General features: G+C 38.7%; 2 protein-coding genes and 1 long non-coding RNA gene across 8 annotated transcripts; 2 read left to right on the top strand and 1 right to left on the bottom strand.

The window, feature by feature from the left end:
- Positions 1-208: 208 nt before the first annotated feature.
- LOC134299375 (uncharacterized) lies at positions 209-35,332 on the bottom strand. Its single transcript, XR_010006566.1, has 2 exons — positions 33,847-35,332; positions 209-1,504 (listed from the first exon to the last, which is right to left on the bottom strand). It is a non-coding gene; the product is annotated as an uncharacterized LOC134299375 (long non-coding RNA).
- A 76-nt stretch (positions 35,333-35,408) lies between these two features.
- Positions 35,409-105,054, top strand: fam135a (family with sequence similarity 135 member A). 5 transcript variants are annotated; one of them, XM_008118876.3, is made up of 22 exons: positions 35,409-35,676; positions 59,830-59,915; positions 60,965-61,089; positions 69,281-69,360; positions 70,122-70,261; positions 73,520-73,590; positions 74,110-74,283; positions 76,899-77,025; positions 77,844-77,997; positions 81,072-81,149; positions 84,035-84,090; positions 85,457-85,612; positions 87,300-87,373; positions 88,745-88,899; positions 89,796-92,076; positions 94,109-94,269; positions 95,478-95,569; positions 96,780-96,877; positions 97,791-97,942; positions 100,440-100,550; positions 101,247-101,360; positions 103,659-105,054. In XM_008118876.3, exons 3-22 carry the CDS (start codon positions 61,013-61,015, stop codon positions 103,862-103,864), a joined length of 4,557 nt encoding a protein of 1,518 aa, XP_008117083.2. In that variant the 5' UTR covers positions 35,409-35,676; positions 59,830-59,915; positions 60,965-61,012; the 3' UTR covers positions 103,865-105,054. The 5 variants fall into 5 exon arrangements, with proteins under 5 accessions (XP_008117083.2, XP_003215547.2, XP_062838108.1 ...); XM_062982038.1 differs by lacking the exon at positions 35,409-35,676 and adding an exon at positions 50,366-50,625; XM_003215499.4 differs by lacking the exon at positions 81,072-81,149.
- Positions 105,055-108,226: 3,172 nt separating this feature from the next.
- On the top strand, positions 108,227-115,173 carry sdhaf4 (succinate dehydrogenase complex assembly factor 4). 2 transcript variants are annotated; one of them, XM_008118889.3, is made up of 3 exons: positions 108,227-108,385; positions 113,368-113,520; positions 114,408-115,173. In XM_008118889.3, exons 1-3 carry the CDS (start codon positions 108,310-108,312, stop codon positions 114,515-114,517), a joined length of 339 nt encoding a protein of 112 aa, XP_008117096.1. In that variant the 5' UTR covers positions 108,227-108,309; the 3' UTR covers positions 114,518-115,173. The 2 variants fall into 2 exon arrangements, with proteins under 2 accessions (XP_008117096.1, XP_062838162.1); XM_062982092.1 differs by having other exon boundaries at positions 108,245-108,412.
- Positions 115,174-121,896: the final 6,723 nt, after the last annotated feature.

The raw sequence follows: 121,896 nt of genomic DNA, 5'->3' as shown, positions 1-121,896 counted from the left end.
AAGCATGGTGGGCGATGGCAAACATGCCACGAGAGAGGGCAATGCATGTCCCTTCTGGCATGTATGTCATAGGGTGTCCCACTGTCATATAGAAATAATAGTGTTGACACGAAAGGTTTTGCTTAGGTACATTTGCAAACAGAACACAACAGAAAATGAATAGCATATTATTCTTCCAGAAAAAAACAACCAGTAAAACACAAAGTAATAATTATGCTACGGGACATAGCTTTATTTATTTGCTGGAGCATACTCTTATCAGAAGATACAGGGAATTGTCAAGAGTGGTTGGATTAGAAAAAACATACATTTAAAAGCATTACAGCCACTGAGGAGAAGGGATATATTTCCCACAGAGAGATTTTCCCTGTGGGCATTTTATTTACAGTGAATAACCCAAGCAAAGATTACATTTTCCCATAAAATCCATAAAAGAAATAGGGGATATTTTCTCAGATTTTCAATATCTAGTCACAGTAATGCTCTCCATGGCACAAAGTACCCTCATAATTAGTTAGGAAAGGCTTTGAGGAGTATTTTAAAAGCTCTGGGGAGTTTGAGAGCAATACACATATAAAAGAGTTAGGGAATCATGGATTTAGCATTTTCTAGATCTCAATCATAACTCCATTACTGGAAGATGTGAAGGTTTGGAAAAGATAGGAAATAACGGCTACACGTGGAACAGAAGTAGAGGGCATCTTATCCATCATCTTAGGGCAGGAATGGGGAATGTCTGGCCCATCAGCCCTATAAGATCAGTAAAATCATTTGATCTGGCTTGGTGGCCTCTGCAGCTGCCTTCTTCTCTCTCCCTCATTCATTCTCTCCTTGGGTGGTGCAAGCTGTGATCAGCCCTGGGAAATGGTTGGCCTGCTTGCCTTCTTCCTTCCATCGCCTGCTACTCCGCTTCTCTGGGGATATGGCCGCAGTTCGATAGATTCTCCTCTGACTGGCTGACTGGACATCCCCGTGCCTGCCTACTGCCTGGTGGCCACATTTCCCTTTCACCCTTTCTTCCAGGTTGCAATGCCACCCAAGAAGTTGCCAGGTGTTGTATGTCAGCCTGTTCAGCCTGTGATTGTGTCAATGATGGTCAGGATGAAGTTCATGATGGGAATGATGTTCATGTTGATATGCATAATGGAAATGGGGATGATGCTCCTGATTATGAGCTAGGCCCAGAGTTAAATTCAGAAGAGACGTCTGAGCAAGGTCACATATTATTGTATAACTTCCTCACTGTGAGAGCTGTTCAGCACTGAAATTCTCTGCCCGGAGTGTGGTTGAGGCTCCTTCTTTGGAGGCTTTTAAGCAGAAGCTGGATGGCCATCTGTCAGGGGTGCTTTCAATGTGATTTCCGGCAGGGGGTTGGACTGGATGGCCCATGAGGTTTCTTCCAATTCTGTGATTCTGAGATTCTGTAAGACCTTTCACCAATTTTCTCAGAGCAGCAGACTGAAAATGACGCTTTTCCAGGTGCTAGTGGAGAGGATAGTGAAACCTTGAAGAGAAAGCAGAGTTTTAGTAAACAGAGGCAGCACTTTCAGAATCTCAGACATTCTATTCATTTACAGCAAAAGAAAGATAACAACCTATTATCTAGTGGGAGAGTGAGAAAGAATGCTTTCCTGACAGTTTCAGCTTTTTGAAAGGGTTTATATTTATTCATGGGAGACTAATATTTCAGTCGAATCAATGTCTGTAATTTGTGCTGGCTTTGTTTCCAAGTGCTTCATGTTCCATGTATCAAGCTTTTTGCCAGGAAGTTTCCTGCTGTTTTGGTCTCTTGTTTTCATGAATCTTGCTTCATGGATTCCTATATACTAATGAACCTGGTTTCCTTCTAAAGGTTATGGATTATCTTGGATTTTGCATTTATACTGTTTTACTAATTTTTATTGCTTTGCTTACAAACTGCTTACTAATTTTGCCAACCTGGTGTGCTGTTTCAAGTCAAAGGGTTTCTACTCTGGAGTGTGACACCAGGGCTTCCAAAACCACGATCACAAGCCAAGCCCACCCAGATTCCCCACTCCTCCCCTGGTTCAAGGATAGCTTCCCTTCCCTGGGCCTCTCCCCCTTCCCAATGGCCAAGGCTCCCTCCCCGCCCCCGATAATTTTTAAGTTGACAGTTTTGTATAGCCCACAAATGATGTTATAAATACTTAGATGGTCCCACCCCTGCCTTAGGGAAATCGTCATCAACAACAACAACATTCTGCTCATGAAAAATAGAGCATGATGTTCCATACATAGTAGGTGATGAAAAATCAAATTCCTAAGATACAGTTCATTCCAGGCAGAGACCTATACACCCTTCCTTCATTCTTAGCCATCACAATAATCTGAAGAAAATCTTAATGACATCATAGACCAAACAGTAGTTGACAGAAAGATGTCAAGCCATAATGACCATCCTAACATACTTTACCCACATGCAAAGTATATACAAAATTATCAAGCTGTAACACAAATCCACAGTATAGTAACATGCCAACATAGGTCCAAATCACCTTCAGATCACCAATAAAATCTCATTCAGATACTGATAAGATTGGACCATAAGACCACACTTTATGCAGGTAAAATTTCATGGAGATATATATATATATATATATATATATATATATATATATATATATACATACACACATACATACATACATACATACATACATACATATATAAAATTTGTCTAATGAAAACTTAACTAAAATGTTAAGTGGACAGGGAGCGCAAGATACTTTAAAAACTAGTAATAAAAATGGAAGAGATATCATGATGTTCACAGGACAGATGAATTCAAAGTTCAGCTGTAGTAGTAAGCATGTTTGCTGATCACCATAGCTGGAGAACACAGCACACATCACAGCGCAGGAAATTAATTACGCCAAAACACTTTTGAGCTATAGCTGATTTTTGAAAGCAACACAGCGGTATTTCCTTCAATGTTTTCTCAGCCTATAATTTTTCCCAAATAATAATACAATCACATAAAACAGCAGGAAGTAAACTTTATAAAATATTGTTATTTCTTTTCAGCGACAAAGCATAATATTTCAGACTTTGGTGAGAATAGCAATACTGTGTCACTTGGTGTTAAATATAGGGTACTATTAAAAAGACTGTAATTCAGTATGGAAAAAAGTAAACAAGAAATAAATTAGTAGCAACCTACAAGTTAAAAATAATATTTGAGTTCCCTGTGAATCTAGAAACTAGGTTATTTACCATTGATATTGCCCAATCCCATGAATCATTATACTAGATATTGAATATTTATGACTCGGACAAAATACTGCTACACACACACACATATATATGATTTTCAAAGGTAGGAAAAAGGCAGAAAAAGTAGTAAAGATGAGAGAGAGAGTACTGCTGAATTGAATCTGAGTTCACATTTCATATTCTCAATTCATAACTTCAATATGATGAATGACAGAAAATATTAATTCGCCATAAAGTTAAGATTTCTACCAGCCAGTCTGCAACCAGGTATTTGGCTTATTGTGGAACCTCAGGTGCCTGATCAAGGAAAATGGGTTTTATTTTAATTTTAATTTTATTAATTAGATTAATAAATAAACACCACCTTCCTCCCAAAATGCAACTCATGGCAACTAACAATCCATGTTAAAACAAAACTGGTGAACAATTTTTTGTTCCTAACTATTATCACGCTGATTTCAGCTCTTGCAGACTCAAGGCCACAGCTATCTTAATTGGGCCTATCACCTTTAATGCAGTTTTTCTCCATTCCAGCTGCCTTCTACTTTACCAAGCATTATTGTCTTTTCTGGTGAGTCATGTATTTTGTCCACAGTATGACATTCTCAGTTTAGTCATCTTGGCTTCTAGGCAGAGTTCAGGCCTGATTTGACATGTAAGGTGAGATACAACCCTTTTTAAAACATAAAACAATCCTTTCAATTAAAACTATTTTTGAAATGTTTTTTAAAACACAGGAAATATAGATTACATATTAAAAACAACACACCAAATTGCATCTCCCTCTACCCCAATCCTGTTTAAAGAGGATCTTTGCTGGTGAAAAGAGAGTGTAATGGGAGACAACTCTTGGGAATTATTATTTATTTGTTTATTTACCTTATTTCTACCCCCAAGGGGACTCAAGGCAGCTTACATATGGCAGCCATTAGATGCCTTAAAATACAGTAGAGTCTCACTTATCCAAGCTAAACGGGCCGGCAGAAGCTTGGATAAGCGAATATCTTGGATAATAAGGAGGGATTAAGGAAAAGCCTATTAAACACCAAGTTAGATTATGATTTTACAAATTAAGCACCAAAACATCATGTTATACAACAAATTTGACAGAAAAAGTTGTTCAATACTCAGTAATGTTATGTTGTAATTACTGTATTTACGAATTTAGCATCAAAATATCATGATATATTGAAAACATTGACTATAAAAATGGTTTGGATAATCCAGAAGCTTGGATAAGTGAGGCTTGGATAAGTGAGACTCTACTGTACATACAAACAGAGACTTAAAATCAGTTAAATTTAAAATTAAAACATATTAAACATTTAAAACATTACATTCAATATTATCATCACATCATCTGAAAATCATAGTCCAAGGCTGTTCCATTGTCAATTATCCATAATTTCAATTGTATAGCCATGGAGCAGCCCCCAAACTGAATCTCTCCCATCTCCTTATAACCTGTAAGGTTAAATTCCAGTGAGGCCTAGTCCAGCCAAGACATTCTCCAGTAATGATTAACCCAGGGAAGACTAGCCTAGCTCAGCAGCTGTCATAAAGACCTAACTCCCAAGCCTCTCTCTATATGTAGATAAGAGAAAGGGTGTGGTAGGAAAACACTAATCTATTACTGTAGTGAGAGTTCCAAAGGCAGGCATGCTGCAAGACCTATGTGAATCCTTTTTGAACTTAAAATATTAAAGAGTAAAGTTTTCCCCTTGACTTTAAGTCTAGTCATGTCCGACTCTGGGGGTGGTGCTCATCTTTGGGCTTTGTCCGGCTTTGTCCGTAGATGCCTCCAAGGTCATGTGGCTGCCATGACTGCTTGGAGCGACTTTACCTTCCTGCTGGAGTGGTACTTATTGAACTAATCTCATTTGCATGTTTTCGAACCGAATGTTTTCGGTTGCCAGAAGCTGGGGCTAACAGTGGGAGCTCACCCCACTCCCCGGATTAGAACCACCAACCTCTCAGCCAGCAAGTTCAGCAGCTCAGCAGTTTAACCCACTGCAGGTTAGGTGGATATAAAACAATTTGGACAGTATGATGTTCCAATTGGAAAGGAGAAGCTAAACGAGGCATGTCTACACCAAACAGGTTAGCCCAGTGTCAGTCTAACCTTGAATCAGCCCCACATTCAGCACTAGAAAAAGCTTGAAAAGACATCTATGCAGAACTGTCACATTCTCCTTGCCACTGCTCCCAACCAGCCTTGGAGCAACTACTGGCTGCCACAGTTGCCTTTGCTGATATCAGAACATGATACCTGCACAACCTGCAAGAAGGAGAGGGCCAATCTCCCTCCCTCCTTTCTGCTAGTTGTGTTCTGACATCAGAGGAGAGGACTGCATTGCCAGACACTTTGAGCTCCATGGCCTTCTAGGAAAGGCAGCAGCAATGACACAGGCACAATCCATCTCCTTTGCCGGCATGGCTCAATGCAGTGAAGGGGCGATGACAGTGCTGTCTATCTGGAGAGGGGATTGGGTTGATTTGGACCCAGTCCCGTGGTCCAGCTACCCAAAGCCCCAGAATACTCCTCCAAAGTGGGGCAAAAACACCTCCCAGGATACTCATGGGAAGCCTCTGTGAATCACAAAAACTACCAGGATTTGTGGTGAGTACAAGGTTTTTTTGGTTCAAATAGACAATCCCTACATTAAGCAATGTAATTCCAGTACAAAATTCCTGTTCTTCCAACTGAATGCTCCCACTATTATTTGCAATTGAAAAAGTGTGTGGGTTGAGATTTGCAAGATCAGTTGTCTAACTATAGGTTACATGAGTCCCTCTGAACACATTGACTTACAAATGCATTGTAATTTAAACAGTTAAGCAATACATTTCAGCTCCCCGCTCTGGATTTTAAAGGGGAATTCATCATCACCACAGTGTTGACATTCACATAAGAACTTGGAAATAACCAGTTACAATGCATCTTTCATTTCTAACTAGTCTCCCTTTATTGCAATAAGCAATTTTTATTACAGTTGTAGTAAACAGAGAAATAATTTCACTTCTTCTGTGATCTAGCTGTATCTAGAAGAAAAGAAATGGAAAAGAAAAGAAATAAATGAAGAGGAGATTGGCTTCATCTCCTGGCACTTCCCATGAGCCTGGAGAAAACGATATCTGTTCTCATAAGAATCTGCCAGAAGTGCTGGCTGAGTGCAGTGTGGGAGATTAATGTTTGTCCAGATCAAGGCACTTGGAACTTCGGAAGCAGAGCACACAACAGAGACAGGCTCACTTTTTCCAGCAGCTTAGAGATAAGGAAAGGAAGAGCAGGTGTGTGAGGAATGTTGTCATGGGAGGGACTGGGGCCTTTTAAGTGGTTTTCAGCTGGTACAATCCTTTGTGAGAGCAACGCTGCATTCAGGTGAACAGCTCTCTGTTCCTGGTCCTATGTTTTTGGGATTCAATATTCAGGTTTCTAAGTTTGTTCTGTTTCTCGGTTCATGTGTGACATAGGTTGCCTGACTTGGATTCATGCTATCATGTTTATGGATATATCTGTGTACTGCCTGTTGAGACTACATTTGAAAGGATTTTGTAATCTTGGCTATCTTGGAAATAACTCTTTGAACTTTGATTCTCCTTTTTTAGATTTACTTATTTTTATATACTCTTCTCCGAATAAACTTTTACTTGCTGGATTATCTGGGCAGAGTGTGGTTTGTGGTGAAAAGTTGTTTCAGGGCTCTAGTGCCAACAGGGGGAAAGAATGGTATGGAAGGGGAAAATAAGGGACATAAAGAGGAAAGAAGAGAGAGACAGAGATACAAAGAAAGAAGGGAAGGGAGAAAAAAGAGAAGGAAGAGAGAAAGAAGGTAAAAGAAGGGAAGGGGGAAGTGAAGAAAGGTGGAAAGAAAGGAGGGAAAGGAGAAATAAGGTACGAAGTATGGGATGGAAGGGGAGAAGGAGGGAAGAAAAAGAGATGGAAGAGGAAGAAAGGAAGAAAATGATAAAGAAAGGAAGAAAGGTGGAAAGAAAGTAGGAAGAAAGAAGGGAAGGGGAAAGGAAAGAAAAAAGAGGGTAAGGAAAAAAGAAAGGGGGAGAGGAGAAGGGAAGGAAATGAGAAAGAAGAGAGAGAAGAAGCGGAAAAGAGGGAAGGAAAAGAGAAAGAAGGAAAGAAAATAGAAAGACGGGAAAGAAATTAGGAGATTCCTCTCTTCAGGAGACGAAGCCAATGGCCCCCCTTCCTTCTGCCACCAGGCCAGCCATCCTCCTCTCTCTCTCTGTCTCTCTCTCTCTGTCTCTCTCTCTCTGTCTCTCTCTCTCTCTCTCTCTCTCATGACAGAATTAGCCATTTTGCCCATTTTTCTAATCAAAAAAATCACTTGTCAACCAGCTTGGAAAGCATCTGAAAATATAACCCCTTAAAACACTTTTAAAACACCAAGATATCTCTACCCTACATTTGAAGCCTACATCATGTCATGAGTACAGTCAATTGCAGTTTCTTAAGTGGACGGCTCAGTAGAATTCAATGCATGTGATGAAGTTGGAAGACTACTTTACCTTCCCTGAAATTATGGAAAATCAAAGTAAACATACCAGATCCAGTTGGTGCAAACACAATGGAAAAAGAGTGAGCTAAACCACTGCAACAAAGTTCCTCTCGACTATTGCAATATGGTATCCAAACATAGTGGACAGGTTTAGAAATGTGCCACTAGGAATAAAGCTTATTTTTATTTACTTTTTACTTCTGTGGTTCTTCATGTTGACATTTACCTTTAGGCGGGAGGAGGGAGACCGCAGCAAAATAAGCCAGTGGGGGGGGGGGGGGGGAGCCAGTAAGTCAGTGAGCTACAATGATTTTGTTCACTCTTTCCTCACTGTGTTCTAATTTATTTGGAATTTAGCAATGCTATCACTGGGCCTTTAAAAAAAGATTTTTAAAACAATAGTACAAAGAAATCAAACAAAAATGTAATGCGGGAGGAAGGAAAGAGAAAAGAAGAATATCCCACCTAAGGGTAAATAGAATATGAATTTTGGTTAGGAGCAAACACATTCATCTACACAAACTGATATTAATATAACCTGACCAGATTGCAAAAATGCTTGCCTTTATACATTTCATGTATACTCATCTATAAGTCTAATTTAATCAAACAACAAAAAAATGTCAGTGTGAGTTCTGCACTCTTATGAGTAGCGTGGCAAGACAACAGCTTGGTCCATTCTAAAAGAATCACCAGCTTTCTTTCCTGTCTCTGCCATGGGGCTGCTTCTGGCCTTTTTGACTGCCTGGGTGGGGAAATGATGGTAGTGCTTGCCCAGGGCATCTGATCCCTTTAGTCGGCATCGGTGCTTTTCCCTCTTTGCAGAATTATCCTTGACTTATCCACAGGTCAAAATCCATAATTTTGTCCTCAGAACCTGCCCTTAGTTTATACATGAGGTTGGCTTATACATGAGTATAAATGGTAATTGGTGTCTATGAAATACACAGTTGTGCATAGCCATAACCAGGTCATGTTAAATACCAGTTGTCCTAGAAATGCAGAACAGCTGGTGTGAGAGAATTGGCTGTCTGCAAGGACGTTGCCCAGGGGACGCCCAAATATTTTTGATGTGCTCAGTGGGTTAAACCCTTGTGCCAGCAGGACTGTTGATTTGAAGGTTGGGTTGCTAACCTGAAGGTTGGCGGTTCTAATCCAAACCGGGGAGATCGTGGATGAGCTCCCTCTATCAGCTCCAGCTCCATGTGGGAACATAAGAGAACCCTCCCACAAGGATGGTAAACATGACACTGGCAGTGTTGATCCTTAAGAATCATTCTTTGAACTAATACTTCCAAATGCTTGATATGTAAGTGTGATGTTAAGCAGTTCTAAATCTTCAATACAGTGTGTATATATATTAAAGAAAACTCAGTTGAACTCAATCAAACAGCTCTAAGTAAGCATAAAAGATCAAATCCAAAACCCTAACAGTAATTGTTGAACAGTTGAAACAGTTTTTTTTAATTAGAATACATCACTGAAATCTTTGTGGCATGAAGTGTGCATAGATTATGTGCATGAACAATATTCACTGAATTCAACCATAAATCCTAATCAATTTTCTAGGTGCCACTAGTACCCACCAAGCCTTTACAGAGAACATACAAAAATCACAGACATTGTTACCGACATGCTCCCTTTCATAGGAAGGAGAATTGCACATCACGTAAAGACTCAGCTTTGTTTTCTACAGGCCCCCATATTTACTTGTAAAGGGGTCAAATGAGATCTTAAGGAGAATATACACTTCCTAAAACAGGACTAAGGAAAGGGTACCTAGGACTTTATTTTTCAAAGCAATTCCTTGCATTTAAATATCCCGGGGGGGGGGGAGGGGGTGTTCCTTGATTTGGATAAATGTTTGTCCATCCAAGGCCTTTTTCAGGCCAGGAGATGCCTGCTTTCCAATAGAAAGAGACCTAAAAGAATTGATACTGGATATTTTCAATTGTTTCCCAATTTTTAAAGAATCCCCTCTTTGCCCTAAAATGGCCCAGAAAGCGAGAAACATAATGGCATTGCCTTTCACATGAAAAGGGATCATGAGACATCTGTGGACAAAACAAATACAGAAAGTATAGGATGTAGCTCTCCAAGGTACCCAAGGAAAATGCAGTCCACAGATCCAAACTCCTATAACAAACCATTTTTTTTCTCCCACAATGGCATTTCCTCAGAGATACTGCACATGCCCCAGCAGTCAGACTTACAGACAATTTTGTGTGCATCTACATAGTAGAATGAATGCAGTTCACCACCAGTTTAACTGCCATGGCTCGATACAATGGAGTCCTGGGAGATTTAGCCTTCTTTGCCAAAGAATGCTGGTTACAAATCCCAGGATTCCAATTTATTGACCTTTGCCAGTTACAGTGGTGTAAACTACATTAATTCTACAGTGTAGAAGCATTCTTAGTCTACCTTATGATAGCAATCAAACAACAAAACAAGTCAAATGCAAGATACATAGATAAGGACAACCTTGTGCAGTACAGATCTTTCACCCACTCAAAGAAGCACTTCCTCTACAAAATCTGTTAAATTTATCATCTAGTTTGAGACACAAGAGGAGAAGAGGCATAACAGTAATGTCTTGTGCTAGTGGGAAACCAAGGGATCCAGCTATTTCCTCAACCGTTCACTTTCTCCCTCGGTGTTTGGGAGCCTGCACCGGGGAAGCATCCAGGCATGTTTCAGCCCTTTTTTTGCAATGAATATTTCATACAGTGAAAATTTCTTGCCAAAGAATGTTCAAATGCATGCACAGTTGATTATGTAAGTTAGATATTATATTAATTGGGAGAGGAATTGAGAACAAAGGAGTCAGTATAAAATCAGTGTGTCTTGCTTTGTGTTCTGGAGGTAATTTGGTTTTGGCTCTGATTGGCTGCCAAGTACAGTGAATTCTAGAAAGGGTGGCAGGCCTAACAGCGAGTGCCCCGACACAAGGCAAGCAATGTTCTGTCTAACAATTCACAGAAAGGATCTCCCAGCAGAATTGAAAAAAATATGTCAGGCAAAGTTTTTGATCACAAATTGCTATAGTCTCACCAGCTAAAATCTAGCAGCTTTTGAAAAGCAATACAGTGCAACCCCCATATCAATCGGGTTGGTCCTCACTGTTTCATCTATCCACATCTGACAAAATATGTCCTCTTTGGGCATTTTCCTAGGTCCTCCCACACAACTCTACGGTGCACTTCAGCCTGAAGTCATTCGTTTCACAGGGATTGCTATCACTCGCAGTTTCTTGTATCCATACTAAGTCCTAGGATATATCTCTTGTGGATAGCTTCATTTGCTGAACAATGAGGAAACTTGGATTGAGATAGCTACTTCATTTGTGCTCCAGGATCTGAGTATTCACAATGAATTTTTATTGCCTTTTTCTGAGAAAACACCGCATTATATCACAAGCAGTTTCAAAAATTGAAATTCTATGTGCAGTTAACCTGAGGAACCTTCACTAAGCACAATACAGTATACACCTGAGTAAATATGCATAGCACTGTGAACCTTCTCTTTTTGCCTGAGAATTTTTAACATGGTCCCTATATAAAATTTGTATAGAAACCAAACATTAATAACAATAAACCATCCTTTGCAAGGCTTGCTGAACAGGCTGATTTTCCTTTTTGTGGAGTACAGCTGAAGCATTTTCTGCAGAGTCCACTGTAAACACTGCAGCTTGCTACTAACAGATTTGTGTAATTGGAGACCCCATTTCGAGTCAGGACTCACACTTTAAGAAGCTGTGCTCTAGAAGATGTGAGGACATTTCAAGGCATTCTCCCTATCCCAGGGATAGGGAAAAAACTTTTTAAAAAGAAACTACTTCCTGATTTGGAAAGAAAAATCTCTCCTCGGCCTAAAAGGCCTTACAGGGAGGACTTTAAAATAAGATGGCAATGCCCCCTTGCAATGTCTAGGGCATTGGGGGCATTTGAGAATGAACAATTTGGGTTTTTCCCCCTGTGGAAAATGCAGTGAGGGAATGCAGTCCTTTAAAGGTCTCCTCATGGATTAACATGACTCTTAGGCTGGATCTACACTACCATATAATCCAGTTTTAGAATGCAGATTAGCAGTAATGGCATTGAACTGGATTATATGAGTCTACACTGCCGTATAATCCAGTTCAATACAGTTAACCTGCCTTCTGAAACTGGATTATATGGCAATGTAGATCCAACCTTAGGGCCCTTCCACACTGCCCCTTTATCCCAGGATCTGATCCCAGATTATGTGTTTATCCCACGTTATCTGGCAGTGGGGACTCATATATTCCTGTTTAAAGCAGATAATCTGTGATCCAGTCCTGGGATAAAGGGCAGTGTGGAAGGGCCCTAAGCCTTCCACAGTTGCCAACTTCCACCGTAAATGAAAGACTCTTGGGCATATGTAACAAGGAGCTACTGAGTTTATTCAACTAGTTACACTATGCTTTGGATCTAGGCTTGCAAGTATATATATTAAAGCCTCTGACCCCTCCCCACCTCACTGCCATCTCCTATCCTCAATAATGCAGAAAAACTCAATTCAACAGAAAGATACACTCAAAAGTCCAGTCCTAGGAATCCAGATGTTATAACTGAAAGAACAACATGGACACATTTCCTGATCAGTCTTTTACAAGGGTAAAAGATCTGTGCTCTTTTATTGTGTTCAGTGAGACATAAATCACTGAATAAATGGAGGCTCAATTTCTAGGAAGTGTTCTTGGCATTATAACCTAAGAATCACTCAAGGCGCTTCTTAATAATTGATCAGTTTTGGAAGACAGATGAATTTTACAGATTGAGCACTGAGTATTTAAATATCCCAGGTGTGTCAGGTGAAAAGGCTACAGCATTATGTTTCACACACATTACTACTTTAGGTATTTGGAAATATTTTTCCAGTACGGAGTGCTGTGTGTACTTACAGATTCAAGCTTTGAGACTCTACTATACTATGTGTATATATAGGAATCTCCATTTGAACACAGTAGGGCATACCTTTGAGTTCAAAAGGCACAGGGTTGCATTTTAAATACCCAGAGGGTCGGCAAAAATAACATCCTTGAGCACAATATGAGACTACTAAATAACCACTGCTTACAGCCCTTTCACACCTCTGTGGCAACATCAAATAAATGTGCCCCTATCTTTTCATTCTTTGTCCATGCCTTGAACTGAATACAGAAGTACATGGTGGTAATGTAAGTGTATTGAGGAAAAGAGCAGGGAAAAGTCAAGACCTTGTTGCTACTAAGCCCAGCAAGGGGAGAAATAGATGTAATATTCCAAAAAGAAACTAAGGAAAGAAATGCGTGGAACTGACAACAGGAGACATGTAGAAAGAGAGGGGAAAAATGGAGACCAAGAGAAAAAGGCCTTTATATCAGTGATGCAGAGAATACGTCAACATGGGTGCATCTACACTGTAGAATGAGTGCAATCTGACCCCAATGCTGTGAAATCCTGGGATTTATAGTTCGGTGAGGCACTAGCACTCTTTGGCAGAGAAGACTCAAGACCTCCTAAAACTACATTTCCCATGATTCTATAGCTTTGACCCATGCTAGTTAATGTGATGTAATTCTACAGTATTGATTCAGCCTTAGACAAGCAAAACAAAAATATGGGTATGACAGAGGCCAAACTACTGCAAATGATTGAAAAAGAAGAATACTTGCCTTGAAATCGAGCAAAATAGGAGCGGTAATAATGGCTTTATCTACATTGACTATTTAATGAGGTTTCAGACTAGTATGGAAGAAAGTGGTTTTGCTGTCCAAGAACTGACATGCAGATGATTACACTGGACATCCTGGAAGCAGTTTGAGACCCTGATGGTGATTAGACAACCACAGAGCGCTGATGCACATTAAGGGTTTTCTTTTGCATGCTTTTGTGGAAATTTGTTGCCTGGATGCCACAGTTAGAGCTAGCTCTGAAATGCATTAAATCAACCTGCTGTTAGGATTTCTGGGAGTTGAAGGCCAAAACATCTGGGGCCCCACAGGTTGAGAACCACTGGTCAATGGTATCAGGTTTGAAAGACCTCTGGTAAAGAAGAAGCAGTGCCTTCTGGGGCACTGACACAGTAGAATAAAGACTAAACAGCATTGCAACGAGCATTACCTCCCATTAACTGTAAGAATCAACCCTCTTAAGGTCATATATTTTTAAAGGCTATAAACTTTATCTGAGTTCTGCACACAGTAAAGGATTATAAAAACATATTCTTTAATATAATCTTGATACAAGCACTGAAGATCACAGCGTGTATATAAATAGAGCATACATTATAAAGCACTCCAGTCCCAATTAACAGCTCAGACTATGCAGAATTTAGGGCACTTAATCCCACTGAAATCAAGACACTTCTGCATATAAGAGGTGGTATAGAATGGTGCTGTAAACTCCTTGAATAAAAAAGAATAATCTCCCACCCCACTTCCTCCACAACTGAGTTCCTAAGCTTCCTGCATAGGGAGAAGGAGAGCTACGGCCAAGAAATTCAGCACTCTTTCTTTGTGCTCTATATGCTCTTCTGTTTTTGTCTGGCTACTGGGAGTTTTCTGCTTCTATTACTTATTAACTGGTTTTACCATGTGTTATGGACTGAAAGTCTCTAGATATTGTCTAGACGTCCAGGTTCAACTTCAGGTTGAAACCAGGGTATTGGACCAGTATAGACAAACCTACCGTTCTGCTTCTTGATTTTTTAAAAAATGTATCACACTGAGAACACAAATCAGAAGCCTAACAATGAGTGTGTAGGAGAAGGAATGTGTTTTACCATCTAACTCAGTGGTTCTCAACCTGTGGGTCCCCAGATGTTTTGGCCTTCAGCTCCCAGAAATCCTAACAGCTGGTAAACTGGCTGGGATTTCTGGAGTTGTAGGCCAAAATCTCCTGGGGACCCACAGGTTGAGAAACACTGATAACTATTGACACTCACAAAAGAACAGGAAAGGAAAGAACAAGATTAAGTTGGGCTACTTATAGTGAGAAAAGAAAAGATTAGGAATAAAAGGACAAACACTCAGTCCCCTTCCACACAGCTGAATTTAAATCCCACATTATCTGCTTTGAACTGGAATATATGGCAGTATGGACACAGATAACCCAATGGGATATTGTGGGATTTTCTGCCTTGATATTCTGAGTTATAGGGCTGTATAGAAGGGCTCTCAGAAAAACCAAGCTCAGACAACCACAGGTGTTTCAGCTAGCTGCTACTAACTGCTAAATCAGGTAAATAAATGATGGAACACAGGAGATAATTGGCTATATAATTTCAGTGACTTCACTCACTTCTCCTCATAAATACTGTGACTGGAGACTGCTTATGGGATTATAACCCCATATTGTATATTATAACCATAAACAAGGAATGCACAACCTGACCTTTCCTTCTGAAGAATGCCACCTTGTCATTTTCCTTATACAGTTGTTTTTGAGACACATGTGGCTCCCCTATCCTATTGTTGATGTCCAAACCTCCAGTCTCAATTACTTCAGTCTGTGCCACTCCATTCCAGAATTGGATTAGGACTATCACGATTTCGTTGGAATAATCAAGATCCAATCTGAATCTTGCACGAATCAGTGCTAATGGGTCTAGTTCTGTTTTGGCTTTGGAAAAATCTGTTGCATGGTTTTACAATGGAATTAACCCCACTGAATATGTGAGAAAGTACTTTCAAGGAAACATCTGTAGGACTGGGTTGTTAAACGTTGTAACTTTATAGCAGGCAGCCTTTCAGGTATTATCAAACTGCAACTTTTATCAACTGAAGCCAGCATAGACAATGGTAATGCTGTGGGCACTTGAATTTAGCAGCATCTGGAGTGCCATGCAATCCTCACTCCTGTTTATAATAACTGTATGGAAAGATCCTTCTTGTCCCTTGTCTAAAATGGAAAAAATGTACTTGGTCAACACAATATCACTGACCCATTTAAAGATCTGCAAGTAGGTCTTTAAATTAATTGGCACAGATTTGTGTCTGAATTGTCTTTGCTAGAGTACTTTAGTACACAATTCCCTCTGAAAAGAAAACAAAGTAGACAGAGAAAGACAGATTTAATTCAGTTACTGTATTTCAGCATAGGAGATAGTAGTTCACACAATAACTTGACCTACTTCACATTCCATTTATCATCTGTTCTTTGTATTGTAATACTGGAGGCTAGAACACACAGTACTCCCTTCCCTGCTTTTTTAAAGTGCTAAATTAGAAAGTGTTTTACTAGGAGGGATTTTGGCAGGATAACTGAGAAGAACAGCAACCTTGTGGGGGAAAGAAAGCATGCTTTTTCTAATTCATCATTTCTTGGATTTTAAAAAACATAGCTTCAACTCAAAAGCCAGAGAAAATTAATTTAAATGCAAATACATTGCTTATTATTTGCTATTTCTAAAGTAATGTGTGTTACCTTTTAGTAACACTTTATACCATTTGAGGTGGGGTGGTCTTACCTTAATTGTACAAGATAGCTGGTGAAGTTTTGTTTTTAATTTTAAAAATTTCATATGAAGGTACCAAAGTTCCCACTACTCACAGTAGAAAAACTGGGATCAGATCCTGGGATGTAGGGCCTGTCTGGAAGGGCCCAGAGTGGTTCAGAGTACAGAACCAGGTCAATGTGACAGCAGTCATAGGATGACTTGATGTGATGTCTGCCTAAACTTCAGCTCAACAATCCTGGGGCCATCTCTCAGAAAAAGTAACATTCCTCAGCTGTATTCATTGCAACATAAAACCCTATGGCACTCACTAGATCAGTATTTTAATAGGATAGGGATCCTTCATTCATATAGACATAGTAATACATTTGTCTGGTAGAAGGAATAGATTAACTCGTTTTTCCCTAAAATTGGTGGAACCATTGAATGAAATGACCACTATGAGACTTGAGATGGTTTGGATGAGGTGCCAATAACTGTGCTGAGGGCTCTCTTATGTTGTGTCTTATTTTCCATTAGTAATTTTTTCATCTTAAACACATTCTGAAGTTGCTTGACCCCATATGTTATATTGTTCATCTGTAAAATGTTAGAGCGTATGTAGGTGATATAATTAGAATCTGTGGGTTTTTAAAAAAAAGCAATTTAAAGCCTACCTGCTCACAAAGAGCCTGGAGTAACTTATGTAATATATACAATGCAATACACAAAAACCAATAAAATGATTTTTAATTATAGGTATTTAATAAAATAAAGCTGCTGGGAGATAAACATTTCATGTATCTGATGCTTGTACAATGAATAAATATTCAACTGAAAGTGAGGAGTATAATAAGATATCTAGTGGGAGGGCATTCTATAGCTTAGCTAGACTTAGAGATGCAAAGGTCTGGGGGGAAAGCTTGGAAAATTCAGGAGAAAAAGAACATATTCCCTACTACCCACATAAGACAAACTGGGTAACTTTGAAGAGCATAGGAAAAAACTCCTCTCGTGACGTTTTTTTCTTTTGGAATGAGAAAAATGCTTTTTAAGACAAGAGATTACTTGCCCAAAATACTTGGAACTGCATGCCATAGAAATGTGTATGTAAGGCAATCTGCAGAGAGGAATAATATGTAGCCTAAGATATACACAGTGCTCAAATTCATGGTACATTTTACCTCTTAATGGGTGCTAGCATATGGGCAATTATTTGGTGCTATTTTTAATAAAATTAAACTTTTTTATCTAAATATGCTGCTGACCTAGTTCTTAGCACTGTCACTGCATCAGGCAGATTCTGCTTAAATAATATGTCTGATTTTGTTTATCAGAAAATATGCAGTTCCCCTTTCCATTCCCCCCATTTTTCAGATGTCAAAAACTAAGATGCATATATTGGATGTATTTCAGAAGAATCAGCTCTCTTTGGTATTGGATATAATCACAATTTTCCCTGAATAAAACTAAACATTTTATATTGGTTAAATTTCTAAAATACACTAAATAAGGCAATGTCTCTAAAGCAATAAAATAATTTTCAGCAGTAAAGCAGGTAAATATACTTCAACTAAGTATTTCAAATATTTTGTTAATTGCTTTTTCCTGAAAAAATGGGGAGGAGAAAATTTCTTTTTGGAAGCTTGATATCTCCAGCTAGAGTGCCTTCATCTAGAACAGTGGTTCTTAACCTGGCATCCCCAGATGTTTTTGGCCTTCAATTCCCAGAAATCCTAACAGCTAGTAAACTGACTGGGATTTCTGGGAGTTGTAGGCCAAAAACATCTGGAGACCCCAGGTTGAGGACCACTGATCTAGAACACTGCTTTAAATGGTAGGTTCCACCCCCAAATAGCCCACCCTTAGTTTAATGTTCAGGCCATGAAAATTTTGGCAACAAAAAAGGTTTCTGAATGCCACCCGTTTATATGAATCGGTTAGTCACAATGTGCAGTGTTTACAATGGACTCTGCAGTAAAATCCTTGAGTTGTACTCCACAAAGAGAAAAATCAGCTTGTTTAGCAAGCTTTGCAAATGCTGATTTATTACCAGCAAATGTCTGGTTTTTATGGCTATTTTATATGCCTACATAACTGAGGTCACCTAAACATTTTTGGGGTCAAAAAGGGCGGTGAGTGAAAAAGGTTTAAGAAGCCCTGATCTAAAGGACTGCCACATATGATTGCCATCAAGAAAAGAATTACATGATAAATCTCTGCAATCCTGGGAAGGTTAGTATTGAGAAAGGTGATTTTCTGATACTGTTGGACTTTTAAATATTATTTGTCTCCAATGAAAACTGCCTTTGAAAGAAATATCATAGTAGAGTCCATGGAAAAGCTGTACCACCCTGTATCCCAAAATGTTACCTTTATATTCCCTTTGACATAAAATTCTACTCTGAGAAGCATCAACTATAGGTTCACCTACAGAAGATGTGGACAACTATTTTGAGTTTGGGCTCCATGGACCCCCAAATGACCTGGTTGGTGAGCTATTACTTCTATTGCCCGCTGATGTTGGGGAAAGGGCCACTTTTTGGGGGGATGGGACATAAATGGCTGCTTGCTGGGTTTGGGGGATACTTTAAAAATACTGTAGATATTGAGGACCTTAGAAATCTTACAGATCAATTTCACAGGTGCTTTTATGTTAAGATAAGACTGTAAAAAGCCTTCAGCACCATGTCTCACGTGCTTTGTCCATAGACAAATAGGATAGATATTATACACATTTTAACATGTTCAAGGAGCCCCCAATGGCACAGTGGGTTAAACCGCTGAGCTGCTGAACTTGATGATCGACAGGTCAGTGGTTCAAATCCAGGGAGTGGGGTGAGCTCCCACTGTTAGCCCCAGTTTCTGCCAACCTAGCAGTTCAAAAACATGCAAATGTGAGTAGATCAACAGGTACCGCTCCGGCGGGGAGGTAACGGCACTCCATATAGTCATACCAGCCACATGACCTTGGAGGTGTCTACAGACAACGCCGGCTCTTTGGCTCAGAAATTGAGATGAGCACCAACCCCCAGAGTTGGATACAACTAGACTTAATGTCAGGGGAAAACCTTTACTTTTATTTAACATGTTCAAAGAGAACATCCCTTCTCCTCCTCCTAGTAATCCAGTAAGTCTTTCCACATTACCTTTTTCTAATCTTTACCTAAATTGTTTTGGCTCCACAAAGATACATATTTCCTAATCATATTTTCATTCTAATAAAATAAGCAAGATGATACACTTTACAACAATACTTCAAGAACAAGAGAGAGGATAGGTTATTTTGTCCTGCTATCATTTTTCCTCAACTTTGGAAGAACAACTCTTCCTAAATCTGAACAAGAAGCTAATCCCCATTACCTATGGTAAATGACACTTGCATAATAATTTTGATTGTTATTTTAATAAGCTAATTCCTCCTGCTTGGCAGCAAAATTAGAAATAGTACACAAGTGCAAAAGTGTTAAAGAGTCACCTTTGATATAGTATGAAAATAGACTGAAAATTAACTCTCAACAGAAAAATGCCTATGTTAGATATACGAAGGAAAATACATATTACGTAAACATATTTGTCACTTTGCAACCTTTATTGAGTTTGTAAACAGTAATGCCTCAAATTCTCGCCCACCACCAACCCACAGAGATCTAAGGAAGCGTTTGTTGTCATAATTTATCAAAAAATATTGTTGTGATAAGATGTTATCTTTCATGTGATGACACTAAAATGGTAGATGCTTGACTGCTACATGAATGTGACTGGTGTTGTATTGTTGCCTGGCCAACTGTTATTTAATCTAGAATTTTAACCCACCGACCCACACAAAAGAGAAGAAGGTGACCTCTAGCCAAATAACTCTAGACGTAAGTGTACTACCATCCACCAGGGAAAATACTGCCTGGATGCGGTTGGATAACCACTATCTGCTGTCAAAAAAGAACCATCTTGGTAAGAAATAACGCTGTGGTTTGCTGGAGCAGGGGAGAATATCTTCTGCTTGGACATACCAGAGCAGTCTTTGATGAGTACATATTGGCTGATCCCTTTAAAGAGTATATACGGGCTAATCCCTTTAACTTTCTACCACTTTCTGTAGTACTTTCTTTCCAACCTCCAATGAACCACGTATCTAACCTAAAGTAGTATAAAACAAAAGAATGCCACAGTAATTGCTTGGCAAATATCTGTGGGTGGAGCAGCTTCGCTAATGCAACTGATGTGGTAATACTTCTCATAAAATGGGCTGTAATTCCTGCCAGGATGGCAGCATGCAGGGAAATTAAGCCCCTAAGCCACCTTACAATCCACCTAGCCACCAGGTAGAAAGGTACAAATAAGTGCTGTAATCAGATGTCTGAAAATGTTCAGTTTTCATGAGAATGCTCCAAACTATGCCACTGCTTTTTTTTTTTTCACTGTTAAGATTTTGTCAGGAAATCATTCTGTGCTATATGGGGAAAAATGAAATCTCCCTTGAACAATAAATCTAGGAATAGCACTATACAGTCCTTGTGGAAAATATATATTGTAATTTTTCTTAACAACATAACTTCCACATTGAACACTCTAATCCAGAATTTTCCAAACTTTGCGTTGTGATGTTAATGTGTCTCACAAACGTAATAAGAAACCTCTGAGTCTGCAAAATAAGCAACAAATCATATTTTAAAATATAGAAATGAAAGGTTTTGTTTCCATACATTTCATTACTATATGTAGATGCCTATATCTCTTATAAGGGACTGGTTTAACTTCTGGTTTGCTAATAAAACTGAATTACTGTGTCACAAACAGAGGAGGTTCTACCACCAGGCAAACTAGGCATTTGCCTGTGGCGCCATGTTGTTGGGGGCGCCATCGAGGCAACTCCTGTCTCCTGCGGCAGAAAGGAGCCTAGGAAGACAATATGGTTTTTGGGAAGCCTGTGAAGTAAGTATTGCTTATCTTACCTAACTTGGGTGAATTAATTTAATGCATACACACTTATTTAATTGAATGTTCATTTTCTACTGTTACTTTTTAATTTATGGAGCTTGTTTTAATTCATAGGTGAGCCACTTTTGGCCCCATTTATGAGAAAGGAGGGAAATTGTTAAATAAGTCCTAGTACCTTCATTTATAAGTAGATTTTCCCAAGGATTAAAGTTTTAACACCTGTATACAACTATTTAGTTTAGCAGAGATATAGAATCTACACTTTCTAATGGATGTGCAAGGCAGAGATGGCAGTAATGAATGTCCAGCACTTCTGGAAAATGTCAGTTTGAGAAAATCTGACATACATTGTTAGAAATAATTGTACTGATTCAGACTACTGGGTCATCCAACTCAGCCCCCTCCTCCTCCTCCTCTGTAGGAAGTCTAGGAAGCAAGGCAAGTTGGGCTTCCTCCCTGGGGTGTTAGTTGGCCCTGATTGCTTCCTGTCTGGATTTCCCGTTTTCAGAGTGTTGTTTATTTAGGCTTTTCCTTAATCCCTCCTTATTATCCAACATTTTTGCTTATCCAACACTTTTATTTTTCAGTGATTTTTTTTTCCGGGGGGGGGGGGGCAAAATTTATGTTCGCCTACACTTGAAAATTACCTTGGACCGGCTCTGGTCACAAATGATACATGTCTAAAAACTGGGTCACCAACCTGTTTAGAAAGCTCTACTCTAATCACATAATAAATAGTGTCTAAAGCTGTGTCTTCCTAAGAGGCTCACAAATGAGTTATCAGAGTTGTTTAACAACTTATGAAAGTCCCATGACAGGAATCAGGTACAGTAGTAGAAATTAGTTTCCCTCTTTAAAAGCATCTGACTTGAAAATTCTTATCCAGAGCCCCGCTGTGTTATCAGATTTAAGATGGAACCCAACACTATCACCTACAAGTTGAGAGTGCTGGGCTTCCTGCTCTGATATTTTCCTTTCTGTAGGAAAACCAGCAGTATCTTAATGAAGATTGGGACTCCATCTATACTGCCATATAATGCAATTTAAACTGCATTATATGATCAGTATAGGCTTATACAATGCAGATTGAACGGAACGGAACTGGATTATATGAGTCTACACTGCCATCTAATCCAGTTCCATCTGCATTATAATGGAATGTAGATGGGTCATGAAGTTGCTTCCGGATAGTGCCAAATGGTATGCAGGATAAACTAACCCGAGACCTCAGAGCAGGTCCCCACACAGACCTGCCAGGATTTCTTCCCCCACCGTCCTTATAGCCCTTCTGTGTCTCAGGCTAAAATGGAGGGTGGACAGGGGACATCTGCTAGAAGTTTTTTTAATCATTCAATTATGTGCTGATGCGTATATGCGCACATGCAAATATCCTAATACAAATACAGCATCAGTGCACAATGGCGGGAATTTTTTTTAATGCTGCCGGATTTCCCTCTTTCTCCAATTGCTTATTCACAATCTATTTAATATTATAAAGTTTAAAATCAACACTTTCAGAGACCTCTAATGGCTCTCCGCTTCCCCTCTCTTGAAACCAGCTGGAAATCAGCCGTGTCTTCGTGGGAGCCCAAAGAGCTGATCAGTTGGGTTGTTGTGTGTTTTCTGGGCTGTATGACCATGTTCCAGAAGCATTCTCTCCTGACGTTTCACTCACATCTATGGCAGGCATCCTCAGAAGTTATGAGATATATGGGAAAAACTAAGCAAGGAGAGTTTATATATCTATGGAAGGTCCAGGGTGGAAGAAAGAACTCTTTGTCTGTTGGAGGCAGTGTGAATGTTTTAATTAATCTCCTTGATCAGCATTAATGGTCTTGCCTGGTTCATGTCCTGGCTTCTTCCTGCCTGGGGGAATCTTTTGTTCAGAGGTGTTAGCTGCCCCTGATTGATTCATGTCTGGAATTCCTCTGTTTTCAGAGTGTTGTTCTTTATTTACTGTTTTGATTTTAGAGTTTTTTAATACTGGTAGCCAGATTTCGTTTCTTTTCATGGTCTCCTCCTTTCTGTTGAAATTGTTCACATGCTTGTCCACACAGAAATGCTGGACCACTCTAACAGAGAAGCCATTGAAATCCACAAGCTTGTGGACAATTAATGCTAATCAAGGCAATGCCATTAATGCTAATCAAGGTGATTAAGATTAAAAGATCAAGTAGAAATTAAAACAATGCCTGTCTGGACCACTTGTGACCCACAAGTATTAAAAAACTGATTAACGTGCACACCCCTTCCATTTTTTAACTAACCCCCCCCCCCCCCCCGGTTCACTAAACATAATTCAGTTTCATAAGAACAGTGATTTATCTTGTTTCTATACTTGATCTTGCCATTGTTTTCTTTTCTGCTTTTTAGTTTTTGATGTATTGTAACTGATTTTTAATTTGGTTTTATTTGCAGTGCTGCACACAAAACAACTGTTATTGGGCAAGTGATAAACGGGCTGACTGAATCAATTAATAAATAGTATATATTGTTCCTTCGCAGTGTTAATTGGCCCTTCCTTTTATTTGCGAATATCTGCACCGGCCTACACTTTCAAAATGTTGCTTATATTAAATTAGCATAAAGCAAAGTGACAATAATTAGTAAACAAATGTCTGTTTTTAGTGGTAGTTGTGCTAAATAGACAGTTTCTTGAAGCTTTTCAGTCAGTTATTAGAGCTTCATGGAATATCTGACAGAGGAAATCAAATGACAATATATGATCTTCAAACTGACCAGTGTGTCAACTTTGTTATGCATATTTGAAATAGATGTGCATTCTAGCATTTAAATGAGAAGGAAAGGAATGCCAAGTGCTGGGAATTATATGCATTTGGTGCCAGAAAGCAAAGTGCATGCAATGTAAACAGCAGAGGAACTTTTCCAAGGCTGAGTGAGTGACTCAGCAGCAATACAATGCTTTGCAATTCTACACGGTAAAGATTTTGGATCCAATCTCACAATGGATGTGTTACTGCATTCAGCCAGCACAAGAGCTTTTAATGTAAACAGCAGCCATAGGGAATCAGGCTGGGACTATGGAAGTCTAGAAATGTAGTCTTTTTTTGTATGCCAGCATGCATGCTATACTGCTGTTGCATAAGGGCTCCAGGAGACCTGAGTTAGAATTCCTGCTCACCCATGGAAATGTGCTGAGTGACCTTGGGTATGTCATTCACACAACCTTAGAGGAAGGTGAAGACAAACCTACTCTACACAAATCTCACCAAGAAAACATATTGATAGATTTACCAAATGACTTGAAAGTACACACCAACAACCTTATGCAGCAGTTCCGAAAAAGATAATGCCCCCACCTTTCCAACACTATTTCAATTGTCAAGAAAGTTCCCATTGGTGCCACTGGGAAACGTTTTTGCAATGGAAGTGACAATGGGGTGCATCTACACTGCAGAATCAATGCAGTTTGACCCAATGTCACTCCCATGGCTCCATGTGATGAATCCTAGGAGCTGTCCAAGATCTTTTGTCTCCAAAGAAGCTGGTTATATTTCACACTGCTCATCACAAATCTTTTCTAACCCAAAAGATATTTTACAAGACCCGTTTGGCTCCTCTGCCAAAGAGTGCTGGTGTTGTATCTCTGCCATCATGGCCTGCTTTGCAGCAGGAGTTGGAAGTGGATTCAGAGTCTGACTTGGATTTTGGGGCCATTCAGAACTTGGATCGAAACCCAATGCCTTTGCAGGTGCCTGAAGTTGTGGTGTCTGAGGATCCGCTAATTGGAGAGCATTCCGATTCTTCCTCAAAGTTGGTTTTGCCAGATGTTGTTGATGCTAGGGAGGATGGGGTTTTTAATCGGAGAGAATCTTTTGCAATGGAAAGGGGGCAGAGAGGAAGTGAGACGAAGTAAGCGCTTGGCTCTCAGGCGCACTAATGACTAACATGCCAAATTGACTTGTAGCCTTGGAATTACCTTAAAGGTGTTTCATTCCCTTCTCTGGGTGTGGTGTCAACTTTGCAATCCTTGGAAGAGGAATCTGTGTTCCAGTACCTTGTTCCTTGCCTTGCTCCTGTGCCTTGTTTCCAGTCTTCCAAGCCAAGTTCGTGCCTAGTGACTCTCGAGATTCCTTGCTTCCCAAGTTCCTGCTTTCCAGGTGGATTAGTTTGTGGCTTCACAGTGCCTTGTTCATGGTCCTGTCAACTTTGGGTTGATCCTGTTTGGATGGTGTTTGTGGGCTACTTTGATGGCTTGCTGGAACTAACAAGTTCTGTTTGTGGATTACAATTGAAAGATTTTATTGAACTCATATCTGAACCATAAGAGACATTACTTTATAGACTATTTACTCAACTAACTTTAAACCTAGTTGCTTGCATATATATAATCTTTAATAAACTGCTTTGCTTATGATCCTGGCTCCAGTATGATTTTTAAAATGCCTTCACAGCCTTGGGGTGTAAACCTGGTGTCTCATGAAACTACAACTCTCAGGATCCTATAGCATGGAGCCATGGCAGTTAAGGTGGAATAAACTGGATTCATTCCATGGTGTAGATCACTGGTTCCCAACCATTTTTTGACCAGGGAACACACTCCACCATTAATACCAAAAGGGTTACAAATCAGTTTTTGGTCAACTTTAGCTTCAGTCTGGTTATTTGGGGTGCTGGTTCAGAAAATTGCATTGGATAGATCACATCAGCTCTAGTTTCTGATACAGAACATATGCCATCCAGTAGTCGCCATCTGCTCTCCTATAAAAACCCATATTTAATAATCTAGAGCTGATGTGGTCTCTCCAATGCAATGGTCAGCTCTTGGAAAGGAGCAGAAATAAAATTAATAAAACAAAATAAATAAATAAAGAGGAAGGTTTGGGGACCAGATTTTTGTTCTCATGGCCCATGGGTGGGTCACAGCCCACAAGTTGAGAATCACTGGTGTAAATGAATCCAAGGAGGAATGGTTTCTGTCAATAATATGGCACAGTAAAGGGAAAACTCCCTTTGCTTGTCAGTTATAATCCTTATCTTCTTCCTTCATTCAAAACACGTTTAACGACATTATCTAGTATAGCTCCAAGTGATCATCAACATGATACATCATCATAGTACATAACAAATGTCTATTACAAAACAATTCAAAGATGACGAAATAAGAAAAGAGTAATGTTATTATGATGCAAAACCATTCAAGTCCAATGAATACTGATTCAAAATTAATTGCCACTACTATGCAGTCTACATATTTGGCAACATTAATTTCAAAACCTATTAAGCATATCCTGTTAGGCTCTTCCCATTTCAGTGATTCGTCTTCTCTTACTTGGGCATCATTTCTGTAGGTGATACAGCTCTAAAGACAATCTATTCATAATTGAAGCTGGTAATATTTCACACTATTCATCACAAATATTTTCTATCCAAGTATTCAGATACTACCTTGGCCTTCCAGATTCATGAGTACAGCCCAATTTATCTACTTTTTCTCTATTTCTGCTGTTTTGTTCATATTATTCAAAACAACAGGGCTACAAATGAAGTAGGTGATCTGAGGAAAAAAGTTTCTCATTTATCATAGAGAGCCAATGAATACCCTAAGTGCGCATCTACACTGTAAATTCAACGCAGTTTGACAGCAGTTTAACTATCATGACTCAATGCTATGGAATTCTGAGTTTCACAAGGTCTCTAGCCTTCTTTGCCAAAAAAAAAAAAGTGAAGAAGCATTACCAAATGATTTATTTATTTATTTCCAACATTTATATCCCGCCCTTCTCACCCGAAGGGACTCAGGGTGGTGTACAAAATTGGCAACAATTCGATGCCTACACATAATTAAAACAGCAATGAAAATCCAATTAAAACAATTATAATAATATAAAAATATAAAACATATGATTAAAATCCATTCATCCAAAATCCTCGTGCTGTAGCCGTAAATCAGTCCGGGTCGTCTTTATCATTTAATCTTCGAAAGGCTGGGCACATAGCCATGTTTTCAGGGCTTTTTTAAACTCAAAAGGGTTGAGGCTTGCCGTATTTCTCTGGGGAGGGTGTTCCACAGCCAGGGAGCCACCACCGAGAAAGCCCTGTCCCTCGTACCCACCAGCCACGCTTGTGAGACAGGCGGGACCGAGAGCACGGCCTCACCAGATGACCTTAGGGATCTTCCTGGCTCATTGGAGGAGATACGTTCGGACAAGTAGATTGGGCCAGAACCGTTTAGGGCTTTATAGGTCAAAACCAGCACTTTGAATTGGGCTCGGTAGCATATCGGCAGCCAGTGGAGATGCCTAAGTAGGGGGGTGGTACGCTCCCTGTAAGCCGCCCCAGTTATTAATCTGGCTGCTGCCCGTTGTACTAATTGGAGCTTCCGGGCTGTCTTCAAAGGCAACCCCATGTAGAGAGCGTTGCAGTAGTCCAAACGGGATGTAACCAGAGTGTGGACCACCATGGCCAAGTCAGACCTCCCAAGGAACGGGCGCAGCTGGTGCACAAGTCTGAGTTGTGCAAAGGCTCCCTTGACCACCGCTGAGACCTGGGATTCCAGGCTCAGCGATGCGTCCAGGAGAACCCCTAAACTGCGAACCTGTGTCTTCAGGGGGAGTGCGACCCCATCCAACACAGGCTGTAACCCTATTCCCTGTTCAGCCTTATGACTGACCAGGAGGACCTCTGTCTTGTCTGGATTCAGCTTCAATTTGTTTGCCTTCATCCAGTCCGACACAGCGGCCAGACACCGGTTCAGGACCTGGACCGCCTCCTTAGTGACAGGTGGGAAGGAGTGACAGAGCTGGAAATAATCTGCGTACAGATGATAAATCCCAGCAGTCCATAGCATTGAGTCATGGCAATTACAGTGGTGTCAAACTATATTTATTCTACAGTTTAGATGTAGGGTTTCAAGCAGGATTTCTCCAAAAGATTGTGATTGACAAAATACATACTTTTTGAGCTGTAGATATAATTTTTATGCAAGGTTTCCGTGAGACCTGAAAATTATTTCATTGATTTCACCAGGCTAAAAAGGTTGAGGAAGACTGTTCTCAAGCATATCACTAATCAGTATTATTCTAAAGTATAGTAAAGTCTCCATAATGCAGCTACCCTCAAAGGTATCTGCATTATCCTATGTTTACAGGTCTTCTGTCAAGCTCAAAAAATATATGTGCCAGGACTTGTTTACAAGAGGACCAAGGTTAAGCATCCCCATTCTTCTGCGTATGAGGAAATGTCCTTATCTGTTGGCTAGGTTTTGCTTGTTTTTTCCATGATCTGTCTTGATTAGAATAAAAAAGTGTGTGTGTGTTTGTTTGTTTGGGGGGGGGGGTTGGGGGGGGGACAGAATCGCTAGGGAGTACATGTTTAAACCTCTATATCTGCAAGACAGCCCTTTCAGGAATTGCCTAAAAATATTTTATTGTGTTATCTAATCTGTCACCTTCCTTTAAATATCCTGAGATTTAGTTATTCATTGTTTTAGAATTTACCTTTTCCTTTTTATCTGATGTTTGGGACTCCACCGATAACCTTACACTTTATCATGCCATCATTACTATTTCTTACTTTGGGTGCATTTACACTTCTACACTGTGGAATGGATGCAATTTGGCCCCACTTTAACTACCATTTGACTACCACTTTTAACTACAGAGATAACCACCCGAAGCCTAACCCTGCCAAGACACAAGTGTGCACTTTCCACTTACGGAACCATGAAGCCAATTCTTTTAGGTAGTGCCCATGCGAAACACGTTAAAATAGCACTGAACAAAACATGCAGAATAATCATAGGATGTCTTAAACCTACACCTGTTGATAAACTCAACAGGTGTAGGCATTGCGCCCCCCCCCCCCCCCCGATGTGCAAAAGGAAGTTGTTGCTGGGAGAGAAATAAGGTTAAACGCTGTGAAAGCCATCCACTGCATGGCTATCAGCCTCCTCCCAGTAGACTCAAATCAAGGAAAAGCTTCATGAGGACCACCACTCCTCTTGACATTCCCCTAGCAACGGCGAGGACGTCCCTCTGGGCAGCTAAGCCAGGAAATTCCAGTTGGATTGCCACCCCCCTCCCCCATGAGGGTCTTTCTCCAGGGGCAAACCAAAAATGGGCAACTTGGAAGTTCCTAAACAGACTCTGAAGCAGAGTGGGCAGATCAAAAGAAAACCTGGCAAAATGGCACTACCTAAAAGAATCCTCCACCTTGTGCGACTGTGGAGCAGAGCAGACAACTCTGCATTTATATACTTATTTGCAGTGTCCTGCTTTATGTACAGAGGAAGAATTGTTTGAGGCTACAGGCAATGCGATCGCTTTTGCCCATTTTTGGTCAAAATATATTTAGCCACTTGTGCTCCTATTTTTATCAGTTTTATACTAATTTATGCAATGCTTTTGATATGAAATACAATAAAAATAAAAGCTACCATGGGCTGATGCTATGGAATTTGTAGTTTGCTGAGATATCAGCACTCTTTGGCAGAGAACACTTAAGACCTTGTAAAACAACAGCTATGATTCCATAGCAATGAGCCATGGCAGTTAAAGTGGGGTCAAACGGCATTAATTCTATGGCATACATGATCCTACTTAGTTTCCAAAATCAGAAGAGATCTGGTGCCTTTAGGATACTAGACATTGCCATAATATTGTAGCTAAGAGACCAGAAAAAATGACAAAATCAGCAACTATAAATAACTACCAGCAACATAAACAACAGTGCGTGGTTGTAGCGCTTGCAGGCGAAACTATGTGATTTGAAACATCATTGCAGCTGAGCAATAATGACAGCTCTGACGGGTTCAAAAAGTCAATCAGAATAGAGTTTTAGCCTTGGAGATACTGTATATACACAATTTTACTATGCCATTGTATATAGTGAGATTTGAGCATTCATGGATTTTAGTATCTACAGAGGTTCTGGAAGCAAACCCCATGAATACCAAGGGCCCACTATGTGTGTATATGTATATATCTGTACATATGTACATATAAATGAATATGCATACAGTAGACTCTCATTTAACTATTTTTTATTTCAACTATATAGTCTCCAGCGCAAGCGACTGGGCCTCTCAAACAATGGCAACAAAAATATCAAAGAAATAATACTGCATTCAAAAAGCTGTTTTTACAGTACAGTAAAACTGTTTTATATTATGCTTGTCTTTATTTGCTGTCAATGACTGTATTTCAATATTAATATTGTATCAAGTCAATCCAGAGTTTACGGCATGGTATAGCCTTGGGTACAGTATTAGTTAGGTCTATTCTTAATAGAGCTCTCAAGTAGCCAGACACTATTCTGGCATCGACCAATCCCCTTGGGTGCTGCTTAACTGAATCTCTACTCTATTTATCTATCTATATTGTATATATACACATAATCTTTAAAATCACCAACCCATTGCTCTTGCCAGAAGTGACAGCTTTACTTTGGATGTGAGTGAGTCTCCAGAGTCAGGCCAGTCCAACCAAATCATTAAGGGTTCATCGATTGTACCAACAGCTGCCTAGGCTTTTCCTTTATTTTCTTGATAGCTTTCCATGTCACTCTTTCAACCTTCATTTATTCTCCCTCTGTACAGGCAGTCCCCAAGTTACAAATACCCGACTTACAAATGACTCATAGTTAAAAACGGGAAGTGAAAGAAAGTGAAAGAACAGGAAGTGAAAGAAATCTACCCTTAGGAAGGGAAATCCACTCCTGGAAGAGTTATCATGGGGAAAAGGGGTCTCAATTGAAGCTTTCTTGCCATTGTTTGTTTCTGCAACAAGCCAAATTTTCCAAAATCCAGTGATCACAAGGACAGAAATTGAGATGAAACCTTCTGAATAGAAGCACAGACAGCAAAAAAAAAAATATCACAGGGGTGTTCACCCTTCTTATGCTATCTAAATATATATCCTATCCTATCCAATCTGACGTTGAGCCACTCCGTTGGGCTTCATGCAAATCTACCATTTGCCAAAATATACAATCCTGCGCTTTTCTTTTCAATTTCTGGCCAAATAGCTTAATCATTGGTCCGTCCCATCAAGTGTGAGGTCTGCCCAAGGGCCACTTGTGGTTTCTTGGTATCCAGTTTATTAGTCGACATGTCCATCGGTTGCTTTTTGTTTTGTCTCACAGAATTCATTGACCACGTCTTGTACCCTGGTTCTTTGACGCAACTCTTTATTGCTGACTTTATCTCTTATTGTCACACCACACATCCTTCTTTCCATTGCTCTCTGGGTCACCACCAGTTTTTTCTCCTCTAAATGTGTTGTTGCCCGTGTTTCAGATGTGTACAACATTGCCGGTAAAACTGTAGTCTTGAAGATATCTGCTCTGACCTTCATTGGCAGTTTATTATCTGTTAGCACTGTCCTGTTTTGATTAAAACTAGTCCAAGCCACCTTGCGTCTTCTTGCTCATTCGCAATTTGCCAAGTTATTCGACTATACTTGTCCAAGATACACATATTCAGTCACCATTTATAATGATGTGGCTCGGGACACTTCTCATTTTTTCTATGGTTCCTAAAATGGGACTGCAGACCACATGCTCTTTTTCTCTCTCCTTTTGATTATGTGACCTGTTGATAGCTGTTTTATTATAAGAGAGATTTCCTGGCCAGGTGGCACAGAGTTATCTCAAACATATATGAAACTGGACGGATAAGTTTTTGTACCTGTGTATGCTGAACACATGAAGGTTGTGAGTAAACCAAATGTTATTTTTATCCAAGTCTACTTCGTTTTTGTCTCTTGTGTGCATGATATAAAACGTTATTTTATGGGAGCTAATATATTGTTGGGCACTGAAAAACACTTCTAAAGCTCTGATGTTTTTTTATGCATTGGCAAATCTCTGTTTTCCTAACAGATTAGAGATAACAGGTTATTCAGTCTAACAACTGAAACCATTGCCTTGAATAATTATATCTGGTTGTATATCACAAGAGAAGATTCTACTCTAAAGGGTTTTTGGCTCTTCCTTGGAAGGTTATGCTTTTCTAAAGGGTTGTGATCTCCAAAATGGTGTTTTCCAAAAAGTTATGAATGCCATTTTCCAAAATTACATGGGGACTGCCTGTCATGCCCCATGAAGACCCTCACTGCTTACCCCTAGTTAAGCCCTTTTTAGTTAGAGGGATTGATATTTTATGTACAGTTTCTGGGGAGGTCAGTCTAAACAGCCTCTTTGCATTTGAAGCCTCTGTTGCCCTGCTCCTTGAAGAATCTCCTCAGGAGCAGAACCTTTATCAAGGCACTTCTGGTTCTTGGAAGAGTCAGCCTTTTCGTGACTGGAAGGTGATGAGAGAGGAAGGCTGGAAGGTCTACAAAATACTTAGCAGTCCAGTTGGAGCTGTATTCAAGTGCATTCGGAGTTGTATTCAAATTCAGTTGGAGCTGTATTCAAGTCCAGTCGGAGTTAATTATTGAGACCATCTTAGAGACAACAAGGAGAAACAAAGATTCAAGAGCCTCCGTTCAGCTAGAACTGCGTCTATCTCTCAAAGACTTTACCACTCCTCATAAAGACTTTGTAGGAGGAAAAGTCTAAAATTCTTGTCAGTTAATAAATTCTTGTCTGATTTCAACTATATAATCTCCAATCTGTTCCCTGTGCAGCCAGTTTACCTTCCAAGTAATTAAGATAGTGTGGCGGCAGAACATTGCCAGTATTCAGGCATCCTGGGGGGGGGGGGGGGGGGCAGGAAGGGAATGTAGCCCAAGCAATGCTTAAGGCCTAATGTGTTGTCGTAGGCTTTCATGGCCAGAATCGCTGGGTTGCTGTGAGTTGTCCGGGGTGTATGGCCATGTTCCAGAAGCATTCTCTCCTGATGTTTCACCCACATCTATGAAAATCCAACAAATGCTACCTTCAGCAAAGGACAAGAGGTATCTTCTCATCTCTGCAGGAATCTACCGTATACCATGCAGCTGTGGACAAGTCTACATAGGGCAGCAGCCTTGCCCAAACACGAATCAAGGAACATGAAAGGCACTGCAGACTCACTCAACCAGGGAAGCCAGCCACTCCAGAGCAACTGTTGAACCAACCTGGACACACCGTATATTATTTGAGAACACAGAAATGCTGGACCACTCTCACAACCACCATGTCAGAATACATAGAGAAGCCATTGAAACCCACAAACATGTGGACAGTTTCAACAGAAAGGAGGAAACCATGACAATGAACAACATCTGGTTACCAGTATTAAAATAAACTCCAAAATCAGGACAGTAAACAAAGAGCAACACTCAAAAAACAGGAATTCCAGACATGAAACAATCAAGGCCAGCTAATAAAGGATTCCCCCAGGCAGGAAGCAGCAAGACCTTGAAAGGCCATTAAATGCTAGTCAAGCTGGCCAATTGCAATATTCACACTTGCTTCCTACAGACAAGTGTTCTTTCTCCCACCCTGGACTTTTACCAGGCATGATTCTGGAAAAGATCATTAAGGAAGTGGTCTGCAAACACTTAGAAACAAATGCAGTCATTGCTAATAGTCAACACGGATTTTCCAAAAACAAGTCATGCCAGACTAATCTGATCTATTTTTTCAATAGAGTTACGAGTTGGGTAGATACAGGGAATGCAGTGGATGTAGCGTACCTAGATTTCAGTAAGGCCTTCGACAAAGTTCCTCACGACCTTCTGGCAAACAAACTAGTAAAATGTGGGCTAGACAAAACTACGGTTAGGTGGATCTGTAATTGGCTAAGCAAACGAACCCAAAGGGTGCTCACCAATGCGTCGTCTTCATCTTGGAATAAAGTCACGAGTGGAGTGCTGCACGGTTCCGTCCTTGGCCCGGTTCTGTTTAACATCTTTATTAACGACTTAGACGAAGGGTTAGAAGGCACGATCATCAAGTTTGCAGATGACACCAAGCTGGGTGGGATAGCCAACACTCCAGAAGATAGGAGCAGAATTCAAAACGATCTTAACAGACTAGAGAGATGGGCCGAAACTAACAAAATGAAGTTCAACAGGGACAAATGCAAGATACTTCATTTCGGCAGAAAAAATGGAATGCAAAGATACAGAATGGGGGACGCCTGTCTCGACAGCAGTATGTGTGAAAAAGACCTTGGAGTCCTCGTGGACAACAAGCTAAACATGAGCCAACAATGTGATGCGGCTGCTAAGAAAGCCAAAGGGATTTTGGCCTGCATCAATAGGAGTATAGTGTCTAGATCCAGGGAAGTCATGCTCCCCCTCTATTCTGCCTTGGTCAGACCACACCTGGAATACTGCGTCCAATTCTGGGCACCACAATTGAAGGGAGATGTTGACAAGCTGGAAAGCGTCCAGAGGAGGGCAACTAAAATGATCAAAGGTCTGGAGAACAAGCCCTATGAGGAGAGGCTTAAAGAACTGGGCATGTTTAGCCTGCAGAAGAGAAGGCTGAGAGGAGACATGATAATTATGTACAAATATGTGAGGGCAAGTCATAGGGAGGAGGGAGCAAGCTTGTTTTCTAGGACGCGGAACAATGGCTTCAAACTACAGGAAAGGAGATTCCACCTGAACATCAGGAAGAACTTCCTGACTGTGAGAGCTGTTTGGCAGTGGAACTCTCTGCCCCGGACTGTGGTGGAGGCTCCTTCTTTGGAGGCTTTTAAGCAGAGGCTGGATGACCATCTGTCGGGGGTGCTTTGAATGCGATTTCCTGCTTCTTGGCAGGGGGTTGGACTGGATGGCCTGTGAGGTCTCTTCCAACTCTACTATTCTATGATTCTATAGATATATAAACCCCACTTGCCTAATTTCCAAGAAAAGGGTTGTTGTGTGTTTTCCGGGCTGTATGGCCATGTTCCAGAAGCATTCTCTCCTTATGTTTCGCCCACATCTATGTATACCTCTCAGCCTCTGGGGATGTCTGCCATAGATGTGGGTGAAACGTCAGGAGAGAATGCTTCTAGAACATGGCCATCAAGCCCGGAAAACTCACAGCAACCCAATTAAAGCCTAACTTGCTAAATTACTCTCAGGGGGCATCTAAACTGGGGAATCAGTGCGGTTTGACAACGCTTTGACTGAAGGCCATAGAATCCTGGGAGTCAAGAGCCTTAGTACTTCGCTTTCTCCGTCCAGAGCGGGGCCAAAGTGGGCGAAGTGTCCCCACCAAAGCGCAGCAGCAGGGGGAGCTCGCTCGCTCTCTCGCTCGGGGAGGAGAGAAGGAAAGAAGGAAGGAGAGAGGGAGGGAGGGAATGAAGGGAGGGAGGGAGGGAGGGAGGCGGGAGCAGCAGGATCCCTGGAGGAGGAGGAGGAGGAGGAGGAGGAGGAAGCAGCAGTATCGGAGCCAGGGATGCCGCCGCCGCTTCCGAAGCCGGGTCTCTGGGCTTCCTGACTTCCCCGCCTTTGAGGAGCAGCAGCAGGAGGCAGCGGCGTGTGCGTCGTTCGGGGCCGGAGGATTGCGCCGCTCGCTGCCCGGCCGAGGAGCGGAGAGAGCGGCGCCGCGCCGGCGGAGGGGGCGCCGGGTGTCCTGCCTTACGCCACGCCGCGGTCGAGGCCTGGAGAGAGAGAGCGAGAGAGGCAGCCTGGAGGGGAGGAGACCCAAGAGGACAGGACAGGTAGGCGCCGCCGGGTCCGAAGGGGAGGGAAGGGGAGAAAGGCGGGAAAGGGTGGCCCGGCTGCCCCTCGGCCCTGGCCAGGTCCCAGTTGGGAAGCCCCTCAGGGAGAGGGAGAGGGAGAGGGAGAGGGCTCCGCTTGGAAAACAGCACTCGGCGGGAGGGATTACGCACATACATCCCGGTAGACATGTGTATATAGATATATGTACTCACAAAAATAAACACAAATATATACACAGACACACACACATATATATATACACAGATACCTGTAAAAAGGTAAAGGTTTCCCCTGACGTTAAGTCCAGTCATGTCTGACTCTGGGGGTTGGTGCTCATCTCCATTTCTAAGCCGAAGAGCCGGCGTTGACCATAGACACCTCCCAAACATAAACATGTATAGGTTCACACAGACACACACATATCTGTAGACCAGTGGTTCTCAACCTGGGGTCCCCGGATTTTTTGGGCCTTCAACTCCCAGAAATTCTAACAGCTGGTAAACTGGCTGGGATTTCTGGGAGTTGTAGGCCAAAAACATCTGGAGACACAGAGGTTGAGAACCACTGCTGTATATATATATACACACACACACACATATATATTCACACACACATATATATTCACACAAACACATATATATACACACATGCCTGTAGATATATATATATATACACTCACAAACATAAACACACATATATCTATATACACAGACACACATATATGCACACATATACCTGTAAATACACACACACACATATTAATAAAGGTAAAGGTTTCCCCTGACGTTAAGTCCAGTCGTGACCGACTCTGGGGGTTGGTGCTCATCTCCATTTCTAAGCCGAAGAGCCGGCGTTGTCCATAGACACCTCCAAGGTCATGTGGCCGGCATGACTGCATGGAGCGCCGTTACCTTCCCGCTGGAGCGGTACCTATTGATCTACTCACATTTGCATGTTTTCGAACTGCTAGGTTGGCAGGAGCTGGAGCTAACAGCGGCTGCTCCCGCCGCTTACAGGGTTTGAACCTGGGACCTTTTGGTCCGCAAGTTCAACAGCTCAGCGCTTTAACACACTGTGCCACCAGGGGCCCCTTACACACATACCCTGTTTTCCCCTAAAATAAGACATTCCCAGAAAATAAAACCTAGTAGAAGTTTTGCTGAATTGCTAAATATAAGGCCTCCCCCGAAAGTAAGACCTAGCAAAGGTTTTGTTTGGAAGCATGCCCGCCAAACAGAACACCAGAGCATGCAGGATTGGTAAAATGTACGTACCATAGAGTGTTGTACATGGAAATAATGGTAGTAACAAGAAATTATTGATAGGATTCACAGTTTGTCTGGTTATGCTGGTTTGTGATGACAACTACTGTACAGTATATAATAAATGTTCATTTTTTTTTGTTCAACAATAAATGTGAATTCTTCTTCATGGAAAAATAAGACATCCCCTGAAAATAAGACCTAGAGCATCTTTGGGAGCAAAAATTAATATAAGACATTGTCTTATTTTCGGGGAAACACGGTATTATAATGATAATAATAAATATCTTACCTGCCTCTCACAGTTCAAGGCAAATCACAACAACCAGCCCTTCTACACAGCCATATAATCCAGAATATCATGGCAGATGATCACATTATCTGCTTGGACCTGAATTATCTAAGTCCACACTGCCAGATAACCTAGTTCAAAGCAAATAATGTAGATTTTATACAGCTGTGTGGAAGGGGCCACAGTTAAAACACATAATCATAAAATACATACATTGAAACACACCAGGGCAAAATGCATATATTAGAATATATGATACATTGACACACATATTTATGTGTGCACACACACATTTGTATACACACATACCTCTATATATAATACTAGCTGTGCCCGGCCACGCATTGCTGTGGCGAAGTATGGTGGTATGGGAAATAAAGTATTGAGGAATTGGTGGTAGTTACGGTAAAGGGTAAACGTTTTCCCCTGACATTAAGTCCAGTCATGTCTGACTCTGGAGGTTGGTGCTCATCTCCATTTCTAAGCCGAAGAGCCGGTATTGTCCGTAGACTCCTCCAAGGTCATGTGGGATGACTGCATGGAGCGGCGTTACCTTCCCGCCGGAGCAGTACCTATTCATCTAATCTCATTTGCATGTTTTTGAACTTCTGGGTTGGCAGAAGCTAGGGCTAACAGTGGGGGCTCTCTCTGCTCCCCCAATTCAAACCTGCGGCCTTTCAGTCCAGAAGTTCAGCAGCTCAGTGCTTTAACACGCTGCGTCATCAGGGGATATTATTTCCTAAAGGTTGTGAATATACAATATTTCTGATTGGTTTTTTTTGTCTGTTGGAGGCAAGTATGAATGCTGCAATTAGGGAAAATGATTAGGATGTAATGGCCTTGCAGCTTTAAAGCCTGGCTGTTTCCTCCCTGAGTGAATTTTTTGTTGGGAGGTGTTAGCTGGCCCAGATTGTTTCCTGTCTGGAATTCCCTTGTTTTCAGAGTGGTTTTGTCTGCGATATTTTATGTGCTTCTACTGTCTGTGGCCCTCAGAAAACAGAGGATTTGCCAGACTTTGATGATGGGAATACTTTGTTGGGAGGTGTTAGCTGGCCCTGATTGTTTCCTGTGTGGAATTCCCCTGTTTTCAGAGTGTTGTTCTTTATTTAGTGTTCTGATTTTAGAGATTATATTGTTCTGTTTTATTATACCACATTAATTTTTATATATTCTGATTTTAGTGTTTTTGAATACTTGGAGCCAGATTGTATTCATTTTCACAGTTGACCGCAACACAATAATAATAATAATAATAATAATAATAATAGTAATAATAATGACTTTGGTAATACACAGTGCTTCACTCCCTTCTCAGCTTCCTTTCTGGAAGAATCCCTTCTTGGGAGGTGTTAGCTGCCCCTGATTGTTTCCTTTGTGGAATTTCCAATTTTCCTGCTTTCAGAGTGTTGCTCTTTATTTACTGTCCTGGTTTTAGAAATTATATTGTTCTGCATTATTCTATCCCAGTAATTATTTCATATTAAAGTAGAATATCACTTATCCAACATTCGCTTATACAACGTTCTGGATTATCCAACACAGCCTGCCTTTTCATAATCAATGTTTTTGTAGTCAGTGTTTTAAATTCATTGTGATATTTTAGTGGTAAAATTTTAAATACAGTACAGTAGAGTCTCACTTACCTTAAACATCAAATTAGGTTATGATTTTACAAATGAAGCACCAAAACATCATGTTAGACAACAAATTTGGCAGAAAAAGTAGTTCAATACGCAGTAATGCTATGTGGTAATTACTGTATTTATAAATTTAGCACCAAAATATCACGATATATTGAAAACATTGACTCCAAAAATGTGCTGGATAATCCAGAATGTTGGATAAGCGAGTGTTGGATAAGTGGGACTCTACTGTAATTACTACATAGCATTACTGCGCATGGAACTACTTTTTCTGTCAAATTTGTTGTATAATATGATGTTTTGGTGCTTAATTTGTATAACGATTACCTAATTTGATGTTTAATCGGCTTTTCCTGGATCCCTTCTTATTATCCAACATATTCACTTATCCTGTTGGATAAGTGAGACTCTACTGTATATTGATAATCTTACATTACCTGCTTAGAACTGGATTATATGGGCCCCTTCTTCACAGCTGTATAAAATGCACACTGAAGTGGATTATATGGTAGTGTGGAGTCAAGATAATCCAGTGCAAAGCAGATAATATAAGATTATAAATGGGTTATATAGCTGTGTGGAAGGGCCTTGAGTCTACACTGCCATATAATCCAGTGCAAATTAGATAATCTGTGGAAGAGGCCTAAGTGAGGCCTAAATCTGCCTGTCCCCTGGGCTGAGTTGGTTGCTAGGAGACCAAGTGGGCAGAGATTAGCCCTCTAACAGGCAGCAATTGGATGAAAACAATTATTCCTTTCCCTCTAATTAGGGCTTTATTTTTCTTTTCTTTTTGTTGTATCAACCTAGAGGCGTGGATAATGGATTGTTTTGTTAATTTTTGAGGTTGGGGGGCCTGTAGTTTTGTTGTTTTGTCCGGTGTCGTGATGCCATCACTCATTTATATATATAGATAGATACATACACAAATATAGACACACATACCTATGTATATATGTATACTTATGTGTGTATGTATATACATATACATACATATATGTGTGTGTGTGCATGGGGCACGTGTGTGTGCGCAAAGGTACTTGAACAAATTTTACAGGAACTGAAAAAATGTGCATAGGATATATATTCTTTTGCTATAAAATACCAGTTCCAAGCCCTGTGATTAGATACATTTTGGCAGTTTTGATCTGTGCATAATACTCTACTGCTACGTTATGCCACCTATAATTCACTTTTCAATTATTGGGGGATTGGTACCTTTTGAAAACAAATTCCACACAGACGCACAGATATATATACTCACATATAAAAACATATATACAGTACAGTCTCACTTATCCGAGCTAAACGGGCCGGCAGAAGCTTGGATAAGTGAATATCTTGTATAATAAGGAGGGATTACGGAAAAGCCTATTAAATGTCGCCTGGCCTGGCACGAGCGACCGGGTGAACGGGGAGGGCCTTTGCAGCCCTCCTCCTTCACCCGCCTGCCCGTGCCTTGGCTCCTTCACCACGCAGGAACCGGCAGCACCAGCGCCCAGCGTGGCAAAGGAGCCAGCCAGCGAGCAGGTGAACAGGGAGGGCCTTTGCAGCCCTCCTCCTTCACCTGCCCACCTGTGCCTCGGCTCCTTTGCCACACAGGGGCCGGCAGCACCAGCGCCCGACCTGGTGAAGGAGCCAGCCAGCAAGCAGGCAAACGGGGAGGGCCTTTGCGGCCCTCCTCCTTCACCCGCCCGCCCATGCCTCAGCTCCTTTGCCACGCAGGGGCCGGCAGCACCAGCGCCAGCCTGGCGAAGGAGTGAGAGAGCGAGCCCGTCCTCCGTCCCTCACTCACTCACCCGGCTGGGTTCTGGCAGCACCGGGATCTGGCGGGGTGAGTGGGGGGGGGGGAATTTGGCTCGGATAGCACAGACGCTCGGATGAGCGGGTTTCAAATTAGCGGGGCTTTACTGTACTCACACACACACATATATATAAACAAACAGACACAAACATACACACACACACTAACATTCCTATGTGTTCAAACATACACAAACACAAGAACAGGCTGTCCCAGTAATGCCCAAACCCCTAACAGCTTATAGTTCCGAAACATATTTTTGATGCAGTTTCCCCCCCAAATGGGGGTGCTTTGAATGCAATTTCCTGCTTCTTGGCAGGGGGTTGGATTGGATGGCCCATGAGGTCTCTTCCAGCTCTATGATTCTATGATTCAAATAATGTCTACAATCTTAAGAGGGTGGTATAGAAGTGTTGACAGATTACAGGGGAGACTTTTATGTCAGGTTTACAACTCTGTGCTGGGAGCAGTGTGTGGTTGCCCAGGCACAGGACACTTTGAACATCTGACATAGAATTGTAATTTGTAACTTCGATGAAATCATTATTGTAATACTTATTCCTCCATGTAAATGTGAACTTAGACTTCAAAAAATTGCAATTTCTGTTATTGACAGCTAAAGAACACATACAATTTGGGGGATACCCTGTAGACCATCTCATCCACAGCTGTTGCCATAATTCATCTATCCACAGCTTGAAAATATTCCAAAAACAAGCCCTATGTAAGGGACATCATCTTACTACTTTATTTACATCATTGTAAATCCATGGACTTGTATATCCATGGATTTTGATATCCATAAGGAGTCCTGGAAATAAACCAGAGTGGATACCAAAGGCCCACCATATGTGTATGTGTGTATATCTAGCTATCCATCCATTTTTAAAACAATTGACCCATTCTTGTCAGAAGTGAGCCACTTTGGTTTGGATGTGTGTGAGTGTGTGTGAGTGAGCCCAAACTGACCAAATCATCTCTGGTTCAACGATTTCACCAAATTAAGGGAAGCAACGATTGCCCAGGTGTTTCCTTTGTTTTCCTGATTGTTTTCCATCTCTGTATTTCTAGCCTGCCTTTATTCTACTATAACCTTAGAACAAACCAGGAAACTCCCCCTATTTTCCTCCACTCCCTCCCCATAGTAACACATCCTGTATGAACTCAGAGGAACCCAGATGTCCTTTAGTTTTCAAGAATCTTTCACTCATTTGTCATTTTACATATCTTTCACTCCTGCACAATTTAGCAGGACAGCTGTGTCACAGAACTAGCTCTGGTTGTTTTGTTGTTGTTTTTTTTAAAAAAATCTTTACAAATATTGCATTTTGTTGTCAGTCTTTTTGTGCCAAATCTCCCATCCTTTGGGTAATGTTTGGAGCTTTTGTCGTTGTTTTTGTTATGTGGTGAACAAGTTTCTTCTAGTTGATTAGAGCAGAAAGTAATAGAAATATGGGGAAAGATATGCCTGCATCACTTGTGGTACTGTTGCTAAATACAAGTTTATTTAAAAATCACCTGGGATTTTAATATCTCATGTTATTCTGTCACTTCCCTCTCCTCCTTGGGACCTCTAGCATGTCTTTCCACCAACGTGAATTCCTAGCATTCCAGATGTAATATGTCCTCATTTCACTTGGTATGAGCTACCTGATACCTTGCAAGAATGGAGCAGAGCTCTTTGCTACTATAAGAAAGCATTTAAGGAACTATAGTTGAATGTCTTGACAAATGCATAAGTACTACATTAGTTAATGGGCTGCAGAAACTGCACCCTGGTATATTTAATACCATTAGATGAGCCTCCTTTCTTAATTATAGAAGCATATTAGTGGTGAAAATATCAACAATGTCACTGTGAGATCTTTAAGAAAACTCAGGAAGCCGCCTTAAACCAAGGCTACATCTACACAGGAATTGTAGTTTAGTGAGGCACCAGCACTCTGGCAGAGAAGGCTAAAGGCCTTGTGAAACTAGAACTGCCACAACTCCATAGAATTGAGCCATGGCCATTAAGGTGGTGTCAAAATGCACTCATTCTACAATGTGTAGATGCACCCCTAGAGATTCCTGGTGAGGCATCTCTTTCAGAATTTTCTAGGTCCTTCAGTGCAACTCTGAACTACAATGGATTGCCTCAATGGGTTTCCGTGGCTCAGTGAGGTTTTGAACATTGGTCTCCAGAGTCATGATTCAATGCTCAAACCACTATACCACATTAGATCTTGCTTACATATTGACTCCCACTAAATAATTCCTTAAAATTATGCAACTGCTATGGCAGATAAAGTGGAAAACAGCATTGTAATTGTGAAGTGTGAAAGAGCCCCTGATCAGAATCAGAATACTTTGTGGTTCAAAGTATAGGCGAAGTGTAGAAAAATCTTTGATTTTTTAGATAAGTTGAGTTATTTCTACTATAATTCTGTACCAATGTCTGTGCAGCCTGGAAATTCTGGTAAATGATATTCAAAACATCTGGGGAACCAAAGGTTCTCCATAAGTTCATACTAAATTTTTTCAGGTGCAGCTACACTAGGCATGGGCAAAGTTTGGCCCTCCAGGTGTTTTGGACTTCAACTCCCACAATTCCTAACACCTGGAGGGCCAAACTTTGCCCTTGCCTGATCTACATTGTAGAATTAATTCAGTTTGACACAATTTCTATTGTCATGGCTCAATTCCATGGAATCATAGGAATTGTAATTTTTCCTTCTCTGCCATAGAGTGCTGGTGCCTCCCCAAACTATAACTCCAAGGATCCCATAGCATGGAGCCATGGCAGTTAAAGTGTTGGCAAACTGCATTCAGTCTGCAGGTGCAGATGGATCCTTGGTGTTGCATCTGAGCTGTGGTTTGGAATGAGTCTTTATTCTCAGAGGTCTCTGTTGGGGCTAGTATTAAAGTTTCTTGGAGAAAATTGAAAAGCTTGTTTTCATCCAAGTGACCATATTATTCCTAAGTCATAGTCATCAGCACCCATTAAATCCAAAGTTAAAGGTATCTTTTTCCTAGATAAAAGCTGAAATAAGAAAAAAATGTCCTCCTTCTTGGGCACTTTCCCCCACTGTTTTATCTTATATCTAAGGGGGGAAAGCCTCTAACTTTGAATTTCATGGATTACTATGATTAAGCTTTAGGGAATCATATGCTCACTTGAATTTAAATACCCTTTCCATCTTTCCCCAAGAAATCCTAATATTAGCCCTGATAGTGGCATCAGAGTTTGGAGCAGCCATGCACACACACACACACACACACACTTTTCATTAAAGTTAGGTTTGGGAAGTGAGGGTGCATCCACACTGGAATTAATGGTCTGACACCACTTTAACTGTGATATTTCAATGCTATGGAATCTTGGGGTTTGTTGTTTGGTGAGGCACCAGCATTTTTTTGCAGGGAAGGCTAAAGACCTTGGTAAACTACATCTGTGATTTCATAGCACTGAACTATGGCAGTTAACGTGGTATCAAACTCTATTAATTCTACATTATAGATGCAATCTAAGAACCCTAAAGTCTTTATCTCTTTTCTCTATGCTTCATTTTCTGAATGTATTCTTTTATTGTATTTTCTGCACACATTGTTTTGATTGTACATTATTGGATTAAGTGTTATAAAGAAAAATGGTGTCCACGTTACAAAAAAACCCCTATCAATGACACAACTTTCACATATTGTAGTGATTATTGAGAGCCAAATATGATTAACTCATTGCTAGAATCTGGGAGACGACTTTTAATTTATCATCAGGGCCATATGTATGATCTCCTATCCCTGTGTTATGTCCTCCAGCAACTTGAATCAAGTAATAAGTCTGTATTCAGAAGAGATTTTTCTATATGGTATGGAATCTTGTGTTTCTTCATGAGATTAAAAAAGAGAGCTATTTCACAATAATAATTTGTCTTTGGTACATTCTAGACCTGAATGTACTTCTGAATAAATATAATAATTAAGTTGTAAACCCTGCTTTGTTCCATGGGATTTTCAGAGATTCTATATAGAACTGTAGTCTTTAACCTTCTGGTAAATGTTCTTGATCACTGGCATGTATGGAGACAGAACCAAATAAAAATGGATGCCTACAGATATAAATCTGCAGTACAAAAGACTTGTTGACTGCCTGACCAAAGGTTCTGGGTTGTATTCCTAAGTTTATTAAAGCCTTAGTAGCAATTCAGTACATTTTTATTAATATGGCAATGTGGTCATGTTCATGTATGTTTTTCAAAAATATATATTGTTTTAGTATCAGCATGGAATAACTGGTTTAAATAAATGGCACATTGTTGTTGTGTGTGTTCACATAATTTCTGACTTATGGCAACCCTAAGATCATAAAGTTTTCTTGGCAAAATTTTTCAGGAGGCGTTTGCCTCTGCCTTCCTCTGAGTCTGAGGGAATAGGACTTGTCCTCAGTCATCCAGTGGATTTCCATGGCTGAATGGAGATTTGAATGTTGGTCTCCAAAGTCCAGTGTTCAAACCATTGTACCAATGCTTGCTTAGAAAACATGCCGTATCAGTATTAGTATGGAATAGCATATTTATATCAATGCAATATATAGGATATTTTTCCTTTGTGTGTTAATTAATGGATTAAAATTACCTTATTTCATATTGTTCCATGCCTCTGTGCTCATTTGCGTGCTGTACTCATTCACATTCATTTAGGCCCTTGTACCAAATCCAAATCCATATGTGTGAGAATTGGTGACAAGCTCAGTCAGTACAGTTTTAAACAAAACGACCCAGAACAAATACTTTTCTCTTTGGTGTTGGGCATGTGTATAAATCTGAATGAGTGTACCCCAACTTCAGTCATTATTCTATCAAATTATGCAGTCAGAAAGAAATGACTAATATTGATAAATACAATGAAATTGCAATGAAAATTCAGCCAGAGTAGTTGATAGGAAAGAAATTATACTATACTTTATGTTTCACGGCCGACTAAGTTTGAACTTTCCTCCTTATTGTTGCAGTTCTTTTTAGTGCCAGAAATGTGTTCCAGGGAAGGTTTTTGGGCTTCATAACAGGGATGAGGAGCAGAGATCACTGATTTTGGGGGAAACAGTGGCATGCAGCAGAAGTATGCCATTGAATCCTGGCTTTGATTTTTTTTCTAAAATGTGCAGCTCAATAGAAATTAATATTGAAAGGAAATACAAAAGGAAATATTTAATTGCCCATACTGTACTAAATGGTACCTAAGAGAAGATTTATGTTACCCACATAAATTTCCCTTAAATAAAAAGGCTATTCTCTTTTATGGCCACTTTTCAAAGGCATCCATAATTGCTAAGGATAATTACTGGAGGGGATTAGAGCAGTGTTTACTTTATTTTTTGGTACTGAATCCCACTGAATTCTGTTGCACTTAGATCCAGTTAAACATATCTGCTCTATCTAGCTTTGAAGTATTGACCATGTGAGCCCTTTTCTTCCTTTTCACAGTGATGATTAACTTATATGGTGTCTCAGGAACCTGTATAGGAGTAAACAAAACAAGACTTCAACTTATGACACCTTATGAATGAGAGGCCTCCAGGTCACCTGAATATTAACAGACCTGCTCTGTTCTTGCAGAATCAGGGCCATGACTTCCTTGGTTGAGTCTATCCATTTGGAATGTGGTCTTCATTTTCTCATGCTGACTACTCCCTCACTAAGCCTTATTGTCTTTTCTAGTGGGTCATGCTTTCTCATGATATGGTCAAAGTATGACAGCTTCCATTCAGTCATCTTGTCTTCTAAGGAAAGATCGGAATTTGCTCTTGAACCCATGTATTTGTTATTTTGGCAGTCCACAGTATCCGTGGAACTCTTCTTCAGCACTGCATTTCAAATAAGTTTATTCTTTTCCCCCTATCAGCTTTCTTTGCTGTTTAGTTTTCAAATAGGAAACATAACAGAATAGACCATCCTAGCTTTAGTATTCAGTGATCTAACTTGACACTTAAGGACCTTGTATAGTTCTTGCATAATTTTTCTTCCAAATCTTACTCTCATTCTGATTTCTTGATTTCAGTCTCCATTCTGATTAATAACTCAGCCAAACTGTGGAAAATCTTAAAAAATCTTTATCGTCTACACATCACTATCTCTTTAGTCTATACTTAACAATCTGGTTAGAATACTTTTATTTGAATCCAGTTTGGTCCATGTATTATCCTTTTTTCCTGAAATTTAGGAGGGGGTGACTTTCTATTTGGATTAATTGGCTAAATTGTATATGCTTTTCAGTTAAATATAATGGCACTTAATCTCTCTACGTGTATATAAGAAGAAATATGGTTAGCATATATATAAGTCGAGAAATTTTAGACAAAAAATCAAACTGGGTTCACTTATCCATGGGTCAGTGTGAGTACTGTACTGTTCTATAACTCTTCTTAAAAAGAGAAACATATTCTTCTTTAAGTAGAGTGGTAATCTACTCTCCAGTCTATCCTGGGAGAACTTGAAAGAAGCACTCTCTATGGAATGACCCTAATTTAGCCACAGGTCTTATCAGAATCCTAAATTTTAACCCCAAAATTTGCCCTTAGCTTATACATGAGGTCAGTTTATGCACAAGTATATACAGTATATTAACGTTTGAATAGGCAGACAATATCTGCAAGAAAATTTTATAGCAGACCCCTTTTTATGGGACCCAGTGGAAAATAGTTTTCTGTCCTTTCTCTGAGACAGCTGAAAAAATGTGAAGATGCTTTCTCCCTTCTGGCAATACCAGCCAGGACATGTTTGGAAAATTCCTATTTGCTGGGAATGACCAAAGAAGCAGAAGTTGCAAGAGTTCTGTGTCTACAGGTTGTCCCTAGGTATTGGGGAATCTCCTGTTTCACTTTATAATCTTCTTAGAAGATCAGAAAGCTACAGGGCAATTTTCTGCACTCTGAAATAATGGCTTACTCCCAGGAACATTCGTCATTTACAGAGCTCTAATGCCTGGAAGACCTCAATAAATACAGGGATTGTTTTATTTCCATGCTTCCCTAAACAACAGTGCAAATGTAGCTACTATTCTCTAGTAGTTAACACTGATTCAGTTTTAATATGGATTAGCATGCTATTCTTACAACCAAGTCTTCTAACTTTTTTCATGAACTGTGTCTATGGATGGGCAGCTGGAGGACCACTTCTGCTACTAAACTATGGACAGCCGGTAGGAATTCTATAAAGAGCAGAATAGTTATTGCCCTCCATCTTGAAAAATACCCCAAGTGTGGAATTGACATGATTATATCTGTATTATTTAATAAAACTGGGGTTCTCAATGGAAAGTTACAGTTTATTTCTGGTGTATAGTGATTCTTTGTGCCTCTGGAAAAAGAATTGACAAAAGATAGCTTCAGAGTCAAGGAAACCCTACTTCAATATGTTAATGGGTGCTGCCATTTGGGGACCCAGAAAATTAGAATCTTCGCATTAAAAAAATAAAATCTGATTTCAAAAGAGGAATTACACTGTTAGGCAGTCAGGTCAGTGACTTGGATGGATAAAGAGCATTAACTCAATGCTGGTCCGCTGTATAAGGATAAACATTCTTGGCATCTTGGTTTGTGTCTACAATCATAAAGCTTTGTTGCTTGTAAATGCAGTGACTAAGGAAGGACTTGAATCATGAAATAGTTTGTATAAAACCTAATTATTACTTAAAGGCAGGGGGATCTTTCATTGTGCTGATTAAGAGCCACACAAAACTTGACTTTTTTATTTCTACTGATATATGATATTGTGGAATACTATATACTGTATGTAGATTCCATTAACGTCATAAGTACATGCTTCAGCATGTATATGAATCTGTGAGATCATAGGCTTAATGTATCATATTTCATTTCTCATATGATTGACTGTCGTTTGTAACCTAAATAATTCCCCCCACAAATGACACTTTTATTTGTTTATACTGTACAAGTAAAACCTTGCACAAGGACAAATCTCTTTGACTGTATTTCTTATTTTTGAAGTATTTTATGTTCTCAATCCTCAACGCGTCCTTCCTGTGCAACCTTGGGTATCTATTCCTACTCACATTCACCACTTGCTTTCATATTTATATTCTAGTTATGATTTTCTTAATTTTTTTATCATGCACAGAATCTTCTTTGATTTAATAAACTCTCTACTTCTAATGTTTCTGGGCTGAAAAAAAATTATCCTTCTCTATATGCTCCACATATTTGAGGTACATCCATCTTTTATCTGTAGATTTTCATTAATATTGTCCATAAGGGAGAAGAAGGAAGAAAGGAAGCGCCCATGTGTGTACGAGAAGAGTTACAGTTAGTGCATGCTAGTCTGAGAGAAGAATGACAGCAATTAGGTTTTGCCATCACCTTACTGGTAGACTGAAGCATTTTACTTGTTCCTGTTAAAATGAGGATAATTCATTTACTTACATGGGAACGTAGAAGAGATCCCTTTGGGGTGATGCTAGTGCTTGTGGCACAAATAATTTTTCCTCCAAAAAGCCCTTCATTTTCAATATTGCAAGTTGATTCCCACTACTTGCTTGAGTGGGAAATACTAAACTCATGTCCTTGGTGAATGTACAAATGTCGCTCTGTCTGCGTTGTGCCTAAGATCAGGCTTTTTTTTACTCCACCTCACCTTTGTGGCATGTGCCTCATACCCACAGGACTAATACCTGCAGTTTCACCTATCTGCATCCAACATAGTATTTCCCCTAGAAATTTTCTGGATCCTCCAGAAAGATAGTATATTTTATGGTAGTATATTTTATGATATACTACCTTAGAACTGGAAGACCTAGAAAATTTCTAGAGATGCTACCTCTCTAGATACCTCTCTAGAAATTTTTTAGATTCTCCAGAGAGATTCTGATAAATTTCTGGCAGAAGTCATAAATTTCAATATATTTTACTATTATACAATAATTCCTGTTTCCTCAGAAAAATTCAGAAATGCATCTCTTATGATATGGAGTCATATTGTATCTCTAAAAGGAGCAATCTACTTTCCACTGCAGAACTGAATGTCAATCACTAATATTATATTAGGAAGCTACAGCGGGCACTCCTCCATCTCCGCATTCACCAAGAACACAAGTTTAATGTTTCCCATTCAAGTGAGTGGAGGGAATTAACTTGTAACATTGAAAAATGTGTAGAAGAAAGACCAACTGTGCTGTGGTGAAGAGTCCACACTCTATGTCTCAGCTATTCTCTTTGTCATTGCTATGAAGTGTTAAGCTGTTTTCCCTTAACTCTTGAGAATCATAGACATGTAGAGTTGAAAGAGACCTAAAGTTTCTTCTAGTCTAAACCCTCCACCACACCCAGTGCAGAAATCTTCAGCTAATGCATCCCTTATAGCTACCCAATTTCAGTTTTAAAATTTTCAACAAAAATGATTTGCCACCTTCCATGGTTGTCTGTTCTACACTTATTGCCAGACAGTGCTTCCTAGTGTTTAGCTAGAATCTCATATCCCGTAATTTGTGTCCTATTCTATGGAACTGCAAGAAATTTTTATTTTCTATATGAGAATTATTTCAATATCATATCAGTTTTCTCCATGGAGGTGGTTACTCCTCACCTTCCAACTTGTCCCCACCACTGATGTCTGATCATAGCGGGATAGAGTTGTCCTAAGGGCATGGGTTGGCATTTCTCTTGTTAGCTGTTCTGATGTCACTGACTCTGAGATCATAGAGAACTTGTGAGAAGATAGGGACCAATGAGGATGGAGTAAAGAGTCAGGAGGAAGAACTGTAGCCCTTAATACAAGGGGACGAACAGGAAGGAAAGGTCTAAGTGTTAAAGAAAGTGTAAGGGTGGGGAAAGATGACATACCAGAGGGAATGAGAGGTGTGATCTCTTTGTACATTGAGAAGGAAGAGATAGAATAAGTAGAGCAGAAATGAGAAAAGGAGTACAAAAACAAGCAAGAGGAGAAGTGAAGCTTGGAAAGGTGGGAACCTAGACAGAGTTCACTTGACTTTTATTTCATTCAAATGACACAATTCATTTGCCAAAAGATACATTTCATTTGCAGTAGCCAGTGAAATACCTGGGGGCGAGTAAGCAAGATTTCAAATTAATGTTCTCCCTAAACAGATCATTTATCAGTGCACACCTGTTTATAGTGAGAAGTGTCCGCATTTACTTTATCATTGTTAAATGCTGTCAACTTAACTTCAGTTTATGATGACACTATTCATGAGGGATCTCCAAGTCACCTTATCATATTGTTTTGTTTTCCATATTTGCTGACAGATTTTAGTTAAGATGGAGTAAATTATGCCTCTGTATCTTAAAGCACCTCTAATGATATACCACCTGTTCCTGGTGATTTATTTCTTTCAAGTGCTCCAACTGCAGCTTCCACTTTATTGTCTAAAATGGTAGGTTCATCTTAAAATGATTCTTCATTGAATGAATCTATCATTGTTTCATCTCTTTTATATAGTTTCCATCACCTTTTGTTCATATTTGCTCACATAATGTGTTCTCCTTCTGGCTGTATAGGATTGCTACTCTCAGTTTAAATGTCTCCTTTGATTTCTTGGATCTTGTGGAAGTCTCTTATTCTTTTTGTTGTCATCTTCTATTTCACTACATGGATTTTGTAGTACTTATTGTCCTTGCAAACAAGTTGCTGAACAATAACATTCAGGGTTCTGATCCTATTTCTGTTCCTTTTGTTTTTTATCTGCCCTTAACTACTGTACTTAAAAAACAGTTTTATTTCTCATCCATTGAGATTCCTTTCTTTTTGGCTTCAAATAGCGTCTTTTTACATTTCTGGCTCCAGTCCAGGGTTCTTCTGTCTCCTGTCAATTAGAATTCATAGTCCAAAAATATAATTTTTACATTATCCTTAAATTCTGTTGAGTATTCTTCAGGTTATATTTGGCATAATATTTAGTTTAGTGTTCTTTAGCTTTTAATAGTTTATGGTCTGTGCCACAAGCGGCTCTTGCTGTTGTTCTTATAAAGAGCACCCATCTTCAACTTCCAATTACGTAGTCCATTTGATTCTATATTGGCCATCAAATGAAGTGCAAAACGCAACCACCTCCATATCTACATAGTCTGCATCCTTGGATTCTTTGAAAATGTTCCAAATAAAAAGGAGAGGACGAGAAGAGGTGAAGTAACAGCCAGCTTCTTCTCTGTACCCACAACAAAATAATGGGGCTAACTGCATGTCTTTTTTGCAGGTATGTTCTTCCATATAGATTTTTTCAGTGCAGAGCTTTACCGAGCCAGACATGTGAGGACATTATTTCACAAGCATTGTATCCCAAAGATGATTCAAAATGGACACATTTTGGTGCCTCAAATGGGTATATTTGACCTGCTGATTCCAAAAATGGCATCTGTTTTCCCCATCAGCTCTAGTTTTTGAGATACTGAAGTCATGAAAACAGTATCTAAGAAACTAGAGTTGATGCAGTTTATCCAATGCAATTTTGTGAATTGGTGCTCCAAATAACCCCAGGAAGAGGTCTAAAAACCCAGACACCAAGGAAAAAATGTTGTTGAGTTGTGTTAATGACAGGAAACAGCTGGCTACACTAAGGAATGATAGAATTTGCCAGATACCAGTAGCATCTGAACAACATTCTGCTCATCAATTGAGTTCTGCAACATTTGCTGGAAAGAATTCCATTGTTTACAAGGCAGATTAAGAAGTGTGACGTTTGGAACATCTGATATGACCTCTGTTGTAGCAACAGATATAATGTGGGTTGCTACTTAGTGAACTCTGTGCAATATGTATGCCATTATATAATGTTACCTTTTTTCTATCAGTCAATTAGCTAGATAGGAACGTTCAGCTCTTACAAGGTTCTTCAAGACAGCCTACAATATTAACATATACAATGTTCCCTCACTTATCGCTGGGGTTAGGTTCCAGGACCACCCACAATAAGTGAAAATCTGCGAAGTACAGACACTATATTTATTTTAATATGTATACATTATTTTAGTAGTTATACACTATTTTAAGTCTTTATCAACCAATCGTGTGTTGATAAATCACCTACTTCTTCTCTCGCTGCCGCTTGGGCTCCTTTTCTCTCCCTTCAGCTTCTCCTTCCTCCCTTCCTTAGGCTGTAAATTGTAATTTTTTATGATATATAATAGTCTTTTAGAGTTTATTGAAAAACCGCAAAACATCGAATCCGCGAAAAGTGAACTGCGAAGTAGTGAGGGAACACTGTACTATTGAGAAAATTAGAATTATAACAAGCTTGCCTTCCTTTCTTCCCATGTTCGCCAAAGCTCCAATTTGCCCCCCCTTTGTTTTGTTATTAGGAGTCTGTCACATTTTGATAGTAAGTTATTATTTGTGGTCATTAAATTGTTACTTAAAAATGCTACAGTTTTGTTCTAACACACCAGGATGAACAAAGTCCCTTTGATTAGTAAAATTAGAAGAACGTGATTAATTGGTTTTAAAAGCATTCTCATTAATTAAAGATATCATGATTATAAAACGTTGGTCCTGAAAACTTAAAATGCTGAGCCATCTCTTTATAGGTTAAATTGAGCTGTGATTTAACTTTTAAGATTTACTTTGCCTCAGCACACTTCTCGTAAACTATTGCCTTCTCTACTGTATATTCTTACTGTAAAATTATCCCTGACTTATTGACTACAGTTCTTTGCTGCAAATGTTTCTGTCATTACAGTGATCTATCAATTTGTTTCTACAAATTGATTCAAGTTCCTTCAGGAAGGAAATTATCCCTGAATAATACACATTATTATTATTATTATTATTATTATTATTATTATTATTATTATTATTACTATTACTACTGTGGTAGATTCGTAAGACTAAAAGAAGAAACTTTCAGTTGATTTAATTATATGGGTTTAGCCGATTAGGATTGGTTGTCCCAGTCAAAAAAGATGATTTATTTTTCTAGATGTACACAACAGCCATAACAGGCATCTCAGAAAATAAAATTCCCTTATGTGAAATAAGAATTTATAGATATGTGGGGTGGGGTGTCTTTTAGTATACTACTTGTATGTATAATATTTTAATAAGCATTTCTATTCTTGAAAATATTTTTATTGCTTCCCAATTAAACGGGACACTTTTTTTAGCTGGTAGATTCCAAACCAGCAGTCAAAGCATTCATTGATAAACACTGCAGTAAACTGTGGCTTAATATTAACATAGAATATAGTAGAACGGTATGTAGAACTTAAAACCTTTCTAAACAGTTGATGCACAAGTACCTTTGATCTTTAGCGTTTGTTGAGCATTGGCATACAATATTTTCTAAATTAAGCATCTTTGGCATGTTATCGCCCTAATTCCTATGAATGCTTTGACATATAGTGCATGTTAAAACAGTAGTAATTTTAGGAATGCTTTGAATTCACATGGTTGGTATGTAGGAGATGGTTCAAACAACATTCTTTGCATGCTGTGGAGACTTTATGGAAAACTTGCTGTGTGGAGCAGAGCAATGTCCCAAAGAAGAGTACCTGCAATTTCTTGTCATACGTACCCAGCATATTGTTGGGAACTAAAGAGCCCATCCCATGTTACGAATTGGACATGTTTTTATAGCTACGAAGCTAGTCCTAGGTTACTTTTCTTTGTCATTGTTTCAACTTGATTACGAAGTCCACAGGTCTAATAGCCCATACAAATACATCAATGGAGGATTGTAGTCTTCACTTCCATGTTGGCTACAGGGAAAGGAAAGATCATATATACTTGCGTGTAAGTTAAGGGCAGATTTTAGGGGCCGAATTAACTGTTGCTAGGTGAAGTGGCCGTCTGTGATGTCACTGGATTAGTTGTTGCTAGGTTAAGGATTGGGTGTTGCTAGGTGAAATGGTCCTCTGATGTCACTGGGAAAGAAAGGTGACATGTGCATGGAGGAAGAAAGGGAGGGAGGAAGGAAAGAGCCACAGAGAGCCATGTTGCCATTGATACATTGTAAGATAGGCCCTCTCAGAGTTGGAGAAGGGGGAAAAAGGCAGGGAAGAAGGAAAGAAAGAAAGAAAGAAAGAAAGAAAGAAAGAAAGAAAGAAAGAAAGAAAGAAAGAAAGAAAGAAAGAAAGAAAGAAAGAAAAGGAAGGAAGGAAGAAAAGGAAGGAAGGAAGAAAGGGGGTAGGATTGAGGAAGGAGGATGAAAGAAATAACAGAGAAGGAAGGAAGAGTAAGGAAAGGGGAAAAGATTATGATTCGGCATTTTATATGGTTTTAATCTGTTTAATTGATTGATATGTGTTTTAATTGCTTATATGTTTCGTTTGTTTATATTTTGATGAAATGTGTTTTATTGTTTACCTGTGCAGCATTGAATTTTTGCCGGATTTGTAAGCTGCCTTGAGTCCCCTACGGAGTAGAGAAAGGCGGGGTAGAAATGAAGTAAATAAATAAATAAAAGGTATTAGGGGAGGGAAAGAGAAAGAAGGGAAAAGAGGAGGCACAACCCCTCCAATACCAGGCAACACCAAGTATGTACACTAGTTTTTTGATCAAAGATAAAGTGCAGCATTAACTTATCAAAAGAGGAAATGTCCCCTTTTCTGAGTAGATTTGCTCAAATTTGAACGTAATCCATCCTGGAAGTACAGTGTTCCCTCACTACTTCACAGTTCACTTTTCGCAGATTCGCTGTTTTGCTGTTTTTCAATAAACTCTAAAAGAATATTATAAATCATAAAAATTTACAATTTACAGCCTAAGGAAGGGAGGAAGGAGAAGGTGAAGGGAGAGAAAAAGAGCCCAAGTGGCAACGGGAGAAGAAGGAAGCGATTTATCAACACAGGATTGGTTGATAAAGACTTAAAATAGTGTATAACTACTAAAATAATGTATAAATATTAAAATAAATATAGTGTCCCTACTTCATGGATTTTCACTTATTGCGGGTGGTCCTGGAATGTAACCCCCGCGGTGAGAGAACACTATACCTAACAGGAACACAACCCCATTACTTTCTCAGTTCTCCTTTGAGGAGAAGCCCCAAAGACGCATTGTGCTCTGCCATTTTTCTGACCCAGCATTGAAGAAATCCACAGTCAAAAGAATAGAAGCACTCAGTACTTCTTTTAGTTTCTCCCAAAATGTATTAAGTTCTTGCCTTTCACCACGCTATTCAGAGACATGAATGGTTTGTTTTGGAAAAGAGTTAAGGTACAGTACTTACATTAGCCTGTGGATAAATCAATTCAGGTTTTTAAGGTTGGTTTTTTGACAAAAATCTGTATGGATTATATACAGTACCCAAGTCTGCAGCAAATATAGGAAATATAGGAACTCAAGCTAGGTGCTAGATGGAAGAGGTAAGATGGAGTAATCCACCATGGGAAGGCTTTGAGAAGGAAGTGCTACTGTTCCCCCTCTATCAATTCTCCTATGTTTATGTAGGGATTTTTGGTCACCTATGGATGCTCAATTTGAATAATTTCATTTTGTAAACTTTGATTGTGTTATTTTATATAAAGGATACAATTTTTTATTTGCCATTCTAAATAATGGGACTTAAGCATCCACAGATTTTAGTATCCATGGGGGAGATATCTATAGTTTTATTTCTGTTTGACTGCTTGGATAGCTACTGGACTAAATCCAACATTCCCGTGTAGACTTGTTGAAATGAATGATTCTTATAATGAATCCAATTGAGGTCAACTATTAGTAGACATAAACATGGTGTAGTAATTTGTGTGATGCACTAGCAGTCCAGGAGACAGAGTTTAAATTTCTACACAGCCATGGAAACCCCTTGGGATGACCTTGGGACAGTCATACCCTCTCATCTTCCAAGGAAAATTGGGATAGATTTATTTTAAAGCACTGGTTCCCAATCTTTGGTCTCCCAGTTATTTTGGACTTCAATTCCCACAAATCCCAGTCAGCTTACCAGCTGTTAGGAATTGTGGGATCTGAAATCCAAAACACCTAGAGGACCAAAGATTGGGAACCACTGTTTTAGAGGCACCGCAAGTCAGAAATGACTTGAGGGGAAACAATAACAACTCTTAGTACAACTAGAATTGGATTTAGTCCATTGTTTTATGATAAGTGGTCTAGAGTCTAAACCAAAAATACATATATTGATAGTAACAGAAGGGAGGATTTCCAGTCTCTCTGATCTTGTTCACATCTAACTAATCCTAAATTTAGTACCATGTGAAGAAACCTTTATTAGCCCAAGCGGAGCCTAGGAGTTAAGCATTCTAGTTTTCTTCTGCAAACTGGGGTGAGGACTAAACTATGATTAATCTTCTCTTTATAAGATTCGCGTGTTATCAAGTATAAAACTGGAATTGTACTTTAAATCAAACTAAATTCAATTCCTGAATAGCAACTAACCAGGATTGATGTCTGGCTTGCTAAATCAACTAAAGTTAATATAATAAGCTAGAAATCAAATCAAGTAAAACTGAATGTTGGTTTATTCATGCTCAAGAAAGTCCTGGAAGAGAGCAAGGAAGGGTGAGTGCAGGATCCCATGGCTTTGCTTGGATTCACTGAGATTTGGGGACATTCTGTTAAATTTTGCCCAAGTACTACATGCAAACACTTGTTTCTCCTTTCCCCTCCTTGCCCCTTTACAAGCTAGTTGCAGTAAAAGTGAGACAGGAATAATTCAGTCAACTAGAGCCTTTCCATAGCCTTTGCAGTTGTCATTTAATTGTAACAGGAATTGTTTCCTTAATTTGAGTAGTTCTTGATTATTCTTTTTTTAAACTCCAGCAGCAAATAGTCATCCTCTAAAGTTGCTTTATTTGTTGCGAAAAGGCTTAATTTGGGGTTTTGAAGTTCTTTGTGCCATTTAACTGACACCAAGGATAAATCTGCTTAAACAGCTTTATTTTCAAATGGATATTGGCATTCAAAGTATTTTGCATTCCTGCCAACACCATGTTTTTCTATTACTCTTGCTTTGGTCATAACTAATGGGTTCTATAAAACTTTCTTTCGTAGCTCACGGACTTGATTTTAGTATCTAGGTTGGAATAGTTGTGACTAATGGGCATTATTTTGCAGCCTGAAGACGGAAAAGAAAAATACAATCTACAATTCAAGGGATCAAGCATTTCCAGAAAAATAAGAGCCATTATTTTCAATTTGTTCTCCTTGTGCTAAGATTTTCAAGTCGTTTGAATTAGGAAATATGTTCTATTTGGATCAGAAAGTATATATAAAGAACATGACATGATTTCTTTTATATTTTGTTTTCTTCTGAGTTATATGATTTCTGTAGGACACCGGTATAAAATGAAATCTACAATGGAACGTTATGCTTATGGTTCATTTAATATGGTGTTTATGCTGGAGGTGCTTTTTCGGTATAATACTGAAAGATGGCTAGTGCAAATTATGTTTAGCCTTCATGCCAATTAAAATGCCAAATGCAGGGTAAATGACTCATTCAGTCAGCCAACTTCAAAACTGGTTTGCAGGAATTGAGTATCCCTGCAGGAGGTTTTACACTTTCACCAAGTAATATGTGTAATAGTGTATTTGGGTTAGCAGGCATTTTTAAAATTGAGACATTTGACATGCATTGTGATGCAAGATATATGTACACCAGTGATTCCCAAAGTGGGCGCTACCACCCCCCGGTGGGCACTGGAGCAATCCAGGGGGGCGGTGATGGCACCTATTAGGACACGGGCGGGGCCTCTTCCCAAGTGCCGGAGACAGGGCTGATCACCCAAGGCGCCTGTTAGGACACAAAGGGGATGGAGCTAGAGGAGTAGGCATGGCTTCTTCCCAAGAGCCCAAGACAGGGCTGAGAATTCTATACCTCTCCTGAGGCGCTTGTTGGGACACAGAGGGCGGAGCTAGGGAAGAGGGTGGGGCCTCCTTCCAAGAGCCCGAGACAGGGCTGAGCCTCTATACCTCTCCTGAGAGGCCTTTTAGGACTAAAGGGCAGGGCTAGGAGTGGGGCTGGGCCTCTTCCCAAGAGCACGAGACAGGGCTGAGCCTCTGTATACCTCCCCTGAGGTGCTTGTTAGAACACAGGGGCGGGGTATAGAGGTCCAGCCCCGTCAGGCACTTGGGAAGAGGTCCCGCCCCCTCCTCTAGCCCCACCTCCTGTGACCTGGCAGGCACTGCAGGACAGGAATAGATGCTCAGCCCTGCCTCAGAGCTCGTAACTCCACCCATCCCAGTCCTGGCCGCCCATTTGTGGCCCTGCCCACCTCCCCTCGCAGCCCTGCATCTTGGACTAGGGGAGAGGCTCAGCCCCGCCCTCTTGAGCAGGAGCCATGACCACCCCTCTGAGCCATGCCCTCCTTCCCGGGGGTGCTGAGTCATATTTTTTTCTGGAAAGGGGGCGGTAGGCCAAGTAAGTTTGGGAACCACGGATGTACACAAAATTAATTTTGTAACTTGCCTCCTGTAATAATTTTTTGTTGTTTATGTATTGTTCTTATATTTTTAACCACCCCTGAAGAAAGCTATTAATTATTACTGAATCAAAACACATTGGGCAGATTACAAAAATAAAACCATATTTTCCAATTCCCTGAGTCTTTGAGCACATCTATACTGAACACATATGGTGGGATGAAACCTGCAGAGGAGAAGCAATTTCATCATAGACTGATTACACATGGAGTAGGAGAGTTGAGTCAAGGCTTGGGTGGTGCCTATATGCATCAAAAAAGATGTCTTTGACACGGTTCCAGGATGTGCAATATCTGCTGCTTCACCGCCATGAAGGAATCGGTGTTTTTTCGCCTTCCTCCCACCATAATCTATTTGTGTGGATCACTTTTCTTGATTGGTTTTATCTTGCTATGTAGTTCCACTGAAGTACACTGATGCGCATCGGGGCTCCATTTTGGAGTATCCCCTGACTTATCTTATTCTGGAAACGCAAGCATGTTCCTGCTTGTGTTTGTGTGGTGCACCATTTAAACATCATACTCACAAGCAATCTTCAATCCACATTAAGTGGTCAGTGCAAATTTGCCCATTTTCTCTTTCATGCATCTCTAATGCTATACAAACTTTGATGTGTTTCATTTAGCAATTATGGGAATTGACTTTCAAGCTAAAGTAGTGTTGTTGTTTTTTAAACTCATATAAGAAAACCAGAAAAATTAGAACACAACTATGTGGGTGGTTTGTTTGCATGCAGATGTACAATAATTTCAGGTCTTTTTCTTACAGAGCAAGCAGCATGCTTTTGACTACGGAAATGGAGAAATGGAAGACTGCTTATTACCTGTATTAAAATGGATTATTTATTACTAGAGGTAAAAACAACAACATTATTTTAATACTGTAATATAACTTTTAGCCCACTAATATGTCTCTGTTATCCCTTTGACATTATCAATATTATATTGTATCAGCGTGAATAGAATATTTATATTTTACCTGCTTAATGGGGAGACTATTAAAGATAAAATTTTCAGTCTTAATGCAAGGTGTTTGTGTTACATGAAATGAATGAAATCATTGTAAAAAAAACTAAGACTTCAGTACTGCACTGGAAGAAAAAAGCAGATAGAGTAGTGAGTGAATTGAACATGAATATAATGATAAATTAAGATGAGCTTTTGATTCTCCTACTATTTTGAGCTATAGTTTCCCTCCTCCCAACTCAACATCACCAAAGATGAGGTATCACATAACCCCCCCCCCTTCTTTGTGTTTGTTTTTAACCCGTTCTTGGAGTTATTTGGTGCCCTGATTCAGAAAATTGCATTGGATAGTTTCTTACCCCAAATGTGTGTCGACCACTGTCATAGGAGTTGTACATTAAATCAATGGAAGGGTAAAAAGTTCTACTCCTATGTGTGAAACTGTTGTTTGGCATTAAATCCGAAGATAGCTAGGCTGAGAAAGCATATTTTCCATGTGGTTAGAATTAAATGTTTGTGAGTTTGTTGCTGGAAGAAAAATGGAAGGCAATTTTGTTTCTCCCTGCATTGCTAAATCTTTATATGTAGTGCTTTGCTGTTCTAAGAGTAATTCAACAATAAAACACTCGCTTGCACACAAATCCTAAACATGTTTTATTTTTAGGTACACCCACTGAATTAAGTGGCACTTACGTCCTAGTGGGTGTGATCAGGACTACCACCATAAATGAGCAGAATTATTTTTCCCTGTTTGTTGTTAACTGAACTACACTGATAAACTTACCATTATTCTGGCAGTGGATATGAAGCTTAAAACAGAGAAAGATATGAAATTCCCAAGGGTCATTCATTAAGGCTATAAATGCAAAGAGTATCATAGTTCTAAATGGCTCATGTCTGGTGTGAGTACAGTTCAAGTGTCTTATCTTTCTCCCTAGTAAATAAGGTACTGGCAATCGTTCTTCAGCTTCTGCATCTACATAAAAATGAGTGAAGTACAAGCAATGGTAGAATTCTCGGTGGAGCTCCATAAATTTTACAATGTGGATTTGTTTCAAAGAGGGTAAGTAACATATTTTCATGCACATTAAAGTCTTCCATAGTGGTATTACTGCTAAAGTACTTTTACAGAGAAGATGAATAGATGATTGAAAGCCATAAAGCAAGTGAGAAGCACTGTTGTAGAAGTTATTTTTGCTTAATATTATACATGATCCTATGGAGAGTGATCCAAAGTAGGTTTAAATATCTTCTACATGCAACGGAAGAGGTGAGAATAGGGCAGGAAAGGACCAGAACCTTTTTTTAAAGGAATAATATTTATTAATACATGGCATTTCTATGTTTATTCTGCAGGCATTTTAATTTAAGGCTGGTGTGTGGTCAATCATAATTCTATACTATAACAGATTTTGGAGTAGGACCACCCATGAACAGAGTTCAAACAGAGCTAAGGCTTGGTAGAAAGACATGGATGCAAGTCCTCTGATTCATCACTGTTCCCTCACCCAGGGTCAGAATTTTAGTGTTCGAAGTACTAAGATAGGGTCATAGAAGCTTCAACAACTGGTTTATGGAAAACTGGGTGTTGCAGTGGCTTTAAAGAACTTATTGGAGGATGCAATTTGGTTGAATTCATAATGTTCTGAAGGGCCTGGGGGGAAATTAAAAGAATTGTATATTTAGGTTATTTGGTGCTCAAGTGCATGCATACTCCAGACAAGCTGCTCAGCCTATTTTTCTTGGTTGCCAAATGTTAAGAACATATCTACTAGGGAATTGTTGGCTTTCAGTTTTTCTAGTCTAACTTTTTGTATAAGATACTATAATTCAGGAAGGTTTGTCTATGGACCATAATCTCATGGTGTGAAAGTATGAGATTTGAGTATTGAGTGTAGTAGTTCTGAGACTTGAGTATGAGTATTGAATGTAATAGTTATTACTCAAAACATTGTTCTGCTTTGTCAGTCTATAAAGAGTAGGCCTTGTTTAATTTTGTGATCTAAGTGATTTAGGTTGACCCATAGGAATGCTTCAGTACTGTCCTGCACATGAATTCACAAAAATAATTCCCATTGAATAAGGCTTATGAACAAGTAAGTGTGTGTCAGCTTTAAGTTGTACTCCTGTACATTACCTCCTCAAAAGTAAGACCCTATCAAAATCCCAGTAAGATTGAATCAGGCTGCACCTTAAATTTCTCTTTCTGAGCATTCTATTTGTGGAACCATAAAACATCTATTTTCAATTTTCAAAAATATCAATCAGTCAGTCTTTCATCGTTGTTATACTGAGGAGAGATTTCAGAAGAAGATCAAATTTTGTTTAATTTATTGTCCTTGTATACTTATTTTGTACCCACACTGTCCATATTCATTTATTATAAAATGTCATTCTTAACACAAAAATAGCCTTCATCTTTATTCTATTGCTTACAGTGAAGTTCACTTTTGATATTACTCCTCTGTTTCCTGCCATATTGAATATGGTGTTTTTATTTTCTTGGAAAAAGCACACTTTTGGGGTTATGCCCTAGAATTCTGAATCATATTGTATGCCTCAGAATCTGTGCAGATGTACAGAGAAATCCTTTTCTTTAAAAAAAAACCAAAGCTTGAACTGTGAATCAGCCATACAGTAATTACACTACTGAATGATGACACATCAGAATAGCTTGTGCAATAAAAAGGAGCCAGGGAACCAACTAATCACTCCCATTTACGGCAGAAATAGCCAAATAAACCACAGAGTTTTCCTCTGGCTTTTTTATTGTATTACCCAAATGCAGGTGTAGGTGTTTCTTCATTTTGTTTTGCACACATACAACCCAAGAAGTCAAACAATCCAGGGCTTGTCCTGCAGTTTCTTTATCTGACTTTTTTGTGAAACTGGGAGAGGGAGAGGAGCCAAATTCCAGCTTAGCTGCAGCCACATTCAAACAACATGACTGAATAAAGCAGCAATCTTTAAAAGAAGGTAAATAAATACAGAGCTTTTGCTTTGCTCAGTCATGCAGGAACGGCCATAATATGAGCATCACAACAAGTGTTTGGATGGGAGACTACCAATGAATCAGCTGTAGGTTTTATTTCAGAGGAAGGGACTGGCAAAACCACAATGGAATAACATTGTGGCAAATCACACTCTCTCAGCCTCAAGCAACACCTTTCTAAAGCCAATCTGCCAAGGAGAGTTATAGTTCTGTCTTTGAGAGAGATAAATCAGGGTATAAATAAACATAACAACAACAACAATGGTCTGAAATGACTTGAAGGCAGAGAACAACCACAAAGTGACTTTCCAAGATTTGGCAGAGAATACCAACAACCTCTTTTCTGTTGAGCTCACACTTAATGCATAAATATATGGGCATTCTCTCTATACTCAGAAAACCATTTCCTTTCACCAACATTCCCATCTCTGGACCTTTGAGATATTTTGGATCACAGATCCCATAATCCCCTAGATAGTATGGCAGTCGCTCAGTGCCCTTTGATTAACATTCCCATCTCTGAATCTTGGTTTTTAAAAACATTACAATTCCCATAATCTCCATCCATCAGAGCAACTGGGTGATGCTGGGAATTGTAGTCTCCTGCCTTAAAATTCAGCTCCAGAGGGAGCCAATGGGAAGCTCAGGAACTCCTGATTGGTGGCCCTTTCCTAGTACCATATTTTTCCTCACTTTGTGCAGCTGCTTTTCAAATTTTCTTCTCCTTTGCAAGTTGCAGAAAAATTATCCTTTAAAATCGAGTTCTATTATTGTGGCTTGTTTAAAGATGTTTTGCTTGTGGTTTTTTCCTGAGCCTGAGAAGGAAAGGGGAAAGAGGTAAAAAAAACGAGTACTCTCTCCTTAAAGAGTTTTTGAGTGAAGAAGGGACCTCACTCTCTCAAAGTAATTGGAAGGAGGAACAGTTCAGCCCCTTGATCTGGATCAAAAGTGGCTGATCCAAATCGAAGCATTAGATCCAAATTCACATTGAATTCAGCGGCATACCTTGGACTGTCGCTCCATACCACAAACTTGAGCCCGAAGCTTCATTTCCCTCCAGTCGCTTCTCCACTGCCTTGGTTGTATTTACACAATAAAGCCACAGATCCGGACTTGGGTAGCATTGAGAACTTCAACCAGATTTAAGACTTTGGAGGGTCCAGAGAGGGATTGTTGAGCTTCGGAGGGTCCAAGGAAGAGAAGAAGAAGAAAGGGGAGGAGGAGGGGGGAAGGGGATAAGGATGAAGAAGGAGGAGGAGAAGAAGTAGTAGTAACGGAAGGAGAAGGAGGCCCTTCTCCTCTTTCCTCCTCTTCTGCCTCTTCTCGCGAAAACTGGGACTCCGAACTGCTCTTCACTTTTGTCATCGTCCTTTCCATTCCTCTTTCTTGCGCATGCGCTGTAACATCTCTTAAAAGGTTCTGTTCTTCTCTTCCTCGTTGCTGTGTTGTTATGTGTTTTGATAAGTTTAAAATACTTGTCAGTTAATATTGTACGTTGTTGTGTCCAAGTGTTGTTACAATCTGTTTAGTAGTTTAGGAGATATGAAGTCCCCACAAATGGACATTACATTTTTATTTATATAGATTCAACCACAAGTTTTAAAATCAACTGGGACAGGAGATTTGTAAGTCAACAAAGCACAAGCCTTGTTTCAAAGATGTAACACAGGGATAGCGGGAAACCTGCAGGCACAATTTTAACTTCCAGTCCAAGTCCTGGTTCCCATTTTTAAACAAGCCTTTCCAGTTGAATAAACAAGGTTTACTGAAGTAAAATCATTACTTTGGAACTGGGCCATTGCCATCTTATTTGACTGTAAGTGTTCCTTTCTAACTTGATTTTAAAAGTTGACCATGTTAATGTTGACTTGGCAGCTATTGAAATCTCTCATGAGCTTTACTGATATATTTTGATTATGTACTACAGTACCATGCCATGCCTGACATTTTTAATCTTCATTTTCCTTCATGAGCTGTAAAATGCTGATAGGAGACTAAAAAGCTTGTTAAGCTACTGGAGGCATCTAACTAGTCAGATGAAGTCAAAGGTCATTTCTATTTTAACTTGTAAACCCCGCAGTTTTAACTGACAGTACTAATTTTAATGATCAATTTCTGCTACATTTTGTGCTCCGTGCATAGTAAATGAGAGAGAAATAACAAGTGAACCATTTAATTGAGAATTGGTGGGATTATCCCACTATCTCTTGAGTTTGCAATCTCATTTAATAAATTCAAGCTATTATTTGTTATTCTAAATAAAAAGGAATGCTTTTAGTGTCTTTTAATTTGTGAAATCTAGAATATTATTTTATTATAATGAAACAAAATAAAAACCTCAAAACCAGTATAATTTTAAAAGCTAAGCATCGTCAGATTATAGTGACTGGGAAACTATTATTGACAATGGGCATCAGTATAACACAGCTAGCATAAATTGCCCATTGTACTTTTTGGCTAGAAACTTCAAGGAAAACTCAAGTTAATTTCCAAAAATGAATTGTGACTTGGGAATTTTTGTGTTTCCTGCTTTGCTTTGCTATGCTTTTATACTTTTAAATACCGAGATTAAATCTAGGTTTGTTTTATTTTGGGATTGAAGTGTTAGTTGATTACCTTAATTAAATTGATAGTTCCATTGTCTAACAAATTACATTGCTTTAAAATAGATTGTTGTTTTTACTCATTTACAAACATTTTCTACATGCAATATTGATATGCTTTACAACCTTTTGTAGTTAGATGCTATTTCAGAGATCAGGAATTGAATTTTAACTTGTTGGCATACTTATCCTTAGTTGACCTCTGTTGGATTATCATATTAGGATTAGCAAATAAATGTTTGTATATTAAAAACGGTCATAAGGTAGATATCTTCATTGTGTACCAAAAATCAACCTGTTTTTTATTGTTGTGATACACGGATTAAAATGACCATGAGAGCTAATCCAGAATTTAGGATTACTAGTGATGAGTAAACTGAAAAACACATGAGGCATTTCCATCCACAACATAATTTAGATGATTGCTTGTAGGCTCACTTAATTAAATTATATAAAGAGACAATTATTTGGTTAACTCCATGCTAATGAATATGCAAATTAACTTACCAGGAACATTATTAGCCAAACTTTGTTGATTTGTTGATTTGTTTATGAAAATATGTGTGGAAGCATGAAGGTAAAGTTAAAAGTTTTCCCCTGTCATTAAGTCTAGTCATGTCTGATTCTGGGGCTTGGTGCTCATCTCCATTTCTCAGCCAAAGGGCCGGCATTGTCTGTAAACGCCTCCAAGGTCATGTGGCCAGCATGACTGTATGGAGTGCCATTACCTGCCAACCAGAGGGGTAGCTATTGATCTACTCATACAGTAGAGTCTCACTTATCCAAGCCTCGCTTATCCAAACCTCTGGATTATCCAAGCCATTTTTGTAGTCAATGTTTTCAATATATCGTGATATTTTGGTGTTAAATTCATAAATACAGTAATTACAACATAATATTACTGCATATTGAACTACTTTTTCTGTCAAATTTGTTGTATAACATGATGTTTTTGGTGCTTAATTTGTAAAATCATAACCTAATTTGATGTTTAATAGGCTTTTCCTTAATCCCTCCTTATTATCCAAGATATTCGCTTATCCAAGCTTCTGCCGGCCCGTTTACCTTGGATAAGTGAGACTCTACTGTATTTGCATGTTTTCAAACTGCTAGGTTGGCATAAGCTGGGGTAACAGCGAGAGTTCACCCCAATCCCCCGATTCGAACAGCTGAACAGCAAGTTCAACACCTCAGCGGTTTAACCAGCTACGCCACCTGGGGGGGGGAATAATTATTTTGTTAACTCCATGCTAATGAATATGCAAATTAACTTGGAACACTGACCAGGAGCATTGTTAGCCAAACTTTGTTGTTTTGTTGCATCAAAGTAACAAAATGTTTATGAAAATATGTGTGGAAGCATAGATAATTTTTATTAATTATTCAGAGGAACATTAATATGGAGAAATTATTTGAAAGAGTAATTGAGCTGCTACAGAGGGGGCTGATCTGGGGGCAGAAAGTGACAGTGCAGTGGACAGGATATACAGCAATACTTCCTTTGTTTCTCCCATAAAATGTAATGGAAGTTTTACAATTGCACTAGAATGTTAACAAATAAATTGGATGTATTGGCTCTAAATAGTTAATTTTGTTCAGGAAAGGAGAGTTGTGATCATGGAAGGAGTCTTCCATGGAAGGATCACACAGTAAAACTTTTGAATGCATCCTGTAGTGATGGGTTATATCATGATGGTGAACAGAATATATCAGTATAGGCAGGTACAAAAATTTGATTTACAAACGATGCATAGTTACAGACAGGGATGAGACAATGAGAAGTAAAGGAAATCTACCCCTAGGAAGGGAAATTCAGTCCTGAAAGTTATCATGGGGAAAAGGTGTTCTCCCCTGAAGTTTTATCACCAGTCCTTGTTTTTATTCAAAATCCAATTATCACAGGGACAGAAAGTGAGGTGGAATCTTCTAAACAGGGGTACAGATAGCAAAACAAACATAACAATGTGTTAACTCTTCCCTATTTTACCCAGAGTGCGCTCTCTCTCTCTCTCTCTCTCTCTCTCTCTCTCTCTCTCTCTCTCTCTCTCTCTCTCTATTTTTTTATATATATAGGTATTCCCTATATCTTGTTTGTAACTTGGGGACTGCCTGTATTGATCCTTCCCTTAGGATGGGATGCACATCCCCTGTGGAATGAAAGGATGCACTGCAACAGAAGGCTGTTTGGGTTAAGGCTCCAATCTTGTACCCATATCTCTAAACATAAACATCAACAGAACCTATATCTGAACGAACATATGCAGAATTCAAGTTCAGTGTTGAGGACAAGGGTGTTTGGGGGAGATGGACTAAAATTTGCAACTAGGCTTTTTCACTTTACTTACTCCACCCTATCAGTTCAGATCCTAATGAGGCATGTTTCTTGAAGAAGTCCAAGCTGGAGTGGGTGCTTGGTGGAGAGCAGCAAAATCATGAGTGGAGATGGGTTTGAAGAAGGATTTTCTCTGCCTTCCCAAGAGAGAAGATCCAGTTGAAAACCTAGATCTGGAATTATGGAGAATTCCATGCTGTCTTTCTGGAATGGAGATGGCTTTGTAGATGGTCTATTTTTATGAATGTATCATACCTTGTTCTCCTTGATTTAAACTCAATAGTTAGGTTAAGCTAATGGGTTTCCATTGTTTTAGTCTATACGTATTTTTATTTTAACAGTTTTTGTTAAATACTTATTTATGGATATTTCAAATATCTGTAACTGATCCTATTTTACAGGTTTGCATTGTTATGTACTTAATGTATTCTGAGCTACTTCGGGCACAATCTTGTGAGAAAGTGGCATACAAACATATGATGGCAGGGATTTATTTTTTATTTAAAGTGTATTCCATCTTCACCCAAGACATAATTTAAGGTAATACAACCATTTAGAATTCGTACAACTAAAAACCATCTGTAGAAAAGTTAAATCACAATGAATCCAGCTTTGTTTATTTAAAATGCAAGTTAAAAAGCACTTAAAGTATAATAAATAGGATCACAGCCTGCATATGTAAATTAAAAGATCTATCTGCTACAACAAATGCCTAACAAAATAAAAAAGGTCTTTGCTTCCAGTAGAAAGCCCATCAGTGGCCAACCGGGCCTCCTATGGAAGGGAATTGCAAAAATTGGGAGCAGGTATAGAGAAAACTCTCTTCCATAAAGGGAGATACAACCTTTCAAGATAATGTATTCTAAACCATATCTCTCTTTATGAGCCTGAGCAAGCTTTAAGCCTGACCAAGCCGTGTAGGGTTTTAGAGATAACAATTCGAAATTTGAATTATTCCCAGAAACAGATCAGCAGCTACTGGAGCTTTTCAATAAGACAGTTAGTTATATGCTTCCTTAAACCTGCCCCATTTGACAGCTTAGTTGCTGCATTTTGCCCTCTCTGCACTCAAAGAGATCAGTATTTGATTGGCTTTATCTTTTGTGCTATATTGTTTTGCTTCTTCTTTCTGTGGTTTATTGGTGCAGAATTATCTTAACTACTTCTATCTGTGTTGTTATATGCTGGAGATTTTGTAATGGCTTCTTTGAGGATTCTGTGAGTTATCATGAAAACCATATTTAGTGAAAAAAATAGGGTAATTTTTACATAAATAAAATGGCATGATAAAACAGTTGTACTCCATAAAAGATTTTTTCTCCTGTAGCTTTTACCAGATTCGTGTATCTATGAAAATTCCTCCAAGAGTTCCACACAAAATTGAAGCAAGCTTGTTACATGCAGCCAGTAAGTGTGAATATTTTTCATTACTGTATAATGATTGTAGAAACACTGTCAATTGAGTAAATATTTGTTTTTTAAGCAGGCATCTGAGATGTTTTTTGTAAACCGATCTCAGGATAAATAAAGACATTTAATCATAATTGCATTTTTCCCAAAAGTCTCCTAGAAAAGTAAACATTTACAAGTAAAAAAACAGTTTTAATATGTCACTGAGTGTAAATTTAGGCATACATGCATGTATTCCCAATAGTTCTTTTTTGTGCATCACACAAAATATGAATCAGATCTCGACATAAATCACAGTCTTTAGAGCAGTCATAGCTTTAATACTGAAATAAAAAACTAAAATTGCTGGATTTAACAAGCAGTTTAAAGCTTTACTTAATATATAGTGACTCTTTTAGGAAAAGTAGGGAAAAACTTGCTAGATGCCATATGAGTATTTTAAAATTTGCTGCATTTTCTGCTTTCTTATTAACCCTACAGTTTGTTTGCAAGTGATGCAACTGATTTTATGTCTTTCTTGGAAATTTGCACTAGGATTTGGATTAGGTTTATTAATGCTGCTGCTTTCTGTGAACTTAACCAAAACCTTAATTTAAAAACTTAACATTATTGGTCAGCAATAAGCTTAAATTGTTTGATTGACAAAACTATTTATTATAAATATTAATTTGTTCAAAATATCAGTTACCACTTTGTAAGAAGAGTCAGAATCTTGACATTTGAATCTTGAGTACCTTTTAAACATATTATATTTTCAGGCGCAGATCTTGCCTTTCCAGCGGCAGTCCATGACAATGTCGTCTGTAGTAAAACCTTTCAGATTCTTTATAAAAATGAGGAGGTGTCTGTGAATGATGTTATGATCTTCAAAGTTAAAATGCTGCTGGATGAAAGGAAGGTAATATTCTGTTTGCATGTACTTAACTTTTTTTACGTGTCAGGAGCAACTTGAGAAACTGCAAGTCACTTTTGGTATGAGATAATTGGCCGTCTGCAAGGACTTTGCCCAGAGGTTGACTGGATGTTTTGCCATCCAGTGGGAGGCTTCTCTCATGTCCCCTGCTTCTTGGCAGGGGGTTGACTGGATGGCCCATGAGGTCTCTTCCAACTCTACTATTCTATGATTCTATGAAGCTGGAGCTGGCAGACGGAAATTCACCCCGCTTCCTGGATTCGAACCACTGACCTTTTGGTCAGCAGTCCTGCCGTCACAAGAGTTTAACCCATTTCACCACGGGGGCTCCATGTACTGTTTTTCAATAGATTTTTATTAAAGTTTTAGGTAAGGTATACAGCGATAGAGTGAGAACATATAATTTTATAGAGAAGACATGTACTTAACTGTTAATGTACTTAAACATTGTCAGTAGTCCACTTTTTTAGCTCTACAGATGGCCACTGAGGTTACTATTAGTAGAGCAAGCATGACATAGTTATAATCTTGTCCTCTTCCCCAAACATGGTTTGCAGCCTTATAATACAGAGTGTTTCAAAATGATGGACCCAATTTTAAAGCAGTATATTTCATGATGGCAACATGTTACAATTGTACAAAAAGTTACAGTTTAATGAATTATCAAATTAACTAATTTTATTAGCCATTTTGAAACAGAAACAATTTTTTAAAAAATGTCCCCATGTGGAAAATATATCCTTGGGCATTATGTTGTGGGGTCACCATCTTGCAAAAGACTGAAGCTAGGGGCTGTTTGCGTGCTAGGAGAGGCATCTAGCGGGAATCATTTGAAACTCCATGCCCCACCTTTTCATGTGGCAAGAATTTTCTTCATGGGCGGTTCATGGTTGCAGAGATATAGTGATTTTAAATGTGGTCCATCTTTTTGAAATACCCTCTAGATTTGAAAATCATGGTATGGCAACACTGACAGACACTCCCAGAGCATCCCTGCTAGCAGCAGAATTGCACATGAATACTATTTTCATGTTGCCTGTGTGAGGAAAGACAACATCTAGCAACCAAACAATAGGGTTTCTTCCAACGCAGTGATCCTAGTCCACCCAGTATACACACAGATGTGTACTTATACCACACACACTCTCCTAGGAACAGTCAATAGCATTCTACACATCAAACTTGTCCCAAACATGTTGAATATGATTTCCAAAAAGAAGGGTTTGGATTCCACTGAGATGTTAAGTGATTCTGTACCATCAGGTCTACACAGAAGCAATAGCAATAGCAGCAGGTGTTCACCAAACAATATCAGTGGCTTAATTCTACTTTACTTTGACTACTATATGAGGTGAACCTCCCTGAATTTGGGAGTTTATAAGCAGGTGGAGTTTCAGTGTACTCAGTTTTATATATAAATTATTTTAATGTGTTTTATTAGGGTTTTGCATTTTATGTTGATTTATTTCATTTTTTATTTCTTTTTCATTTTTAGTCTTATTGTATTGGTCGTCATTTTGTTTATTAATTTACAGTTAAGTTGTTTATATTGTCTAATATACTTTGTTTTGATATCAACTTTTTATTTTTGGGGGGCATTGAATGGTTGCCATACGTTTGGAAACTGCCCTGAATCCCTTCGGGGAGATAGGGCAGTCTATAAATAAAATTTATTATTATTATAATTATTAAGACTTCCTTTAAACTATTCATTTAATCTTGTGTGGGAGACATGAGTGTTGTATCCTGAATAGAGGAAGGTTGCTTAGCCAACACACCGTGGATCTTAATTACAACAGAATGATGGATGAAATTCAAGAGCTCTGCATATATACCTCTTTGCCTGGAAGTTTTAGGAAATACATGTTTATTTCTGTGTGGGGAAGAAGTACACATGTCCTCCTCCTAAACATTGTTTTGTAATGGTAATTGCTTATAGCTGGATCCTGAAGCAACAGGATTTAATTATTTGTCTTTTGTTTATTTTTGTTCTCTTTGGCTATTGACTGTTGAACATTTGTCCAGAGTGCCCCTATATTAATAGATTTGCTGTGTGAGAAAGGTTCCTCCTTTAAGCTAGTCATAGGAACATCACAACATAGCCCTACAGCTTGCATCTTAGTTTTATGAGATTGGTCTTCCCTGACTGACACTTCTATGCTTTGGGGCATGTGCTATAATTTGTTGCAGAGTTGGTTTGAATTCTGCTCATTCTCAGTGAAGAGGAAGAAATTTAAAGCAGCTATTTGTCAACCTTTCACTGATTCCACTGTAAGTGTAAATAGCTGTATAACTTCTATAAATGTGTTTTTGGGCCATTGTTATAAATTGCATTTCCCTAATTGGTACAAGGTTTTGGCTAACTTACATTTTCTGCCCCAAATTCAGTTAATTATTCCCTCCTTAGCTAGTGGTGGTCTGTCACACATATCTATTGCCAGTGAAAAGCTGAGTCCTTGCATTAACCCAAGTCTTCTTAAACTTTTTCTACCATGATCGCTTTCCTCCCAAAAAATATTTACATGATCCCAGGATATAGGTCTCTAAAATAGGTATGAAAATCAAAAATTTACTGATAACAAATCTGCAAGGCTTGGTAAACAGGTTAATTTTCTTTTTTATGAAGTACAGGTGAAGCAATCTCTGCAGTCCAGCATAAACACCACACATTTTTGCTAACAGATTTGTGTAAATGTCTAAGTGGCATCAGAAAACTTTCACTTTTGCCAATTTTTTCGTGACTCCAACATTGATCTAAGGGGACTCCATTTGGGGTTGGGATCCATAGTTTAACAAGCAGTGACCCAAAACCATGTGTGTTTTTTAGCTCACAATTTACTGATGGAATGAGATTAAGAATGATCTTATCCCAATCCATCAGAGGTAGGAGCACAGCATTTAATATAAGCCCTTTGTGACAGGATCTGCAAACAAAAATAGGTACCAATGCAGGTTGTATCACAAATAAAATACAGGATTCTTTTATATTTACATATATTTTGTATTCTACTAGGGGTCATGATATAATATTGCTATTTATTGCTGTGTCTGTTATTTTGTTCTTTTTTATCATAGCCTTTCTTATTACTGTATTTCAAGCTATTGTGAACAGTTGAAGCATGGAGCAGAAATGAAGAGCAGTATACAAGCTTTACGTTTGTAAATAAGTCAAAGATAAGATTGTACAATAAAACTATGGGTTTTTATTTTAAATAAAGCTTTTTTTTTCAATCTGTTTCCTAGATTGAAGAATCTCTTAATGAAATGAGTTTCCTGCTCTCTTTAGATCTACACTTTACAGATACAGATTATTCGTAAGTTCAAAATTAAATCCTGTTTTATTGTTGAATATTGTAGACTTTCTTCAAAAAGGACGTTTTTCATTCAGGGTTCTGTGTGTGCCAGTTGTTGCAAGGAATTTCTTGTTTGTTTGGGTGTAAGTGGAGAGTACTACATACTGAACCCCATTGTCCTATAGTGTTGCCCCCTAAGTGGGAAAGTCTGTGAGTATTTTTGAACTCCTTGTTTCTTCACACTCAGGACACTTCTATGTATATACATGCAGTTGATTTCACTGACATAAACACATGTTTTGCATACCTATAGGAGATTCCAAATGTTTTCAGTGGCTGGAACTCCACTATTTTTTTCAGAGCTCTGTGCATTAAACAGATTATTAATTTGGGATGAGTATGTTCCATACATATAAGTAACTGCACAGTGTAAAAGCAGTGGTTTATGTTTAAGCATTCTTAATTTGTGGTATTGTACTTTCAAAATTATAGTATTGTACTTTCAAAATTGCTTTTGTAATGGTACTCTTGTTCTTTTAGGCCAGAGGATCTGAACACACTGCAGCTAATTAGCAGCCGAACACTAAAATTGCACTTTACCTTACAACGAGGCCTTCATCACTATGTCAATGTCATGTTTGATTACTTTCACCTCTCTGTCGTTTCTGTTATAATCCATGCATCCTTAGTTGCTCTTCACCAGCCATTGATAAGGTAATTGTTTTGCACTATTTTCCTAGAATTAGTAACATGATGAAGTGTAATTCATTTTTACTACTTGTTTGATTCATCTTTAAACAATAGTTATTTAGTTACAATAGGAATACTTGAATTGTATTTTATAGCGGCAGTCTTGAAATGACTATGTCTACATACAGCCAGAGTTTGCAAGAATTGAGCAGGGACATTATTAGTAGGATCCTTTGGCAGTTTCTTTTTCATTAAGTTACTGGTAATTGAAGTTGACTCGACAGCACATAACAGTAATATATTTTTATGCGGAAAGGTTGCCTTGTTCATTTTGGCTGGCCTTTGGTGAAGAACAGGTTGCCTTGTTCATTTAGGCTAGAATGCGTGGTAAATGAGCCAAAAAGTGCTTCGCTGCCACCTGTTCAAGTCCAGCAAAAGAACACAGTTCAAGTTTAGCCGCCCAAAAAAAGTTGCATATTTCAATGATTTCTGATTTTTGACAGTACTCTGGTCTCTAACCTTTCAAATAAATGGAGGGATTCACGTGCAAGTATATGGTTAGGCTATTGGAATAGAGCATAACAGCAATAAAGGGAGATGGTGCAAATAAATATCTCATACATATATCTATATATATAAAAGAGTGATGGCATCACGGCAGCGGACAAAACAACAAAAGTAAACACCCCACAACCTTGGAAATTGACAGCACAACCCCTCATCCATGCCTCTAGGTTGATACAACAAAAAGAAAAGAAAAATAAAGTCCTAATTAGAGGGAGAAGAATAATTGTTTTTATCCAATTGCTGCCAGTTAGAAGGCTAAGCTCCGCTCACTTGGTCTCCTAGCAACCCACTCAGCTCAGGGGACCCTTTACCTTAACTACCACCAATTCCTCAATACTTTATTTCCCATACCACCATACTTCGCCACAGCAACGCGTGGCCGGGCACAGCTAGTATATATATATACACACACACACACACATACATACATACACACACACACATACACAGTGTTCCCTCACTTATTCTGGAGTTTACATTCCAGGACCACCTGCAATAAGTGAAATTCTGTGAAGTAGGGGCACTATATTTATTTCAATATTTACACATTATATTAGTAGTTAGGTGGCCTTTCTCCCTTTTGCAAGCCTTCTTTCTGCACTTCTTCCTCTCTGTCGCCTGCCAGTTTCCCTTTTGTGCATGCACCTCCCTCTCGTTGGCATCCAGAGTGGCCCCGAAAGGGAGGGCGCCTGCGCAAAAGGGAAACTGGCACCTTCTGCGTATGCGCACCTCTCAGGAAAAAAAACTGCAAAGCAGTGAGGGGGCAAAAAGCGAACCGCAAAGTAGGGAGGGAACACTGTATATATATATCGTCATAAGTTGTATGTGTACTCAAATTGTATGTTCTTGCACACTCTCTCACACACCTGACCATAGCTGTCTCTGACTACTGCTGTCCTAGCTATTTGACCCATTCTCTTTTATCACCCAGGAACAGCAAAATTTAACTAGCAAATTTAGGACAAAGGGAGTGCACTACACCTTTACTATATTTGGCAGTTTTCAGATAGTCTGTGATTATGTAAATTCTCGTATTAATAAAGCATAACTCAAAGCCTAACTTTGCAACATAAAAGCAGAGGGAAAGTGTTCCATAATTTTGGAATGCTAGTGAGACATGATTCCATTACTTGATTTGCATCTCTACCTCTTAGAATGTTCTAAAACTGGTCCCTTCTACTACACTGTTTAAAAGGTATACACTTTACATCTATAAACTACAATCATTCTATTTTATTTATATGTATTAAGTACCATAGTATTTCATCAGATTTAGATGTTAGAGTGTTTTTATTGTGAATTTTTTTTACCAGTTCCATTGAAGGGATATTACTATTTTGTTGAGTAACAAACTTTTTCCAAGGGAGCCAGTTGCTTAGACTGTATTAGAACAACACCAACATAAATAGTAGAGTGTTTAAAATTCTGTAATCTATAAAAGATAAAGTAATGGCTGATATTTAAAGAAGTACTAGTGAGATGTCTAAATGCCAGGAAAAAAAATTGGAGTTGGAGCAGAGGACAATAAGTGGAATTTCATTAAAGCAACATATCTTCCATGGCTCTTTCCACTCTTCTGAGAAATAAGAGATTTTCCGGAATGGGGTTTAGTGGAATACAACAGGAAGAGCAAATCGGGAGAATTTGGTAGAGTTCATTTATGTGAATGGAGTTTCCTTTTCACTTACACTTACTTGGTATAAACCATAGACTGGCTGGTACCCATACCTTGACATTTCACCAAATGCTTTTGGAAAGCTCTATTAATTTCAAAAAATGTCTCGGCATGGGGAGTTACTGCCTTGAAAAGTCCTAGCACAAAGTTGCATTTGCTGCTCAAAACTAGTTGCCCATCTATTCAGATTCCAGACACCAGTTTATCCATCTAAAGTCCATATTGCTTGTCAGAAATTTAGAAGTTCAGATTGACTGTATCCCTGGGTACAAAATCCACAAAACAGAGAGCTGAGATTAATATTTAATGATGTACTGTTTGGTTTCTTACCTTTATATCTGGAATTCTCCTTTTATTTCTGTTCCAAAGCTTTAACTTCGTTCTCATTTGTTTACAGCTTTCCTCGCCCAATCAAGAATACGTGGCTAAACAGAAATGCACCAGCACAAAATAGGGATTCTGTGATTCCTTCTCTTGAAAGTGTTGTCTTTGGCAACAGTTACTCCAAACAATTATCAACTGATGTAAGATTGTAATCATTTTGTCTTTTTAATATTTTGAGTAGGCTGGAAGGAATAAATCTTCAGCACTGTTATATGAGATGCAAAAAAAAATTGCAGTGCAATCACACAGAACAAATTCTTTGTTTAACAGATGATCTTGTTAAAGTAGTGAGAATGGGAATATTTCTGATCCATTTTTGACTTAGTAGACCTATGGTAGGCAACACTGCCCCTTCATTAATTGAAAACGATAACAGGACATGACAGTAAATTTACTTGCAATTTGGTAGCTTGTGGAATTTGGAAAGGCCTGGGCAGCATTTCTTGTTAAATCTGCCATTTTTTAAATGTCTCATGAAGTTTTAATTCACAATTTTGTGCATTTTCATTGAAAAAAACCAGTTGCTGTTGTAGGTTTGGGTGGGCACACAGCTGAAGCACAGAAAGAGGCTAATTGGGCTGCATGTCAGCCCTAAGGCACACTTTGTTGTGTGTAGCACCCACAATTTGTTAAATTCAAGTAACTTTTCTCAGAAGTCTTACATTCAGTGAAAAAACTCAATACTGAGAAAGTGTATGTGAAATTGCTGCCAATTTTGGTCCATAACGAAGTCCAGCTTGCATATAGAATGTTATCGCACACACACGCACACCCCACAGTACTTTATGGTTGCAGCTCTGGAGACCCTCCTAAATTTGCGAGGGATTTTATGGGGTAACTGAAGCTGTGTATGGCCATGGATCACCATTTATGTTAACTTGAGGTTCTGACGTTCACTTTTAATGGAATTTGTTGTAGCTACTACTGCTGACGTCATAACTGTACAAATTGTTTTCAGGGCAGCAGCTTTATAATAGCAGAACCTTTTTTGAATCACGCTTACAATCTCCACCAAACACTTTGTGCCAGTTTGCTGCTTGCGTTCAAAGGATTACACAGCTATTTCTCTACTTTATCAAAAGAGCTGCCTTTATCTCTGAAGTTAGATGCAGGTATGTGAAATGAACACTTTCTTTTGCTTTTGTCTCTTGGTGACTCCTTTAAAATTACTCTTTCTCTAAGGCATTTCTTAACTATTAGGTATATCTCTGTTACGTTAACACAGCATAAAACACTACCCACAAAAGTAGACAGTCCTTTTCCCCTTGTATTTCTTGACTTGGATTTACCTCCTTTGTCCACTCTTCTTTTTTTAAAAAAAACTTGGATACACAATTTGTGTGATTGAGACTAGGATTTAAAGCTCAGATGTTGAAAAGGACAGTTGTAAATGTATGTCATATTTATCATATAGCAGCTCTCATCTATAAAACGTTGTCCTATCAACTCTGTTGAAAGACATTGGGGTGAATCTAAAGGTTAAGATGTGCAACATAAAATACTTTAAAATCTGGCCATTATTTCCATGTTTAAAAGCTGATAACCCTACATTTATTCAATTTTTATTATCACGGAAGTGGTGACATAGTATGTCCTGTTGATCCAACAAAATATTATAGCTTCAGCTATACATTCATTAGATATGGCACACATTTGAGATCCTATTTAGTTGTAGAGTTTCTTAGAATTTTTTCTGCAATAGTCATTGGGGACATCAATTTTAACAAAAAACAAAAATCTTTCTGTCCATTATTAGCAAAACCAGTTAGTCCTCCATAGCAGAACTAATGATAGTCCCTTTTGCTTTTTAATCCCCACCTCACCTTCAAAAGATTAAATAAACTTTGCTTTTTAAATATGGAGATGGTGAAAAATAGGTTGGTTCAGGATACCACTAGAGAAACATGCAGCAAAATAGAAACGTGATATCTCATGTGTGTCTAGGTGGTTGCTTTAGATTAGACCTATGTCATGAACATTAATAAGAATAATAAATCTATAATGCCATCAGAAGGCTGTTGACTTCTTATTCTGAACAGGCCAATCATAAACTAAATGCAAAGCCTAGATTGTAATCCTAGATTAGTTTTCAAATCCTGATTAGTTAAGCTGGTTATGCCAGTGGAAAGAGTGAAGCACATATATATCATCTGCATGAAGAAGCATAATATTTGTTCATAGTAAGCCAAGATTCCTCAGAAACCTTGCTTACTACAGCATACAAACAGCCAGTGTCTATACCTTGGTTTATTACATCTGAAAAGTAGTTTTCTCTAATAAACGCTTTACACAGACAGCATAAACGATGCTACACATGCAGTGCTTAGTATGCAAACCATAACATTGCTGCTTCCATATAATGGACTGCCGCTGTCATCTACCCTAGACAGCATAACTAATGGTTAGAAACAATGGGCCTCAAGTTTATATCGAATTGTGCATCTTTGTAATGCATGTGATGCCACATTGCTGGGTGTGCTCTTTTGACCCTTGCATATTAAACCTGATTTCTATCTATCTTCTGGAATACAACCTTGCATTCAGAACCCTTGGACTGATGTATCTAGATTTTGATTTTTTTTTGTAGTGCTGATTAAGACTCCATCTATACTGTAGAATTAATGCAGTTTCACATCACTTTAACCACCATAGCTCTGTGTTCCAGGAGTTGTAGTTTGGTGAGGCACTAGCACTCTTGGGCAGAGAAGGCTTGTAAAACTACATCTCCCAGGATTCCATAGCATTGAGCCATGGCAGTTAAAGTGGTGTGAAACTGCATTAATTCTGCTGTGTAAATGTAGCATAAGACTGTCAGCAGTGGTATACAAAAACTTACTTTCCCTTCTCCATCCCTCCTCACATCTCAGAAAGTGGCTGAGAGATGGGGGTCCCAGCCCCCTAGAGTGGCTTTAGGGTTGCACGGAGGTCTGTGATTCAGATGGGATAATGCCCCCCCCCCCCCAATTCAGTTAATGGGAAAAAATTCACTTGTAAATATATCCTGCTTGAGCACAACCCAACCCTCTAAATTTTATTTTTCTTCTTCCATTCCTTAAACTACCATTTTATGTAACCTACCTTTGCATATAAAAATATGCCCACTAGGCAGTCATGAATTACCTTTCTAATACTGATAAAGCAAGCTGTTCTCTTTGATGTCGTTAATATTTTCCATTATATAAGTGCATTTCAATCATAGGGGATATCTCAAAAATACTGAAATGATGCTATTCTGTTCTTGTCAAGTAGTGCATCAATCCCAGAAATTAGTAAGGCTCAATCCTGTTGTAAAAAGAGTAATTTCAAACTATATAAGAAACAGTTTTCTATATATTATGCTTCTATTTGCTGACATTTTCTCTATTTAACATTTTATTTCTGATTTTTTTAAACAATCAGTTCAATATTTTAATTTGGCCTTTTGCTAACTTTATATTCACCTGGGTGCTAAGTTATAATATTGCTATCATCAATCTAAACAAATCTATTTCTAATTATAGTGGGTGCAATTCAGTGAACACTATACTATGTATGTGTAAAAAGTTGGATGAACTCCCTAAGGCCTGGTTACATGCAATAGAATGCACAGTTACATTCACTGAAAAATAGTGTTCTTTAACTTATAACAATATAATGTACAAGCTATCTAGAATTTTTTTATCTTGAAAATAAATTGCAAAATATTGAGATTCAAGTGGGGTTTTGGGGAAAACTGATCCCGAAATCATTAAATTTCAGAAAAGTATTGCTTCCTCTCACCCTTTTGATTGCTTGCATTATCTGTTGTCACTTTTGCTTTCTATTTATTTAGCTTTCTGATGTACATTTTTTATTTCAAAATTGGCATATATATATATATATATATATATATATATTGCCATGTAAATATACTTCACACTATTTTTAATAGCAGAAATTGTTAGCATTTGGGCTATCTATCTGGTTTAACAAAGAAACCAAAATTACACCATTTGTAAAAACCTAATTAAAAAAATAATGTACATCACCAACACCTTCTCTAGAGTCCAAACTCTACTAAATTATATTCTTTAATTCTTCTTCTTTAATTTCACTAATTATTAGGTGAGTGATAAACTTTATTACTAATTTTAAGACTAATAATAATAGTAAGCACAAATGAAAAAAGAGTGTAGTAACTAGTCGTGTGTACAATCCTTATAACTAGCGAAGCCCAGCATGCAGGTCCTTTATGAACGCCTTCTCAGAAGAAAATACCACCGAATCCAGGGGAACGCCTATCTAGGTATGTTTTTTACAAGTGGGTTATCTTTATAACCCATTAGGTTGTATAATAAAACCATCGCTTTTTGTTGTTTGTAGAGGATACCTCTTATTTTATGTTTAGACAGGAGCAAGGAGCCTAAAGTTATCCAACACAATAATTTCCTTTCAAGGCCCTGTGCTTCTGACCTTGCAGTGTTGATGAAATCTTTTCATTTCATGACTAGTTCAATTTCTACTTATTTGAAATCCAGAAATGGCTGTAAACCGTAAATAATGGGATAAAATTATACCATAGACTTAAAATCTTAAGTTCTGATGGTCGGTAAGTTGGATTGAAACTTCCCATTCCTAGAGTTCTACAAATAATAGGATGTGACACAACCTAAAGGGAGGGAGAAGATTTTTTCATTATCAGTCCTTCCTTTAGGATCTCGTATTTCCTATAAACAAACTGAAGGAGATTGTAGCATGTTCTGGAAGAGGATGGGAGTTGGCACTTGGGATTGTAGAAGGAAGAAATAATCAGCATAAAGTGCCTTTTCCTTCTTGCTTCAGTAGCAATTCTGTTGCATGTTTAGATTTATCCCAGTATTTAAAAAAAATCTGTTGTGAGGAAGGACACTTTTGGAGTACCATCTTCCATTTCCATTGAACTCACTTATTGCTGAATTAACAGTACCATGCTGGTACCTTTTGAATTCCTTGATAAGTAAGACGAAATGGTAAAGGTGGTGAACCAAGACTCTTATTGTGAATGTGGTTGCCTTTTAAACATGATTTTTCCTGGCTTAGATAGAAGGATCGCCATAGAGCCCATTGGAGAGAGTTTTGGCCCTCATTCTAAATGGCAGGCTCCTGTGCTCCCTGTTTTCTTTATCTTGCTCTCCTCTAGCCCAAAGCTCAGTTGGGCCTTGTGGCAATCCCTCTGTTCAGTTGCATTCATTGCCAACTCAGTTTGTACCCACCAGTGTTATTAAAGACCAATGATTTCTTCAACAAAGAAAGCATGACTGTTAAGGATACATAATTCCTTTTTGTTCTGATGGGAATTGATCATTTTCTTCCAGGATATCAACTTTTGATTAATACATTTCCTAAGTTGGGTGTGAAACCACTTGCTCACTAGATTTTGAAAGATAGGTATAAGTAACTGAAAGCTTATACTGTTATGAAAAAGCCATCCCCTAAAAGTATTAGTTGGTGTCCCTTCTTCCAACTTGCATCTAAAAATGTGTATCTAAGTGTATATAACGTATCTGAACATTTGCTATCTTATAATACATTTTCCTGCTTTTGGAATATATCATTAGAATTGAGGTGGAATAGGAACTTCAGGTTGGAGCAGTCACCCCATCAAGGGATGACTACTTGCTAATCTGTAGTTCTGTAGGTCTTCCATACTTGCTAATCTAATACTATTCTACTTTGAATTCAGCCCTCATGTTATGAACTGCACTAGCTTAAAAGGATATATGTATCCATAAAGAAGAATGAATACATAAGAAAAGCATCATTTTCAGTATGGATGCCAGAGTGACAATTTTGGACTAAAAGAAACGTTAATTACTATTGCCTTTAAAAAACACAAAAATTATCTTTCCATCCTTAATTCTATACTACTATAGGCAGTACCCGAGTTACAAACATCCTACTTACAAACAACTCATAGTTAAGAATGATGAGAAAACTGAAAGTGAGAGAAATCTACCCCTTGGAAGGGACATTCACTCCTGAAAGAGTTGTTACAGGGGAAAGGTGTCTTCACTGAAGGTTTATCACCAATCCTGAAACCTTTTTTTAAAGTTTCGGGTCATATTGTATTAATCAAATGTTGGGTTTTTAAGCCTTTGGCATTAGATTAGTTGATAGGCTTTTGCATATATAATCAACCTGTTTTTCAAATTACCTACTGTCTTGGAACCCCCAGTGGCACAGTGGGTTAAACCCTTGTGCCAGCAGGACTGCTGATCCGAAGGTTGGGTTGCTAATCTGAAGGTCGCCGGTTCAAATCCAACCCGGGGAGAGTGCAGATGAGCTCCCTCTGTCAGCTCCAGCTCCGTGCATGGACATGAAAGAAGCATCCCACAAGGATGGTAAACCCCCCCCCCCCAAAAAAATAAACATCCGGGCAACATCCCTGCAGACAGCCAATTCTCTCACACCAGAAGCCACTTGCAGTTTTTAAGTTGCTCCTGACACGGAAAAAAAACCTGCTGTCTTGCAGAAAATTCAGAACTTCCACATTTACTTTGAAGATAACACAGAAAACCATAACCATACATTTATTCACATCTTTTCTGGTAAATTAGAGAAGTAATTTAGTAAAAGACAGTGCAACTTGTTTGGGAACCTAAAAGGAGACTTAGATGTCTACAAGCTGTTAGATGAGCCTAACTTAGTTAAAGTTTGTTTCTTTTTGAGTCTAATTAAATCCCAAAGTAATAGTTTCAGTTGCGTTCTTCTTACATTCCCTACATGTAGGAGGGCATCTTAAAATTTTCAACACCTTTTGGATTTTAAATGCAAACTCTTGAAAATTATTTCTGGTGTGAAGATTTGCATGGCAAGCTATCTAACATGCTTGAGTGTTCAGTCTTAATAAAACTTCAGCCTCATTGCAGAGCATTGTAATATCTTGCAAACTTTCTAATATTTGATTAGAAGAGATCTCAGGAACGTCACATGGGTGATATTCATAGTAGTATATGAATTGAAGAAAAAGTGAGGCCTTGCTTTAAAGAAATGGTTGTGACCTTTGATGAAATGTTTTAGTGGCTTTTCACAGTGACTATGATAATGAAGAAATAATACTTGTTTTTAAATTGAGCTGGTTAAATGGTGTCTTGTTTTGCCTTGTATAAAATGTACAGAAATATTAATTTAATTGCAATCTAATCTTTTTAGAAAACATAGATGTAGATGTAGAAGCACGCCTATCGGAACTCTGTGAAGAAATAAAGGTATTTTTTCTTATTTTCCTAAATGTTACATTACTGTGTTTCCCCCATCCCTAGTTAGCAGTTGTTTAAGAGCTGGCTCCTTTATGGTTTAAATAATTCCTTTTTATTATTTGATTTTTTGATCTCTTTGTGGATGGTCATATTCATGTAGACAGAGAGCTGGGAACATTATTCTAGGAGAGGAAATACCGGTAGTTGCGCTCTTCATTGCTGCGCCATTATAAATTTCACAACATTATAATGGGTCCTTGTGCAGTAGCACAAGAAAAAGAAGTATTGTTTTGGATACCTTAAAGCTATGGCAGGAGATCAAGAGAGTATTATTACAGCACTCTTGTGCCCCAAAGTTCTGTAGGTCTTTAGAGAGCCCTTGAGAAAATTACATCATTGGCAATTCTGTGAGACAACAAGGTAAGATGTATGTATCTCATGTGGCTTGTATTTTGTTTTTCAAAAAAGAGATGGGTGTCAGCCCACAAGAAGTATCATATAAAATCCCTCTTTTCATTCCTGTAGAGCAGCACATTTGGGACACTTATTACTCAGAGAGGAAAAGGACTAACAGTAGCAGTCATTATTGCCAAAACAATCAAATAAATCATCCCTGATACTGAGATTTCCAAGCTTTCTACAAAGTCTCTTTACCACATTCATCCAAACATAGTAATCATAGGACAAGAAAACAAGCCTACTTATCATTTTGAACTGATCTTTTCAGTTGTGTTTATTCATAACTTACCTTGAGATAAACATAACTGATATGAATGTCTGGCGGAAAATGAAATAAAATATTAGGACTTTCTTCCCAAAGTCTTTTGTCTCTCTCCCCCCTCTCCTGCCGCCTATATATATTAAATAGAAAAAAATGTATTTTGATACATTTTCTTCTATAAAATTATGAATGGAATGTTTAAGACAATTGTTCATGCATTTAGCCCCTCCTCCCGAATATATATATCTAAAAACCATGAAGTAGGAAGACTTGTATGTAAATGACATAATAATCATGTGTGTGGTCAGAGTAGATTATCAAGGGGGAAATAGGCAGATTGGTGGATACATTCATCAGTGGCTTAATAGCTTAAAGCTAAATGGAATCAGAAAATTTAAAGGACATAGTGATTGCCAAAAGGTGATATTGACGCTATAGAAAAGATTCATGGACTAAATGAGCATTGGTCTCATATAGAGGTTGATTTTTTAATTAAGAGTTTGCCATAGGCTCTGATGTTTTAAAATTTAAATACAGTTTTGCATTAAAAGTTAATTCCCTTTGATAAAAAATAGTAAAAAAAAAATAGGGATTCAGCTTTAGAACCTATATTTGTAAAAACAAACGTTTTTGGGGGGTCTTTTTCTCATGTAGAAAATGGAAAATCCTGATGAACTGGCAGAACTTATAAATATGAACCTTGCCCAGCTTTGTTCACTACTGATGGCTTTATGGGGACAATTTCTCGAAGCTATTCACTTCCAAGATGACGTCATTGCATTGCTAGCACAAGAACATCATACAATCCGTGTATGTATTTCACTTGTCTTGATGTGAGTTATCCAACTTGTATTGCAATAAAGCTAGTTTCGTAAACTACATTTTAAATTTAGCTTTTAAAGTAAAGTTATCTTTAGTTACATTCCTAGCTTATGAACGGAACTGTAAATTGATTTGTGGAAAACTGGGTAATGGTCGTTTGAATTTATTCCACTTCTTAAATGCCTTTTCCCTAAAAAGATTACGTAGAATGCAAAAGAATAACCCCAGAACAAAACCCTTACATGTAATGTTCTTCTCCCCTCCCCCACAAAACCCTTTCCACTCCAGAACAAATTGTGGATCTAAACGCTAAAGCTGGATCCCCTCCCTCAAGGTGAATCATAGTGGTACATGAGTCATCTGATTAGACCGAGGAGCCCATAGCAATTTAAAGTTTCGATACCGATTGTTTAGAATGAAGCACTGTCCAATTAACCTAAATTGCCATAAAAGCAAGCAGGATTGAAGGGGGATGAATTAGCCTGACATAGTGTTGATAAGGTAATAGGAAAGCTAGATTGTTGAAAATTAAACTGTAAAGATTAGAGTTTGGAGAGTAAAATTCCAAGGTACGTATAAATTATCACTTAAACATGCAGAGATAATTTTGTTTTTAACCTTTCCCCTGCTAACCATGACAAAGTAAAACTCAATTTGATATAAAACAGGTTTATTAGGAGATGGTAGCTGCATTGCTAGAGTAGCATGGGAGGAAACCAAAAGGAGCTGGCTTCAGGGTTGCTGCCATTAAATGTGGATCATTCTAATATTAGAGAAGTATGTAATTAAGGCCTTTCCATTAACACTCGTCTCACTGATTTAAACCAGTTCTGATACTTCTGTTTTCTGGACTGGAAGGTGTCATATTGAGGAAGTAGGAACTCATGTGAAAAGCCATGATTTCAGATAATCTTCCATTTGCATGTGTGTAAGGACCACAGCAGGGTGGAAGGGCGGAATATAAATACTGTAAATACAGCACAGAAGACATGTTAATTATAGCGTGACTTACTTGTCTGAGACAAGGGTTGCAAACATAGACTTCTGAATAGTCTTTTAGAACATGTGAAATTTGAGGTTATAACCTATATGAGTGCTCAATTACTGTGAAATGTAAGATTCACTGAGTCCAAATTTACGTTACTAGATAGAGTCAACAAAGGAGTCCTTCTGTACCTTATTAAAGATATTTATGCTGACATAAGTTTTTTATTGACTGAAGTCCATTTGGACATGTGAATCTTTCAAATTAATGTAGTAATATTCTAATGCCTGTATATGTGGTGTTTGGAGAAAGGCACCATTATTGTATTTGTGTGTGTGTGTGTGTGTGTGTGTGTGTGTGAGAGAGAGAGAGAGAGAGAGAGAGATTATTTAATTTGTTTAAAATTATGTACGAGGAGCACCGGATTGCAATATTAATGAGAACCACTAGACCAAAACTGAAAGGTATGGGAAATGAGTTCTTGTTCACAATTTTTCTAGAAGGTTTTGATTCAGCTTAATTCACTATTTTGTAACAGTATTATGTGTCTGTTTCTTTTTAAAATTAATAATTGTGTGCCATTGCTGTGACATTGTTGTGTAGGTATGCTGTGTGTGTCTTTCAAAAAAAATTAAAAACTACTACCATGTGAGCTTCTTTTAAAAAATATATTTTCTTAAAATAATTTAGGTGCGTAGATTTTCTGAAGCATTTTTTTGCCTGGAACATCCAAGGGAAGCAGCCCTTGCATATCAGGAACTTCAGTAAGTATCAGTAAATACAAATGTTAAGTCGGAAGTGAAAATGCATTGTTTTTTGACTTAATGAAAATAAACTAATTGATTTTAAGATCACTCTAACACACAGCCTGTATTTAAATGTGTAAAATACATTTATAAAATATTTTAGTTTAACATGTTGTGATGTGAAGTGCATTCCAGAAGGATGTTTTAGTCACCCTTAACCAGTCTATTTATAAAGCTGTGGGGCAAATGAATTGCTTTGGTCCACAGATGGAGCTACATCAGGTCTATGTGACTCATTCAATATACAGGCAGTCCCCGAGTTGCAAACATCCGACATAGATAAGTTATGTGGGTGAGACCACAGGAAGTGAGAGAAATGTGTCCCAAGGAAAGGAAATTCACTCCTGAAAAGTTATCATGGGTAAAAGGTGTCTCTACAGAAGCTTTATCTCCAATCCTTCTTTCCGCAACAAGCCACATTTTTTCAAAATTACAGGGACAGAAAGTGCGGTGAAATCTTCTGAACAGACAGCAAATCAAACATCACAGGGGTATTAACACTTCCCTATGCTATCCAAAGATAGATAGATAGATAGATAGATAGATAGATAGATAGATAGATAGAACTTAAAATGTACCTGTGCCAACTTGCATACAAATTCAACTTAAGAACAAACCTACATAACCTTGTTCATAACTTGAGGACTACCTCTATAAGCATCTTCAGAGAGCAGTGCTTATTGTGAGTGCTGATTCTTCAGATGTGGAGATTTAGCCAGAATTAGATTTTATTACTAAATCCACTGACTGTGGGTATAGCTTCCTAGTCACTGCCTACAACTCTTATATAGCAGGCCTTTGATATTTGCTGGGGTTTGGTATCAGACCCCCCCCCCCCCCCATTGATCCCAAAATTTATGGATGCTCATGTCCGATTATATACAACAACTTATTAAAACGGTGTCCCTTGTATAATATTGCAAAAGCTAGGTTTGCTTTTGGGAGTATTGCTTTTGTTGTTGGGAGAATGTTTTCAAGCCAATGGTATTAAATGTATGGATATTGAGAGGCAACTGTACATCTAACATTTCCTTCATTTTTACTATACTTTGACTGTTCTGGTTTGCAATTAGGACAGCACCTGATTGACTCTGTTATAAACTGTTAGCAGTTTTGCTGGTGGTGCTTATAAGTCTTGTTTAATAAAATTTGATTCAGTTATATAGATTAATTTTCATTATTAAGCCAAACGTTTACAACTTATAGATTATTATTTGTTTTTCATGACCTCTTAGTACACTTGCACAGTCAAATGTTGGTTGTATGGTAGACAGTTTATTGTGTATTTTCCTCTGTACAACTATCTTAAGAGAAGCTGGTGTCTTTCAGTGCCCAGAGCTACCTTCAGATGTGTACTGCAATAAAAAGCACCTCCTTCTGTAGTTCTCTCCCACCTCTCCCAATTGAATGCAGTGAATTGGATGGAGATCTGAATTCCTTGCCTATAATCTTTGAAGATCGATATCTAGATTCTGTGACTGAAGGTAAATCGAGGCTTGCTGGATTCTGCCATGGAGAAATGAAGTAAACATTTAAATCTTGCAAGGTTCTTACAAGATAGTTGAGGCAAGGATTGATAAGACACATGCACTATAGCTTTTCCTGAGACTGGCTTTTCTAATTAAAGTTAGAAAACTGACATTCCTTATGGGGGCCTCACCTTGGCTTAAGGAGCAACTTGCCACATAGTAACTGGTATTGCAGCTAGACAGCGTTCATCCAAAATCTCACTGTTTGTCCCTTGATTGTTGAGCCTATTTGAATACAAATTAATATACTTGTATTGTCGAAGGCTTTAATATACTTGCCTTTCACTATTTTATATCTTTGTTGAAGAAAAAAAACCATAGAGGGCTGTAGCTCAGAAGCAGAATATGTGCTTTCTATGCAGATGTTTCCTGGCATCTCCAGGTAGTTCTGGGAAAGACTCCTGTCTGAAATTCTGGATTGCTGCTCACTGTCACTGTGATCATTAAGTCCCAGTTTTAGGGGAAAGCAGGATGTAAATGACATGATTGTTTGATAGATAGACGAGAAGATGGACAATACTTTACTAGAAGGAGCAACGAGTTGTTCTCAACCTTTGGTCCTCTAGGTGTTTTGGACTCCCAACTCCCAGAAATCCCAACCATCTTACCAGCTGTTACAAATTGTGAGAGCTGAAGTCCAAAACACGCAGTGGACAAAGTTTGAGAACCACTGACCTAACTTTTATTATATTATTTCTTTTTTGTTTCTTTCTTAGGATAAAGGAACACAAAATGCATACATCTCAAATCCATATTTTAAATCAATAGAATTGTGATATATTATTAGCATTAAGCGATTACATTATTTTGTCCTAAAATATTTTCCCTCTTTGTTTTTAATTCTAAATAAGAGACAGATGTACCCTGGTCTACAACTCATCAGAAGTCTGATTCCAAGAAACCAGATAAAGACACTGAAGAAAGTTGTGTAACTGGCTTTTCCAGCCCAGAATTGAAAAATCGTTCAGTGGCCTCTCATGCTTGGCAGTCAGAAAGTGAAAAACAGTTCACAAAGTCTACTAAAGGGAAGAATGAAGATACAAACAAATCAAAAGTTAAAGTTACCAAACTGATGAAAACAATGAAACCAGAAAATCCCAAGAAAATTGTAAAGCAAAACTCTAAGGACTCTGTTGTCTTGGTCGGCTACAAATGTTTGAAAAATGCAGCACAAGATGACATCTCTAAATACTTTGAAGGAACTCCTTCAGATAATCAGAAGGAAGGGTTAGATTTTACTGTGGGTAAACATCCTTGTGATACAAAGAACTTCATGCGGCAAATTAGTGAGAACCAAATTACAGGTTTACCATCTAGTACTGAGCAAATTACTACCAAACTGGAAGGGAGTAAGGAAGGCCAACATATCTCTGTTGTTTCTCAGTGTGCAAATTCAATCATTTTTGGTAAATCTGATCTCCCCCAAGCAGGCATTGGGGGTACTCATGCGGATAGCAGCTTGATACCTAGAACTACTGTTGAAAATTATACTGGTACCTCTGGAGTTACCAAAATAGAAGTAAAACCATACTGCAGAAATATTCATGGGGGAGAGAAAGTGTTTGTTAGAATAGGTTCACAAATTGAAGTTTCAAATAGTGGAGAAAGTGGGGGGAATTTGCAGGAGCAGCCCACTTTTGACAAACTAGAATTGGAAAAGAGAGTTAAATCAGAAGAAGAGGAACTGATGCTTGAAAAGGAAGTTGTGCAAGAAACAAATTTCCGACTCGTTAAGGATTCATTAGCAAAGGATGCAACCAGCCAGTCCACTCTGTCACCAAAGGAAATGCCTACTGCAGCTGTAAGTGGAGATGTTCTTAGGTTGCCCGATGTCAGCATTACCTGTGCATCTTCTAGATTTTCAGATTCTGGCGTAGAAAGTGAACCGAGCTCTTTTGCAATGCACCCAAATGCAGATGGGACTTTTGAAACTCCTCAAGGCCAAAGTACATGCAGCACCGAGAGAATATTTCCTCAGCTTTTGTTAAAACCAGATTGCAATATGAAAAACCTGGTGGAGAGCCATTGTACAGAAAGTACAAGTGCTGTTAGTGAAATACAGTCCTCCCTGACATCGATAAATTCTCTTCCTTCTGATGATGATCTTTCCCCTGATGAAAACTCAAAGACATCTGTTGCACTTGAATGCCAGCTAAGTGACAGCAAAACTGTATTAGACCTGGGAGCCATAGACTTGACAAAATGTGAAGACAATGAGGAGGAATCAAAGGTTTTGCTACACCACTGTGTATCATGTTCAGAACAGTCTGACAATGAAACTACTTTTCTGCCTTCTTTGTCCTCCAATGCAAAATGTCCTTTACAGTTGCTATCAGGTGATGATACATGTACAGATATCAACCCACCCTTGGACATTGGCACAGGTTGTAAAGATACCCAAATATTGGAGAGAGATGTGCATACTGTAGGAGAAACAATTGAAACTCCATCAGGAGTTGTTTGTCCAGGGGGGTCCTGTGTTGTTTCAGGTTCAGTATCAAGTGAGGGTGGTGTAGAAAGAACAAGTGAAGGAGATTTTAATGAATCTGTAGAGCCAAAAAAGCTAGCTGAGAAATTGTCAAGAACAACAAATGATGAAACTCCCACAGATTTGAATATCATCTCACCAGAAGGAAGTACAGATATGTTGAAGCAAGGACTTGTAGAAAACTACTTTGGCTATCAAAGTAGTACAGAGATTTCAAATATATATTCTGCTGACCCTAACAATTCTGTTAGCCCTCAAAGGGGAACAATTTGTTCTGTTTCAACAGAGGAGGAGGAGGAGCAAGACCAAGACATGGTTGAAAATGGGTATTTTGAGGAAGCAGATGATAGCAGTGTATATGGAGCTACCCATGATGCTGAGGAAACATTTGGGCTCACAAATGAGACTTCTTTAACAACGGATAGAATGACCAGGGAACTTTTTGAAAATGCAGCAAATATCTCTCCATTCTATCCTCCGGGGAGTTTGACTTTTCCCTCTACATTGAAAGGATATCCATACAGTGTGTTATGGTCATCAAAAGACAAACCTAATGCAGTTCTCAAGCCACCCAGCAATGTCTCCTGCAATACTGCTTCATCTGTCCCTTGGTATGAGTGGGCTCCCAAGCCTCAAATGCAAGCGTAAGTGACATCATTCAGAACAGTTGTTTGTAATGACCATGTTAGAGGAAAAAATACAAATTGTGTATGTTGCACTTGATTTATGAGTATTACTCTTAGGAAAAATAGATTTACAAAGAGGAGGTGGGTTTTTTCCCCACTTTTTACACCTGAGATTTCATCTGAATTCACCATCAAGGTATCAAAGAGTTCTGATAATTGTGCATTCAGACTGTAGTTGTGAGGAACAGGAGCAGGATTAAAATGCAACATTGCTCAATGGTGGGGATTTGATAGATGTTGCAATTGAACAAGCCACATATTTCATTTGCCCCTTGGTGGTGGTGGTGGCGGCGGTGGTGGTGTTGTTAATAATAATAATAATAATAATAATAATAATAATAATTTTATATCCCACCTTTTTTCAATGAGATTCAAGACAGTTAACATGTTTAAAATGATACATACATGAGGGGAAGGGAGGAAGGAAGGAAAGAGCCACAAAGACAGGAAAGGGAGATGGAGGAAAGAAAGAGGGGGGGGGGAGAAGGGAAAGAGAACCAAGGAATGAAAGCAGGAGACAGAGGTCCCTCTGACACTGAGGCAACATTGGGTGATGCTAGTTAAAAATATAAATGTCAAAATGTAAAAGTAATTAAACCAATGATAATTACTTTTATAAAGTAATTATAAACTTTCAAACATTAAAGGTTAATATTCATTAACAGACGAAATACAAAACTTAAAAATAAGACAGCACAATAATAAAAGTCCACCCCAATCTGTTTCCAAAAGTCTTATGGCTAGAAGCAATCACCAGGGCACAGCTTCCACATTCACCAAAGAAAGAAATGAATCCTTGAAGATAGCATAAATTTGTGGCGTTTTTTACTGTTTTCAGTTTTGTGGAAAATCACTAAGTGATGGGGAAATGAAACTGGAAGGCATAGGTTGAAAATTATATAGATATATTTGGGTGATTGCTTGATGATATCCAGCAGCTGTTGAGACCGATTGAGAACCTTATGGTGGAACTGGAAGCTGTGAACTTCAATTTAAATCTTTTGTCCAAGTTGGCAAGTGCTTTGCCCTTCAGTTGTGTTCTGATTAATAATCTCTGATTTGAGGTATGGAGTATGGCTCCATTCTTAAAGTTTCAGTTAAGTAACAAAATCTCAAAGAGTGGTTTTTACACAAAGTACTTCTCAGAATGTAGTGTAATGCGAGTATAGTATTTTGACATATGGAGGTATAAGGTGGTTGTCCAGACGCAACAGGGTAGAATTGTTGCTTAGTGCTTTTATCTGAAATGATATCTGAAAAGAATGACTGAGATTGGAAGTGGGTTATGAATTTTTCTATTTCGCCTAAAGGCATGTTTTTCTGTCATGAAATTTCATTTGATTCAGCGCAACTGTGCATAATTCATACTTAATACAACATATTTGTTACACTGTCCCAACATACATTTTGGTGTCTCAAATGTTAGACTTATTTCTGGGTATCTTTGATTGAAACTGGCACCGGTTTCCCCCATCAGCTCTAGTTTTTGAGATACAGAACATACGCCATCTATTAGTCTCCATCTGCTTGCCCATCGAAAATCATGATAACCATTTCTAAGAAATGAGAACTGGTGCAGTCTATCCAGTGTAATTTTATGAATCAGAGCCCCAAGTAACCCCAGGAACAGGCCTAAAATCCAAGATATCAAGACAAATTTTGATTTTGATTTTGATTTTATCATAAGTCCCTTTTCAATATAAAAGACTGGAATTCTTGCATTTCTTCATAACCAAAGGGGCTAATATAACTGTGTTATGGAAGCTACACAAAGAAATTATTGCAGCATATATATCTAAAGTGGGACAAGAAATGGTTGTAAGTAAACTGCTGAGTTCATATGACTTTATGGTTAGAGATGCTCTTTTTGGAATGGACTAGGATTTCAAATACATGCATATAAATGTACTGAAAATTAAATATATCACATTATTCATTACTTAGTGTGCAGCATTTACCAACTAGGTTAAGTAAGATCTGCTTGTTTCAGATTCCTTCAGGCTAAAGAGGAACTAAAGCAACTTCAGCTCCCTGGATTTATGTACAGTGATATTCCCAAACTGTCATCCGCAGTACCTTATTTCAGTACCGAAGAGGAGGAAAGTACAGAAGATGGAATACATCTCATAGTCTGTGTCCATGGTCTAGATGGTATGCTGTTAGTAGTTCATCATGAATTAGAAAACTTCTGAGAGTTTAGATCAGGAGTAAGAAAAGTGTGACCTCTAAGCTCAATGGGGAGCTCCAAGGCTATTTCTTCTTTTTCTAGATGTATCCAGGGAGGGTCGCCAACGTCAAATGATGTCCTTTACTCCTCCCTCTTTAGAATACTTCGGTTTTACTTAAAATGCCCCATCCCATGTGGGGATGTACATATGGGCAATTGTGCCTCTCTCTGGTGTTTTTGCTACAGGGGGTGGGTAGATTCAAAAGGAAAGTGATTTCAATCTTTTTGTTTTGGAAAAGGATCTCTTTTGAGTTTTAGGTTAAATCTTGGTTTAAATGTGATAACTGCTAAGCCATGCTGAAAGAAAGTATATTCTAATCATTATGAGGATCCAGTCATGTTCAGTAAAATGTTTTTTAAGTTACACCTTTTTTAAAAAGCCTTGCTAATCTTAATCAGGAAATCCTGATGTTTTCTGTAAAATTCAGTTGATTGAAATGACAGTGGATTGTTTTTTAATAGAAATGATCCACGCTCACATGTAAAATACCATAGCTATGGTACCCAAAGTTTTTAGCTGGAAGCAGGCTCTGTTTATACACTGGATTCAAGCCAGTTTACACATGTTTCAGCACTGAGTACTACTCAGTGGAGTTTTAATCCAAATACAGTAGAGTCTCGCTTATTCAACCTTCACTTATCCAACATTCTGTATTATCCAACACAGTCTGCCTCCTGCCCGGATCCACAACTGTTTCTCTAGGCAGCAGTACGCAGCGGGCCATCACGCCGAACAACAACACAAGTGCAGCCACACTCCCAAACACGTGGCAGACTTGTTGTAAAACATGATGTTTTGGTGCTTAATTTGTAAAATCATAATGTAATTTGATGTTTAATAGGATTTTCCTTAATCCCTCCTTACTATCCAACATATTTGCTTATCCAATGTTCTGCCGGCCCGTTTATGTTGGATAAGTGAGATTCTACTGTATATTGCTTTGAAGATTTGTCCAGTCAATTACTTACTAAAATTAATTAATTACTAAAATAAAAGCAGTATTTACTTGTATTTCATACAGATTTTATTTTTGTGGTAAGATAACACATATCAGTACTTCTTCTAATTGCCACGTGTTATCTTTTCTGGGAAAATATCTTCTCATTCTTGATCTTTGTCTCTTTATTTTAGGTAACAGTGCAGATTTAAGATTAGTAAAGACATACATTGAACTTGGTCTTCCTGGAAGTCGTATAGATTTCCTGATGTCTGAGAAAAATCAGGTAATCACAAATGTTGGGAAGATTTTTTTAATGTAATATGACATGCTATGAGCATTGTACGTAGATGGTCAAATTATGACATAAATTGTTAGATATGAATCCTATTGTACATCAAAAAGTTAACCTTGCAGTTAAAGCTGTAACACTATGCATGCTGTTGAAGTATATAGCTAAGTGGATATGTTTATTTAATGAGAAAGCACTCTGCTCATGAGTGGAGCCACCATCTCCTGCAACTTCACACCAATCTTATTAGTATTGGCATCAACAATAGGTTCTAGGGCTCAGCCCTGATTAGAATAAACACTTGAAGCTTTCTGTCCTCTCATAGTTGTTAATGACTGTATCAGTTACTTTAGATAAATGCCCCACACCCCTGATTACAGTTTTTTGCTCAATACCTTCTCCTCTAATGGTGGTGCCCTGTATATCCATTCTAATATCTACATGCACCTTTTCCTCCCTGGACTTAAGTGAAATAAGGAATCACTGCCTTGATCTCCTAAACAGTGGAAGTCCCAGAAATAAATCAGTTTTGGAGGCAATTGATCCATTTGATGTTCCTCGTCTCAACAATGGAAGGGGGCACCATGTCAGGAGGAAATGATCTGTTATCATTTCATTGGGCAGCTTGTACCATCCCCTTTCAGGACAACAAACATGTTGATGTCTGTTTGCAGAACCAACAGACACAGCGAGGAGTCTCTATTATGGTTTTCTAGCTGAGAACCAGTTTGGGGCTTTGCCCAGTAGATGCAAGCTTGTCTGCCTTGGGCCTTTAGCACGCCATGTGCCTCACAGAGTCAGAAAAAAGCCTTTCTGACTTTCTGGAGGTAGTCAACACTTCCCCCTTTTCTTTTTTAAATTGGACTGAATGAAATTAAGCCATTGGACAGGTAAGGTCCACAGGTTGGATATTCTAGGAGATGCTTCAGGTAAGTTTTGAAAACAAATACTTGTCATACCCATTTTAAGTAGAAGACATAATACAATTGTGCCTTGTTAGAAATAATTCCGGGGAGGGGGTTAAAGCAAATTGTCTTGCAATGTGCAAAGAACAGCTTACTTCTTTCCCTACATGGTTTTCCCTTCTGGTGATACCACAACTAACTTTGATTCAGTTATCCATCTTATTGACACCAGTAATTAAGGATGCGTGTTTATCAGAACTCAACTTTGTTTAAGAACACCAAACTTTTTTCCTCCACAGAACGATACATTTGCTGATTTTGATTCAATGACTGATCGTCTTTTGGATGAAATAATACAATATATTCAATTTTACAATCTAACTATTTCAAGAATCAGGTAATTATTCCAATATGTGTTATTTTATCTCTTCAGAACATGGAATACAAGCTGGAGCTTGTAGGGATAATCTTAAATCTTATTTTTAAAGGACAGATTTTTTTAAAAAAATTACTTTAGTGTCTTTCCTACCAGAGATAGACCAGGGAGCAGCATGTATACAGTGTCCATTGTGTGCTCTGTGAACATAATGGACAGATTGGGAAGCATAATTGCTAGTAAATTGCCCAATGGGTTGGATCCACAACTTCAAAATATAGTTGTTTTTTTTACTGGCCATAATGGTTTAAAGTGCAAACCCGGTTCTTGAAACTAGCTCACTAGAGAGCTAAATAAAAGTATATGGCTGGATGTATGGAACACTGAACAGCATTCTGACAGTGACTGTATGCCATGATAGCTAAATAAAATATATTCAGAAGTGGTGTATCTCTCTCAGCTGTAGGTACTAGAGGAACAAGTGATCTGTGCTTCTACAATTTGGCGTTCTATAGCTTCTCAGCCAAGCTAGCTGGTATTTCTGAACATTCTTGCCAAGTCCATACAAATACTATTTTTCTATGTAAGTGAAGCTGTGGAAGATAAGCAGAGGGACGCTATCAAATAAATGGTACTGGAAGGCTCAAAATCATCAAAGATTTTGTTTCCTGGATAGAGGGGAGCTTACAATGCATGGTATACTGGCCTCCCTCATGTTTGCTTCTCACAAATCCCAGTTGTTGGTAATCGTCTTAAGCATTTTGAAGGTTTCCCTTTACTCTGCATTATCATTTCTGGGCTTTAGCAAGGTATGCATAATATGTATTGCTTTTTATACATCATGAAGTTGAGCTAGTGTAACTGCCTTTATTTACAGATTTCTTTTTTAAAAAAGCTTTTCCAAAATGTCATGCTCCCTTTTTGTTTTGTTCAGTTTTATTGGGCATTCATTAGGTAATCTAATAATCCGCTCGGTGCTTACAAGACCCAGATTTAAATTTTACCTTGGCAAACTTTACACCTTCCTGTCTCTGTCTGGACCACATCTTGGCACACTCTACAACAGCAGTGCTCTTGTTAATACAGGTAAAAACAGTTTGGGTATTTATTTAGAAAGTGGATTCAATATTTGTGTGATGCCCATGTAAAATGATGCATGTGGAATTTCCTGTTCATTGTGAAAATGAATGTACGCTGGAGCTACTACAAACGATATGGATATTTAGAGCTAATAAGTCAATTGCTCAGGTTTTATTTCAGTAAGTTTTACATGTTGTCTGTTTATCCCTTTGGTGCCAAACTTTCATTAATGATCTATAGAAGGATATACCAGTGGATCTGCCAGTAGAGTTCTCCAGCCCCTTCTAATAATAATAATAATAATAATAAGAAGAAGAAGAAGAAGAAGAAGAAGAAGAAGTTGTTTATTTATACCCCGCTTCCATCTCCCCTGAAAGGGACTCGGGGCGGCTCACAGATAATATCAGATAAAAACAGTGACAATAAACAATACATCAGTAAACAAAACATACACCAATTATAAAATTCAAACATTAAACTATGAACACTTAATAAAACACGGAATTAAAAACAGCGAAGTTGAGTAATAGACTAGCTAAAGTGCACTTTGTTATAAGTTGTAAACTCAAGATAACAGATAAAGTGCTACAAATTCATTGAAGGTCTATTTGGGATCGGAAGGACCCTAAGTTCTATGCTGTGCTATATCTCAGGATCTGATCCCAGATTATCTGCTTTAAACTGGATTATATGTCTCCTTTGCCAGAAAATCTGGGATAAACAGATTATCTGAAATCAGATCCTGAGATATAGGGCAGTGTGGAAGGGACCATTATCAAAGCAGATAATCTGGATTTTATATGGCAATATAGAAGAAGCCTTGGTGGATTATAATACACAATTTCCAACTCAGTGGTTTTATAGTTGCAACAACTGTGTTTTCTTCCTCAGTTAAGCTGCTGAACTCAAATGAGAAGCAGATTTGTATGCAAAAAAGATTTCACTTTTGGCACTGAACGCAAATGTCTTTAATCACTGTTTTGCACCTAACTACAGGCGGTGGACCTTAATCTTTTAAGGAAAAACACAGTAGAGACTGCAGGCTGAAAGTCTGCCACATGAAGTGTAATAAACTTAGTATAAATATGAATGTATTCAGAAACCAAGGTTCTTAAACTTGAGTTCCTTAGTTGTCAGAAGAATTACAGTTTAAAGGAAACATGATCAAGTAAATATTCTGATGTTCCTGTTAAAGGGGTATCTCAAGTCAGACAGTCCAGCACCTTTGGAGGAAGTTTCTACTTTTGGGCAGAGCAGCGAGAAATAACCTTCCTGTTAACATATTCACACTGATCTACCTGTTAAGGAGATAACTACATTCTACCTCTGGCCTTTAGGAACAGGAATGTGCTCTCATTCAGTCTTAAAAAGTGAAGATTATACTAACTTCTCTTATACATGAAGACTGGGACCTGCAGTTTAAATCCAAGAATTGTATGAAATGTGCAAAAATATACATATGATGAGGACATTTCTATACTACTTTTCATCAGAGACTTCTAAAGTGGATTGTTTTGTTCACTAATAAAAACATATGAAACACAACAGAAACAATAAAAGCATATCTAAGCAATGTAACACAGAAATATAGAGGAAATACTAATGCCAAGGATTATTTCCATAAAATCAGACCAAGTTTAATCTGCTTCTGGAAAATCTTAAGAAAGATACCTTGCCAAGAATCCAGTGAATGGGCTCCAAGGTGACTGCCTTCCATGGAAATCAGTCTGACTTCCATTTAAAGACAGAATTTGAAGAGGTTTCAATTGTTTTAAGTGGCCTGTATATTGATACCATCTGTTAATGGGAACAACTCAGAACAATTGACATTCTTTTCTCTTTTATTTGATATTAATAAAAGCTTTAAAGACAAACTTGTAAAACCCTTCTCTAGCTTTAGTTCAATATCTGAAGTATGAAGGCTCAAAGTGCAGTATGACACAGACTGGTCTTGTTTGGGAGCATTTTCATTTATTTCTGAATTATATTTATTTCACTTATATCCAGCTTTTCTCCCAACATCCAGCTTTTCTCCAAGACAGCTTGCAGTATAGATTAAAAATGGAAATATAGCTAAAAGCTTAATGATAATTTTCTTATTCCAAGCTATCATATTGCAGCACAGCTAATTTAAAATAGTATGAAAGTATTTTTAAAAATTAAGAGTAAAAATAGAAGTAAGTACACACCCAGTTAAAGATCCTTGTGCACAAACATTTAATTACCAAATGCCTGTGAGGAGGAGCACAGAGGGAGGCGTTTTAACTGTTCTGGGCATGTGATTTACTTGATGTGAAAAATCCTGCTTTTTGATAAATGTATTCATTTGATGCATCTGCTTATAACTATAATTAATTTAATTCAGATAAGAAAATGAGGCAGATAATTATATATTACGATGTATGGGGTGAACATAAATTGGAGCACATTACCAGTGTCACATTACAATAAATGCACAAGTAATTCATTGCATTATGCTTTTGTGCTGTGCATAAAAATTCAGGTCTCTGGTTCATGCAGAAGTGGAAGAAGTCAGGGTCTTTATTGCAGTTGACGTGTCGAGATCATTCAGACCCTCGCCAAACCTTCTTGTACAAACTTAGTAGAAAGGCAGGTAAGCTTTGCCAACCTTTTAAAAATATTCTGTTGTTTCTTCCTACCATATGCTTTGACTTTTATGGCAGCTTATTATCATGGAACAATGTGTTACTCCGTATGTATAAAGTTACTTTGATCCTGAGCCAATACAATCAGTGATTTCAATTTAAACTGTTGTTATAAAGAATTTGTTTAGGTCACCTCTCCATCAGACAATAGAAGATATTGATCTTTTTAAGATGAATCATGGCACAGATACAAAGCCCTACAGTGTTGCATAGGAAGTTCAGTTATTTACAATAGCTGTTTATGTTGGATCACAGAAGAGTGAATTGATAAATTACATTGATTTAGGAATCCAAAACATGTCCAATGTGTTGTTGATGAATCCAAAACATGTCCATTTTGCACCATTTGATCAAAAATCTCAGAGTAGTAAAATAGTACTTTTCACACAATTGTTAATAACAACAACTCTCTCTACACTTTGGCACTACTTCTGCCTTTTTTAATACATGGATGGAAAAATGGCGGCAGCCAGGAGTGACTAGCTCCTTCAACTTATACATGAGGTTTATTTTATTGTTAGTTGTTTTGTTAGACACTATTACTTCCTTGTTGGCAAAAAACCATCATATATGTTTCTAAAATCTGTGTTAAGTACTTTTAAATACATGATCTTTATTACATTTTCCTTTATTGTCTTTTATAGGTCTTCAGTATTTCAAAAACATAGTATTAGTTGGATCTCTACAAGATCGTTATGTCCCTTACCATTCTGCCCGCATTGAGATGTGTAAAACAGCTTTGAAGGACAAGCAGACAGGTAATAGCTAACGTGCAGACATCTCTGAAACAACTCTGTGTTTAACCCTTCGGGCAGCATTAGAGAGAAGATTAGAGAACCTCTGGTAAGGAGGAAGAGGAGGAGGAGGAGGATTTTAATTAAACTCTGCTGTTCTTCATTGGATCCCAGGATGATTTGTGATTATAATGCGTTAATGTAGAAGTATTTGTTTAGCTTGTGTTGACATTTGAAGAACATCACCTAAACCTTTCCACTTAGGACTGCTTTTGGTCCAAGCCATTTTTACGTGACCTCAGATATATAAAATAAGTACAAAAATCAAACATTTACTGATAACAAATCAGCATTTACAAGACTTGCTAAACAGGCTAATTTTCCTGTTTATGAAGTACAGCTGAAACATCTTCTGCAGAGTCCCTTGCAAACACTGCACAACAGATTGGTGTAAAAGTCTGTGTTCAGAAAACTTTTAGTGTTGCCAGATTTTTCATGATCCCAACATTGAGCTAAGGGGTGCCCATTTGGAGTCAAGACTTGGCGTTCTCAAATTAGAGACCCCCTATTTATCAAATACATTAAATGGGAACCATACATAAATCAATACTCTCGAAGTTCATTTAATTCAAGATACACACAATACAACCCCCCTGCCACCCAAACTAATGAATATATCAAATGGACTTTTCCATTTAGCCTTTCCTTTTAGAAAAAAATGAGGCTGCTTTGTCAACAAAACATTAAAGGCTTCCATAATGCTCTAACTTGAGCTTAAAAATGGTTGACTTTGGCAAATAGGCCTCTTTCAGTTCAACATATTTGGTGTTTATTGTGGTTGGAATGAAAGACCAAGAGTTAAGCAGGCTATCTCTTTATCTGCTAGTAGTGACTAACATCTGTGCCCCATCTGTCTACATAAAATACTCCAACAATATTCCTCGTGTATTGAGTCCACTTCTCCCCATACATGATGATACGCATACATTTTCATATTCTAAGACACCAGATGTTTCTCATAGATGGCTCCATATTCCTCCATGTGAACGGGTTTGGATGCCATGGGGGAACAGGGGGGCTGAAGACTTCCCAGCCGTTCAGAATCCAGAGAGGGCAAAAAAAAAAAATGGCCCTGGCACTAACTAGTTGCTTCATCTGTTAATTTGCAGGGATATGGTAATTTCTCTTCTCCCTGACTATTTTTTTATTTATGGTTCCTTTCAAACTGATTTATATGTAATAAGTCCACTCTCAGTATCCTTTTGAGCATTCTTTGAGTGTATCACCAAACACATGGAAAACAGTGACCCAAAACGCTGTTCACATATTTCAGATAAAATCCTTTATCAAAGGCTCCTGAACAAACTTAGCAGTCATGAGATAACGAAAGGCATGCTCTTATGAATGGGTTAACTAGTTGAACTACAGGGAACAGAAAATGGGAATTGACTGCTCTCATGTTTATCTCAACGACATATAAATAGCAAGGTCCCCAAGGTATTTTTCCTGCATGATCTGTAATTATGGGTAAGTAGTGAATTTGCCAAATGTAATGACAACTTCAAATAATTTCTGTTAAAAAGCACGGGGAAAAGAGTTCCAGTAGGATTTCCAAACTAGGAGAATCAGCTCTAAATGGCAAATGCAGTTCTGTATTAGTAAAAGTAAAGTGTTTTAATGCTAGGGAAACTCCCAACCACTTTTGATGGGTTTTGAATGACCTGGGAAAAGTAAGACAAATTCATGAAGGATAAAATGATCTATGGGTGCATCTACACTGTAAAATTAATGCAGCTTGATGCCAATTTAACTGTCATGACTCAGTGTCGTGGAATCCTGGGAGATGTAGGCTTACAAGGTATTTAGCCTTTTCTGCCAAAGAGTGCTGGTGTGTCAACAAATTACAACTCCTTTTGCATTGAGTCATGGCAGTTACAGTCAAACCTCATTAATTGTATGTTGTAGATGTGGCCTGTGTCTACTACTCAGGATTTTAAAAAATGACATTTTATCACTAGTAACAGGAGTATGCCTCTGAATACCACCTGCTAGAGAATATGTTTTGGTTTAATTCAGTGCAGATTATGCTTATTACATTGACTTCAATCTAATTGCCATCCCCAACTGGAGCAGATTCATTAAATCAGTGGGACCTAAGCAAATGTTGACTTACCATTCAGTAATTGATTTAGTAGTGCCCCTCTAGGTGGGAGTACAATTAGATTTAGACTATTGTTTTGAAATCACAATTACTGTAAGGGTGGCTTGTATGAAAGCAGGTTTTTAAAACGCAGTAATATCACCTTCTCTTTTAATATTCAGGACCAATATATGCTGAAATGATCCAGAATCTGCTGCTGCCTGTTCTTCAAAACAACGAATGCAGTTTGGTTCGTTATAATGTCCATTGTGCATTGCCAAACACAGCCGATTCTCTCATCGGACGAGCTGCCCACATTGCTGTTCTAGACTCTGACATATTCTTAGAAAAATTCTTTCTGGTTGCCGGCCTCAAATATTTCCAGTAGGAATAAAACCATTGTAACTGACCTGGCGTATTACCTCATTAACAGATGAACCCAATAACGTGCGATATTAAAACTGTAGCTGCCGCTATATTTTAAGAGATATTTATACTTTTTTATATGGAAGATAATTTATATCATCCATGTGAAGAGCTTTTTTAACATCAACTTTACTTTCTAGGTAATGTGGCTGTGCAATATATTTTTTTAACATTTGTTTTTACTTTTTTCTATTTTTCTTATTTTGGGTACCTAATTATTTCAGAGCTGAGATTTAAGTACAATTGCGTACAGTAGGTGGGTTTATGGGCTCTCTCGGTTGCAAAAACGTCTGTGATTATGTGACAGGTTTATGCATCTCTCGATGCCAAAACCAATCTGGATGTTAGCAAGTGCAACAAGAAAGTTTTAAATTTGATCCGTTTCATATTGTGGAAAGCTGAACTGGAAAAATGTTGGCTGCTAAAATAACTATCATAACTGTAGGTCTGTTCAAGACCCCTTTTTGAGTCTTCTGTTTGCTATGTCACTACATTCTGTTTTTTATTGAAGCATTACTGAACATGCTATGCCTGTGGAAACTTCATTTTCCTATTGATCTCAGTAGCATGTGGGTTTACATTTTCACCTTTGTTACTGGAACTTTGGTTTTCATACGCAAAACAGCAGCTAAGGATTTTTGAATGTCGAAATGTGAGCTGCCTTCAAATGGTATTTTGCAAAGTTTAAAAAACTTGCTCTTATTCTTGGTTCAGTTCTTTGGTGAACCTTTTACACGGGACTTCCTTGTATGTACATTTCAAAAAAATTAAAGGCTATAAATTTCTGCAATACTTTTATGAATATAGATTTATAAATATTACATTTTATGGAGTACATATTATTGTAAATAGGAATCAACTGCATCTTGAAATGGAACAAAATGGTAAACTTTAGTGATACTGGTAAATGTTTTTAATATTCCGGAATGTTAAAGGGTTTGTCAAATTGGTGCTGAACAGCATTGAGTTCGTAATTAGCTGTTTCAAACCGCAATGCACTTAAAGGTGAAAAGAAGGTCTTGTGCATTCACTAACTGTAATGACCAGTTTTTCTGAAAATATAAATTTGTTGTATATCTAGTGCATGTTTCTTTTTTAGCATTGTGTTACTGCATCTGGTGTTAATAAATTGAACAGTCTTCTGATAACTTATGAGCAAAAACCATGTTTTGCTTTTTTCAAAGTGTTGTATGGTTTTGTAGTCAGCAAGGCCAGTTTATTGCTTATTTCATTGATTTTTTTTAGTTTCACTGAGCTCTGTTGTTTGAAATGAATCTGTTGAAACTTGTATAGTTATAAAGAAGTTTAAGTTTTTGCTTTTAATACTATGATCAGACTTTTTGCAGTGCTTCATCAAGTTTACTACAGATGTTTCATGAATAGATATTGCCAGATATTCGTTTTACCTGCTGTACTAATGGCTCATTTCCCAAGAACTGAGTCCTGCTATATTCTCAGGGAGTTACTCTTGTTTTAGTATGTCTAGGATGGTAACATTTACCTATTGCAGTTGAGGTGACTGTGAACACTTATGCACATTCATTTACAAAGAACATGTGCTTCTTTTCCTTATTTGCATTAAATCAACAGTTCTAAAATTAGAGTATTGTTCTTTCCAGTACTGGCCCCCCAAGAAGTATGGCACCAACAATTCCCATTTCAAATTCAGACAAAAAAAGTGTAGTTACTCTTAGAAGCTAAACAAGAGTCAGCCTTGCTTAGTAGACACCAGGCAAACTACCTCTGAGTATCCCTTTCTTAAGAAAACCCTTTGAAATGCATAGGTTCACCATAAATCAAGAGGTAACATGAAGGCACATACACATAATTAGGCATAAATAGATATAATTGATAGTTATAATTATTCATGCTTCCTAGTTGATGCTTAGAGAGCCAGAATGGTAGTAATTTTGACAATGATTCTGGAGACTAGGGTAAGTTACATTCTCTCAGACCCAGAAAATCCTGTGATAGAGTTGCCATAAGTCAGAAATTGCTTGAAGGCACATAAGAACAATAAAGTTGATGCCGAGGAACAGGAAACCTCGTGTGTTCATGAGCCCCCCCCCCTTAAATTCATTTTAGATTTAATTTCTGGAGCCTATATCCAGCATCTTATTTGCAATCACAGTAGAAACCTGTCCCCAAAGCACCCTAAATGTCAGAGAATTCTCCACTCTCCAGAGCTGATGATGGGATTGCACAGGGAACTGCATCAGGAAAGATTTTCTCCCCAAAGGCCACCCAGTCCAACCCCCGAAGCAAATACTGCTGCTGACATAAGCCTGCAGATGGTACAATCATTGACTCATGCTGGAGATATGGTTGCAGTGGGAAGTGATATTTCTTTCATGTTGAAAAACCTCTTCTTGCTCGTTCTAAATATCATTGCACGTGCAGTCAGTATTATTTGTGAGAGTTGGAGGAAGGAAGCCAAAGAATGAAGACAATATGGCTGTATTACTTATACATGCACATAAAACATATCCTTCTAAGTTTTTCTTTGTAACTGTGAAATTGCTCACTATTCCCATTCCATTTATGTCCAACTAAAACAGATGTAAGTATTTCAGCTGTACCATCAGAAATGGAGAGAGTGACATGGTGTGGTAGTTTGAGCATTGGAAGACGAGACTGGAATCCTCGTTCGACTGGAAACCCACTGGGTGAAGTCACACTCTCTTGACCTCAAAGGAAACCAAAGGCAAACAAATCAGTGATAGGGTCACCATCAATTAGAAATGACTCCATGAGACATAACATTTAGAAAAGGTAAACGGTCTGCTCTATCAAAGTCCTAGTTAAGAATGGGAGTGAGGCAACAGGATTCGCTCCTGAAATAGTTATTGAGGAGAAAAGGTGTCTCCACTGAAGCTTTCTCACCAATCCTCATTTCCAAAACAAGACAAATTCTTCCAAATCCGTTTCTCACAGGGACAGAAAGTGAGTTGAAATCTTCAGAACAGGCACAGACAGCAACATAAACACCACGGTGATATCCCTGTGCTATCCAAAGTTGAATATATATTTGGTTGGAGTTAAACTTAAAAATGTACCTGTTCTGACTTACATACAAATTCAGCTTAAGAATAAACCTACAGAATCTATCTTGTCTATAACTTGGGACTGCCTGTATATATTTCAAATGAGTCCTAGTATAGATCGACTTGTTTCTTGTTGAGTCCAGCTGGCAGTCCTGGATATGTGTCCCTCTCAAGTGAATCAGGAAACGGGACTGGAAAAGCAGCATGATGTGAGGAGACATCAGCCTTGTGAGCGGATATATATCCCTTGCTGAATTAGGGCAGCTGGCTTTAATACCATTCCTGTGACACAGAAGCAGCTTAGGCAAAGTAACACTGTCTCACTCTAAAGTTTCACCAATACTGTCCTCTGGAACATGCAAGCTTATCAAATGATAATGTACAGAATGTCAGGACTTTCAAATTTTCCTAAAAGCAGTAAATAAAGGATAGCCTCAGTGACATGCTCCACCTGCCAAGAGCCGTGCTTCCTACTGGTCTTGTTATGGTTCGGCTGTGTCCAACTCTGGGAGTTGGTGCTCATCTTCATTTCTAAGCTGAAGAGCCAGCATTATCCATAGACTCCTCCAAGGTCATGTGGCCGGCATGACTACATGGAGTGCTGTTACCCTCCCACTGGGGTGGTACCTATTGATCTACCCACATTTGCATGTTTTCAAACTGCTAGGTTGGCAGAAGCTGTGGCTAACAGCAGGAGCTTACCCCCTCAGATTTGAATGACCAATCTTTCGGTCATCAAGTTCAGCAGTTTAACTCACTGCGCTACTGCAGGCTCCAGGTGTTCTATATAGTCTCCTTTAATATTTCAATTTATTTTTGGCATAAGAGAGGCTCCTGATGGCATCTGTTGTGTTGCTTTGGATCTTTTTTTAGAGCAATGAAGCGGAATAGGAATACAAATACTGTAATAATAATAATGGCAAGGATCCTGTTGTTGACACACACATGTACAAGGCTGTATTTACACTGTAGAATAAATGCAGTTTGACTTTAACAGCCATGGCGCATTGCTATGGGATCCTGGGGTTTGTAGTTTGGTGAGGCACTAGCCCTCTTTGGCAGAGAAGGCTAAAGGCCTTGTAAAACTGCAACCCCCATTATTCCATAGCATTGAACCATGGGAGATAAAGTGGTGTCGGACTGCATTCATTCCACGGTGTAGAAGAGACAGGCAAACTGCGCCCGCTGCACAGGCAAGGTTTGGTAAACCTAGTGGTGGCTTCAGCAAAGGGCTTTGAGGCGGGGAAAGCGTCGCTCGGCAACGCAGCCTCTCCTCCGATTATGACGTCTTGCTGGAGGGCGGGCCTGAGCGGCGCGTCCTCGCCTGAGAGGGAGAGGGAGAGGGAGAGGCCTTGCCAATGCCATGGCCTGGACGGGGAGGCCCCTGCGGCTGCGCCTGGCCCGCTGGAGCCCCCTCCTGGCCCGAGCAGGAGCAGCCCGTAAGGCCCCGCGGAGGGAGACCCGAGGCAGGCGGGCGAGGGAGGGAGGAAGGGGTCTCCTTGGGAGCCAGGGGGTGGGCAGGGGGAACACGGGGCTCTCCGCCATTTTGAAGGCAGAGGAGACTCTGGGGGCCCCTTCAAGTCCTTTCTTCCCTTTCTCCTCTTCTTTTTCTCCTCCCTCTTCCCCCTCCTCCGCTTCTCCTCCACTTTCTCTCTTCCCCTCCTCCTCTTTCTTTTCTTCTCCCTCCTTCTCTTCTCCACCTTCTCCTCGCCTGTTCGTATTCGCCTTTCCTTCTCCTCTTTCTCTTCTTCCTCTCCTACTCCTCTTTCTTTCCCCCTCCTCTCCTAATCTTACTCCTCCTTTTCTTGTTGTCCTTCTCCTCTTCTCTTCTTATTCCTTCTCGTCTCCTTTTCTTCTCTTCCTCCTCTTCCGCCTTCGCTTCCTCTCCTCTTCACTTCCTCTGCTTGTCCTCCCTTTCTCTTTTCGTCGCCTCTTCATTTCTTTCTCCTCCTTTCCTTCTTGTCCTCATCCGCCTTCTCATCTTCTCTCTTCCTCCTCTCGTCCTTTCTTCTTCTCTTCTCATTCTCTTCGCTTCTTTTCCTCTTCTCTTCCTCCTCTCCTCCTTTTCTTCTTTTCCTTCTCTTCTTCCTCTCCTTTTCCTCTTGTCCTTCTCTTTCCTCCCTTTCTCTCCTTGTCCTCCTCGTTCTCTTTTCTCTTCTTCCTCTCCTAATCCTATTCTTCTCATTCTCTTTTTCTTTTCCTTCTCTCCTCTCCCTCCTCATCCTCCTTTTGACTTTTGTGGAGTGTCCTTGGCCAGATGTATCCAGAGGTGGCTTCCCTTTGAGGCTGAGAGAGTGTGACTTGCCCAAAGTTACCGAGTGGGTCTCCATGGCTGAGTGTGGATTTGAACCCTGGCCTCCACATCTATTCTCTACTCACTTTATACAGTTTGACACTGCTTTAACTGTCATGGATCTGTGCTTTAGATTCCTGGGAGTTGCAGTTTTTACAAGCCTTTTAGCCTTATAAGCCAAAGAGTGCTGCTGCCTCACCAAAATCACAACTCAGAGAACTGCAGTCACTTTGGGTATGTCTACATTGTAATGTTCATATAGTTTGCCGATGCTCAATAATGTTGAGCCGTAGGAATTGCAGTTTGGTGAGGCATTGGGCCCCTTTGTAAAACTACTGCACCCATGATTCCAGGGCATTGAGCCATGGCAGTAAATGGTGTCAGGGTTTATGACTATGTTTTTTTCTGTGTGTTCTCTTGCTATCTTTTCATATTTCATTTTGTATGCTAGACTGGAGGGTGATATAACAGTTTAGCAATGGCTGCCCACTGTGTGACTTTCAGCAAGTCACTGCCACACTCCCAGAAGAAGGCAAAAACAAGCCTCTTCTGAACAAATCTTGACATTCAAAATAACTCAAAAGGGTAACCATAAGTCGAAATGACAAATTTTACTTCTATGACTTTGCCGAGGCATTACTTCTATGCAAATGATAATACCTAAGCAAATAAAGGGGCTAGACTCCTCTAAAAGCTTTGTGGTGTGCTTTCAAATAATTTCTGACTTCTGACAACTCAAAGGCAAATCTACCACAGGGTTTTCCTGCCAAGATTTGTTCAGAGAGGGAGTTGGCTTGGCTTTCCTTTGAGGCTGACAAGAGTATGGCCTTCCCAAAGTGCATTTCCATGTTTTATTGGAATTGTGAACCCTGGTCTCTTTCGTGTCCAAATCTGATATTTCAGCCAGGACACACAGACTACCCAATCCATTGCACATGTATTTTGGAAGCAAGAGTTGGGGTTTGTTGTGTTTACTGCATTCAGCCAAGTATTGCAGTGGGTCAGTCAGAGCTAATGCATATGGAGTTCGATGCACACCAAGCATGTCACCTCTCCAAAGACATATCTACACTATTGAACTAATGCAGTTTGACACCAGCTTGACTGCGTTATAGAGACATAGGTTCAGCTATCTACACTGTTGAACTAATGCAGTTTTGACATCAGTTTGACTGCTATGGCTCAGTGGTATGGAATCATGAGAGTTGTAGTTTGGTGAGGCACCAGCACTCTTTATTAGAGAAGGCTAAAGAGCTTGTAAAACTACATCTCCCATGATTCCACAGCATTGAGCCATGGGAGTTAAACTGGTGTTAAACTGCATTGATTTTACAGTGTGAATGCACCCGCAGACTCAGCCACAGGGGGGCAAGAAAAATGCCAAAAATAGTTGACACTGCAAGTTCACTTCTTCCTGCCGCATGCTGTGTGCCTGCTTATGCACTCCCAAACATATGTTTAAGTTTGTGACTGCGTAAGTACTTGCATAACAGATCCTTGTATGTGCTTCCCCGAACCTTTGCAGACCTATATTTTTCTCGTTACAGTAGAGTCTCACTTATCCAAGCCTCGCTTATCCAAGCTTCTGGATTATCCAAGCCATTTTTGTAGTCAAAGTTTTCAATATACTGTATCATGATATTTTGGTGCTAAATTCGTAAATACAGTAGTATAAAACATAACATTACTGCATATTGAACTACTTTTTCTGTCAAATTTGTTGTATAACATGATGCTCTGGTGCTTAATTTGTAAAATCATAACCTAATTTGATGTTTAATAGGCTTTTCCTTAATCCCTCCTTATTATCCAAGATATTCGCTTATCCAAGCTTCTGCCGGCCCGTTTAGCTTGGATTAGTGAGACTCTACTGTACTTTAAACTTCCTTGTTTTTCCAATGTTAGGTTAATATTATTTTACAATCTTTCATATTTGGATTACATGTACAGTATTTGTCGATTTGCTTTATATTATTCTGCCTGTTATGTATTTTTCTATATAATTTATTTTACAATTGTATAGTTTTATATTATTCATTTCTTCCCTCAGTGTGTATGTGTATGTATTACAGATATATTTTAAATTGTACACCTTTGGCAGGACTCCCTGTTTTTTGTTGTTTTAGTTATAAAGCACCATGAATATCAGTGATGTTACATAAAGAGATTATGATGATAATAATGATGGTGGTATATGTGTGTAGGAAAGGAATAGGACTGGGACAAGAAGACAGAAGCTTAGTATTTTATCATTTAATTCTTTTCCAGTCCTTCTCCAAGTTACTCTGACAGGAAACCAGGAATGGGACCAAAAGGAAATCATAGGTTCAGGAGGGCAATTTGCGCAAACCACCTCCTTCCTTAAATTTTGTCTTAAGACAAGAGTAGGGCCTCTAGTATTTTATTTTAATAAGAATTCTTGAGGGGTAAAAAAAAAACGAACAGTACTGTTGAATGTCATGGAATGTAATTAGTAGCATTGTGGTACAGCTTATTAATAATTGGGAGATATCTATATGAGATGTGTAATTGCCTTTTAAATCCTGATCCTTAAGTCCATTCAGGACAAAGAGGTTGAAGATACCCATTAATATTTCAAAGGAAAACGTTATGTGCTCATTTACATTGGTCCTTTATTACATAAGACATCAGGCTTTCTATCCATGATCCACCTATATAGAAAAATTACACTTTGTGCATGTTAAGGACTCACCCGTAGTTAAACCCAGCCTTTTCGTAACATGAGAAACAAGCCGTGTTCTTCCTCTCTTAGCCCCATTCTACACTACCTTATAAAATCTAGATTTATCTGTTTTGAACTGGTTTATATGGCAGTGTAGACTCGTATAATCCAGTTCAAAACAGATAATGTGGATTGCCTTTGATACTTTGGATTATATGGCAGTGTAAAAGGGGCCTTGGTCCAGATTTAGCACAGGAGTGATGATGGTCAAGACTGGGGATCATGCAGCTAGTGGTAGGAAATAGCTGTTTTATTTCAGATTTTTTAAAAATCCATCCTGGATGGGACAGTTTCTAGTGGCTCCAGATAGGCTGGATCTACATTGAGTCTACATTGGGTTTATATGAGTCTACACTGCTATATAATCCAGTTCAAAGCAGATAATCTGGATTAAGAAACTGGATTATTTGGCAGTGTAGCTGGGGCATCCACACTATAGAACTGATACAGTTTGACACCACTTTAGCTGCATGGAATTCTGGAGTTTATAGTTTGGAGAGGCAGCAGCACAGAGAACGCCAAAGACTTTATAAAACTACAACTCCCATGATCCAATAACAAAAAGCTGTGGCAGGTAAAATTGTGTTAAACTATTCATTGTATAGTATAGAAATAACCTTCGTAGTTAGGACTGAGGAAGACTTCTAGTGAGGATCTGGATTTTTTAATTGACAATTTAACTTAGGCGCCTTCTACACTGCCATATAATCCACATTATCTAATTTGAATTGCATTATATGAGTCTACACTGCCATAACAGTGCTCCATGCCGTCATGCTGGCCACATGACCTTGGAGGTGGCTACGGACACGCCAACTCTTCGGCTTAGAAATGGGGATGAGCACCAACCCCCAGAGTCAGACACAACTCAGTTTTCAGGGGGAAAACCTTTACCTTTTACACTGCCATATAATCCAGTTCAAAGCAGATAATCTGGATTTTATATGGCAGTGTGAAAGGGGTGTTACTTCCAATTTAGTAGAAATACATCACTTCAAAAACAATATCTCTTCACTCTTCTCAAGTCTTTATAAACTCAAACAATTACCACATTCCATTTCTTCATTTTAGTAATGAGGCAGGAATTTCTCTATGGAGAGCCTTTGTTTCTGAATAATTTACCTCCACAATGTAGGCTGATTTGCTCAGTAACTTTCTAGATTCACAATTTGGCAAACTTTCACGTGGGTATGTTATTGTATACCATTATTTTAAGCTTCAGTCTTCAGCTGTTTTATTTCCATAAATGGTCCAGACTTTATCTGACTTTTTGTTACAGTCCTTCAATATTACATTCTTCCAGACAGATTTTTAATATTTTGGAACTATAGGCATTTTGTTAGTATACTTCTAAGTAATCATTTACCTATGTTTCTGTACAACAGGGTCGGTTTGGCTGCCCAGATCTGTGGGAAGTATTAACTTTAGCACCAAAGAAAAAGCTGAACCTACCAACAAACCACTTAAGAAACCAAAATTGCCAGTAGGTCGTTTTGATGAGGCAGAAGAATCTAACATAGAGACGGAGCCACTAGAAAGTAAGTCTGGGCATATGAAATATAAATGTACCTACATTTGGAAAAGTGCACAAAAATATATCTAGTCCTGGACGGCTAACAGCTCTCTTAGAACACGAAGCAATGGCAGCTAGTCATTACATTCAGGGGGTTGGACTGGATGGCCCACAAGGTCTCTTCCAACTCTATGATTCTATTACCTTTAGTGGAATGCATTTAGATTTTACCACAATCATTTTCATTTATTTAACAGCGTATTTTGGTTAGCAACTCTTTACAAACAGATTTTCAAAAACACTGTCTTTTTTCTTTGCAGAACTAAGGTTATGTAATTATACCTTTAGCTGGCAGTAATTTAGAGCATATATAAACAATTAGCTCTATTTGGGCTTCTTTATTTATAAACACAGTAAAACTAATATTGGGCTAAATCACAGTGAAAGTGATTTGACTCTTAAATTTGAACTTCTTGGTAATTTGCTGTCAATATTGCCTTTTCAGTGAGGTATATTTTTTCATATTTCTCATTATTTCTTGCAATGGGTGGATATGCAATGCAGATGCTGTGAAAATGAAGATGATGTTAGTTGGGCTACAACTATATTTCAATCAGATCAGTCCTTTGGTTCTATTGGCCTTTTATTCTCTCATGATTTTAACTGTTCGGTTCAGTTATATTGTCTGCGAAAAGGAGTAGATGTAAGTAAAAGGATGGATGGATTTATGGATGAGTTTGGTCCCTCTTGCAACTGATGAACTAGACAAACTAATTTGGTTTGTCGCACTTCAGTTGCCACTGTAAGTAGTGGTGCAGGGGTCAGAGAAGAACTTCAGGGGTATCACATCAGATTCCCAGGTCTGATGGTTGTACAGAATTGCTTGTTAACACTTTGATGTGCTTTTTTTAGAGTTTCCGGATGGCATCAATCCTGTTACGAAGGAGAAAGGAGGACCCACGGGCCCTGAACCAACCCGTTATGGAGATTGGGAACGGAAAGGACGATGTATAGATTTTTGAAGAGCACCATACATTTTGGAGAGCTGATATTAGAATGGTGATAAAACTTAAGGAGATAGATCATCCAAATGAGCCCTCCTGTATTTATGTGAAGTAATATGCTATATTAATCTTATTTAATGACATTTGAAAACCTGCTTTCTATGGATAATTATGTTTTAATAGAACAGGTTGGATGCTGAAGATTTACATTTTTGAAAGACTCATGTAATTTAGAGGGATTTTAATTTTAAAAAAGACTCCTAAGTTTGATTTCATGTGGCCAAAATGTTCTGTCAGTGCAGGTGTCACAGTTACTTCCAAGAAAATCCATTTATTAGTTATGAACTGATATGTGGGGGGGGAAACAATGTATTGCATTCTTGTTTGTGAAGCAGATAATGTCTTCTACTTATGTGAAGAACATAGTTCTGCACAAAGCATTTAAGTTGTTACATCCTAGAAACCATTGTTTAAGGTGCTTGGACCAAACACACTGAATATTACACAGCTGCCGTCTTTGAGTAAAGGAAGGGTAATCCCCACCATTTACCCTGTTTCTGCAGTTTTTCTTAATAGATTGTTATGTATTAACTGATTCTCATGCACTTAAACTACTTCTCCATTGTTTCCCAATACTGAATAAATTACACTTATCCACTACTACTTAAAATGGGTATCTGGTTCATGTTGTCATTTTCTTTCTGTATTTGGTGTCTTCAATTTAAATAAAAGTACTGTAAAAAATTAGCTTGTATATAAATGCAGACCAGAAATGCCTTATTTTGAGAAGTAAATCAAGAGAAAATAGGTTCCTATTAAATCCCTGCATTAGTGTTTGCACTTTTTACATTGGCTGTTGTTGCATTTTCTCACTGAGAAAGGCCAGAAATGGTGTCACAGCAGAGACATTAGAAGTCGTTGGTGCTTCTTTTAGGTTCTCCCAGATGGACTAAACCCTTACCTTTCACCATTACTTAAGAGAAAGGGATAGTTCCCTTTTTTTGATAAGGAGTCAAGGTACAGTATTCACATTGGTCTGTAGATAAGTCTACCTGGTTTTTTTGGACTTGTTTTTTTGACTAATTTTTTTAGACTTAGACAAGCCTAATCCAGAAAGGACCATGATGGTGATGGTTTGTTGAAAGTATAGGGATCCAGCTTATGCTTGCTGGCGTTAAGACATTTTCTGAAAACAAAAGCATGTACCGTATATACTCGAGTATAAGCCGACCCGAATATAAGCCGAGGCACACAATTTTACCACAAAAAAATGGGAAAACGTATTGACTCGAGTATAAGCTGAGGGTGGGAAATGCAACAGCTACTGATAGAATGTAAAATGTTTTTAAAAATTGCCACTTTTTTCTAGACACCAAGTAAGATATTTGAAATTCTCTGTATACCCACAGGCTTAACATTCAAGGAAACATTCGTACTGAGATTTTAACAAGCTGCCTAGGTGCCTCAAGTGATCTGATAAACAGGGACCAAGAACAGAAAGTAGAGACTCTTAAGACAGTGGTTCTCAACCTGTGGGTCTCCAGATGTTTTGACTTTCAACTCCCAGAAATCCTAACAACGTAAACTGGCTGGGATTTCTGGGAGTTGTAGGCCAAAACATCTGGAGACCCTGAGGGTCCTGCCTCGCAGCCATATAACCCAGAATATCAAGGCAGATAATCCACAATATCTTCTTTGAACTGGATTATATAGAAGTGTGGACTCAGATAACCCAGTTCAAAGCAGATATTGTGGGTTATTCTGCTTTGATATTCTGGGTTTTATGGCTGTGTGGAAGAGCCCTGAGGGTCCTTCCACACAGCCATGTAACTCAGAATATCAAGGCAGATAATCCACAGTATCTGTTTTGAACTGGGATATATGGCAGTATGGACTCAGATAACCCAGTTCAAAGCAGATATTGTGAGTTATTCTGCCTTGATATCTTGGGCCCTAAGAGGCCCAGGTTTGACCATGCCTGCGCTAACCTGGATGGAGTTGTGGGAGTTAAAGTCCAAGAACCCTGGAGATCCCAAATTTGCCCATGCCTGCACTATGGTGCTGGTGTAAATAATCCATGGCGATGGCAACTGCGCATGCGCCGGTGGCACCATCCTCCTCTTTTCGCCGCTCACTTCCCTCTTCTCACCAGAGGGAAGCCAAGGAGTAGCAGCCATTGCCTTTGGAAACCCGACTTGCCGCTCTCCGGTAATGGGAAGGGTGTAGGGGCACGCGTGCTCCAGCTGCACTAGCTCTCTACTCTGGCTGCATTCGTGCCTCTCGCCTTCCTTTTCTCTTTGCATGAGAAGGTGAGAGGCGTGCAGGCCAGTGGCACCAGCTTCCTGTTCTTGCTGTGCATGCGCCTCTTGCCTTTTCACGCAAAGAGAAGAGGGAGGTGAGGCAGTGGCATCAACTTTCTGTTCTCGCCACGTTCACGTCTCTGTGTGAGAAGGTGAGAGGCACGTGCACAGCGAGAACTGCAAGCTAGTGCCACTGACATGCACGCCTCTCGCATGCAAAAAGGGAGATGAGACGCGCGAATGCGCTGAGAACAAAAAGTTGATGCTGCTGGCACGCGTGCGCCCGCATCCTTCCCATTACTGGAGAGCGGCAGGCCGGGTTTCCAAAGGCGACGGCAGCTACTCCTTGGCTTCCGTCTGGTGAGAAGAGGGAAGCACGCGCTGAAAAGAGGAGGCTACTGCCTCCAGCGCATGCACAGTTGCCATCACCATGGATTATTTACACCAGTGCCATAGTGCAGGCATGGGCAAATTTGGGTCATCCAGGGTTCTTGGTCTTCAACTCCCACAACTACTTTCAAGTTAGAGCAGGCATGGGCAAACTTGGACCTTCTATGGGTTTGGACTGCAACTCCCATAACTCTCGAGTATAAGCCGAGGAGGACTTTTTCAGCCTCAAAAAGGGTCTGAAAAACTTGGCTTATATTCGAGTATATATGGTACTTTATTGGATTCAACTCTGAGACTAGAAACTCGGATTTCTTCTGTGGCCATTGGTGCATTTGTGCAGTTAAGTCTTGTGCGCTAGCTATGCTCATTCCAATAAATGCCTAATTTGGCTACAGTGATTGGCTACCATAGTTACATCCCACTTGTATTACTATAACATGCCGCCTTTGAAGAGTACAGTACTATATTGGGAACCTTCGGCTGGATGAAAGAGCAAATGATCAGGGCTAGCTAGTGGGAGCATATAGCTCCCTTGTTACTCCAGTTCCGTTGACTTCCAGGCCCCTTATACACTGCCATATAATCCAGATTATCAAATCAGATAATCCATATTATCTGTTTTGAAGTGGATGGTGAGAGTCTACACTGCCATATAATTCAGTTCAAGGCAGATAATCTGGATTTTATACGGCAGTGTAGAGGGGGCCCCAGTCCATTTATGGCCACAATTCGTAACCTGTAAAGCCTTCAATATCTGCTTCTAAGCTCTAGAAATCGCTCTCTATACAAGGGCCCTCCTTGGTGACCTTCCAAGGTGGGCAAAGTCAGATGGGGTTTTTTTTGGTGTACTTTTGAGAACTTAAGTGCTGAGTAGGAAAAGGGTATTAATAAGTTGCTGTACATCTTGTTGCTGCTCTTTTTTAGAGGGTGTGTTTTCATGCTTTTTAATTTGATATATGCTTTAATTACATTTAAATTGTGTATGTCTTAACTGACTTCTATTCTGAAAGCCCACTTGGGTCTCAGGGATAAGGAAAGAGCAAGATAAAAGCTAACAACAATAAAAACAACAGCAATAGGAGTTATAATAGAAGGAATGCATGATTTAGGTACATGGTCACATACCATGGATTTGAAACAAGCAGTTATTGGGTTAATGTGATACACATTTTTGTCCTGAATTTCTGGGTATCGTTCACAGACTGATAGATTAAAATGGACTTACATTGTTTTCTCTCTGGCAATGAATAACTAGGAAATAAATTGTGTTGTAATGAAATAAAATGGTGTTGTGATGAAGTGCATAGCAAAGTTCTATAATAAACTATGTTGTGCACAAGTAAATTTAATACCTACAGCTGTCTGAGACATTTAGCTATATACCCCATTTGAATAAGGGATGTATTTTTGATGCTCAAATACTACTATGTGAAGATAAGATTTTTTTTCCTTAATCTTATGATCCAAATAGAATTATTCTTAATAGCACTCCCTGATAAATAATGCTGGTACTGTTACAGATTCAATTTGATATCGCGGTATATTTTTTACTCTCTCAATACATACAGATTTTAAATGAAATTAATTAGGCTAAACTGTCATTAAAAACTATAGCTCACTTCATATGTGTGAAATATTTTTGACAAGCGTAGGTCTGGATACAGAGTTAATATGTCTACATGGCACAGTTTTGGCTGTTGGGATTAAAATAAATAATCCCCAGTGTCTGCTTGGAAAACAAACCCCCATCTGTGACAGTGACATGATCAGAACTTTTGTTTGTGACATCATCTCTGCAGATGATATATTTAGTCAGAACATTTAATCTAAGCCTTGTTTTTTACTTTGAGTTCATGGGAACAGGGAAAATCTAAAGGATGCATCACCTTGACAGCACCACCTTCCAAGATTTTAAACAGCATAAGCAACCCATATACAGTAATCCCTCCACATTTGTGGTTTTAACTTTTGCAGGTTTGATTATTCACACATGGGGGAGATGTCTGTGTCCATGCAATTTGGGCAAATTAATCTTCTTTCTTACCAAGAAATTTAAGATTACTAGAGAGGAATGAAACAATTTGACACATCCCAGTTACAAAACCAAGTGGTAAAGATCCAACAGAAAGTAAGAATAATGAAAAAGATTTCTACACCTCCCTAAGTGAACTCTTTTTACAATTTGAGTGTGGGGTTTCCTTTTGCCAGATACAAACTCATTTTTCTACTACAGTAGAGTCTCACTTACCCAACACTCGCTTATCCAACGTTCTGGATTATCCAACGCATTTTTGTAGTCAATGTTTTCAATACATCGTGATATTTTGGTGCTAAATTTGTAAATACGCTAATTACTACATAGCATTACTGCGTATTGAACTACTTTTTCTGTCAAATTTGTTGTATAACATGATGTTTTGGTGCTTAATTTGTAAAATCATAACCTAATTTGATGTGTAATAGAGTTTTCCTTAATCCCTCCTTATTATCTAACATATTCGCTTATCCAACGTTCTGCCAGCCTGTTTATGTTGGATAAGTGAAACTCTACTGTATTTCCTTAGACTAAACTCTGAAATGTAGTCATCCTATGTTAGGAAATACAGTCAGCCCTCCACATTCATTGGGGTTTGGGGCACAGGACCCCCACAAAAGTGAAAAACTGCAAACTTTGCATCTGCCCCCAAACTTGTATTCCCTCTTGTTTATTGGTGGCACTGTTTGGCAACATAAGCTTTAGAAACCACACTTGCACAGCTGAAATAGAGGGAATTACTTAGATGTAGCCTAGGAAACAGTAGGAAAATCCATTTATATCTAGGCAAGGGAGTCCCATGCTCATTGCAAATCTTTTGACTTGAAGATGCTCTGAAATTTGCAGTAACATAACATTTTTATTGATCTACCACTTTTGGTGGCTGGATTTGTTCATTATAATGGTGGATTGGTGCAATGCCATAGAATCCTGAGAGCTGTAGTGTGGAAGCACTCTTTGGAAGAGGAAAATAAAGACTTTGTAAAACTACACTTCCCGTCATTCTATACCATCAAGACATGGAGCCAAACTGGTGTCCAACTGCATTAATTTTACAATATAGGTGTACCCTTAGACTACAACAAACTTAAATTGGCCAGATGATACTAATCTTGAGTCCAAAATGCAGAGTTGCAGTGTATTCAAGTTTATTTTATTTTGGACTAGCTTGGGGACCCGACAGTGCACAGGTCATTTGAGGCAGGCACTGTTTGTCTTTGAATGTTAGGTATTCTCATTTTGGAGTGGGTGAACTACAATTCCCAGAATCGTGGGCCAATCCTCCCCAAACCTGCCAGTATTCAAAGTTGGCCATTTTGATTTTGTGTACCAAGTGTGGTCCAGATCCGTTGTTGGCTGGGTTCAGTGCTCTTTGGATGCGGGTGAACTACAACTCCCAAAATCAAGGCCCATTCCCACAAACTCCTGCAATATGTTCAGTTGGTCATGAGGCTTCTCTGTGCAAAGTTTGGTCCCGGTCCATTGTCAGTGGGGATCACTGTTTCTCTGGATGCATGTGTACTATAACTCACTTTTCCCCAAACTTGTCCAATATGTTCTGTTGGTTATGGGGGCTCTGTGTGCCAAGTATGGTCCTCGCCCATCATCGGTGGGGTTCGATTGCAGGTGAATTATAAATCCCAGTACCTACGACTCCCAAATTTCCAGGCCAATTCCCCTCAATACCCAACAGTATTCAAATCTAGGCATATTGGGTCTACATGGCAAGTTTGGTCCAGACCCATCATTGTTTGGGTTCATAGCGTTCTGGGTGTAGGTGAACTACAACTCCTCTAAATTCCCCAGTAGGAGGCACAGTGCTGTGACTGGATGCAGGGTGAACTGCAACTTCTACCATGTGGAGTCAATCCCCCAAACTCCTCCAGTAAGTTTAGTTGCTGTGTTTGTTTTGCAGACAGATTTGAAAGGGAAGGGCAGTAGGCGGGGTCATGCAAATTCTACACCAATGGAGAACCCTGGGATGCGCTGCTCAGTTCTGCTGTGTTTGTTCTGCAGACAGATTTGAAAGGTAAGGGCAGTAGGCGGGGTCATGCAAATTTCACACCAATGGAGAACCCTGGGATGCCTGGCTGTGGTGGAGGAAAATGCAAAATCTAGGATGAAATTGTCCCCAAATGAAAGGGTGGTGGGCTGTAGTGTTTAGGGAGGACATTGGCAGGGGTTGGGTTGCATGTTCATGGAGCTCACTGTAACCACAATGTCAGTGGAGGGGAGTGACTTGGTGACTCCTCAGCACTGGGAACTGTAGGCTGTTTGTGGAGGCCGGAGGCTGTCTGTGTAAGCAGAAACCCGTGCCACATACAGGTTTTCACTTTTATTATGGATGGATATATGGATATGGATATGGATATGGAGATATGGATATATATATATGGATATAGATATAAATATAGATATATAGAAGAAAGTATTTGTCAGATGTGTTGTTGAAGGCTTTCATGGCCGGGATCACAGGGTTGTATGTTTTCCTGGCTGTTTTTCTGGAACATGGCCCTACAGCCTGGAAAACATACAACCCTATTCGCCAAATGGCTTTAAACTGAAAAAGTTTTCTCTATTGAATCTATAGATCCAGTACAAATGAAGGTTGACAGCCTTGTCACTACAAAAAACACTTTAAAATGATTGTTGGTAATGAATATGCAACCCAT

Source organism: Anolis carolinensis, chromosome 1, assembly GCF_035594765.1.
Source record: "Anolis carolinensis isolate JA03-04 chromosome 1, rAnoCar3.1.pri, whole genome shotgun sequence".
NCBI classification, from domain to species: domain Eukaryota; kingdom Metazoa; phylum Chordata; class Lepidosauria; order Squamata; family Dactyloidae; genus Anolis; species Anolis carolinensis.
Note: the sequence above shows the minus strand (reverse complement) of the source record. Positions and strands in the feature narration are given on the sequence as shown.

Excerpts from the sequence above, each read along its gene's own strand:
- fam135a (XM_008118876.3), top strand. The coding sequence starts at position 61,013 with ATGAGTGAAGTACAAGCAATGGTAGAATTCTCGGTGGAGCTCCATAAA. Across the intron at positions 74,284-76,898 it reads CTTCACCAGCCATTGATAAG|CTTTCCTCGCCCAATCAAGA; the intron begins GTAATTGTTTTG and ends ATTTGTTTACAG. Across the intron at positions 94,270-95,477 it reads CTGTGTCCATGGTCTAGATG|GTAACAGTGCAGATTTAAGA; the intron begins GTATGCTGTTAG and ends TCTTTATTTTAG.
- sdhaf4 (XM_062982092.1), top strand. The coding sequence starts at position 108,310 with ATGGCCTGGACGGGGAGGCCCCTGCGGCTGCGCCTGGCCCGCTGGAGC. Across the intron at positions 108,413-113,367 it reads CCCGCGGAGGGAGACCCGAG|GGTCGGTTTGGCTGCCCAGA; the intron begins GCAGGCGGGCGA and ends TCTGTACAACAG. Across the intron at positions 113,521-114,407 it reads AGAGACGGAGCCACTAGAAA|AGTTTCCGGATGGCATCAAT; the intron begins GTAAGTCTGGGC and ends TGCTTTTTTTAG.